The sequence below is a fragment of the Amborella trichopoda genome, chromosome 7, assembly GCF_054954075.1.
Source record: "Amborella trichopoda isolate Santa Cruz 75 chromosome 7, AtrichopodaSantaCruz75HAP2 v2.0, whole genome shotgun sequence".
Taxonomy (NCBI): Eukaryota; Viridiplantae; Streptophyta; class Magnoliopsida; order Amborellales; family Amborellaceae; genus Amborella; species Amborella trichopoda.
This window is the reverse complement of record NC_142342.1, coordinates 34,536,205-34,680,383: the sequence shown is the minus strand read 5'-3', so window position 1 is coordinate 34,680,383 and position 144,179 is coordinate 34,536,205. Positions and strand designations below refer to the sequence as shown.

Below are 144,179 nucleotides of genomic sequence, written 5' to 3'. Positions count from 1 at the left end.
TTATTTCTTTTTATCCATGATCAAATTTTTTGAAAAATGATAATTTTTCGAAAAGATGTGAAAATCGTGATAAAGTTTTGATTATCATGATGTATTAAACATTTAAACCCAATTTTTAATTTTTATTGTTTGAGTTTGCTGTAATTTTTTTTTTTTTTTTCCATGATCGAATTTTTTGAAAAATGATGATTTTACGAAAAGATGTGAAAATCGTGACAAGGTTTTAATTATCATGAGGTATTAAACCATATTTTAAATTTTTATTGTTAAAGTTTTTGTTGAAAAAATTATATGTTGATGGATTATTTATGCAAAAAAATGCATGTTATTATATTTTTAATACAAAACTGTATTTTTTTTATCTGTTGTTCATGGATTTTTTAGTTGGAATGACTGATGTTAGCCGGCTCTTTGAAGAATTGTTTTTATTATTAATTTTTTAATGCAAAAAATGTATGTTCTTGATAATTGAGTTGTAGCCATGTTTGGAGCTTGCATTTTGTATTATTCTAAATGTTTGTAATTGATATGTACGAAAATATTATTGTCCTTTTGCAATAACAAATAACAACGAATATGACTACATGAACTACCGCAACATATTATCACTACATATGGTGATTATTTTTCTTTTTGAACTGTCAAGTTAATTTAAACTTTTTACATCTTAAAACAGTTGAATCATGTCAAGATCTACAGAAGACCCTGCATGACAACATGGGGTCAGACTTGATCCCAACAAGAAAGACAAAATTATTTGTAATTACTGTCAAAGAGTGATAAGTAGTGGGGTACATAGGTTCAAGCAACACTTGGCAGGGGTTAAGGGAGAAGTTTCTGCATGCACTAGTGTCCCTAGTAATGTAAAAAAACAGATGGTGGCAATTCTTAATGCTAGCAAAGGTAAAAAAATTGCCAAACGTAGGATGAATGAGGAGATAGCTAGTTTATATACACCATCAAGCATGAATGATACAGAAGAGCAATATAATTATGACATAGAAGAGCAATATAATAATGAGCTGGACATGGCCACAAGATTGAGTTTACATGAACAATATCAGAGGGAATGTGGGTTTAGAATCCCTGGTGGGTCTAGCTCAGACATGCATGGTGGGCCTAGCTCCGATATGCATGGTGGGCCTAGTTCAGATATGCATGGCGGGTCCAGCTCGAGCATGTATGGCGGGCCCAGCTCAAATATGTATGGAGGGGTTTGTGGCAATATGTATCAAGGAGAATCAGTTATTGAAGAAATTGTTTCTAAGTTACCTAGGAGTGCCAGTATTGCAGGTCATGGTCGTAAAGACCCATTTCTCTCAAAGCTTAAGTCACAACAGATGACCCTAAAAGGCATGGTTAAAGGTACAAGAAACATGTTAGAGAGATATGTTGGTAAATGGTTCTACGATAAAGGGATTTCCTTTGATGCAGCCAATAGCCCATATTTTCCACCTATGGTTAGTGCAATCCAGAGAGCCGGGCCCGGGGTAAAACCCCCGACGGCATATGAGCTCAGTGGGCCAATATTAGATGAAGAGGTAGAGGAAGTTAAAAAGTGGATTGAAGAATATAAACAGAGTTGGCCAAGGACAGGAATTACTCTCATGAGCGATGGTTGGTTGAATAAAGTTAGCAAAAAGGAGTTTTTAAACTTCTTGGCCTACCAAAAGGTACAGCTTTTTTGTCTAGCAAAGACGTATCAGGGACGAAGAAGGATGCAAACTTCTACGTACGACTATATGATCAGATAGTGGAGAAGGTGGGAGATAAGCATGTAGTCCAGTTTATTACGGACAATGCGCGTGCATGTGTTTCTGCGGGCAGCAAGTTGATGGATAAGAGGGAGCATCTAGTATGGACCCCGTGTGCTGCACACAGCATCGATCTTATGTTAGAGGAAATCGGTGAGATCAAAATTGTGAAGGAGACTCTTGATGAAGCAAGGTTGGTGTCGAGATTTATATACAACCACTCTAAAATATTATTTCTGTTTAGAGAACACTCTAAGCAAAAAGAGATAATCAGGCCTGCCATAACCCGCTTTGCGACCGATTACTTAGCTGTGGACTCCATTCGACAATCTGAAGGTGCATTAAAGAGATTGTTTACTTGTGAAGAGTGGTTAAATGACCGCCTCTCGAAGTCCAGTACCGGTATAAAAGTGGATAACATAATCTCAAATAGGCTGTTCTGGTCTCGATGTTCCAGTGTTGTAGAGGCCACTGCCCCTTTGGTCACGGTGTTAAGAATGGTGGATGCTGATAAGAAAGCTACCATGGGTATCCTTTATGAAGGTATTGAGAGGGCGAAATCAGCTATTGGGGAGAAGTTTAATTTTGCTAGCCAAGTGATCGAGATTATAGAAAAGAGGTGGAACACCAAATTCGGACGTCCAATTCATTATGCTGATAAATATATATTTATATCATTACAATGTTTCAGTTTAAATCATTTTTTTATGAAATTGTAAATGACATTTTTCTACCTATATATTTTTTAGGTTACTACTTCAACCCAAAATTTTTCTATTTGACACCTGAACAACCCCACAAGATTATGGAATGGGTCAGATACATTATTGCAAGGTTGGAGAGAAGCCATCGAAACCAAGTAGCAGCAATACAAGAGGTATTATTTAATGTTTGGGTAAGAACTTCATTGAGTTGTTATATTTGTGAGGAATAATGCACTAAAACGTAATATATTTGTTTTAGCTTGCTATGTATAGGGATGCTATAGGATCCTTCGGAACTAGACTTGCCAGAAATTCTCGAACTATGATGGATCCAGGTTATCCCCTCGCTAATATTTTGTTTATTCATATATTTAATCTTATGAATTGTTCTTGCCCTTACAATGCTTTTTACATTTTAATTCAGCTGAATGGTGGGAGATATATGGTACTGATGCACCTCACCTAAAGAGGATAGCAATCAAGGTGCTCTCCCAAACATGTTCTGCTACTGGCTGTGAGCGCAACTGGAGTACGTTCCAATGGTTGCACACTACTAGGAGGAATCGACACGCTTCTGAGAAGCTTCATAAACTAGTCCACGTTCATTATAATTTAAACCTTAGAGAGCGACAAATAAGAAGGAAGCTTGAAGACTATGGGCCGATAGACTTAGACACAATATTTGTCACAGACACAGCAGACCGATGGGTAGTAGAAGAGGAGGAGCCAGTGTTGCACAAGAGAGCGTTCCTTGAGGCTATCGGTGATGAAGATATTGAAGAAAGTGATGAGCGGCATGAAAGATGAAGCAGCCAGCCAATGTATCCACAATATGTCGGTGATATTGCACCTAATGAGGGAAAGTGGGAAGGGGGTCTAAGAGAAAATGAGAGAGATGATGATTCTGAGGCCACCCTATCCCAGCCATATTATTCACATATCAAGTCCCAACAGCAACAGTGTAGGGATGAGCACGACAGTGCAGGTGAGCATGAAGGATGGACAAGCTTCGGGGATTTTGGATTGGGAACACAACAAAACACTAACACTCGGGGATATGGGAATAGTCAGACGCCCGCTAATATCGATGATTCGTTTTTAGATCGAATCAATGAATTGTCAAACGAATTCAATCAATGGCACCAGCGTGACCAAGAAGAACAACAACGTCGTCTATCATTTTATTGTTAGATCGTATGTTACTAATTTTATGATTTATTGTAGTCCATGTATGTTGATATACTTATTCCATGATAATTCTATGTTTATCCTTTTGTGTGATGTAAATTAAATGTTGAATGGCGGTTCATGCAGGGGAAGAACATATCAATATTCGCATATTCATTCAAAAACATGAAAATTCTTAATGGAGTACCCTCATTTTTTATTGAATTCCTAAAAACAATATTTATAATGAATTTTAAAAAAAATTTCGGATTTTTTTGAAGCTTTATTCTGACCGATTCACCCGATTCCGATCCGGATCGGTTTTTGGAAAGCTCGATCAGGATCACCGATCCGGTTTTTAAACCATTGGTTTTGAGTAATAAGAAAGGAGAGTTGAGGTCTTTCTCCTTTGGATGGGACTTTTTTGGAAACCCTAGGTATCCTTTTTCTGTGTCTTGTTATATGAATATATATGCATTACGTTGGCGTAGATGAATGGATGTGTTAAAGTTGTGTGGTATAGAGAAAAAGAAAGCCAAATCTACAACAACTCGTTGAGCCTCAATTTTTTTTACATTCTTCCTCTTCTCCCAATTATTATTTTTTAATCCAAGTTCAACTTTTTATATACCCCAAAATCTAACTTTTTAGGGAGAGAAAAAAAAAGTGAGAGAGAGCAAATAAAGAGAGAAATAAAGAGAGATGGAAAGTCTTGTCACGGGACTAAAAAGTATAAAGGGAAGAGGAAGAAAAAAGGCATTTTTTTGTAAGAGCTTTTGTTAATTTTTTGAAAGTTGAATTTGCGGTATATATATATATATATATATATATATATATATATATATATATATATATATATATATATAGTTGTAATTTTTATCCTAAAACTAATCTTTATATCAAAGACCCTCAAGTCAAAAAGTCGTAGTTTGGAGGACGAAAATACCATTGGCCGTACATGAAGCCGTCACATTCTTGCACATTCTCGTAGACACTCACTCACTCACCAAAGGCAGCCCGACACTTTATGGTGACGGTCCGACATTGAATTGTGGCATTCCGGCAATTCACCGGCATACCGTAAATAAGGTCCGACACATAAAACAAGCGGTCTAGCAAAAGTGGCCCTCGTTCCGGCGAGCGTTTTTTTATCCTCCAAACTATATTTTTTACTTGAGGGTGTTTGCTATAAAAATTAGTTTTGAGTAAAAATTGTAATAACAAAGTGGGTGGGAGGAAAATGTAAAGCAAGTTGAGTCATAGGTTTTTTGTAATTTTTCTAAAAAGAAATGAATCATTTGTTTTCTTTGGAAGTAGAAAAAGAAGGGGAAAGAAAGAAAAAAAAATTACAAATAACTCTTAAAAGTAGAGTTTCTAGTTACCCCTAAATAAACTTTTGTTTTCACTTTTTACCCTAAAACATACTTTCTTAGCAAATATCCCTCAACCCAAAAAAAAAATTTGTCTAGACTGCCCTCTCTTACTTTTATCCATGCCTCTCTCTCCTCTTTCCCACAAAAATGCACTCCGGCATATTCTTAGAGCAGTCAAGGCAATGTAATGTCGGTCCGGTAAATAACAGTGGTGGTCTGGCACTGACAAAGAACTGTCAAGCAAAGGCCCATGTGGTTTGACACTGCCAAAGAGCGGTCTGACAATAGGCTCATGCGATCTGGCAACAGGCCCATGCAATCTGACAATGTCAAAGAGCAGTCCGATACTTTTTTTTAGTTTAACGGGGTCCGGCAATATCAAAGAGCGGTCCGACAGTATGGAGAGAGAGAAAAAGGGACACATGTTAGAGAGAGATGGGAAGCACATGATACAGAAAACCCAAGGAGAGCGTTGGTTTTTTTTCTACTGTCTCATCAGTAATGGATGGGAGAGAGAGACAGGAGGTATGGGGTAAGAGAGAGAGCCCTAATACAGAGAGAGAAAAGCGAGTGTACAATTTATCGATGTGAGAGAGGAGCTGCCATATTCATCACTGTGAGATCTTGGCGGCGTGAGGAGTCGCAGAGAGATGGCGCCACTGCCGAAATGTTTTTTTATTTGATAAACTTTTTGAGAATCTACTATCCTAAAATTTGGAATATAAGTGATTTTGAACTTTTAGTTGTTATTATAGATATTGTTGAAAAAGCACCTGTAATTATCGAACGAATACGATATATTGAAAGTTACCCATCTAGAAAATGACTAACAAATTACATGACAGAACAAATTAGTTAACCCAAACATATTTTAATTCACTATTGTTTCTTTCCCTTCCTCCGAAAGGCATCAAATAATCTAGAAGATGACTAACAAATTACACGACTGACAAATTAGTTAACCCAAACATATTTTAAGTTGTTATTGTTTCTTTTCCTCCCTTCAAGGGCGGCATCAAATGTTGATTAGGTATTGATATCACTATCATGCGAATATTTAGTCTTAAAATAGTCTCTCTCTAGATCTTAAAATAGTCTCTCTCCCTCCCACATACACTTCATATTAACCCCCACCTAGCACCAAGTTCACTAGATTTTAGTACAATGTTGAACAAGTTTGTATCGTAAAGTAGGACACATAGAGCGTGACCAACACGTAATAATTTCGATGGAGAGTACCATATATTTACTCTATTGGGCAAAACACTTTTCATTTATATGAAATTTCAGCATCTATTTTGATGATTATTATCAAAAAAAAAACTTGGATTTTGAGCTCTTGAATATCTAAGATCCTTCCCTCCAAAATTGGATGGCACCAATGCAATCTTAGGCTACCATTCTTTTTAGGTACATAGAAACAAGAGTTAATTTTCTTCTTTACCTTTGAATTTGGTTGCAGGATTCTCGAGATCACATCCCCAAAATTTGAGATATATAAATGATGAATAATGATCGTATAGGACCCTGTCATACCCAATGGCAAGAGACCCCAAAGGATCACCTTTAGAGGCACGTTTGGTTCATATGTGACATCATTTTCTTAGAAAATAACTAATTTATCACGTTTGGTTCGTCACAAGATTAAGAAATCTTTTTACTTATGAAATTAATTTCCATAAAAAGTGTCCAAAATCTAAGAACTTGAAATCATAACTACGTAGATATGATTCCAATTTCTTTCAAAATAATCGGGGTGGGGGTGTAAGTAGGGCTGCCATCGGTCAGGCTGGCCCGAGGCTCGGCAAAGCCTGAAAATACTTTGGCTTGTCCAGCTAAGGCCCAGCTCGAATAGTATGACGAAAATCCCACCGAGCCCCAGCAAAGAATATTGTGCCTGGGCCCGGCCCATTAAGAAATAGTTTTCTTGTAATAAATTAATTTTTTAATAAATTAATTTCTTAGATTTAGATTTCACATGAATTTTTTTTCCCTCATGTTTGGTAGTATTGTCTAGATTTCCCATGAAATTGGTTTTTTTATTTGATAAACTATTTGTTAGTCTAGTATCCTGAAATTTGGAATATTTGTTATTTTGAACTTTTAGTTGTTATTATAGATATTGTTGAAAAAGTACCGCTAATTATCTAATGAGTACGATATATTTAAAGTTACCCCTCTAGAAGATGACTAACAAATTAACAAATTAGTTAACCCAAACATATTTTAATTTGTTATTGTTTCTTTCCCTCCCTCCAAGGGCATCAAATGTTGATTAGGTATTGATATCACTATCATGTGAATATTTAGTCTTAAAATAATCTCTCTCTACAACTTAAAATAGTCTCTCTCCCTCCCACATACACTTCATATTAACCCCCACCTAGCAACAAGTTCATTAGATTTTAGTACAATGTTGAACAAGTTTGTATCGTAAAGTAAGAGAGGGCACATAAAGCGTGACGAACACGTGATAATTTCGATGGAGAGTACCATATATTTACTCTATTGGGCAAAACACTTGGAGTTTTTTTATTTATATGAAATTTCAGCATCTATTTTGATGATTATTATCAAAGAAAAAACTTGGATTTTGAGCTCTTGAATATCTAAGATCATTCCCTCCAAAATTGGATGGCACCAATGCAGTCTTAGGCTACCTTTCCTTTTAGGCACATAGAAACAAGAGTTAATTTTCTTTTTTACCTTTGAATTTGGTTGCAGGATTCTCGAGATCACATTCCCAAAATTTGAGATATATAAATGATGAGTAATGATCGTATAGGACCCTGCCATACGCAATGGCATGAGACCCAAAGGATCACCTTCAGAGGCACGTTTGGTTCACATGTGAAATTATTTTCTTAGAAAATAACTAATTTATCACGTTTTGTTCGTCACAAGATTAAGAAATCTTTTTACTTATGAACTTAATTTCCATAAAAAGTGTCCAAAATCTAAGAACTTGAAATCATATCTACGTAGATATGATTCCAATTTCTTTCAAAATAATCGGGGCGGGGGTGTAAGTAGGGCTGCCATCGGTCAGGCTGGCCCGAGGCTCGGCAAAGCCTGAAAATACTTTGGCCAATCCAGTTAAGGCTCAGCTCAAATGGTATGATGAAAATTCCACCGAGCCCAAGCAAAGAATATTGTGCTTGGGCCCGGCCCATTAAGAAATCCCGCCCCCCTTTCCCTCCTTTTTTTTTTTTTATTTCACTCTTCAAACTTTTATTGTTTATAGTGAGCCAAAAGCATTTTTTAAAAAATCTAAAAAACTATTGGGTTTTTTGAGAGAGAAAAAGAGATTGGGTTTTTAGAGGGAGAAAGATGTGTTGGGATTTTAGAGAGAAAAAGGGGTATTAATTTCTAGAGAGATATAATGAGTTTTGAGAGAGAGAGAGAGGAAGGGATTGGGTTTTTAAAAGAGAGAAAGATATTGATTTATAGAGAGAGAGATTGGTTTTTTAGAGAGAAAGAGATTGATTGATTTCTAGAGAGAGAAAAGATCTTGGATTTCTAGAGAGAAAGAGTGCTTGGATTTCTAGAGAGAAAAAATGATTGGGTTTCTACAAAGAGAATGTGTTTTTAAATAGAGAAAAAGTGATTGAGTTTCTAGAGAGAGAGTGGGTTTTTAGAGAAAAAAAGAGATAATGAAATGTTAGTGAGAGAGTGAGATTAGATTTCTAGAGAGATAATGGGGTTTTCGAGAGAGATTGGGTTTCTAGAGTTAGAGTAACTTTTTAGATAAAAAGATAGATTGGGTTTTTAGAGAGAAGAAGAAAAAATAGGTTTTTAAAAAGACAGAGATATTGGGTTTTTAGAGAGAGAATGGGTTTTTAGATAGAGAAAGATAATGGACTTTTAGAAATGACAATAAAGATTGGATTTCTAGAGAGGCATAGAATGGTTTTTAGATAGAGAAAGAGAGGTTGGATTTCAAGTGAACCAAACGTTCCCTAATACTTAAATTTTGAGATAATTTCTCTCTAAAAATTTTGAGATAGTTTTTCTCTCTAAAACTTTTTAGGTACTTTCTCACTCTAAAATTTTATATCGTTACTTTTTTAAATTTTAATATAATTTCTCTTTCTATAACTTAAAATTTGAGAAAGTTTAGTTTTTCTCTTTAAAATTTGATATAGTTGCTCTCACTAAAAGTTTAATGTGCTTTCTCTCTTTAAAACTTAAAATTTGAGATAGTTTCTCTCTCTTAAAATTTTAGGTTCTTTCTCTATCTAATATTTAATGTAGTTTCTCTCTCTAAAATTTTAAGATATTTTATCTCTCTAAAACATAAAATTTTCCGTAGTTTCTCTCTAAAAATTTTGCGGTAGTTTTTATCTCTCTAAAATTTGTTAGGTAGTTTTTCTCTCTAAAATTTGGTATAATTTCTCTCTAAAATTTTAATACATTTTCTCTCTCTAACACTCAAAATTTGTGATAGTTTCTCTCTATACAGAATTTATGAAATTTCTCTCTATAAATTTTCTGATAGTTTATCTTTCTAAAATGTATTATAGTTTCTCTCTTTAAAGTTTTAAGAATACTTTCTCTCTCTTAAACTTAGGAAATCAAAAATTTTCTCTCTCTAAAAATTTTGAGATAGTTTTAATATCTATAATGTTTGGGGTACTTTCTTTAAATTTTGATATAGTTTCTCTATTTAAAAATTTCAAGTACTTTTTTTCTCTAAAACTTTAAATTTGAGATAGTTTCACTTTGTAAAAAATTTTAGATAATTTCTCTAAACAAATTTTTCGAGTAGTTTCTATATCTAAAATTTGAAATAGTTTCTATCTCTAAAATTTTAATATACTTTCTCACTCTAAAGGTTAAAACTTGATATAATTTATCTCTCTAAAAAATTTTAGGTAGTTTCTCTCTCAAAAATTTAATGTAGTTTATATTTCTAAAATTTTAATATATTTTCTCTCTCTAGAACTTAAGATTTGAGATAGTTTATCTCTTTAAAAAAATTGAGATAATTTCCATCTCTAAAAATTTTCAAGTACTCTCTCTAAAATATGATATAATTTCTCTATCTAAAATTTTAAGATGCTCTTTAAAAATTTAAATTTGAGATAGTCTCTCTCTCTAAAAATTTGAGGTAGTTTCTTTCTCTAATAGTTTTCATGTACTTTCTCTCTCTCTATAATTTAATATAGTTTCTCTCTCTCTAAAATTTAAAATTTGACATAATTTCTCTCTCTAAAATTTTGAGATAGGTTATCTCTCTAAAAACATGTAGATTGTTTCTCTCTAGAAAATTTAATGTAGTTTCTCTCTCTAAAATTTTAACATACTTCCTCTTTCTAAAAGTTAAAGTTTGATATTGTTTTTCTCTCTAAAAATTTTCTAGATAGTTTCTCGCTGTAAAGAATTTAAGGACTTTCTCTCTAAAATTTTCATACCAACTAAATGCACCCTATGTTTTGAGTTGAGGGAGTCGACGAGTGGAATCCATGGGCCTTGAAAAAAAAAAAAAAAAAAGTTTTGATGTTAAAATGAAATCATGGAAAAATTAAGTGATTTTCTATAAAATTTTAATACCCTAGCCACTGAGCAAATCGAATGGTGGATTTCAATAGCCTCCAAGATGTTAAAAATCTATGCCCCAAAATCCATGTGCCTAAACAGGCCCTTATGGGAATTGTTTTTGGATTTTTACTAATGATTTCTAGAGTTTTTGGGGATTTTAGGAACTTTCTCTAAATTTCTATGTATTTTGTGATTGTTTTAGGAATTTCTAAAGATTTTTAGATGATTTTTCTAAAGGGAGTCGAAGTGTTATACAGACTTAGGTTTAAGGCATTTTTCTAGGAATATTCTTCTAAATTCCTAACGTATTCAAGAAGCTCTAGAAAGTTTAGACGATTCTAAGATTGTTTTTAAAATTCCTTTATGCCCTAAAAAGTGTATGACTCGCCGCTGGTTGTGGAACCAGTCCCCATGCGACTAGAATCGAGTTGCGGGCTAGGGACCAAAATGAAATATCTGCAAACAAATCTTTTCAAGCCATTACTTTTCAATCATATATCAATTTTGAGTAATTATTGGATTGTTAGAGCTTGAGACCTCTTTATCAATTTATAATCAATCTTGGTCCAATTTTAATAAATTGTAAGAGGTCTACAAGACTAAAACTTTAAGGTATCAATTTTAAGGTTTTTAGGTGTCGGATTTGCTTCATGCTAGTCTCATATGTTTATTAGGCTCATGGGTATCTAGGATGATTAGTCTCATATGTTTATTAGGCTCATGGGTGTCTAGGATGATTATTTAAGGTACGAGGTAGATTTAAATTTTGGGCTCTGCCTAAAATAGTGACTAGGGCATAGGGTTATAGGTTTTAGGAAATTCTATTGGCCAAAATTTCTAAGGGTCGTGTCTATACTTGTATAAGAACTTTAAGCTCCACATAATTTGCAATAGCAATTCCTGCCTAGGTCCTGAAAAAATAGTTTTTATTGATGCTTGTGAATATTTCATGACACCACCAATACGAGCCATATCTGGATTTTCTATTGAGCTCCCATCTAAATTAGCTTCTTTTTTTTTTCCCACCACCTTTGTCATAATACCTCCTTAATTCCATCAAATCTTCTTTGGCAATACCCAAAAATTCCTTCCTTACATAGGCTCAGTTTGTTACCATTAATTTAATTATCTTTTTTATTACATCCTTCCTTATAACTTTCCTTTTGAAAGTCTTTCTATTCCTTTTCTTCCATGCTTCTATAACAATGCACATTGTAGTATCTTCCATATACATTTGCCACTCCATGAAGCTCCTATAATTTCTATTTGTAACTAATTTCCATAGCTAAAATTATAATTTAATGAGAAAACTTATAAAAGGCTCTTAATGAGAAAACTTATAATCGCGGTATGTGACATCATCAAATCCATGATCCATAATCGAGTGATCCGAATCGAGAATCATGTGATGTGGCATCGTCAAATCCACGATCCATAATCAGGTGATCGGGATCGAGAATCGGCTAGCAAATTGTGGCATGTGATGTCATCAAATCTATGAGAATGCGCTAGCAAATCCCGATTCATAATCGAGCATCATGGACTAACAAATCGTAATTCATAATCGAGCGATCCAAATCGAGAATTGACTAGCAAATTACGGCATGGGATGTCATCTAATTCATGAGAATGGGCTAGCAAGTCCATGAGAATGGGCTTATATAATCTATGAGAATCGGCTAGCAAATCCATGAGAATGGGCTAGCAAATCGTGATTCATAATCGAGCATCATGGGCTTGCAAATCGCAATTCATAATCGAGCGTCATGGGCTAGCAAATCGCAATTCATAATCGAGCGTCATGGGCTAGCAAATCGCAATTCATAATCGATCCATGAGAATGGGCTGTATAATCCATGAGAATCGGCTAGCAAATCCAAATTACGGCATGGTATGTCATCTAATCATGAGAATGGGCTATATAATCCATGAGAATCGGCTAGCAAATCCATGAGAATGGATGTCATGTGATGTCATCAAATCCATGAGAATCTTGCAAATCCGGTCTTCGAATCCATGATCCATAACGATCTGCATGGGGTCATCCATAATAGCTCATCAAATCCATTAATCAAATACCAAATTTAATCAAATCCATGATATCTGCAACAGGATCCATGATCCATGTATCGGGTCATCAACTCCATTAATCAAATACCAAATTAATCAAATCCATGATATCAACGGGATCCATGATCCATGTCTCGGGTCATGATCCATGTCTCGGGTCATGATCCATGTATCGGGTCATCAACTCCATTAATCAAATACCAAATTAATCAAATCCATGATATCAACAGGATCCATGATCCATGTATCGGGTCATGATCCATGTATCGGGTCATCAACTCCATTAATTAAATCCATGATATCAACGGGATCCATGTATCGGGTCATCCATAATAGGTCATCAAATCGATTAATCAAATACCAAATTCATCAAATCCATGATATCAACGGGATCCATGATCCATAATCAGACCATCTGCATCGCATCGCGACGATCAAAAATCGTGAGTATGTGACATCATCATGTTTGAAGATCAAGGGCACTAAGCCGCATCCCCCACAGCTTACGCGGCCAATCATGCACGCAGGTCAAACACTATCATTTAATGCAGGGCTGCTTAAGGGTTTTAAAGAGCTTCGTTCTCAGTCGATGTGGGACAATGTCTACTTTAACTTGTTATTTTATGCAGGCATGTAAGGGAGACGTTTAGGCTTTGAGCATTTAAGCTTTGGTAGCGCAGTTGGCTAGCGCGTAGGTCAATTTATTGAGAGGAAGAGTTCAAACCTCCTTCACCCCAACGTCATTTATTTATTAAAAAAAAAAAAAAATTAAGTGACTAATATGAAAATTATACGGTAGATTTTGTTACCATATTATTATAGTGATATTTTGAAAAAAAACTTGGGACAAAACTAGCCAATTCGGCCGATTCTCTGATCTGATCCTCCGATTCCCCGATCTAACACGGGTATGGGTGTGACCGATTCGAGTCACATATTTGTGTTTTTTCAACATTGGGACAAACTATTTAACATTTTACTTATTTTTTAGGGTTAATATCAAAAGTCGTCAAAAGACATGTAATAGTTGACAGTTTCCATTTCGCATTCAAAAGATAAAGAAAAATATTGGTTTGCATAGCAAGGCTTCCCAGTTTGTTCGGATGCCCATTAAGAATGGAAATAACTTGCTTGCTCTGCTTATTCAATGTTAAGATCTCACTCGGGCTTAGACTCACCGGCCCCTAAACTCTAGATGTCTGACCTTGAAGAAATGAGCCTGTCTATCTAAGTCTTATGTAGTTCTTAATAAGATACGACCGTATGTGCATCCGCTTTCGGCTCGAAATGATTAGGGCATGGGTCAGGCCAGCCCTGACCAGGTCCCCATAGGTTGGCCTGACCCTGACTAGGCCAAAGAGGCCCTGACCTTAGCCCTATTAGTGTTGGGCAGGGCCAAAAAAATTAAAAATAAAAAAATAGAAGGAAAAAGTTGAGTAAAAAAAGGCCAGGGTGGCCTTGGCCCAAGGCAAACCAGGCCTTGCCCTGCCTTCAGGCCATGGTTGCTTGGCTCTAGGGAAAATTTTGTTTCACGGGCCCTAGTTTTTACAGTTCGGCTGACCAGGCCGGGCCACCCAATCCATAGCTGGGTATGTCAAACGGCCAAGTTGGCCACGAACCCTAGTTAGGGGTAGACAATTGAGATATGGCCCAATTCAGCGTCCAACGCGGCCGAGTTGGCCGTAACTCAGGTTGGTATCCTTGCAGGATATAGAGCAGGAGTCCAGGTTTTTTAATGCAACTCTTACCTACCGCTTGTAGAGGCGCACTACTTGCACTATTATGCTACTCGTTCACAACCTATACAACATAAACTCCTTTCTTTTTTTTTTCTCAATCTTTTATTTTTGAAAATATTCATAAATAGTTCCTCAAAAATTAACTTTATAGATATCATCTACTTAATACTTTTAGTATTACACCGTGGAACTACACCGTTATTTTTTCTATTTATTTTTTTTCCTCATCAAAAAGTCAAAAAAATTTGAAACTAAACTATCATTCTCCTCTCACTCTCTGTATTTCTCTCTCTACCCGGCCCCTCTACCCGCTTTCTCTCTACTTTCTCTCTCTACCTACCCTCTCTCGCAAGCAAATTGATTTCTCTCTCTACTTCAAATAAGTTACCCACCTTCCCTCATTTTTTTCTCTATATCTACCCTCTCTTTTTCTCTACCTAGCCTCTCTCACAAGCAAATTAATTTCTCTCTCTACTTCTAGTAAGTTGTCCACCTTCCCCTTTTTTTCTCACTATATCTACCCTTTCTTTCTCTCTACCCGCCCTCTCTCTTTATTCTTCTCTCACTAACAAATTGATTTCTCTCTATACTTCCTATTACCTCACCCTCTCTCTTTCTTTCTCTACCCGTCCTTTATCACTAGCACATTAATTTCTCTCTCTACTACCCTCTCTCTCTACCACCCTCTCTTTCTCTCTACCCGCCCTCTCTTTTTACTCCCTCTCTCTCACCAGCAAGTTGATTTCTCTCTCTACTTCCAGTATGTTACCCCACCCTTTTTTTTCTCTCTACGCACCTTCTCTCTCTACCCTCTCTCTACCGGTCTTTTGTCTCTCTACCTGTCCTTTATCACTATCTCTCTCTACGACCTTTTCTTTCTCTCTACCCGCTCTCTCTTTATACTCCCTCTCTCGCACTAGCAAGTTGATTTCTCAATCTACTTCCCAGTATGTTACCCCACCCTCTTTTTTTCTCTCTCTACCCGCCTTCTCTCTCCACCCTCTCTCTACCGGTCCTTTGTCACTAGCACATTGATTTCTCTCTACTGTCAGTATGTTACCCAGCCATGAGAGAGAAAAGCAAAACCCATAAAATCTCACACCCTAACTTTTCAAAATGCCCGAGGAAGAGAAACCCAATATCCCCATTAAAGTTGCAGCCAGCTCGAGGTCTTCTAATGGCAAAAACATCTTATTCTTCTGCCTCTTTTGCACAAGAAAGTTTTTCAGTTCTCAAGCTCTAAGTAGCCATCAAAATGCTCACCAAAAAGGAGTGAACGACAGCTAGAAAAGCTCAGAAAGCGAATGATTACAGGCTTTGTTTATTGGGTTCTTCTTGGCCATTAGCCATCGCTCCAAACTTGGGTTTTTATAGAACCCACTATATATAAATGTGCTGGTGGATCACAAAACAAGCAGTTTGAGGACATGGGTTTGGCTCTAATGGAGCCCCAAGGTTCAATGCGAGGTTCTCTAGTCCATGCAGGGACCATTATTTGGATCAAAGGAAGAGGATAATGGGTTTATAAACAAGGTCTGTCCATTTTTTTTGCTCTCCTGAAAACTCTCTAGAGAGAGAAAGAGAGAGGGCAGGTAGAGAGACAACGTGTAGAGAGAAAAAGAGAGAAAGGGTGGGTAGAGAGACTGAGAGAGAGGGTGGTAGAGAGAAAGAGAGTGAAGGTGGGTAGATAGAGAGAAAGAAAGGGGGTGTCTCAATTTTTATTGACTTTTAGACTGAGAGAAAATACTAAGAAAAAAAAAAGTATTTGGGTTTAAGGGTGCGATCTTAAAAATATTGGAAGGGGATGTTTTTAAAATTCATTTTTTTGAGAGTATCTATAATTTTCGTCTTTTTTTTCCTAAAGAAAGCAAATGATCCATTTCTTTTCCTCTAAACTACCAACTTAACGCATCTATTCATCTACGCCAACTTAATACACATATTCATCTAACAAGGCAACACAAAGGAGACACAAAAAGGAAACATAGGGTTTCCAAACAAATCCCATCAAAAGGAGCAAGACCTCAATCTCCTTTCTTATTACACACAATACTTAAAATGAAAACCAAGAGGTCACCATTATTGTTTTTATTGTTATGGTGCTCCTCACATGCACCAAGTATGTGACCTATTTTTTGCCTTTTTGGACAAAAGAACCAACTATGTGACTCTCCTGGTTTCCTTGATCCAACCAAATACCTCTAACACTGGATGAACATGCTCTTCCACCCAAAAGCATTGCAGGACCTGGCTCCGGACCCGAACCTGGTGTGGGCTACACCCTTGCAGTCGGGTTGGTTATAGAGAGCAGCAGTTTGTCCATTGTAGACAAATTCATAGCCTCCTTTTAGGTGAATACCAGAGCAACCACACTTGCTATAGCGCTCAGCCCTGTTGTTGCACCCTGGTCCAGCCCACACAGTAAGGGAGCTTGCACTCACTGGGCTGGTGGCTAGAGCCATGGCCAAGATGGCCACTAGGGCTATTGTGGACACCATTGAAACCTTCTTGCCCATGAGAGAGAGAGAGAGAGAGAGAGAGAGAGAGGATATTGTGGAGAGGGTTTTGAGTGTTTGGGTTAGTTTGAACTGGGCTTGGGGAGGCTAATTGGGCTGTGGAGTTGGCCTTCTCCCTTTGTGTATTTATAGCCTGGCTATAGGAGGGAGAGCTCGATTGCCTCTAATTTTCCTTTTTCTTTACCCCCTGCCTCTCTCTCTCTCTAGTAAAGTACCTCATTCTCTCTCTCTAGTAAAGTATTTCTCTCTATCTCTCCCTATTAACTCATTCTCTCTCTCTAGTAAAGTATTTCTCTCTATCTCTCCCTATTAACTCATTCTCTCTCTCATTTTTTAAGAGAAAACATTTATATAGGGTTGAAATCTTATACTATTGAAGTATGGTATACATAAAAAGTTCTATAGAAGAGATTATTCTGGTGCTTGAGAACCCTCCAGTTGATCATCTAGATATTGAGATACATGGACTTGAAGAAAAAAAGAAATTTAGAATTTATAAAATAGTGCATCTTTAACAACTTATTTAGACCGTTTATTTCTTTCAAAGATTCATTGATCTGCTCTTAATTTTATGTCTTGGGATGAAAAATATATTTTTGAGCCATCATAAGATTTCTAACACTGGAAAAAGATCTCTAAATAAATTTTGAGATGCACCTTATTTCTACAGTATAAGGAGAGAACCTTATACAAACTTCACCCTTTTCTAATTCACCTTTGGAGACGAACTTTCAACGTTACCAGCTCAGCAACCCGTTATGGGACAAAAATAATGACAGAAGGGAGAAAAAAGAAGGCAACGTGCACTCTATTTGACCCTGCGACGTGCACTCTATTTGCCTTTGCCCCTCATGCTCAAATTTGAAGCTTTCATCTTTATCCATACGTGTGCTTCACTTTTGTCCCTATATCCGATGCTTCCAATATACGTATACACGTGTTTGATTTCCTTTTCTAAAGCTGAATAAACAAAATGTAGCAAGTAGAAACGTAAATTAGAATCTATTTACAATAAAAAAAATTACCTTGGTAGAACCTTCTTTTGTTAGAACATCAATTCTCCCTTCTACGGTAACGTGTTGAACTTCTTTTTTTTATTTTTATTTTTATTTTAATTTTTTTTAAGACCAATTTCAATTCTTCTTCTATTGCCCTGAGTTCTGCTTCATTTGCTATAATATTGCCACAAATTTTTGTAGGTAAGCAAGATGCTGCCCACATGGCCACAAATCAAGCCTCCAATACCTACATGTCCAACATAATCGAATGAGCTCCCATCAAAATTGAGTTTAGATTCGTAGGTGGAAGTGAATTCCTTAATTTTTGGTGCTTCACTATTTTTATTTTTGTCACTTTTTTTTCCTTCCAACCCTTCCATAACATGGCACATCCAAAGATTTTCGGTATGACCGGAGTATTCATGTTATGTTACAATTTTCATTTGATCTTGGGAGAGGGATTTGTAACTGCACGACCCACCACTATAAGCTTGTTATGTAGTTGTATGTGAGGAAGATATGGTACCTTGTCTTTTCTTTTTCTTTTTTTAAATTCATACATTTATAATAAATTTTCTCTTTTTTCCCAATAATAATTAACCAAGACAGAGTATCCAAATAAAAGCTTGAACTTTATGGGCTCAAATGACTTCATTATCCAATCTGACAATGATGTAATATGGTTTTCAATAGTTGTGTATATTGAGTAAAGAAAAAGTTTATATAAGGCCGAAGCTCTAAACAATCATTTTAAGGCATACTTAAAAAAATTTTGAAACCCAAAAACCTTCAAATTGATCATCTCGATCTTAAGATGTATGGATACGAGAAAATATAGATTTCAAGACGTAGAAATAGTTCATCTTGTAATGTATTTTCGAACAGTCAATTTTCAAGATTTTCAAGTGTTCATAGATCTGGTCGATCTATGCTACTTTTGAAGTTTTAAATTTGTAATTAGATATGAAAATAAATTATCAGGTCATCACAAAGATTTCCAGTATTGAAACAACATCTTTCGATACTATTTAAAAGTGTGCCCTACTTAAATTGTTTAGAGCCTCGGTCTTATACACACCATGCCTATTGAATAATGTAGTTGGAGAGATCGATCCACTTTTGTTGCCGAATCCTCTTTTTTTTTTTTTTGTTGGTAATTCAATAGGGAAGACAGCCCTTACCCATTAAATACTTTTCGGAGTTAGGTTTTTGAGGTTTCAATGGGTCGTCTGAGATATGGGGTGCTTCCGCATCGTCCGCGGCCTCTTACCAAGTACTTTTTTTTATAATACAATGGGGAAGACCCTATCCGTTTTTTTTTAAAAATAGACCCTATCCGTTTATTTTTTAAAATAGACCCTATCCGATCTTTTTTTAAAAATGGACCCTATCCGTTCTTCTTTTAAAATAGATTAGGACATCAATTTTTTAAGGCGTCGGTGGGGTGAAACATGACTAGGTGCGTGGAACGTCAGCCACTCTTTCTGACCTTGATTTTAGCATGATTCGGTGGCTTATTTTCTACGCATACTTTCCACTTGACAGCAAAATACCACTTTTGACCAATAGTTGAGTTTTTATCGGGATCCAAGCCCACATTTCTTTTAGTGAAATCTCCTTTGATAACTTAAGTCCTCTTGTGCCATGTTTCAACGGAACTGCTTTTTTTCATGACTTATTGTCCTCTTGTGCCGATGCAATTTTTATAAAATCAAAAATCAAAAATCAAAATAAAAAAATATTATTTAATCCTTATTCGGAAAGCAATTTTGGCATCGCAAGTATATATGGCATCTCCAAAATCATATTGCAACAAAATTTAAAGATCAACATATGGTACAAATATTGCATAGAACATTTCTTTTTAAGGTGAAATGGATGGTCTAGATAATTTGTTATAATATATATTATTTAAAAATTTAAAATTTTAGTTTTTTCACAATCATAATAGTCGAGGCCAAGATGATCCATTTTAAAGTTTTTCAATGCCAAAATTATACTTGTTACTAAATTTAAGGTGATGCTTTGCTTATTTTGACAGGTATGCAACTAAAATATCGTTTCGTATTTTATTGTCTTGTGATGCTTTTCCACCGTGATTTTGTTAAGGAAAATTGTTTGGTGAGTTGGCCGGCTCACATTATTTTTGTACAGTCTCCCTACAAAATATATTTTGAAGATGTATTTTCAATCCAAAATTTTAGGTTTGGATAATCTCAATCATAACAATGATTTAAATGTAGAATTTTTTTTTCAAGAAACATAAACATTATTATTTTTATTTCTTTTCTTCACAATCTATTTTAACTTTTAGTAGATGTAATATTTTCTGACATCCATCTTAGAGATGTGCGTAGCATAATCAAGAGACCGAATGGCAATAGGTGAGTCAGCTGGCTCACCAAAACCGTGTCCCTTTATTAAACAGGGCATTATTCACTGTGCATGCTTTATAATCCAAATGCTCTTTCCCCACTCCAATGCATGTAGATAAGAATAGTATGCACGTGTTTGACTTGATGTTAGTATGCATGTGCTTGACTATAGCTTTCGGTTTTTAAGCATAAATCGAAGTGATGAGAAAAGTGGTAGCAGATTTGAGCCGCTTCGGGCTGCTTCAGGTCTGTTTCAACTAAAGCTTTGGGCTGCTTCAATCATATTCGGGTCCCTTCGGATCTGTTTCGGGCTGCTTCGGTGATATTCGGATCTGCTTCAGTCATATTCGGGTCTACTTCAGCTGAAGCTTCGGACTACTTCGATCAAAAACGAAATACCTATATAAGAGTTTTTTTTTAAAAAAATTATATTTGTTTAAAATTTTTAAGTTTTAATTTGTTCGATTATTTTTATATATTTTATATATAAATATCTAATTTTTTTAGATTAAATTTTTTAAAAAAATTTAAAATCTTTTCCCGAATCAGCTGAAATACTGAATTCCTTCATTTTTCTCACCAAATCGAAAAAAAACTCCTAAAAATAGTTTGACTCTCTCTCTAACTTGAATGTCATTCACCGCGGACACTCTCCCCCTCCCCAACCAGTACACTTTTAACCAAGGTCCACACTCCTCTGTAGCCGAATCGATTGAGTAACAAATTGCATAGTAATGACAGGCCTTGCAGCCGGAACAAATGCAATTCATGATATTAACTAAATTTTAAGTTTTTGATATAAAATGTGTAATTTTAAACTTAGCTACTGCAATGGAGATATAATGGCCTTATATAAGAAGTAATGAATGTTGAACTTATGTGATTTAGCCCGGAGTATGTATTTTTTTTTTATAAGTAATTCATTACAATAAATTCATTTGAGAAGCGATAATGAAAACTAAATCTAGGATGTAGAACTTGATGCCACTAAAATCACTATTTTATTAGTCAAAGAAACCACAATAATATATTTATGAATAACAAAAGACCTAAAAAAATAAATATGGTAAGAAACAAGAAAGTGACTGAGATTACCTCAACCAAGCTTAATACACCCCACGCCGGGTCATCACTTCTAATGGCACGAGATCAATGTTTAACTCAAATCTCCAAAAAAAAAGTATATAGGTCAACCTACAATAAAACAAGCACTCTTATCACAAAGCTTAAATATCAAACTAAGCTCTTGATCCCTTAAGCACCTAACGAGTCATCCAGCTTGATATCTTAAAAGGAAAGTGCATGAGGTGGGGCCGCCCTCCCGAAGTGAGCGATAGTGAACGAAAGATGACCCCTAGCTATTAGACTCGGCGCACATCTTGTCTCATGTCGAGTCATCCCTATGGGCCCACCAAGTTGCAATGGTGGGCCCATATATACTAATGGGCCCCCATGTATAAATAAAATATTTTATGAGTTTTAGAAATTCATATAATTCTATTTAAATAATTAAAACAATGAAAAATCAATATCTTTGTTTTTATAAATCCAAATTCTATAAATAAAATACATAGAGATTCATAAAAATTCAAATAACAATTCTAAAACTCAAATAACTTTAAAAATAATATAATTAAATAATTATGATGGGAATTGGATCCATATGATTTAGGAATAATCAAAACAATAGAGCCTTCCACTTTCTCAAATTGATCTAGCGACTCATGTGACCAACAATCTATCGCAGAGGCTCATGATTAGGCCATCAAAGTCAACTAATGGGCAATGGGAGGTAATCCAAATCTGCAGATTTCAGGGTCTCCTTTAGCTACTAATCACAGCTCTATGGTGCATAGGGATAATATCTCGTACATGCACATGCTTCACTTTGTACGCGGATGAGACTTTGGCTTCGTCTCTGAAAGCCAGCATCATACACATGATTATACAGTTCCCCGGTTCACTCATCCGAGCATACTCTGACCTCATAAAGGGACGACCCATTATAACCCTTATCGGTTTAATCTTCATGTCCAAGTAACATAAGTTTTTTCCAACCGACTGGCCTAGTGTATCAAGCTCAGTTCGATATCAACAAACATCATTTGCTCAATATGGTTCATAGGAAGACCACACTCCCATTGAGTTTATGTTTCACTATATAAAATACTAGAAGACCTTTAACGGCCACATAAGCCCAACAAGTAAACCGTCTCATTGTATACATTTTCATTAAACAATAATAGAATACAAACATAACTGAATAAGTTTTAAAGAAAAGAAAAAAAGTGGCGATAGGGCAATCACTCTCTATTTGTTTGTTTGTTTTTTTTTTTTTTTTTCTTTTGTATTTTGAAATCAAACGTGTTTAATAGAGGGGTGAGGCTTTGTCTGTACTTGGGCAAAACACTTGGGATATTACATGGAAAATTATTTGATGCGGGCTAGACCGTATTTCTACATATGCAGTCTAGAAGCGTAAAGCATCCATCTTAAAGATGGATGCAATTAGGTAATCCATCTAAAAACAATGAAAACAATGTTCCAAATGTTTTCTTAATAAAATTATTTTTTAAAATCTTAAATTTTTATTTATTTTTCCATATTTCCTGATCTCCATATTAGAGATTGCATATCCTCAAAAACTAAGTTAAAAAATCCATTAAAAAAATAGATTTTAAGAGGCACCGCATTTCTACATCTGCGAGCTTGGCCCGCATGCTAATCGCGTCTAAATTACATATTCCGGTCTATATTTTCCACTGAGCATATTTATGATAAGTAAGAAAATTATGTTTGGAGAAAAATTAGCTTGAGCTCTATATTCCTCGTTAAAGGCCCATGTCCTATTTTAGTTGAATGACTAGGTGTTCAATTCTGCAAAGTGGAACAATGTGTTTGTATAGTTAAGAAGTGTTCTATTCCCTTAGTCACATAATGCAAAGATAATGAACACTTAGGGGTTGTTTGGATACTTGGAAATACATTTCCAAATATGTATATCAATAGAAATAGAAATGACACATTTTTGGCATTTTGCTCGAAATTTTGGGACTGAAATGCATTTCTACCTGTATTGTTTTCTTCATTGAAACCTAAAAATAAAGAAATTTGTATCCTTGTGTTTACCCTCCAAAATTGATTTCCAGCTAGATTTCCCTGCTATAGAGACATCCAATTTATAAAATATAATTAGGTCCACAAAAACACCCCTACAAATAAGAGAGAAATACTATCTCAAATTTTACATTTTAGATAGAAAAATTATCTAAAATTTTAAAGAGGGAAACTATTTCAAATTTTAGAGAAGGAAAATATTAAAAAAAAAAAATTTTATAGAGAGAAATTACTTCAATTTTTAAAATTTAAAGAGAAAATCTTAAAATTTTAGAGAGATAAACTATATCAAAATTTAGAGAGAGAAGTATCTAAAAATGTTTTAACGAGAGAAACTATCTCAAAAATTTAGAGAGAAACACTATCTCAAATTTTAAAAAATAGAGAGAGAAAGCACTTGAAAATTTTTAGAGAGAGATACTATATCAAAATTTTTAGAGAGAGAAACTATCTCAATTTTTAATTTTTATAAAGAGAAAGCACTGAAAATTCTTAAAGAACGAAACTATATCAAAATTTAACTTTTAGAGAGAGAAAATACTAAAAACATTTAGAAAGAGAAACTAGCACAAAAAATTTAGAAAATAAACTCTCAAATTTTAAGTTATAGAGAGATAAACTATTTTAAAATTTTAGAGAGAGAAATTATATCAAATTTCAGGGAGAGGAACTATCTCATATTTATCAAATTTTAGACAGAGAAACTATCTCAAATTTTAAGTTTTAGAGAGAGAAAATATCTAAAAAAAATTAGAAAGAAATTATATTAAAAGAAACTATCTTAAATTTTAATTTCTAGAGAGAGAAAGTACTTAAAAAATTTAGAGTAAATATATCAAAATTTTTAGAGAGAGAAACTATATAAAAATGTTTAGAAAGATAAACTATCTCAATTTTTAATTTTTAGATAGAGAAAGTATTTGAAATTTTTTAGAGAGAGTAACTCAAAATTTTTTAAAGAGAAACTATTTCATATTTTAAGTTTTTGAAAGAAAAGTATCTTAAAAAGTTAGAGAAACAAACTATATCAAATTTTAGAGAGAGAGAGTGAGAGAAAGTATTTAAAATTTTTAGAGAAATAAACTATTTATTTAAATTTTTACAAAGAGAAAGTACATAAACATTTTCAGTGAGAGAAACTTATTTAAAAATTTTAGAGAAAAAAACTATATCAAATTTTAGAGAGAGAAATTACTTGAAATATTTTAGAAAGAAATTATCTCAAATATTTAGAGAGAGAAACTATTATAATTTAATAAAAAAAAACAAACATTATAATAAATAATGTAATAAAAATATTTAACAACATTTAAAAAATAATAATAATCAAAATATTAGCATCCAAAAAGCCGAAATCTATTTCATAGGAAATACTTTTCTCAAAATATATTTCAATGAAACCTAATCTATTTTCATCGATCCAAACGGCCCCAAAGTTTCATAACTGAATTTAAACCTTTTTACTTACCTGCTTTTTTTAACCCTTCCTCTTAATCACCGCTTTGTGGTGGCAAGTCTCTCTCCCTCCCTTGTGAACTAAGAATAGTGATCGATTGCACTAACTGGCTGCAGAATCCGAACGTGACCTGTCCTTGGCCCCAGTCCGGCAAGTATCAACTAGGTTAAAAAGTGTTAAAAAGTTTAAAAAATCTAAAAAGAATAAAAAATATCAGTGTGAAGTAAGATTAAACAAAACACATCACAATGAAGTTAAAAAAGTAATAAAAAAAATAGATTTTGAAAAATACGTGGTGGGGTTATTTTCAGAATAACCCAATGAAAAAATATAAAAATAAGCATCGGCCAAAATACTTTTTAATTTTTAACAAAATGATAGAAGACAGAAAAATCTTACAAATAGATTTCTTTTTTTTTTCTTTTTAAGATCCTTGATATGTACACCCAACTCAAGGATGCTTGGGTGGCGAGCCCGAGATACTCAGGCAAGTACGAGCGAACTCACCTGATTGGTTGAACACTTATAAGAATTATCAAGAACATCACATGCGTGAGCAAAGTATATTACTTATTTTTATTTTTTGAGTGGGGGTAAAGGGAGGACAAAGAAAAATCATTATGAGCACATATACTATGCTTCCAAGTTTACTCCCTCGGTCAATATGCTTATTTGGGAGGATTTTTTTTTATCTAAATTTTTGAAAACCACCTAAAAATCACTGGTAACAAAAAAAATTTGAAATTCGAGCACTTAAATCTCACCTCTAAAAATTAGATGGATTCTCTTCAATCTTGACATATTATTTCATTTCAAATGCTTAAAGGGTGCATTTAGATTTTTTTTTTTATTGAGCTTAAACTATGTGTTAAAGAGGTTATATCCTCGATCTTAAGTGGGGTTTTACCCAAGGAAGTAAATGGATGGTATAATTATGAGGGAGTAGAATATCTTTGGACAATTAAGTATATATAGGGTACTTATATCTTGCACGAAGATAGGCTTTTCCATCATTCAATCTCGTTTCCATGCTATGACACCAGTCACTTCAACTATGATACTCACCATTAAAAAATCAGCCACTTCTCAAGAAACGTATCCAAATGACAAAGTTATTGAGTTTAATCTCTATCCAAACATGACGTAAATTATGGGGCAGGGTCTTAATGACCTTAACTTTTTTTCTTATTTTCGGTCCTCATCAGACTAAGCGACAAATTAAGGGTGAAGAGCACAAACTTAGTGGCTTGGAGCAAATCTTATCTTTTGCCCAATGTTTTAACCAGGTTTAAAAAGCGGATCGGTAATTCGGATCGGGTATTTCAAAAATTGATCCGGATCCACGAATCAGCTATCCGGATGGGGAATCGGCTGAATCGGTCGATTAAAGCTTCAAAAAAATCCGAAAAAATTATTATAATTCATTATAAATATTGTTTTTAGGAATTCAATAAGAAATGAGGGTACTCCATTAAGAATTTTCATTTCTTTGCATGAAGATGCGAATATTGATATGTTCTTTCCCTTCATGAACTACTATTTACCATTTAATTTACATCACACAAAAGGATAAACATAGAATTATCATGGAATAAGTATATCAACATACATGAACTACAATAAAGCATATAATTAGTAACATACGACCCCGGTCTTCTTCTTGATCACGCTGGTGCCATTGATTGAATTCGTTTGACAATTCATTGATTCGATCTAAAAACGAATCATCGATATTAGCAGGCGTCTGATTATACCCAAATCCATGAGTGTTAGTATTCTGTTGCGTTCCCAATCTAACATCCCCGAAGCTTGTTTATTCTTCATGCTCACCTATACTGTCGTGCTCATCCCTACCCTGTTGCTGTTGGGACTCTATATGTGAATAATATGGCTGGGATAGGGTGGCCTCAGAATCATCATCTCTCTTATTTTCCCTTAGACCCCCTTCTCACTCTCCCTTATTAGGTGCAATATCACCGATATCTCCGACGAATTTGTGGATACGTTGGCTAGATGCTTTCTCTTTCATGCTGCTCATCACCTTCTTCAAGATCTTCCTCACTGATAGCCTCAAGGAACGCTCTCTTGTGCAACAATGGCTCCTCCTCTTTTACTACCCATTGGTCTACTTTGTCTGTGACAAATATTGTGTCTAAGTCTATCGGCCCCTAGTCTTCAAGCTTTCTTCTTATTTGTCGCTCTGGGAGGTTTAAGTTGTAATGAACGTAGACTAGTTTATGAAGCTTCTCCGAAACAAATCGATTCCTCATTTTTCATCATTTTTCATCATTTTTTGAAAAATGATGAAAAATCATCATTTTTCAAAATATTCGATCATGAATAAAAATAAAAATAAAAAGTACAGCAAACTCAAACAATAAAATTAAAAATATGGTTTAATACCTCATGATAATCAAAACCTTGTCACGATTTTCACATCTTTTTGGAAAATCACAAATTTTCAAAAAATTCAATCATGGATTACAAAAAAAAAGAAAAAGAAAAAAATATGTTCTTCATAGAGCCACCTTACATCAGCCATTTCAACTCAAAAATCCACCTCCAAATGAATGAATTACATCCAATTGAGTACATGTTTTGATAAACAACACTATGAGGAATCAAAACCCTAAATTATGAACACATTATCATCAATAAATCAAATCAAATCGATTAAATTGAGCAAAAAAACAAAAAAACGCAGTTCTTCACTGACAACAGTCATTGAATATAAAAAATGAAGCTCAAATTGAATAAATCAGATCAAATTGAATACATCTAATTATAAACAAGACTATAACGATTCAAAACCCTAGAAATCTAACACATTATTTGTAATATATTGTGAACAATAGATCGAAAGGTGGAAAAAAAAAAAAAAACAGCAGAATTTTTTTTTTCACAAACATCACTGTGTTCTTCTAAAAACTCAGGCTGTAATTGAGTAAATTAAATAAAATTGATATGGTAAATGATAAAAGACACGATAAAGATTTAAAACCCTACAAATTTAACTGATTATTTTCAAAATATGGACTGAAATTGATCAAATGGTAGAAAATAAAAGAAAACGCAGAGTTCTTACCTAGTTTCGTGAACCCGTGGCTTCAATCTCCAAATTAATCTGTTTTTCTCAAAGATAATCACAAATTCGTAACAGAAATTTCTAAAGAACACATTTACAGTCAATATGCCTCAAACTTTTTACATATTCATGCCCTATTTGGCATGAAACAAAACGAAAAGCGAAAACCCTAACACCCGCAACTTTCATAATCCAAAAAAGTGAAACTTTTCCACCATTTAATGCATGAAAAGGCTGAAAAAAGTTGCATAAAAAAAAATGATAAAAAAAAGAAAAAAAATGATAAAAAAAGACAAAATTTGAAGAAACCCGTGAAGAATACTGTGCAGCCCGTGTTCTTCACGAGACTCGCCGATTCGGTACAGTGAATCGACGATTCACTATACAGAATCGCCCGGTTCTCTCTGGAATTGGGCGATTCCGTGTAAAATACCAGAACCCGCACGGACTGTGCCGATTCCCGAGTCGAACAGGGCGAGTCTGGTTCGACTCAGCGTTTTTTAAAACACTGGTTTTAACCGTTGGCTATGTTATAAGGTGTGGCCACCTTTTTTTTATTTGTTTTTATATTAATTTCATACTCAAAGAATAATTACAACCACACGCTCGTCATGCATTATCAACAAAGAAGATGAAATCTGTCTTATTGGAATCAGACTTGTCATCCAATTAGAAAAATATCAAGTTCTGGTGTTCGTAATTCAATTTTTTGTCTTTTCTAACAATAGTAAAATGTAATAGAGGGAAAAATCACAAAAAAAAAATTAAAGAGAGAGATCAAGAAAGTGAACCATAAAAGGTGAATTTTCAATTGGCCATGAAAGTGAAGCAAACACTTCAAGTTGAGTGCCAAGTTATCTCCAACCAGCAGTGAAGACAAGAAGAAAATAGAGAAGATCCCCTATACATCAGGCGTAAGGAGTTTGATGTACGATATGGTGTGCACAAGGCCTGACATAGCACATGCCACTGGTGTAGTTAGTAAATACTTGGCAAATCTAGGCAAACAACATTGGAAAGTTGTAAAATGGATTCTAAGGTATTTAAGAAGCACATCTAAAGTTTGTCTATGTTTTGGAAACTCATCCCCCTTGGTGGAAGGCTATACATATGCGGATATGGCAATAGATCTTGATATAAGAAAGTCTACTTCTAGCTACTTGTTTACTTTTGCAAGAGGTGCCATTTCTTGGCAACCAAAGTTGCAAAAATGTGTTGCGCTCTTGACTACAGAGGCAGAGTATATTGCTGCCACATAAGCCTGTAAGGAAATGTTATGATTGAAACATTTTCTTATAGAGTTGGGTTTGAAGAAAAAGGAATATGTAGTTAGATGTGACAGTCAAAGCGCCATTGATCTAAGCAAGAATGCTACATTCTACTCTATACCAAGCACATTGAGGTGCGGTATCATTGGATTCGAGATGTTTTAGAAAATAGGTTAATGAAGATTTGTAAAATCCATACCGATCGGAATCCGTCAAACATGATAACAAAGACAGTGCCAAAGGAGAAGCATGAGTTATGCAGAGCTTTGGCAGACATAGGTGCTATATGAGCATCCAGTATGGGGGAGCCCTCCTCATGGATCTAGAGGGGGAGTTTGTTGGGGTGATACCTTGTGGGGTCCTGCCCATAAGGAGTGAAAAGAAAAATTAATAATAATAAAAAAAAATGTTAGAGAGAGAGAAAACATTGGGGGCATTTAAAAGACAATTCCCATTGGGTTTTTTCAACAGGGTAGAGAGATAGAACAAGGAGAGGGCAGCAAATTCCATCCACCGGCGATCTCCATGAGCAATCATCTCCAATCGTAAGTATCTTCCACCACTGAGTACCCTTCATCCATATAAACAGTTGGTATGCTCTGTGATTTTATCTCCAAGCCATTGGAAGACCATCTTTAGGTTTTTTGAGGTGGGAAAGAGACCATTTTTTGGAGCTTGTGAGGTAACTTTGTATCTTCTCTAAGTTACTGTTGTTCTCTCATTTGATTGTAAGCCTCAAGTTTTGGGCAAAAGCTTGAGAAGAATATATTGTAACCCTCATTTCATTTTAGTGGATTCCTCTCTTGAATTTGCCCCGTGGTTTTTTCCTTCATATTGAAGGGTTTTCCACGATAAATTTTCTGTTGTGGTTGTGCTTGGTGAAGCATTCTCTTTCTTGTGATTTGTGATTTCTATTATACTTGGCACTTAGCAAATTGCCCAGTTTTTATATTTTCACAAACACACATTGTGTGAAATGCTTTTACCTTTGATTTACACATAAAAGGAAAGGGCATTGCTTCCCAACAAGAAATAGCATATAGTGTATTATGAAATGTATTTTTTTGTAGTAGATAAATAATGAAAAATGAAATAATATGAGAAAATTATCATCATTTTATTGAACAATTTCAATATTAAGGCGTTGCCCATATGAGTGGGAAGTTGTCCTAGTAGAGGACGTTTTTTGTTGACCTTTTTCTGATGCAACAAGCCCTAAAGCGAGGAGTGAGCAATTACAAAGAAAATAATGGATAAAAACTGCGACAATGATAAGTATAAATTATGCTGTAAAACGAAGAGAAATGCCTTGGAAGAAAATGGCTTTTGCGAATGCATTGATAAGCATGACATAGTACATGGCATAAAGAGTAAATTTGTTATGGCAGTTAACCGGGCCTGAAACCATGTAAGTTAGGCCCAGACCCAAGAGTTTCGGGCCTGGCTTGAATTCTTGATGACAAGGGGCATGCTAAAAAATTGGGGCTAGGCCAGCCAGGCCTTATATAAATGTAGGAAAAGATTTACTAATATGCGTATGGAAGACTTTTTAGGCTAGGCCTGGACAGGGCCAATGCTAGCCTAGGCTTGAGTCTACAGGCCTTGACATGTGGCCCAAACCCATCCCACGACCAGGCCCACCCGCAAGCCCATGGGCTGTACCATGCCCTTTAACAACCCAGTGACAGAGAAAAACTAGTCAAAGTCTACCAGAGACTCGACCGAGTCTGAAAAAAGAGAATATTTGGAACCGACTTGACTCGGTGCATTCTCATAAGTTTGGTTCCATATTCAATATCTTGCTTTTTATGCTCGATTTTGTGGTGGATGGACACTGGACAGCTATGCATGAGTTCACTACATCAATTAGAGGGCGAGAAGGGGTTCTGTCAAGTTATGGACTACGGAAAGACAGTCTTTCAACACTATTTTGGTGGTCCACCAGCCGCGCCAGCTAAAAATTGACTAAAACTAAGCCTTTAAGCACATGGAAAAACAGGGAAGGATTTTGAAGGAGGCTTAAACTAAGCAAATAAATAAAGAAGAACAACAAAAAGGTGAAAACCGTGTGCTCAAAATCTAACTGGAATGGTTAACCGGACATGGCCCGGAAGCAGTTTAACCGGTCACTGATTCAACCGTTCTAATCAGGTAAGTCTTGGGCGGTCAAAAAAGTATTGAAATAAATAAAAAATAAACAAAAAAAATCTACTAAATAAGAAAAATATATAAAGAATAATTAAAACAAAACACATTCAAATGAAGTTGAAAATTAATGAAAAAAATAGAATTTAACGAATCGCTTTGTCCCTAGAGGTATTTTTAAACTTTTTTGAAAAAGATGGAAAAATATAAAAATGAGTATTAATGAGCAAACAAATTTTAATCTTTACCATAATGTAAAGAATATTAAAAAAAAATATTACAAATCAAATCTATTATTTTTGGAAATTTATAAGAGAATGCAGGACAATGGCTGGTTCCTATCTGACCGGGGAACACTGGGTCGAAAAGAAGAATGCAGGCCTACTTCAAAGCTAGGCCCATAGGTTTGGTACCCAGAGTTTGGGCCCACATAAGAGAATGTTGGGGTGTGGTACCATTCCTTCATCTTTCGTAGTTATGAGCTACAGATGCTCACGGTGATTGAGTTTGCATTAGAATGAAAGAGGCCAATGAGGCAGAAGAGGACCATCATGGTCAAGGGTGTATCTAATGGTGGCTTGTGAAAGTTGGACAAGGTTATTTAGCATAGTATATATAGTTTTTGATTTATTTTTTTTTCTCATTGATTAAAACACTTGCAAAGGTCAAAATACAATAAAGCTCACTTCAAATAAATAAATAAATAACAAAAAATGGCTCTAACTTGCTGTTAGTAATTACATCTTCTTTTATTCAGTTAATAAAGCTAACACAATGCTTATAGGAATGAGAAAGCATAAGAAATAAGATATTGCAAGCCATACAGCAACATGCCGGAAGATTGCCTCAATTGAACTTAGTACACCCCACACCGAGTCTTTTCTTTCCAATGTTGTACGAGATCAACAGTCTATCTCAGATCTACCAAGTATGAGAAAGTTAAGGTTACAACCCTTAATAATATGAGAGCATGGAACTATTATGGAACAAAGACCTAGACCCCAATGTTTAGTGTATGGGGTGTGCCTCCCTTTCTTGACCTAGGTGGGGTGGGCCCCCTTTCTCTTTCTAAACCTACATAGATGAGAGAGATGAGTGAGAAATCTTAAAGGGTGGCATGCTAATCTAGGAGAGACGTTAGAGATGAGATATGTAAAGAATTATGGGAGAGGGGAGCCTTATTTGTCGAGTTTTCAGGTGTTAAGGTTTCTTTAGGTTAACCATCCTTAGTTCATTGATCATATGAGATTCTTAAATCAGTCATTATGATTCAAAAGAATGTGTTAAAACTTTATCTTTCAGCTTCTTAAACTTAATCCCATTAAATATTAAAATATATAAAAAAATATTATCAATATTATGTTAATTTTCCATAATCTTATTGCACTTGACATGTTGATAGAAATCAATCCTTCATTGTTTCACATCATCTTATATTTTTAACTTGATCTGCAAACTTTGGTTGCTGAATCATAAATTAGTAAGTGTCATCATAAATTAGTAAGTGTCATGCATTATGGGTTGGGTATACCCTTCTAAGTGCCCTCATGTGGGCCTCACATAATTTAGCCATGTGTTTTATTTACAGGTGGCCCATAGCTCATGGTGGATACGTTAAGTTGGTGGTATAGAGGAAAATAAAGGAGTCAGTTGTTTTCTTTGAAAAAAAAAGAGAGAAAAAAAAAAGAAAAAAGAAGTGTTGTATGGAGCAGTCATAGAAAAATCGGTCAGTTCGACTCGAAACCGGCCGATCAGACTAAAACCAGGCATTTGCTGATCTAGTTAACCTCGGTTTTTGAGGTCCACTTGGGGGTTGGACCCCGCACACCCCACCCAACATGAGCAGTATAAAACAAGCCGTTTTGAGTCTAAACCGGCCAATTAATAACAAACCGATTGGTTTTCCAAAAACACAAGCAATTTTCTAAACAACCGGACAGTTTTTTCTTTTTTTTTGAAAAAAATCAAGCAATTTTTTCTATTATGTAAACTCATGGGTTCAACCTGGAACCATGCCTCATAGGTTCAATTTTTGATGTTTTTTTCAGATTTTGACGGCATCTTGAGATCTTTTCATATCATTATTGAAGAAAACTATTGTGCCAAACGAAGATCTACCTTTGAAAATATCATCTCAAAAACTTTTGTGGCCATTTTTTTGGGTGTTTTTCAGTAGGTTCTAAAAAATACACCATACAGTTGATTTCTTCCTCGATTTTGGTCATTTTTTTGTCAAATTTGTGCATTTTGAAGTTAATCGAGTTGATCATACAATCGTTATGTTAGTTTGGTCAATTAAACAATTTCGTACTCGATTTTGACTGTTTTGGTCTGAAACTTTGAGTCTGAGTTTTGAGTTAAAAAAAAATCCGCCCAACTGATGATTTCTCCCTCGATTTTAATTGGTTTTCAGTAAACATTGTGCGTTTTGAAGGTTACCGAGTTCATCACACGATCGTTGTGCTAATTGGTGGATTATAGACATTTTCGGGCTTGATTTTAGTTGTTTTTGTCAGAGACTCAGAGTTTGAGTTCTGGTTCTAAAAATTCCACCCAACTGATGATTTCTCCCTCGATTTCGATTGGTGTTCTATCAAATTTGTGTATTTTGAATATAATCGAGTTCAACACACTAGGTATTTTGAATATAATCAAGTTCAACACATGAGCATTGTGTTAATTTGGTCGATTACACAAAGATTCATGGTCGATTTTGGCCGCTGAAACTCAAGAATCTGAGTACTGAGTCTTAAAAATACGCCCCAGAGATGATTTATCCCTCGATTTAGATCTTTTTTGTGTCGAGTTTTGTGCGTTTGAAGATTATTTGAGTTCATCACATGATCATTGTGTTAATTTACTCAATTACACGAAGATTCGTGGTCGATTTTTCTTGGAATTAGTTCCTAAGAAAAAAAAAGGTGATCCAAATTTGAACAAGGGCAACCCGACTGATAATGAGGTCAATTTCGATATAAATTGTGTTGTTTATCTCCCTCGTCTTCATATATTAATTTATATGAAAAGCTGTTTTAATTCTATTTTTTAAAGATAATTGTATGTAATAACAAAATATACATAAAATCAGCATTTTTCCATATTTTTTGAAATATTTTTTTGGATTCTAACTCATTTTAAATAATTTTTTTTTACTTGACTGACTCGGACCGGTTAACCAGCCCAGTTCTAGGTTACTCAGAACCGGGCCTTGACCAGTTGTCCGGCCCGGTTCGATCTTTATAACACTGATATAAGGTTTGAACGTGAACGAGTAGCATAATGGTGCTAGTGTGGCTCTACAAGCGGTTGTTAAATGATGCACTCAGAAACCTGGACTTGGGCTCTATGGCCCGTAAGGGCAACAACCCGAGTCAGTGGCCAACTCGGCCATTTTGGACACTGAATTAGCCATATCTCAATTAACTACCCCTAACAAGGGTTAGTAGCCAACTTGGCCATCTGACACAGGGGTTGCTATGGGTGGGGTGGCTAAGCCTGGACAACCAGGTCCTAAAAAACTAGGGACTGGGTTATAAATGTGGCTCGAGGTCCAGGCAATCACGGCCTGAAGGTAGAGCCGGGGCATGCTTGTCCAGATCGGCTAGGCCTGGCCCTATGGGTTGGTGACTGGTGAGTCTGAGCCCGAGTGAGATTTTAACACTGGATAAGCAAAACAGGCAAGTTATTTCCATTCTTAAATGAGTGTCCAAACAGAAGCCTTGCTATGCAAACTACTAATTTTCTTTTTCTTACGAATATGAAATGGAAATACCGAAATTATAAAACTAACATAATAGCGATTTCAAAATTCTGATTGAAATTTTTACCAAACACAAGAATGCTAGAGCCTACCGTCCAATTCTTTGAACCAAGATTAAAAAAATTGTTTTTTTGTTTTAGCTAATCATACTCGCTGATGCAGTAGGAAATTTGATCAAAATGCATTTAAAATACTAATTAATCTGAACCATTTATCAAAATACACTTTAAATGGAAATATGAACTATTACATGTCTTTTGACGATTTTTTAAATTAAGCCAAAGAAATAAGTAAAATGTTAAAAGGAAAAGTTTACATAAGGTTGCAACCTTAAAATGTAGAATTACAGATGCACCTCAAAAATCCATCGGTAAAGGTTGTTTTAATTTTGAAAGACCCTCTAATTTATCATCTCGACATCAAGATGTGTGAATGTGTAAAAAACATGATTTTGAGTACCAAAAATAGTGCATCTTGCAACACATTATCTAGATCGTCCATTTTCAAGATTTTCACATGTTATAGATCTACATGATTTTAACTATTTTTGGAGTTTAAAATTTTATAATTAGATATGAAAATACATTTTTAGATAATCCTAAGAATTTTTTACACCAAAATTACATGTTATAATAAAATTTGGAGGTGCGCCTTAATTGGATTGTTTAAGGTTGCAACCTTATTGAAATCGCTCCCAATGTTAAATAGTTCACCCCTTTATAGTTTTTTAATAAAGGAAAATGGTTTGCTAGGGCTGCAGTACCTAAAACATCAACTCATAATTCATTAAAAATTGCAATTCAAGTGTTGAAAAACGTTTAAATCTATCATTTCACCTTGAACATTATGGTTGTGCAAAAAACATAAGGATTTCAAATTTTAAAAATAGTGTATATTGCAACAAATCATCTAAACCATCCATTTTTCCCTAAAAATAGGCATTCACAAATTCGCTTGATCTGCACCTTTTTTTAGTTTCAAATGTTATTGTCGGTATTGGAAATTAATTTTTGAGCTATCATGAAGATTTCCGATGCCAAAAGTTCTTTCCGGATAAGGATTTAAGGTAAGGCTTTATTTTGTTTTCATAAAGCCTAGGGCCAATATAAACTTCACCCTTTTATAAATTTTCACATTGAATTATAATTTTAACTTCGGATAAGATTCCAGAGTAAGTTTGTTTTTTGAATTGGCTCGTTGCTTCCTCAATTTTGAAATGCTTGCTCTCCTAGTCTTCATCCCTAACGGAAATCAATGATACCTAATGGAAAGTATGAACCTAATGGAGCCCCTCTCTAGAAAGCAAAATGAAGCCCCCAGTAAGTAAAATGGAGCCCCTCTCTAAAAAGTAAAAGGACAACTGCTTTTGGAGAGGGAGAACCAAAGAAACACTCCCTAAAAAGTAATAAAAACATTGCCTATGGATGCGATTGTTAATTTTTGTAGCTTGGATAGCAACACAAAATCAACTACATAACTACATTAGGAGGGTTCCTAGGATTCAAGATTTTGCAACAGTGTTTCAAAACTTGGATAAGTGGGGAGGATTGTCCATCTCAGACATATATGTTAGATGGCGAGACCAAAGAAAATATAAAATAAGCTTAAAAGAATATGTGTATAGATATACTTTTTGGGGAGCTTGGGCACGATGGTTGAATGGGTATTGATACCATCTTGGAACACGTTCGGTCCTAGCTGATTTTTGATCTAGATCAGTGATTTCTGACAGGGATTGATGGGTTCCAAAACATTGATTATAAACATATCCAACATTTTCTTCTCGTCAATTTCATAGAAAAGAAAAATCGAGTGTATGGCTATTGAAGTTGTAGATTTGACTATTGAACAATGAATAGTAAGAGCCACTTCTTGAAAAATAAGCTTGATTTTGAAAAGGGAATTCTGGGTATCAACAAAATATGCAGTGGATGTTTTTTGGAAGTCTCGAGTATAGGAGCTTTGTGCAATGTACTAGAAAGTAAAAATTTAGAGTTTTGTAGTGTATCAAGGTGATATTTCTTAGGATGATGGTGTGGAGTCCACAGCATGCACGTAAGAACTTTGATGTGTTTCTAGAGCATTCATTTCATAAAATCCATGTAAATCTGTTTATACTCTAAAATTCTAATAAAATGATATTTCTGCCTATTTTTTAGCCTAAAATTGTCAAAAATGAGAGTGATAGAGAACAAGTCATGTTAAATTGCAATATCGACGAGAGACTGGCCACAGGACCGCCCTCGCTCGGATTTCCAGCAATATTGCTTCTGATACTGCAAGATTGGAAGTTCGCGCAAAGATTTTGAAATGGGGGAGGGGAAGATATTCAGAAAGAGTTTTTAAAAATAAAATAAAATAAATAAATGAGAAAATTAGAATATACTTGAGGCTCGGGCACTGGGCCCTGCACCCGAAGTCAGTGCCGATTCAGAAATAGAACAGATGCAATGACTTCTTCCAATCCTTTAGGAGTCTGCCAAGCAAGGCATTCAGAGTTGAATGGGATCCGAGCTCAAGGAAACCTAGATCTAGGCTTGGGTGAGATGGATCGAGGCTCATGAATACTAGGATCAAGTAGGCTTAGGGTTAAGGTCAAGTCGGTCAGAGTTTGGGATGATTTTGGTAGAGTCTTGTCCATGTGGCCAAAAAACTCCTGAAATGTGGGGGTCGGACCCCAATTTATAGACAATTGGCATCTTAAATCACTGTCGAATGCATTTGGATGCGATCTGGGCCGTTTATCAATCAACTACACTAGTGGGGCCGCCACGACAAAATTGTGATCGCTGAAGTCATGATGGCTTTTCTCAGGCATGCAACCAGGCCATGTGATTTGGGCGGTAGCATGGTTAGAGGGCAATGACACTAGCCATGGGCCTCTCTTAACTCTCGATATGGCGGTGGTGTGACTTAGAGGTGAACGACCTTGGTGGCCTCATTGGAGCTGCCACTGGCCTCTTTGTACTTCCAACTGCCCTAGGTGCTGCTGGTCTTGTCGTCAACGACGCCAGCGCCATCATTGGGGTAATAATGACACCATCATTCCATTACAGGCTTGTAACTTGGGCCACTGCCTCCTTAACAATGTTGTTGCCCTCATTGGCATTGCAGATGATGTTGTTGGTGTTTGTGGCCAACGACCCCAGTACCAGAGTTGGCAACACCAGTGGGGTGGTTGAACACTTTGCTTACCGACTTACTTCAATTAGGCTTCTGCCTCTTTGGCGTTGTTGGATGCGCCGTACCTTCATGTGCCAATGACCTTATGACCGTAGTTGGGCCTGCCAAGCATGTAAATGAGTTTTGTGACCAACGACGCCACTGCCGTAGTTGCGATGTCAGTGGGGTAGTTAAGCTCTATTGGCCCCGACTTTCTTCAACAAAGCTTCTGCCCTCTTTGGCGCTATCTTTCCTTTAGGTGCCAACGACCCCATGCCCATAGTTGAGCCTGCCAAGGGTGTATTTTTCTGCACTACGTTTTTTTCCTTTATTTTTGTCCAACCTTGATTTTTATCTCTACAAAAACAATATGTCTAAGTTTTTATTTTTTGAATAAAAGAGTTGTATTTAAGTGGTAACAGGTGAGAACTGTCTTTTGTTTATTTATTTATTTCAAGAGTTCTTTTATTTATAATTGAACATTGTAAGTGACCTAATCGGTAAAAAATAAAATAAAATTTTAAATTTATATATATAGTGCTTTTTCACATAGGCCACCTTTCAATAAGTCAAATAATGAAGACGTTGAATAAGCCCTTGCAATGGTGCTCAAAGAGCGAAAAAGGCAACTATGCCCTCCCTGCCCGTGTATACTCCCACAGAAGGGAGGGCCTATCGAATGACAACCAAAATCGATCAACAGTGATCACGACCAAAAGACCCACCACAAGTCCTCTGACGCTATATATCCCCTTAAAATAACCGATCAAGACAAATCAAGTAGTGGAAACCAAGGCCGAGGAAGATAGAAAAAGGACTTTCAAGAGAGAGAGGGAAAGAGAATCCAAAATTCCTTTTAGGTTTAGTACCTTATTGGTTTACCTTGACAACCTCAAAAATTTATATTATAAAGCATTTCTAAGTATATAAAATACTTATGTCAAATGCATTTATCAAAGGAAAAAGTTTACATAAGGGTGAGACCTTAAACCATCAAATTAAGACGCACCTCAAAAATTCATTGGAAGAGGTTGTTTTGATGTTGAAAAACCCTCAATTCGATCATCTCAACCTCAAGATGTATGAACAAGAGAAAAAATAGATTTCAAGTCTTGGAAATAGTGCATCTTGTAATGCATTTTCTAGAGTGTTAATTTTCAAGTGTTCATTGATCTGCTCGATCTATACTATTTTTTAATATTTAAATATTACAATTATAGGTAAAAATGAATTTTTAGGCCATCAAAAAAATTTCTCATAGTGAAATAACATATTTTGACACTATTTAAACCATCCCCTTTATCAAGTACAAGAATTTAAACAAAGAGAAACTATAAATCTCTCTTTTAATAAACTTATAATATTATATTATTTTTACTTGTGAAAATAGAGCATGGGTTAAGATGTGCAACACAAGTTCTATTGCTAGTGAAACATAATATCTGAAGGAAAAAGTTTATATAGCGCCAAGGCTCTAAACAATCACATTCGAGCCTACCTCAAAAATTTCACTAGACCAGATTGTTTTGACGTTAAAAAATGCTCAAATTGATCATCTTGATAACAAGATGCATGGATATGAGAAAAAAATTGATTTTAAGTTTTGGAAATAATATATTTTGTAATGTATTTTTTGAAAGTCAATTTTCAAGATTTTCAAGTTTTCATAAATATGTTGATCTACACCATTTTTGAAGCTTTAAACTTTATAAATAAAAATATATTTTAAGGCTATCCAAAGATTTTCAATGTTGAAACCACATTTCTTGATACTATTTAAATATAGGCTCTAATTTGATTGTTTAGAGCCTAGGCTCTATACAAACCGCACCCATATCTAAAAGAAGGCTAAGGATACTATGAGACCCTTCCACACCCAATCGTATAAGATCCCAATGGATCGCCGTTAGATGTGGATGTGAATCTCGAGATTAAATTCATACCTTACTGTCTAAATGGCTGCCCACCGAGTTAGCAGGTGACCTTTTCCCCTCTCTCTCTCTAAAATACTCTTTTCATAGGCCCTCTCCTCTCTGTGGAACGCTTGGCGGAAGCTCGAGCACATCGTCTGGCAACGCTTGGAGGAAGCCGGTGACCTTTTCCCCTCTTTCTATCTAAAATACTTTTTTTAAAGGCCCTCACTTCTATGTGGAATGCTTGGAGGAAGCTCGAGCATATCATCTGACAATGCTTGGAGGAAGCCGGTTACCATTTCCTCTCTCTCTCTCTAAGATACTCTTTTCAAAGGCCATCTCTTCTCTTGGAACACTTGGAGGAAGCTCCAGCAGATTATTTGGCAACGCTTGGAAGAAGCTCGAACTTCGATATTGGGAATCAAGCTTTTCCCCTCTTTCTTTCTCTCTCTCTCTCTCTCTCTCTATAATGTACCATTTTCAAAGGCCAAGATCTTCAAAGCACTACTCACCACAACTGCAGATGCCGTGGAAAATCTCAGATCGGGGGTTCGATCCATTGCCATTTTTTGCATCTCAAGGCTTGGATTTTCTCGTTTGATTGAGTTGTATCACAAAAAAGTGTTTTTAAATCTATTTGGTGGGAGATTTGGGAGCTCAATACATTTCCATTTTCTTGTATCACAAGTTTTGAATTTTCTCTCTATAGTCATAATTGGGTTTTTTTTAGTTATTTGACCTAAACCTGGCAAATAACTATCTTGATGGACCCATTCCAAAAAATTTGAGCTCCTGTGTGAATCTTAATAATCTGTAAGATAATAACTGTAGTTCTCTTTATCTATGTTTTTCTTTTCTATTTTCAATTTTGAGTCTCTGTTTTTACGGTGTTTCTAGATTAGTGTTTTCCTTGCAGCAATGTGCACAACAATTGATTGAATGGAACTATCCCAGTGGCATTTTAAAGGATTGAGAACATGACGTACTTGTGAGTTGTTCTAGCTCATGAGAATTTTCCTGTTTGACACCAAGGATTGTAGCAAAAGCTATTTCTCTTAAAAATCTGCAGAAAATTAACTCATGAGTTAAGAGCTGAAATTTTAGAAAGTGAAACACAAAGGATCCTTCAAGATCATCAATTCTATGCCTATTTCAACTAAAGCAGCTTGCAATCACCAATTTACATCAGTAGGCACACCTTTGAAAACGCAATATTACCCCACACCCCAAGAAGTTGTTGCTATAGCCAAAACATCTCCTCTACAATTTCAGTAGTAGTTAAAAATCATATGTCCAGTGGTTATGATCTCCAAGAACTGGTCATGCATATGTGCATGTTGGGTTTTTGGATAAGAATTGTGCATCCAAAAAAGTCGATTAGGATCCAGAACTCAACATGGTTTTTATGTTTTTAAGAAAAACTTCCAAAGAGAAATATGATAAAATGGCATTGTGAACAAGATTTGTAATTTCTTTTGAAATATAAGGATTGTGAATGATACATTTTGTTTTATTGATGTGACATTTATGGAAAGTGAACAAGAGTAGATATTGTTGGATTCGAAGGGGAGTTTGGATTAATGGCAGCTAATGATCCAACCGTTACAAGGAAGGCAAGGTATATTGCTATATAGACCTCAAGTGGGAAGAATTGATGGGAAATTTCTATGATTCGTTTGGTCGATGAGGCATCTGTTTCAATTGTTGAAGAATCCATGGAAAATTTTTCAACTGGAGTTATTTATTTTTCTATTGTACTTAATATGTTTCTTTTTATTATATTTTTCCATGGATTCTTCACCTGTAAATTTCTATGATTTTAATTAGAGAAATGATCCTATAGGACCGTTCCCCACATATGTGTGTAGAATCCTAAAGGATCCCATTAAATTTGGCACGGATCTATAGAAAAGTCAAGTCCCATACCCATATGATAACTTTTCTAGAGATCCGTACCAATCTTAATGGTGATCATTTGGGGTCCAACAGACATGGGTGGGGGAAGGTCTTATAGGATCATTACTCTTTTAATTATTATTTGTTCTAACTTTGTGCAGAGAGATTCCACTTTTGTTATGGAGCTACTAATTGATTCTTTGTGCATACAACTTTAGTTTATGAACTTGTTTCTCTCAAGGCTATCGATATGACTTGAAACTAAAATGTATTGTTTCTATACATGTTTTTCTAGTTGAATTGATACATGATAGAGTATGACACATGATACGTCTTTTGAACTATACATATTTTTCTAGTTGAATTGATTGAGTTTGCCAATTGTCTCTGAAGTCTAAATATTTCTATTACACTTCATTGTATCATTCTCATTCCATAAAGCAGATCCAGAAAGAAACACCAAAAGTGCTTTAAGATTTCCTCCTAATCATGGAAACAACCATTGAGGATCATCCCTCATGGTATGGTGCGAATGCGGAAGAAATTAGTAGTGCTATCCAGATAATGAATGCTTCAGAATTGGTTAGGTTTTTTGCTCATGTTGAATGGTCTCTCTCCTATGCCTCCACCTAACAATAGAGAATAAGCATTACATGCTGAAATTTGAGGTGTACATCTAAACCTCCACCCTCAAGTATCATGAATGTGGATGGTCTCTCTCTCTACATATTATCATTGGACATTCTATATTAGATCGAAATCATTAACAATGAGCACATAACCAAGTTTCAAATAGTAAATGAACAAAAATGGTAAACCATATTCGAAATCATTCATTCCATAAAGAAATTAGAGAAAACAATTGTGCAAGCAGGGCAACAAAGTGCCATCTTATTCGATAAGAGCAGAATAATGTTCTCTTGATAGCTCACAAATACCATATGATGCTTTTAATACTTCTTTGTCATAGATATGGCAGCTTGGTAATAGATAATGCAAGTCTCATAAGAATAGAGGTTAGAGAGAGAGAGAGAGAGAGAGAGCAAAAAAACTTTATTGTGATAGGGGTCACGTTTGTAATGCAAGTTCCATAAGCCTAGTGGGCAATTTGGGACCTTGTATAGAAAAATATAAGGTTACCAAAATACGGTTCAGACCATATTTTCCATTATTATTATAGGTCAAATTATGATTTTTTTTTCTGTTGCTCTCACTCTCTCTCTCTACATACACGACTTGTATTACATCATATCCGTAACATTACATCTCATTAGATAACAAAACAGTTTACAAAGTTAGATAATGAAAACTTAAAAACAAATTCTCCAATAATTGATTAAATAATGTTTCACATTACCAACACAATGTAAAAAGAAGTTACTCTATACAATTCACATTTTTACACTCAATTCACATTTTTACATTCCAAGAAGGTGAAGAATCAAGCAGCCTTCTTTGCAGGGGACTTTGGTGTCTTGGGCTCTTGGGTTTCAGGCTTATGAGACCTCTTCGGAAGCAGGACAGGGTTTATGTTGGGACCCCACTATGAGGAATGGTGACCCCGGCCAAGAGCTTGCCAAGGTCATCATCATTTCTAACAGCCAACAATATGTGGCTCTTCTTGTTGTCCCTCATAGCGTTACCAGCAAGCTTTGGAACCTGGTGGATTTGTAAGAGAAGCAGAAAGAGAACTTCAGAACTAATGTGAATAATCAATGAAAGAAATAGAGAGTGAGATAAAAAAACAAAACAAAAACCTATCTTCACAATCAACTCTGGCGCAACAGAGAGGGGAGAGAGATGGATCAAAATGAAAATTCAATATTTCCAATCAACTTAAAAGAAAACCATAGAGATATCAATATAAAAAATCTCATTTTCCCAAGCAATGCAAGCAAACCAAAGAAAGGATTGCAGCACCACCACTTTCATTCCATTAAAATCATGAATGGGGGATGGCAGAAATGTAGAAGAAATAGAAGTCCACATTTTTGCAACACGATTGTGTACATATCTTGAAAGATGCATCAATGAAAGTCATTTGACTTTCCAAAGAAAAAGCACATTAGATATTTTGAAAATGATGCATTAATAGATCATTTTAATCTAGTGGGCAATTCCAAATATAGTATAGTAACTCAAATGAGTAACAGAAGAGAACAAGCGATTAACAGTTCCATTCATAGAAACCGTCTTTGAAGGATCCATCACTTCTTGGGACATTGGATCTTCATACACCCCCAAACTCTATACAATAGTTACACCAAACCCCATTCATATAATGGACAAACAATAGTTGACCATGCCCAAATACTATAATTTGCTGGTTAAGTTTAAGGATATTGAGAAACTGGTAGAGTAGAATCATAGATACACTACCAAATAAAGATGACAGTCTTGGGATATGGATATCTTGGGTTCACATTGATATATATAATTATGGATGTATATGTATATATCTCTTGATAAGGTTAGGTATCTAGAAGATAGAGACCAAGTTACTTGGTCATCAAGTTATCATACCATATTTATCTCATGTAATTGTGTGATTACCCTATATATATAGAGGTACTTATTGATGTAAACATCTATCCAAAATAGTGAAGATGTAGCCAATTGGACTTTGGATCCGTGGACGTAAGGCTTCGGCACGTAAATGTTGTTCTCTCTTCTTCTCTCTACATACTCCATTCAATATCTGTGAATGCATGCTCCCACGAATTCTAACATGGTATCAGAGCAACGTTCTTCAACTTCATATCTAACGTCGTCGTAGCCTCTCTACCCAGCTTATTTGCATTATCCAAAAATTTCAATACCCTCTACCCCTGTTGTTGGCTCAGATTCACAACAGAAGTGCTTGAAGTTCCATCGTGTTGTTTTCTCTCTCTCCCATTCTATCCTTGCGTGATGTGATTTGCTTTTCCCTCTCTAAAAATACCCAAGATTAGTGGTTGATAAAAAGCTTGCTCCTTTGTTGTATAGAAATAGGCCCACTAGTTTTGATAGCTTGCCTACCCGAGCAATTAGTTTCGTGTATAGAGAGAGCGAGTTGATGTTCCCCAAAACCAAAGAAGTTTGCAATTAGTTTATTGTCCAACAAGTTTCTTGTCACACCCCAAGAATTTACAATGCTGATATTCCTGAGATGTGACAGTCAAAACATATATATATTTCTTGATAGGACAAATTTACAGTGGCGAATTCTTACAAGGGAACAAAAGAAAGTTAGCACAACAACAATATCTTCCAAGGTTGATCCCGACTAGCACTAAAAATGAATCTGCATTTATCCTGAAAAAATGTTTACCATAATTTGATGAGTTTGGCTACTCAGTAAGTGATCATCATAATCCTAAAAATAATCATGATTGAAAGATATCAGTATTTTCAAAAAGGAGATCTATTAACAGAAATGCATTAACAATTTCACTTTCAAAACATGCATAATTAAGTATAATCCGAATACTTGAAATACATATCACATTTTAGCGTCAACGCATAATTAAAAAGATTTCACAAAATACCCTACTGGCGTCCCAAGTAGATCACCTATATACCCCATCAACGTCCTGATAGGTCCACTTAATCCCTATCGACGTCCCAGATAGGTCCACTTAATCCCTGCAGGTCCACTTATACCTCACCGACGTACCGGATGAGTCCACTTAATCCCTACCGACGTCCCGGATAGGTCCACCTATACCTCACCGGCGAATCGGATGAGTCCACATGCATACTTAAAGTATTTCTAAATCTCTTTAAACATTCGAAAGCAGCAATATCATGTACTCAACGTATCACTGAAATCATTAATATGAATATCACTGAAACCATTAATAACAGTCACTTTCAATGACATTTCAACCAATCAAATATTTTGGGCTCAAATTTATAAAGGTAGCAGTTCGTAAAGACATTCTAGCATAATTGTCAATTTAATATGTATAGAAAAACTCTTATAGAAATTCAAGAATACGGAATTATCACAATTTATGGGATATCAGTTCACAAATAAACATTTCACAACAATGCTATAATCAATTGCAAAAATATCAATTTTTATAAAATAAAGCAGTCATTTGCACATGAATTTACAATATCTAAATATTCAAAAACAGTAGAAAGAATTCTCACAATTTTACTAACAGCAGAAATATCACATTTATTTTTAATAATTTTACAGTATCTAAAAATTTCTAACAATAGACAAGAAAAATAAATAAATTTATTTTTCTAAGAATTTAAAGCATTTAAAATTTCTAACATAGATAAAATCTCACAATTTTTTTATTAAAAAGATTATTTTTCAAGATAATGAGGTCGCGTGCGCATAAAATTTATCGCGCCTAAAATTCATGATAATAAGTAGAAATAATTATTTCATTTCATTTTTAAAAAGAACGGATTATTTTTCGAGACAATGAGGTCACTTACACACAAAACTTATAAAATAAAGATCCTGGACGAAAATATCACTATTTATTAAAAACAGACTATATTTCAAGAAGATGATGTGACTTACATTTAATCACTCACGAAATTGATGCTTTACTTTTAATCACTCACAAAATTAATGCTTTTTGTGTATGTTGGTTGGGGCACTAAAAGGCCGCCCGTTTACAGTAGATCTTATGGAATCAGTATACACAAGAGCTCAGTGATAAAAGTTTCAGTTAAAAAGACACATCTCATGGTTATACTATAGGAAGATGGCATATTTAATTTACTTACACGTCATAATGGATTGTCAATGGCCAACACGTAAGAGAAACTACAAGCCACGTCATAAGATAAGAAAAGCTTAAGCCAAAAGCTTTTGAAAATAGTGATGGTCCCTAAGGACCATCATGCTCATATGGACCATCACTTATTAAAAGTTCATTTTCCCTCTTCTTTTTTTTTTGAATATTAGGATTATTACATTTCTGCAATTAGTTTTCTGTCGGTGTAAGAAAGAGGCCTATCTTGATTAACCTTCTCAAAGGCGCACAGTTTCTTGTGCATATCCTACGTCAACTCATGTCGTTGATCTAGAAAGAGAAAGGGAGAGAACAATGGGGCTTATATTGTACGCGTACCATGTGGCCCAAGAGATTATGGCCTTATGTTCAAGAATTCATTAATGGAGCCCTTGCCCATTTACTTAACATGTCCAAGGTTTTGGGTGAATAGATTGGTGGGGGCCAGTCAGTTTTGACCTATGTGATTCATGGCTACTATGCGGATGCCGGTGGTATTTTTTTAAAATGTGGGCTATTTTCTAGAAGCCCAATTTCATTGGTATTTTGTTTTTATATGATTGTACTAAAAAAAAAAAAAAATTTTTGCAAGTTGGGTGTTTCTTCGCATCCACACCCAACTTGAGGGGGAGAGTATAGGAGATATGGAGAATAGGAGTATAGAAGATATGGAGAATAGGAGATATGGAGATGAGATGATGTCAATATCTCTAATGTAACCGCTATGTGGACAAGAAAATCCAAATTCTGAATGGTGGATGATTAAGAGTTCCGAAGTTATGGCTGATGATGAAGAGTTTCGTCTCCAGAGGAGGAGATGAAGATGATCGAATTTCTCGACCCATAAGAGTTCTGTCTTCAGATGAAGAGATGAAGATGATTGAATTTCTCGATCCTGGTTGGTGATCAAGTTTTTCCTTACTTGATCATGTTTAATGATGGAGTTTTTCGTTGCTCCATCCTGTGTGATGATCGTCGAGTTTTTTGTTACTCGATCTCGGATGTTCCAAAGAGAGAGAAAGAAAAATCCTTTCTTTTAGAGAAAGAAAGCCTCTGGAAAGAAAAGAAGCGTCTGAAGAGAGAGATCTTCAGAGAAGCCTCTGAAGAGAGAAGATCTTCAAAGAAGAAAGTAGATAGCCCAAGAAAGGTTGTTTCTTGGAAGACCCTAGAGAAAGAAAGTCTATAGAAGAAAGTAGAGAGCCCAAGAAAAGTTGACCATGGTAACATGTGATTTTTTTTTTGCCAGCTTAGTAATGTTCAAACTCGAGCTGCTTTGTGTCAAAACGTCTTGAGTTTGAGGGGGAGTATTGGAATATGGATATCTTGTATTCATATTGATATATATAATTATGGATGTATAGGTATATATCTCTTGATAAGGTTAGGTATCTAGAAGATAGAGACCAAGTTACTTGGTCAACAAGTTATCATACCATATTTATCTCATATAATTGTGTGATTGTCCTCTATATAAAGAGGTACTTATTTATATAAACATTCATCCAAAATAATGAAGATGTAGATAATTGGGCTTTAGAGCCATGGACGTAAGGCTTCGGCACGTAAATGTTGTTCTCTCTTATTTTATCTGCATTCTCCATTCAATATCTGTGATGCATGCTCCCACGAATTCTAACAGACATGAGGGGCGATCTGGCCTCTTCTACAATTATACTTGTAAAAGCATCATCAAATCTTGATAAAAATAGATTTATATGTTGATAATGTAATCTAAAACCCATCAGTATATGTACCAAATGCATCTTATTCAGGTTATCATTAATTATAAGTGGATCAAGAGTATAAGATGTGTTCATCTTATTCAGCCAAAAAAAAAGTGCTCATCAACACTTGTTCATCCCAAATCTGATGCAAGGCTCTATAGTTGTTATTATACCCACGCTAGTTTGAGTAAATACTGAGAGATCATATGCTAACTCATTAATACCTATGCCAACTTGAGAATATACCCATAATATATTTAGCTTGGTTTTATTTCCCCAATCAATTGTTCCTAACTACATGTTTCACTGATTTGTCACTTTCTTTCTCTTGTAATTTCGCCCGATTTATCAGATTTCTCGTTGCTCTCTTTCTTTTGGCAAGGCAATAAGATTACAATAGGCTGAGGCCTTTGAGCTACAGAGTAGCAGATGTGTCTGCGGTGGCTTTCTCTCTAGTCAGTCAAGCCAGTTATGAGAATGTTATGAAGAAGGTTGTGCTTTTATTCTTTTTGGGTTTTAGCTATGATGCTTCTCCACACATGTCTAATTGTCTTAAATCAAGTCTATAGTATTCTAATCTTCAGATAAAGAATCAAGTTATAACCTCTAAACTATTGGTTACCCAAATGCTTTTCTCCTTCGCATTTATGAGTCAAGCTTCACGTCTGATGGGCTCTTGTACATTCACCAACTTGCAAAGAATGATCATCACTAATTGATGTGAAATAATTTTGTCCTCCCACAGAAGCACATTGTAATTTGCTCCCATGGGCAAAACCTAACTAGGAGATTAGCACCCAAATTTTTGGGATGGAACCTACTCAATCGGGCAATCAACCTAAATAAAATTTAATTCATACTTTAGAAGTGCCTGAAAGAATCACATCCTAGCATGGAATAGAAACCATCCGATTTTTTGATGGTTATAATTAGGTAATTAGGAACTCACAAGTATGTCGTACTCTCAAGCCTTTCAAATGCCACCAGGATAGTTCCATTCAATCTATTGTTGTGCATATCGTTGCAAGGAAAACACTAATCTAGAAACACCATAAAAACAGAGACTTAAAATTGAAAATAGAGAAGGAAAACATAGACGAAGAGAACTACAATTAATATCTTACAGACTATTAAAATTCACACAAGAGCTCAAATTTTCTGGAATGGGTCCTTCAAGATAGTTATTTACCAAGTTTAGTTCAAATAACTCAAAAAAACCAATAATGATTATAGAGAGAAAATTCAAAACTTGTGATACAAGAAAATGGAAAGGTATCAAGCCCCCAAAACTCTCACCAAACATATTTAAGAACAATTTCTTGTGATACAACTCAATCAAGAGAGAAAATCCAAGCCTTAAGATGCAAAAAAATGACAATGGACCCCCAATCTGAGATTTTCCACGGCATCTGCAGTTGTGGTGAGTAGAGCTTTGAAGATCTTTGCCTTTGAAAATGGTACTTTATAGAGAGAGAGAGAAAGAAAGATGGGAAAAGCTTGATTCCCAATATCGAAGCTTGTGCTTCCTCCAAGCGTTGTCAGATGATGTGTTGGAGCTTCCTCCAAGCGTTCCATAGAAAACAGAGGGCCTTTAAAAATAGTATTTTAGAGAGAGAGAAGAAAAGGTCACTAGCTTCCTCCAAGCGTTGCCAGACGATATGCTCGAGTTTCCTCCAAGCATTCCACAGAGAAGAGAGGGCCTTTGAAAAGAGTATTTTAGAAAGAGAGAGAGAGATAGAGGGGGGGGGAGAGAGAAAAGTCACCAGCTTCCTCCAAGCATTGCCAGACGATGTGCTCGAGCTTCCTCCAAGCTTTCCACATAGAGGAGAGGGCCTTTGAAAAGAGTATTTTAGAGAGAGAGAGAGAGAGAGAGAGAGAGAAAGAGGGGAAAAGGTCACCGACTAACTTGGTGGGCAGCCATTTAGACGATAAGGTATCAATTTATAGGAAGTTACTCATTGTAGTTTATCTTGCTATGTAAGTTAAATTGCGGTGCAAGTTATCTCTGGTTATATTATATACATGTTAATAATGGTCAATGATAGAGATTTTTTTCCTCTGCCTCTTTATGTGTTTGACATAAGTCATGTTTGGTGTAGAGCACAATGTGAATCTCATTGATGGGGAGGCCTATCGTTTATTTCTTTTTTTTTACTTTATCACAATTCGAAAACCATTTTGTTTATATTCCATAAATTGATAAGACCCTCCCACACCCAATTGTATAAGACCCCAATGCATCGCTGTTAGTTTTGGATGTGAATCTCAAGAATAAATTAATTCCTTCCACAAAGAGGAGAGGGCCTTTGAAAAGAGTATTTTAGAGAGAGAGAGAGAGAGGAGGGAAAAGGTCACCAGCTAACTCGGTGGGCAGCCATTTAGACGGTAAGGCATCAATTTAATCTCGAGATTCACATCCAAAACTACCTACGATCCATTGGGGTCTTATACAATTGGGTGTGGAAGGGTCTTATCAATTTATGAAATATAAACAAAATTGGTTTTCGACTTGTGATAAAGTGAAAAAAAAAAGAAATAAAGAATGAGCCTCCCATCAATGAGATTTACATTGTGCTCTACATCAAACAAGACTTATGTCAAACACACAAAGAGGCAGAGGAAAAAACTCTTCATCATTGACCATTATTAACATGTATATAATACAACCAGATATAACTTGCACCGCACTTTAACTTACATAACAAGATAAATTACAATGAGTAACTTCCTATAAAATATACACTTTCCATATATAACAAATGAATACAAGATCTTCAATCTCTACACTCCTCAAACTGAGGTTGGTTGTACAACATCAGTTTATCAAGGAGATAGTCATGATGATCACAAGTCATTCCCTTGGTAAAACTTGCTGCAAGTTGTTGTTGTGAGGTAATATGTGGAAGTATAACTTATCGAGCCAGGAATTTTTCACGAATAAAATGACAATCAACTTTTATATGCTTTGTGCGGTCATGGAACAATGGATTTGAGGCAATGTGTATAGTACTCATATAATCAATATAAAATGGCGTCGGAGATCAATGAAAATATTGAGGTCATGTTAAAGTCCTCTCAACCAAGTAATTTCACTACAAGATGAGGACTTTGCTTGGTATTCGGCTTCCACAAAAGATTTGGACACAGTTTGCTGTTTTTTATATTTTCATGATATTAGATAGTCTCTAAAAAATATGTACCATCGAGTGGTCAAGTGTCGAGTATCTAGGCAACTTGCCCAATCCACATCAGCATAAGCTTGTAACTGGAGAGAAGAGTTAGAAGAGAAGAATAGGCCTCTATAGTATATACCCCGTAGATAACGAATAATACGATGGACAACTAAGAGGTGGATGCGACGTGGATTTGCAACGAATTGGCTGACGACCTGTACTGCATGGGATATATCAGGACGTGTCATGGTGAGATAAATTAAACTGTCAACCAATTGTCTATAAAGAGTTGCATCTGGAAGTCTGTCCCCATCATCCTTCTTATATTTTACATTAACCTCCATTGGTGTATCCACCAGTTTATCATCAGATAAGTTGGCTAGTTTGATCAAATCATTGGTGTACTTCTTTTGGTTAACTATATATCTATTGGGGGATAATAAATCTCTAGGCTAAGAAAGTAAGTCAATAGACCCAAATCATTCATTTTGAATGAGTGACTGAAAAGCTCTTTCAAGAGTTATATATTATCAAGGCTGTTTCCTGAGATGAGAATATCATCAACATACTAGAGAAGAATTGTTATCCATAAAAAACAATGGTGGGTAAATAGTGAATAGTCATGAGCACTTCCAACCCTGCATTCGGAATGACCTAACAAAACTGTTCAAACCAAGCTATTAGAGCTTGTTTTGAACCATACAATGATTTTTTTAACTTCTTATGAAATATACAATTTCCATATATAACAAATAAATACAATATCTTCAATCTCTACAACTTAGATCACCTTCTTGCATGAGATCAAAGTTTACTCAAAAGGGAAAAAAAATAATGAAAAAACCCTTTGGAAGATGCAAGGGGTTTCTATAGCAAGCAGTTCCCACATTTACCAACCTTCTAATTCAATCTCAAACCACTTTAACTTGCGAGCATCGTGAATTAGCATCAGTCCTCTAGGAAGCAGGATTGGGACCCTTAATATTTGCTAACCTGAAGCTATACTTCTTCACCCATATCCTTCTCGAGTAGTCATTTAGGGCTCTGATCTCGACGCGACCCCAAAAACTATAAACAATTGAGAGGAACCCTTCACACTATGTGATAAGAACTTTACCTCGCTTTTTCACTATATTCAATTCTCCAGTACGTGGGTTTGGTAGCCCAATCATGGTTTCGAGCTCATCCCCTTTGACATTGAAGCCAAGGATCTAGAGGAGTCGAATGTGTGGGTCCTCGATGAAAGTGCTAAGTAGCTAGTGTAGGGAGCCACTAATAATCACCGGAGGTGGCCCATGTAACTGGATTTCAGGTATATTTAATATAAAAAAAATTTGAATTTAATATTTTGAGTTCCAAAGAGCCACTCCTTTCAAAAGTAACCTGATGGTATATGTCAAAAACAACTTTGAGAAAGCTTTAACAGTGGAAAATCAAGAAAAAAATTAAGTTCTCTCCAACTCACATATAGGGATCTGAGTGAACCTATTGAACCCATGTCACTCAGAAAAAATGGTAATTTCTAACCTCTATTGATTATTATAGTGGTAAAACATTTATTTATTTTCAAAAGAAAATGGAAAGTTTTTCTAGTGCTTAACGAAGGGTGGAGTTTGTATAGAGCCTAGGCTCTAAATAATCAAATTAGAGCCTACCTTCAAATAGGGTCGAGAAATCTGGTTTCAATATTGGAAATCTTTTTGATAGAATTAAAATATATTTTCGCCTTTATTTATAAATTTTGAAGCTTCAAATATTGTGTAGAACAAGAGATCTATGAAAACTTGAAAATCTTGAAAATTGACGGTCAAAAAATGCGTTACAAAATACACTATGTCCAAAACTTGAAATCCATTTTTTCCTCATGGCCATGCATCTTGATGTCGAGATGATCAATTTGAGGATCTTTAGGCATCAAAACAACCTCTTCTAGTGAAATTTTTGAGGTAGGCTCTAATTTGCTTGTCAAGCCTTGGCTCTATATAAACTTTTCCCTTTAAGGAATCCAAATTTTTTATTTAGAAACAAGGTGGTTTTCAAATTAAAGTTATATGGTATGATTGAGGTGGAGAGTACAATTCAAAGGCTTTCAAAAACATTTAAAAGGAGTTGCAAAAAGAAAGAATAAAATTATTTTTGATGAGATGAATGTTAAATGATAAAGTAGTATGCGCATTTTGTGTAATCAAGATGAAGAGGTTGGAAATCATATTTTTTTTGCGTTGTCCCTATACTAGTAGTTATGAAACTCGAAAAGACAGATTTTTTACTTCCAAATACTATTACATAACCAAGTAGGGAACAACATGTCAAATGGAAATTGTAGGAGCTTCACAGAGTCACAAATGTACATGGAAGATGAATGTATATAGAAGATATAGCAATCTACATTACAATGGAAGTGTGGAAGGAAAGGAATAGAAGAATTTTTAAAGGAAAGTTGAAAAAAATGATATAACTAAAAATAGAATTAGATTGATGGTAACAGACTCAGCCTATGTGATGAAGGAACTTTTAAAGATTTGAGGGAACTAAGGAGATACTGGGACTAAAAAGTGTGGGAAAAAAAGGAAGAGCAAGTGGGTGGAATCCTCTGCCTAAAGGATGAATACAAGTAGTTCAAGAGGAAATCTAGGCAGGAGGCATTAGTGGCATGATGGAATATTCACAAGTATCAGTATTCAGTTTTTTCTCTGGACCCTATGGGAATTGCTGCCGTAAATTATCTGGAACTGAAAGCTCTGTTACAAGGTATGAAATCAGTAATGATGAACTATAACAAGGTAATTATATATGGTCTTTCAAAGAATTGAAAATAATGGTATCAATGGGAATTAAAGGTACCTCAAAAGTTGAGAGAGCTATGGAATAAGGTAAAAGATGCTTGTAAAGGAAAGAGGTTCTATTCCTACATGTGTATATAGAGAGAAGAATGGAGAAGTCGATGACTTAGCACAGGAAGGTGGGGCATAGGAAGAGTTAATGGTGAATGGAAGAAAGAAAAGTTAGGTTTTATTCTATTATTTTAGTTTTGTATTTTTTCCATTTTTTTTCAGGATTGTTTATAAATAGACATTTATCTTTATTACAGAGACATCACAATGATTCTCATACATTCGATGTCAAAATTGGATTGGTTTAAGGTGAGTTACGAAGTTCAAAAAAAAATTTTTGGAACTTTGTCACCATTCAAAGACACTTTTACAACTACCCATTTTGAAATTTAATGGACAAGAGTGAACGCAACCAACGTAAACTCAACAATGAACCCTTTTTGCTGCACGAGTTCAGTCATTAGTGCAACTACAAGGCTCTCATTGTTGAGGGCTTTTTGCTGCTACCCAAAAGCTGCGAACGAAGTAGTGGCCGACAACGAGCAACCTCTGCCATAGTTGCAAGTAGAACTTATACCATAAAGAAACTATTTTCACTTATCGAACGCTTACATATTTATTCTTGTACAAAAGATAAGTGGTCTCTTTATAGACAATCCTTTTTTTCTGGCTTACATATTTATTCTTGTAGTTGGAAAATGCTATTGTGAAATGTATTTGTAAATAATTACAAAGGAAGTGTGTCAAAAAAGAGGGACAAAAAAATATATGCCAAAATTATCATCATTTTATTGAACAGGCTCAATTTAGGAGCTGCCCATACAAGTAAGAAGATGTCCTAGCAAAGGACTTCGGTGATTTTTGTTTTAAAGCAAGGATAATTATTAACACAAGGATTCCTAAAGCTAGGAGTTAGCAATTACAAAGAAAAGAATGGATAAAAACTGCGAAAATAATAAGTATAAACTATGTTGTAAAATTGAGAGAAACGCCTTGGAAATGTATTGATATGCATGACGTAAAATGTAAATTCGTTATGGCTACTAACGGGCTGGGCCCACTGAGGCCCAATCCCAGCCTGTAACCATACAAGGTAGGCCCGGAGTGGAGAGTTTCAGGCCTTGCCTGAATTCGTGAATTCGTGATGACATGGCACACGCCCATAAAAATTAACCAAGCTTTGTATAAAGGGTAAAGTTTATATAGAGCCGAGGCTCTAAACAATTAAATTTGAGCCTACTTTATATAGAAAAGGTTGTTTTGATGCCCAAATATCTTCAAATTGATCATCTCGACATCAAGATACATGGATATGAGAAAAAAATAGATTTCAAGTTTTGGAAATAGTATATTTTGTAACGCATTTTTGGACCATCAATTTTCAAGATTTTTAAGTTTTCATAGATATGTCGATCTATACAATTTTTTAAGCTTTAAACTTTATAAATAAATATGAAAAATATATTTTAAGGCTATCAAAGATTTTCAGTATTGAAACCATATTTCTCGACACTATTTGAAAGTGGGCTCTAATTTGATTGTTTAGAGCCTAAGCTCTATACAAAACGCACCGGAAAAGATTTACTAACATGTGTAGAAACATTTGAGGCAATGCTAGTATGGGCCCAGGTCCACAAGCCTTAACATGTGGTCCAAACCCATCCCTATGCCGGGCACCTCAAATCCTGTGGGGTATATCAGGCCCATTAACAACCCCAATAACAAAAAAAAAACCCTTATTAGATATTTTTGTTTCATTTACCCTATTTAACAATGTTTAATGTAAACATCTTGCACTAACCTTTTTCTTAAATACAAAGGTTGGGTTACATATACATACCAGGCCACCATTTAATTACCATCGAGGACCATGCATATGATTTGTTACAAATCTTCCTTTACTTACACATATAAAGAGGATAAAATACTATGGAAAAAGTTTATATATGGTTGCAACCTTAAAATGTAGAATTAAAGATACACCTCAAAAATCCTCCGAAAAGGTTGTTTTAATGTTGAAAAACCCTTTAGTTGATCATCTCGACATCGAGATGTATGGAGAAGAAAACAAAAAAAGATTTTGAATAGCAAAAATAATACGTCTTGCAACATATTATCTAGACCGTCCATTTTCAAGACTTTCACATGTTTATAGATCAACTTGATTTTCACTATTTTTAGAATTTAAAAAGGATAGGCTACCTTCCACCATAAATCTATTGGAATTCTCATGCCCCTACATTAATTTCCAACAAACTTATTCAAAAGCACGTCCTACCATAATTGCATAAACATAACCTAATGATCTAAATCAAGGACCTGGTAGGGACTCGCTAGGGCTTCGAGCCCAAATCATGTCCCATGGACTAGTCAAAGTCTACTAGAGACTAAATCGAGTCCCTGAAAAATAAGAAAATATTTGGAACTGGCTAGACTCGGTCCATTCTCATATGTTTGGTTCCATATTCGGTATCTTGTCATTTATACCCGATTTTGAGGTGAATGGACACTAGATTTTTATTGCCTAAATTCATGTCTAAACTATCATAAGGAGAAAAGGGGTTCTCTCAAATTATGGATCATGAAAAGTTGGTCTTTTAATACTCTTTTGGTGGTCCACCGGCCGTGCCAACTAAAAAGTGACTAAGACCAAAGAAATCTTTTAAAAGCTTGAAAAAATAAGGGGAGGCTTTAGAAAGAGGCTTTAAAACATAAAAGGGACTTGAACAAAGCAAACAAATAAAGAGAAACAATAGAACACATAAACGAAGAATGTGGGCCTACTTGAAAGCAGGTCCCACAGCCCTGGTGCCTGGAGTTAGCGCTTGAATGAGAGAATGTTGGTATGTGGCACCATTCCTTCATCTTTCAAAGTTTTGAGCTAGATAGGCCTGTTGTGACCAGGATTTTATTGGACCACTATAGTCTAGGGTCTATTTAAGTGTGGTTTGTAGGCAAGGTTTAAGGGCTTTTGGATGTCTTAATGGGTAGAGCAGTAAATTTTAGCTTTTTAGAGTAGCAGGGCTCTAGAGGGTCTTAGATTTAGGGTTTCTAAAATTGAGTGGCAAAAGGGTAATTTTGGTTGAGTTTAGGATTAGGGCAAAATAATAAGGTTTTAAACCCTAGAATGGAATTAAAAGGGATGTATTTATAATAAGAAACAAAAAATAATGAGACCATTTACCTTTGGTACAAGGTGGGTACAATTTATCTTGACCATTGGTTGTGAAATTGGGTGGCTATATTTATTTTATTGATCAAGGTCAAAGTCTAAAATAAATTTTTTCGAATTTTGTGTCACACCTAAGCTATTGGATTTCACATCGGATGGTTATAAATAATTATGATGCCCCTTTACCAAAGGTAAATGGTCTCACTGTATACAAAACCTTATAATAAAATGGGGTGGTAACGACCCTGGCTAAGAGACAACTCAATCAGAGTTGTCAATGCTTTAGCAATACAATACGCGTCGTTAAACACAATGTTGAAATTTGAGGGGCCCTGGATAGGGCTAGTTTCTTGCCACCTATCGTCCCACATCCTCTATTGTTCATTATGGATCTCTATTGGGTCAAACGTGGGGGTTTCTTATTGTTTTAAGGATTAATGGGCGCTTTAATTATTTTTTTCATTATTTTTTATTATGAGTTTTGTTACACATGGAATATATACTTAATGTACTCAACATTTTTTGACACTTTCATATAATGTAGTAACCTTTTGTTTATGGGTATTTGAAATAATTAGTCAAGGCTAAAGAAAAAATTCCTAATATAAACGGAAACATCACCGATATGATGTATGACATCACTTACATTGAGCATCAATTATTTTTAACTACTAATAGAATGCCACTATTCTACCCCTCTTAATGACCAATAATACCTTTGCTTGAAAAATTTTGTATAAAATCAAGGGTATTTAACTATCCAAAAGTGTTGAATAGATTAAGTATATACTCCACGAGTAGGAATAGCCTAAAAAACCTTTTTAGGTATTTCAAAGGGGCCAGATTAGGGTTTTTGTGTTTATTGGGTTGTAATTAAGGGGCAATTAGGGGCTAATGGCCAAACCTAGGATTTAAGACATATTTGAAAGGATGCGTAAAGGTGTGCTAGCCTAATTAAGCAGTTTTTTAAGAATGGTTAAGGCTAAATAGGTAGCTTTTACAAATTGGATGGGTTGATTATGAAGGTTTAAGGCTTAAATAAGCCAGTTTAGGTTAAATAATTTAGGGTTCGATCAATTGTGGGACTTTATGGAATTTTTAAGATGTTCTTATAGTGTATGAGTATGGGGTTATGGTGCATTTCTACATATGCGGGAATGGCCGCGGGTCCATGGCAGAAACATTTATCTTAAAAGTCACATCGACCAATCCGCCCAAGAGTTGGGCCATTTCCTTCTCGAACGGCTGAGATCCTCGGTCGCTTTCATATGTAACTTTGATAATCACAGCCGTCCATTTGGGAGGTACGCCCTATTTGAATATAAATGAGCGGTACGTGTTGTGTCGCCTTGTGCTTAAATTTATTGACGTGGAGAAGCCGGCGTTGCGATCAAATCGGCGATTGTGATTTGTAAACGTTCTCACTCATTCGGACACCATCAAACGTACCGTCTAAGTGCAGATTGTGATTTCTGGCCCCCCCCCCTAATGTTACTAAATTACCCTTCTCTTTCAACTAATGCCATATGGACGCCTCTAAAGGGAAGTATATAATTAACGGTATTTACTTTTGGTACAATGGTCGCAATTAATCTTGACCATTGATGTGAAATTAGATGGCTGTGTTTATTTCATTGACCAAGCTCAAACTTCAAAACAAATTCTCGTGTGATACACTTAAGCTATCAAATTTCACATTAGATGGTTACAAGTAATTGTGACTTCATGTATCAAAGATAAATAATTTCATTGTATACAATTCTTATTTTAGATTTAACATCACTTTCTTATCATTATTATTATTATTATTATTATTATAACTAGTTTCTACACCCATTTGTTTTTGAGTTGATATTGCATCCACATGTTGTGGACACTCGAAAGGTGCACAAGCATTTTTTTAATAGTTCAGATTTAATAGAAATGTTATTTTTATTTAAAAATAATATGATGTGAGATTTGGGTTCTAGCTTCATTTTTACAAGAAAATTGAATAATAAATATTTAAATAAGTAATATTGATCAAAATACATTTAGAGATATTTTATTTTTTATTTAATTTTTTTAATTATTTTTATTTAGTAGGATTTATAAAATTACACCTTTCACAGTTGAACAATATTAATTAGTTTTATGGAATTTACTTCACGCCAGCCTCCAAACCTCTGTATTTTCAAAACAATATTAATTCATCGAAAATATCTCGACTAAAGAAAAGTGCAACATAAAATTACTTAATGAAAATGTCACAAATCTTTATAGATATTCCTTAAACTATTTTATTGTTTTTAAACGTCAACGGAAGCACCAATTCGCTTCCCTTTTCTCGCCAAGATCGAAATCATGTACTTGGATTGTACAAAAAAAAAGTATCCCGTCCGCATCATGTGAACTGGTGGAAGGATGCACAAGCACCCATCTAATGGTTGAGACTTCGCAAAGCCAAATCCAACGACCAAAAATTAGTTTTGCATTTTTTTTATTTTTATTTTATCTAAATAAGATACTTATCTGAATTGTTAGGTGTATTTTAATAAGTATAACTACATGAAAACAATTAAATAATGTTACTAAATTTATTTTGATCAATATTGCTTATTTAAAATATTTTATTATTATTATTTTATTCAATTATACATATAAAAATGGAGCTATTAAATTTTATATTAATACTATTTTTAAATAAAAAATAAAAGTAAAATACAAATTTGACTTTTAAATGAGGTTAGTTGAATCTTAACCGTTAAAAAGCACTAGTGCACCTTTTGAGTGTCCACAGCATGTGGATGCAACGCCAACCTATATTTCAATTCTCATATTTTCACATCTCTCGCATATTTCTTCCTCATGGCATTGTAAGCTTGAGTCTACAGTCATGGGTGCTTGTATGCTTAAGATTCCACAAACTAAAAAAAAAAAAAAAAAGTAAGAATAACAATAATAATAATATGTAAAATAAAAAATAAGGCCAACTACATGGAAAGGATGTCTCGGGTATTTAGACAGTAGATGAGGCCATTTAGAAAACCTTTCAGGTGCAGACATCGGATTCTCTAACCTCCGAAAGCGTGGAAGGCGCGTTAGAATGGTGCCTTGAGATGCTTCCATGTCTCCTTTAGAAAATAAAGAATAGATGCCACTCTCTCTCTCTGTCTCTGTAACACACGCCTTTTTATACAATCAAAGAATACTCTCTCATCTTCCATGATGGGGAAACAAAACCAGTTCCACTGAGAAACCCATCAAAACTCTATATTCTCCCTGTCTAATAAGCTTAAAGGACTTCCATTTGTTCCCCATCAAGGGGCATCCCTCTCTCTCTGCTGAAGCTTTTTCTGGTTTCATGCAGTAGAGAGAGGACCCAGAGCTAAGTAAATAAATGGGTTCATCTTCTGGACAAGGTAGTTATGATTATCATTTTAAGATCTTGTTGGTGGGGGACTCAGGAGTTGGGAAGAGCAGCATTCTCCTCAGCTTCACTTCTCAATCTTTTAATGATCTCTCTCCTACAATTGGTATGTAATGCTTTACACTTTCTTGGGTTCTTTTCGATTTTTGCAAATTTTTTTCTGTTGATTAACAGTAGTCCTCAAATGTGCGATCTCTATGTGGTTTGGTTAAATGGGGTGTGTTTTTGTTTTTTTGTTTTTTTAAGACCATAATTTGGGCCTTGGAAGCTTCAATGAATCTTGCATACTTTTTTAGATTTGATCTTGTCTACTCTGATCTTATTTTCCTCTTTAAGCTATTTTTTTCCCCTCAAAGGTTCCTCTTCTTGTGCATTTATGTTGATTAAGACATAATGCAAAGGGTAACTTCTCTGTTCTATGATTTATAGACCTTGGCCTCTGACCATGGTAGACATAATTAGTGGGTTGTAATTGTATTGGAAGGATGACTGATTCCCTTATGGACTGTGAATATGTGCTGATAACGTTTTCTCATCCGTGATTTCATATACTCATGGATTTGCATGCATGCGTGCCTGAGTTGATGCGTTCTCATCAAGTGAACCTATGCATTTGTCACCCCTGTTTCTTTTAAGTTAGTGAATCATATTTGTGGGGCAAGTCCAATATGTTTTCTTCTCTATTTACAGCATGTTAAATTTAATTGCCCATGAAGCAGTGTGCCTGGATATATGCATTTCACAGTTATGTTATTTTATCTTAAAGGGTTTGGACTTAAAATTTGTGTGAGGTACTGTACTTCAAGTTTGATGTGTTTATGTTGTGAGGAATGCAAATATATTGTGACCCTAAGCTATGTTTTGGAAGCTCACCTCTTATTATATTGCTTGAGAGTTGAACCTTAAGTATGAGACCTGAGTTCAAATTTTTGGTGTATCTTTGTTCCAGAAAATAGTTCGGTACCTGTGGCAAGATAGAGGAACCATATAGTAAATAAAAGTGAATTGCAATAATTTCATAATAACTTCTTGGTACTTTAGAATTGTGGATTTTGCAACAATCTGGTCTGTAAGACTCAAAGGATACTTATTGGACTTGATTCATTTGTTAGCAGTTGCATTCATCTCTACTTTTTCCTTTTTGTGGCTGTTAAAAGCTTAACTTGAATGAATGAATGAAGTTGCACTTTGATGAGGGGCATGCCTCTCTTGGCTGGCATCACCAGTGAATATAGCGATGTAATATTGAAAGGAAATACAAAATACCAAAAAGTAGTTTGGCAAATACAAATCGTAGGAGAAAGGCTTTAATTGAAGGTTGTAACTTTACAGCATACATGGCAGGCATCCTGATGGATACGATTGTTTCTTGGGAGAATGGAGAAGATGTCAGGGGTAATATTAACCTTTATCTGCAATGAGGTAGCTACTTTGTTGAGCTCTCTAAATGTATCAATTAGCATTCCAATGGGAAAATATCATAAGCTTCAAAATGTAGCCCATATTAATAAAGGTGAACCATGTGGTATTGCATCATTTTTTTATGACTCATGAGCCATTATTACAATGCATATCATTGAGAAGACTAGGGCACCACCACGGAACACCATTACTAGGCTTCACTTTAGTTTAGCACTTGACGCAATATTTTGCTCCCAAGTTGTGGGGAAAATGGCCTCCTTGCATCCTTTGAAAGCATAGAAATGTTGCTACAGTATTTCGTCTCTCCTTCATGGAATATTTAGCTACATTGAATATGCTTGCCCATATGAAAGACAATAAGCAATTTTGAGGGAAAAAAAAGAAAGCAAAGGTTAGCAAAAGTCTAAAACTAACTTCTTGTTGTAAGGATTGGTCAACGCGGTGCCCTCCGATTCTTCCTACTTCCCCAATTTGCATAGCCCCCCTTCCCCTTCTTGGTGAGTGAGCCCACTCATGTAAGGAGGTGGAACTAGATACGAAACAACTAGATCAGGTCTCAATCTGCGACTAGCGTATCTAAAACTAATCTGTGGAAACACCTTTGCCTGAAACTAGATTTGCTTGGTGTTAGGCCCTCGGTGGTGGTGCTCCGGATCAACGAAAAGAACTGGTAATGGAAAATAGATTGATGCTCTTACTTACGATGCAATTGGCTCGCTGCTTCATCGACGATTGGATCAAGATCGGGATCGACAGCACATCTGCTGCAGCATCAAGTTCTAAGATGGCTTGGCTTTCGAGAACGAGAAGCTTGAACAGCTCGGCTTATCATAGCTAGATGTCCAGCTCATGCTCGCTTTGACTGCTGTGGTAGTATAATAGCCCTCGAGAAGGCGTGCGTGGACCTGATCCTTCCCCTCTAGTCTTTCTTACTTAGGTGCTGCTCTAGGCGTTTCTTCTATAGATGGATCATGTACTACTACCAGGGCTAATATTGATGTCGCTAGTGGTGCCGTCTGATCGTGGCTCCCACCCGAGTGAGAAAGGGGTGTCTCGGGCAACCGGATCTAAGTCAATGATTGGGGAAAACATCTCTCACTAGTGTCTGGTGATCCGTACCAAATCCCGCACTAGTCGCATACTCGTGCAGACGGACAAGGTGTCCCTGCTCAGTCGTCTACACCTAATAGCTTTCTCGTACTCATTGATCTTAATAATGATAGAGGCACCTCCATATTCTGAGGCATCAACCTAATATCAAGTACTATACCACCCCTGGATGGACCAGATAAATAGCATAGGGTCACCTGCCTTATTTCCTGGATCCATGGAACTGGTATTGTGTTAAGGAGTATTATGTGACAAAAGCGACCTATTCAGTTCTTTTCTAATATTAGTGATGTGCAAATAAATTCATAGTTCACTATCCTGTTTGCGATTTTCAGGATTACAATAAGAGATTTGAGTTACGCCTAACAAATAGAGAGAACCTCAATTAGTGAATATGATTGCAAAGCTAATTTGCAATTCATGGGTGGTTTTCTGAATTAGGCAGCCATGCAATTTACACACATTGGATTTATTAGGAGATTTTACCAATAAGTTCGAGGTTTGCATCTTCTCATACTTTAAAATCAGAATTCATGGCACTCCCAATAAAAACAAAATCAAGAGAAAAGAATCCACAGTTCACGAACCCATATGTGATTCCAGTTTGTAACTTGTGGGTGGTGGAATACACATGCATGCATGTGGCTAAGTGTTTATTTTATTAAGAGCCTTACTTCAGGAAGCACTTCATGAAACCAGTTTGAAATTTGTACGTGGTTGCAGAGAAAAGGTAATTATGTTATAGAAGTACATTTCTGTGTACATATGTATGTTTGTGTGCATATTATCGATGTATATCTATGTCATTTTGTATATACCAGTATGAAACTTGAGGAACTTATGTGCAATACAAGGGACACTTGATGTGGTTATATGCTTTCCTAGGGCTGTATAAATAAAAAATGTTGATTTATCATCTTGTGATGCCTTTTCTTTTAACTCAAATACTATTTGTCCCACAAAAGATTTTGGTTGGCTTTATTGATTACTGAAACTACAGATGCTAAATTTGAGAAACCCATAGTCCCACAAGTTTCTCCTCATGGTTGTTCAATGTAAAATCTGCATCCTCCAAATGAAAATTATTGATCAACAACTTTCCAAATAGAGGAGCAATTGTTCATTTGGTTTGTTATTTATAGTTTGAGACATACATGTGCATTCTAATGATGGTGGCTGAAGGGACTCCCTGCTGATTGCTGATGTGATCCCTCTTATTCTATTGGCCCACTCTCCACCTTTCCTCCTTAATTTATCTCGTGCATCTTGTCTTTCTTTTTGTTTTATGTGTGTTTCTATTGGTCTGCACCATTGGGAGCAACTATATGTATACTCCATTATATGAATTATTCCTTATCAGAAAGAAAATGCATTTCAAGGATCCCTTTTAGTAGAAAAAGAGACGGATATTGAACAGAACCAAATTTGTAATATTTCTTGTATGAATTGCCATGGATGTCCTCTTTAAATGATGCCATGATAATATCCTTTGCATTTCTCTTCTCATTTGGTACTGGCAATGTATTTATCGTCTTCTTGAAACTCTGGTTTCTTATTTTGTTATTATCTAATGCAATTAATATGAAAATATTTTCTTCAAGGATCTTATATTTTAGCTTCAATTGACTATGCATTTAAAAGAAATTTGTTTTTTCACAATTAATAACTCCTTTTTCTGTTGACTTTCACTGAAATTTTAGTTTGTGTCACTTATGTGTAGGTGTGGACTTTAAAATCAGAGTGCTCACTGTTGGGGACAAAAAGTTGAAGCTCACAATCTGGGATACAGGTATGCTTGTTTCCACTAGACGGGTTGAATAAACTAGCATTTGTATAATTACATTTTTGCCAACAATTCAATATTAATCCTCATTCAACAATCATTAAAATTCATATTGAATTTTTTATACAAAATTGATACAGGAAAAAAAAATTTATATTTAATTTTATTTATATTCGAATGATACAATTTTATTTTTACTTTTAGGTTTATTTTAGGGTTTTAAAGTTTTTTATGGATTCTAGGGTTTTTTTATATTTTTATATTTTTATATTTTTATATTTTTAGGAGTTGTTTAGAGAAGTAGTTAGAGTGTTTGTAGGATATTTTGCTATATCAGGTTAAAATTGCCGTTACGAATTTTTGAAAAAGTTAGGACTTTTGGGTCATTTTATCCATTGTATGGACATTCAATGTCCTTGAGCAATTAAATAAACATTCTTTAAGAGGTGCATGGGGCCCTTGAATGGTCATTCATGTGGTTTGTTTATGAGAAAAAGAAAGAAAAGTGACGATATTCCTTCATTGTGAAAGATCTTTCCTACATGCCTTGTGATTATGGATTGAATATCACAATCTAGGATATGAGATCTTTTTCGCCTACCTCCTGTCTTCCCCCTCTGTAGTCGTCTCTGTTTGTCTACATTCTGTGAAACTACATAGATGCTCTTTCTTTGTTGTTAAAAATAAAAAGAAAATAAATAAAATAAAATGATAGGATTATATTTATATATTCGTTTATTTTTGTCACATCTTTGAAGAGATTGTGATTTCTGTCCTTGCAAATATGGTGTATTAATAATTTGGTGGCATGTAAACTGATGAAAACTTATAATCATTAGTGCAATGCATTAGTAATTACCAATTGCGTGAATTTATTGTCAAACACATGAATTTGAGTATGGGAAATGATGGTTGTTAACATATATATGAACCAAGTTATTCCCCAGTCTAGTGAGTGGCTTTTTGAAGGTTTCCTCTAAATTACAGTGCTTTAAACCATTAATGCTAGGAGCTTCCCTCACCCTTCATACCGCTGCTACTGAGGCTTTCACACATACTATATGTGTAAGGATTCTTGATATACGAATGTGTGTCCATTTCTTTTGGGCACCGTTCGACAATATTACTGGAGCATGGAGACAGATTTCTTCTTTAAGGTAGAAGTTCTGACATGGCATTGAGTTTACTGCAGGGGATGTTAATCTTAGATTCCAAATCAATGTCCAGTCTGCTCTGCAGACCTCATTCTCATGCATTTCCTGCTATTCCTTTGGATTCTTGAGGGGAGACAGCAAAGGGAGACTAGCATTTCACTTGTTTATGGAGTCCTGATTATTGCTTGGCTGGCTATCTTTGATAAGATCCTAGCAATGGACAACCTCCAAAACCATGGGATCCAAATGCCTAGTAGTGAGCATGCATTGTGAGTCCCAGAAAACCATGGAGCATCTTCTATGGAATTGGTCCTTTTCAAGCTGATTGACACTTGTGAAGTGATGCTAGAGTTGGTTGTGATCTGGGCTGCGTATTCAACATCCCATTCTCGGGAAGAGGGTTCTTACTTGGAACCTGTGCCTTCTGTTCAACTTCTAAGCTATTTGGAAAGACACCAATGCGACGATTTCTATCTGATCCACTCATTTTTCTCCCTCTATCTATTTTCCTTCTGTTGTCTTATCTAGTGTGTCTAGGATGTCGTTTATGTACATGAGCACCATACTTGCTGGCTGCCAATAGTTTTTTTGATATTCAAATTATACTTCCATAAGGGATGTACCTGTGCCCCATTTTGTATAGAGTTCCCAACATGTGGGTACCTGACCGTTACCATTCTCTTTTGTATTTAAAGCAGTCATTAGTAAGAAAATCAAATCCATCAAGGAAAAAAAAGCATATTCTATCTGATCTAATAGGCATGACTCATCGGGAATATGAAGTAGGGACTCAGTATTGTCTTAGCATGGATGACCTGAATTGGGAGCAGAAGTCAATACCCAATTGTAATTTTCCTAGTAAAGTCATAGAGGTTGGTGGGGCAAGCAACTGGAAGGCTTTTTGAAGCTCAAGTCTGAGAAAGGAGCCTTTATGTAGCAGGATTGGGTGGGCTTACCTAGTTATTCCTGGGTCAGCTCAAGATATTTAGTTTTACCAAATGATATCTTTGACTTGACTGAGGCAGAAGTTGAAGCACTAGTGACAGACACAAGTTAGTGTCCTGGTCCTTCTAAAGCCCATTTAATAACTCTTAATGCTGTTTGATGTGCACAAACTGAAGTGGAATATACACGGAGATTAGCTAATATCATGTTCATGCTTGCAGATGGTTAGTCTATTTCTCCTCCCCATGAGATCAGGAAACTAGTAGTGAGGCGAGGAAGCTGTATCTTGGTTCAAATGGAACATCTTCCCCTTATCTTTGAGCGCATACATGCACACACGTGCTTATGCGTGCATGCACACACATACCCCTAAAACTTTTTAACACCCACATGCACTTTCCATTACATTCTCCCATATAGTTCTTGCTTTACTTGTTTAGATTTGAACATTTCCACTCATCCAAAGGAAAAATTTGAACATTTCCATGATCTTTAATTGTGTAATCGTTACGCAAGATGGGCAATTGCAATATATTTGATATTGAAACTGTTAGAGGAAAATAGTCATGCCTATGATTGTGAAGTTTTTGGAAATTATTATATAACAAGTAGTCACAAACTAATGAAAATTATGTCTCTCTTTTTTAATTTTATTATTTTCACTGTGGAAAGTGTGTTACTATTGTAGCTGGACAGGAGAGATTCAGAACATTGACAAGCTCATATTATAGGGGTGCACAGGGGATTATATTAGGTTTGTTTTTAACTTTGTAACTTCTTTCCATTTAACCTGTTTGTATTTGAATAGCTAGCTCCTTCTGAAGCTTTATTTATGATTCTACCATATTATCACTTTGATTGTTTCAAAACCACTAAAAAATGATGGATTTTACATACAGCATAAGAATAGAACCTCTATGTCGACATCAAATTATCAATCAAGTACTGACTCACATAAAAGAATTGAGGTCCTAGCAATTTAACTCATCCATTGCTTCAGATGCTTTTTTAACTTCACCAAAACTCAACTGAACCACTGACTGCCTCTCGTCTCTCACTTGAGTGTGATGGACTGTGGAATATGTGGGGGAAGGTTGTAAAGAACTATCTGAAGTTGTTTGTTTGAGTTATTTCACTCCATTCATACCCCTTAAAAGTGGTGAAAGATGTGTTGGCCTTTTGCCCTTTCAGGCAATATAACATGATTTTTATTGAGGAAGTAAATCAAAATATCTTTTTGCAAAATGCCAATACATTTAATGTCAACATTTTTGTGGTTGGTGTTAACTTTCTCAAAAAAAAAAAAACATTTTTGTGGTTGGTTGACTCAATGGACTAACCAAAGAAGACCATAGTGAAGGAAAAGAACTAACCTCTAAAGGGTTGAAAACCCCCGAAACTTAGTACCTTCATATTGTAAGGGTGGTGGAGCCTTGGCTGTAACATATACTAGTGGCCCACATCGTGTGGGTTCTTGTGTCAGAGGCGTTTGAGGTTTGTGGTAACCACCCGATTTTGTTTTGGTTTTTATATATTTCTAAGTTTGAAGGTTAACTAATATATAAATTGCATAATGATTTACTAAATCGGTATAGAGGTCAAAAAAATCTTTATGCCAGTGGATATGTGAATTATCCAAATATATACTCTTGCTGTACATATATATCAAGTTAAAAAAGAAAGGATCAAGTTGACAGAATGGGCAAAGTCTGTTGTGACTAAGTGCATGAGGGATTATACATAATGAATTCCTGGTAGTTCCCTCACAGGCGAGCTGGTCTTTTTCTCCTGCGAAAAAATGATTTCTTCCATATGTATTGGCAGGAGAAAGAGACCCCATGTAATTATTCCTATACTTCCTCCAATATGTGACACAATCGCCATTGGCTTTAAGCCTTTCTAAATGCCCATTGGATTATGTTAATTGAGTCATCTTCAATGAACAAAAGGCTCGAAATAGTCTGATACCTTGGAGTAGGGCAAGAGCTTCAGCATGCGTTGCATCAGTCTCATAGTATGACGATAAAATCCTCCCAGTATGGTCTCTGAATACACTTACACATTCAGCTGGGCCAGGATCACCAAGTGAACTTCCATTGCAATTCAACTTGATGGATCCCCTTTGAGGAACCCACTTTGATGGATGCCTGGGAGACACTAGTCTTCTTCTTGTGATTTTTTTTTTTTTTAATTTCTTGAAATCTCCTCCACTGACAATGGAAATTTACAGCTGAGTCACCCCAGAACTCGTTTGCTCATACTGGTGCAACTTAAGATGGTATCTTTAATGTTGTTGATGAGAACATGTGATTGCTGATACTGCCCTTCGAATATCCTCCTGTTTCGCTCAAGCCAAACAGCCTACAGATTTGCATCATTCACATTGCCCGTAGTAGGTTTCCTTCTCATTGGATACGGACAGAATATTAGCTGGTGAATAGCTGTTCCACTGAGCTACTCCTGTGTGAATAGACAATGGAGAAGAACATGGGAGAAGGTTTCTGCATTAGATTTGCAGAGGTCGCAATGGTTTGGTGTAGCCATGACAAGGTTTTGAAGCTGTTCTATTCTGAGTAACTTGTCAATAATGGCCAACCAACCAACACCTTTGTTGTAGGGGGTGCTGGCATGGACCAGGCATAGCTCAATGCCAATCTTACTGCTCCTTGACCTGCAATCATTTAGTAAAAGATTTTCAAGGAGAACTGGCTAGATGAATAGGGGTCCAGATCATTGTATAATATCAATTTGTCAAGTAGAAAGATTTTCTGGAGCAAAGCCATGACTTCCTCTAATGGTTCAATATCCTTTCCTCTGAGGTTCTGCCTAAGATTGGAATTCGAAACAACTTTATCCACCAACATTTCACAAGCGTCAAATACAGTGTTCTCCTTGTAGAGGCATCAAGTTCATTTTTTTAAATTTATTTTTTGTGTCTGACCTAAAGAGATCCATTTTTATTCATTAGTGACAATTTTCCTTTCTCTTCTACCTTTAAAATGTAGTATCTAACTGTATATTGTGGATGTCAATTGAAATCCACGATGTGTAACATGCACTTGACCCGATTTATTTTTGTTTCAACCTCTTCAAGCTGCTGAAGTGGTATTCCATAGTAAAGAAAGCCTCAATCCCTCTTTGTTTCATGTATCTACTGCATCTCTTCCCTTAAGCTTAATGGGCTCTTTGTAAGACCATTATTCTTACAAACGCGATACATAACAAGTTATAATATCTTTCTTGGCCAGATTCATGTCATGGTCTTTCAGAAACGTGTACCATTGCCTCATCCAATACAGAAATTGAGACCTGAGCGGGTTGTTTGTGATCACCTCTGTGTCGTTTTGTGCTTGACCTGGGTTCTAATTCATCCAGTCCCTCTATGCCTTGTCATAACCAAAACCAACAGTCTTCTACAAGGTAGCCAATGGGATCTTTCATGCATGCAAAAAGTAACTAATGCGGACTACCATTTGATATCTGAAAAGTTACTGCACACGCCTGTAGTGGGGCCTTATTTTCATAGTTGAAATAGATCCAAACTCTGTTAGTCCCAGTCATCTCTATCTTTGACAGAACACTCAAAGGACATCATTGGAATCATTAACTTTTTATCCTTAGGGGTAGCAGAAGGTACATTGGTACTCTAGATTCTTTTATAGCCAAGTCTGTAACTTGCTAAACCATGAAGCAGAATCCCCATGGAATGGCCCTGCACCATATTTTGTTCCATTATTGTATTAAAGTAGTGTATCCTACTATTTAATGACAGATAATTAGTCATGCTACTTAACACAGTATTGTGTTGTTCAACATGTACGTCCAATGCCATAGGCTATCTCTTGGGATGGAAAATATTTATTGCAGATCTATTGGTTAAAATATTGTTGTTCAGGATATACTTTAAAGAATGTGAATCTACTACCTGATAGCAAGGAACCATAACTACATTTGTAGAAGTCTCATTTTAGATGATTTGTTGTAATGTTTCAGTTTATGATGTCACAAGACGAGAGACATTTGTAAATCTGTCAGAGGTATGGGCAAAAGAAGTGGAACTCTATTCAACAAACCAAGATTGTATCAAGATGCTTGTGGGAAACAAAGTTGATAAGGTATATTTATATTGTGGCTATAACTATTTCCTTCTTTGACCAAAGCTTTATGGAGGATCTCATAATCTTTTTATTTCAAAGATGAGCCTCAAGTTTTTAGCCATGTTGATATTGTATATTGTTTTGTTGCTTGTATGATAGAGGTTATACTTCATGGATTAAGCATAAGTTGCAATTATTCATTTTTATATGCCTAGCATGAAGTGTATTGAAAAAGGTGTCTGCAAAAAGAGCCCATCAAGTGCATTTTCTATCTAGGAATCAGGCTTGGACTCGAGTCATTAGCAGTTAACATTGTTACTAGATCTCAAGTTTGAGTCCAACCCCTCAAAAAAAAATAAAAAAGGAAAAGAAGTGCACTTCCTATCTGTCACCAAATCATCATCATCATCATCATCCAAGCCTTATCTTGACAATTTGTGTTCGGCTACATGAATACTATTCTACCATTCCGCTCTATCAAGGGTGCTCATACATAACCGAAAGGAGGTTAGAACTCGTGTACATTAAGAGTAATGACCTTGCATAGGATGGTCATAAATCAAGGGACATGAGTTGAAACCTTGGCATTAGACCACCCTATATAGCATGTGCACTTACAGTCACATTGGAAGCCACTCTTTTGATGTGTTATGATCCAGCTAAGAATGACACCTGTCAGTGAGTATTTCTATGCCCCCAGGGGTGCACTTGTAATCCATTGACACCTGAGAGTTTTGGGATGTTGATTTGGGTGACTTTGATAAGTGAGATTATGCGTCTCTGCCAAAGACTGTGGAGCATAGGCTTGTTGGGTCACTCCGAAAGAATGGATCATCATTTCGGGACTAGCTGAGTGGATTACTTTGATGCCTAAATCTTGACCATGAGATCTCATTTACCCATGGTCCGATTTTATTTTGATGCCAAAGTGAATAATTTTAGTGGAAAATGATTTGGAGAATTTTTGAGATCTTTGAGAAATTTTCAGAATTTTTTTGAGCTAGAAATGAGGATTTTAATGTTGTTTGAGAAAATTCCTAACAAGACATGCTAGTGAAGGCCCACACATGCCCACGTCAGCCTAGGGGCGTTGACATCATCATGTTGTGGAGCCCTAGGTGGATGTCCTATTATGGCATTTGTGAAATTGTTTTAAATAGTGTTTTATGCAGTTTGAAATAAAAATATTGTTTGAAGTGAATAATATTAATCACATGCTTTATTGCCACATGTGTGGCATTGGTCATATGTGCCTATGGTTAATGGTAGTCCTTGATAATTTGGCTTAAACCCTAAGTTTTCAATGGAAACCAACCTTTTCAAGTGGCATTATGTCATTTGTTGAACCCATGTGTTTTTTACACAATGGTACAATTTGATTGGATGAGCCATGTAGATTTTTATTTTTAAATATTTAACAAAATGAGAATTTAAAAAAACCATGAAGGTCACTCCCCTCTCACTTGATCTTCCTTATTTCAAAAGTATAAGCTGGACATAAAATGGCTTGTTGGAGATTTATTTAAGACTTCTGGAGATGAGGTAAATTGGCAACATAGGGTTTAATGTGGTGATAATCGTGTGAAATTACATCCCTACATCTTGGTGGCTGGATGGGGATGTGTGGCTGGGATCATGGCCCTCTCATATACCATGGATGATGAGCATCAAGGGTTAAGATCATGCCACTTATGAAGTCACATAAATACCATTATTTGCCTTCATTTCAAACCATCTTAACTCATTTGAAGAAAGAGAGACAGAAAGGAAACCCACACCTCACTTATTTTGGTCATCTTTCTCCATCTTGTAGCAAGGTAACTCCATGGCCATATGAAGTTGAATCCACTCCATTAATGCATGGTATCTAGTTTACTTCATTATCCACATATGAGAAAACCTTCACAATTCCATCATGTACCTTGAAAGACTTCATTTCCATCCCTTTTGCTTGCTGTAAATTAGTGATTACAATAGCCTTTCCATGAATCCATACTTAATTGTTCATGAGTATTAAGTATTCGGAAAACTATGCATCTATACCATCTTATATGCATAGTTTAGACTAGACTCATGTAATTTAAACACCACCTGATTTCTCTGAGGTTTTTGGAGATGTATATTATCAAACATATAATGTTCATTTGAGTACCAAATTGTGAGATTATCATCCTAGGCATTTCCTTTGAGAAACTACACTTAAATGTTTGTCTACATCATGGCCATAGTGTCCCATCTTTTATGCGCTGTCTACACCTTGCTTTTACCAACTGTTTTCACCGTTAATGTTTGTCCGTCTCTCATATTTTGAAACCAATTAAGTGGTAAGGAAGTGTGCTTAAGCTTACCATTACTTAAGTGGGATTGGCCCTTGTGTTTATAAGCTATCCTTGCTATCATCCATGGGACAATATTAAGTCCTTCAGATCCGATCGGTGACCTGGGCACAAGGGTTGGACCATTGGCTTCCCCTTGATTCCTTGCATTTACTTTGCTATAATTTTAAGTTGTTAAATGTTCTGTGTCATGTAGAATTGAGTATGGAATGTTTTTTATATGTTTGTGTTGATGTATTTTGGCCTATATCTTAATGCCATTATAGAAGTCATCCCGTCCTTGGCTGTAAACAATGCAATATGAACTCGATATATGGATTTCCATGATTAAACCAATTATTCACACGTAAATAAATGTTTTGGTGGAGGAGATTGATTTTGATGTCTTTGATGAAATTCCAAAGTGATGTATAATTTGGCAATGTAATTTATATAGTGTTGTAATTTTGAGTACATGAGTATGGTCTTATACTGATTCAATCTCCTTATTATATCTTATGTTTGAATTTGTTAAGGGACCAATTAGAGTTGTTAATTCTTTTCATTTTAAGTGTATGAGAGGTCCAGTTTGGTGGCTGGAATTGTATACGTTGATGTAAAATTCATGTAAGTGGAGCATTGTTGCATTGCATTTAGAAATTTTTCTGTGTCACGTGGAATTGGCTTAGTACACCAAACAATTTCCTTATCTGAATGTCTTTTCACTTTAGATTCTCTTAAAACTTCTTTTGTCACTTTCTTGATACAATAAGTCATCCCATTCCAGATAACATTAACTTCATCATCAGAATTCTAGTTTCCTTATTTTATCAATTTATTTCTAAATAAGTCTATTTTCTCCCCTTTTAAATTCCACCACCATGTTTTTGGACCGCTATTTATTTCATTCCTCTTCCATCTCTCGTTATGCGAACATCCATAACCATGAGTCTGTGTTGTATGGCCAAATTTTTTCTTGGGAAAACCTTATAGTCTTTACATAATGGTCGATCTGCCTTTGTGATTAGAAAGAAGTCTGTAAGGTTTTTTGTAAGATCCACTTTTGTAAGTTATTTAATATTCATATCATTTTCTAAAGTAGATGTTTGCTATAGCAAGGTCATAAGGCATAACAAAATCAAGAATAGAATCAGCCATCTCATTTCTTCCATAAATACATATCCTTCATGTACCTTTTCATATCATTTATTATCTTTTCTTACATAACCATTTAAGTTCCCTCTAATCCCTAAATAGGTCCTCTCTCCATTTGGTTTCCTTGGACTGCTCCATCAATGTCCTCCGAGATTGTCTTTTAATTTTATTCTCTAGTCCTATATGTGGCATATAAGCACTAATACATTAATTATCTCATCCCCTAACGTAAGTTTAATTAATAGAAGCCTATTACCTACTCTCTTAACATCTACTACTTTATCTTTTAAATATTCGTTTACTATTATGCCTACGCCATTTTTATTATTCTATATTCTTATATACCAAAGTTTATAACCATTAATTTCCTTAGCTTTTACCTTTTCCCACTTAGTTTCCTATAGGCAAACTATGTTAACACTCATTTGTCTCATTGTATCTATTAACTCCATACTTTTACCCAGTGATATAAAAATTGGCGAGTCGCAATGGACTCGCCCGAGTCGGCACTGGAATCGGTTACCCCTTGCCGATTCCAGTGTAAAACCGGGAACCGCCCGGTTCTAGAACAAATCGGCAGGTTTGCACAGTGAATCGCTTGTATGACGTCATACACTGGTGAAAGTCGCCCGTATGACGTCACATGGCAAGTCACATAACGAGTTAACAAGTGGCAAAATATCGATTTTCTTTGGTTCACACGTGGAAGACTACCGTCACCCATCGGGTGCGCGTGGATGGCAACCTCAGGCACACGTGCGCAAACCTCAAGGAACTTACAAAGCAATTTATAAAAGCGAAACTAAGGCATGCTGTTGGATGTGGGATAATTCCCACGATGCATTAAATTACGACAGAATTTGGACAAGTATTATTAATGTAAAAAGCAATTACACTTGTGCTGATGTGGCGGAGAGGTTATCACTTCCACGTTAAGCCTTCACATTTCAAGTTCGATTCCGCCTGGGCGCATATTATTTTATTGTTGTTGACAATAAAAATAAGCAGAAAATAAATTTTTTAAAAAATATATATATATTTTTTGAAATCTCTCTCTTTCTATTAACAATCTTTTTACTAAATTTATTCTATAAATCTAAAAAAAAAAAAAAATTTAAAGAAATTTATTCCATTTGAATTTCTCGCTTTCTATTAACAATCTCTTTTACTAAATTTATTCTAGAAATCTAAAAAATTAAAATTGTGAAAAATTAAAGTGTTCTTTCGAAAATTGGTATGCATTCTAATAATTTCTAACCAAATTTTTATTTTATTTATTAATTTTTGTGTTATAAATCATGTAATTCATTATCTTTCTTACAGTTCTCAATAATACATTTTAAATTGGATCGTATTACAAAATATTTTAGATTTGTTACTATTTGTATAATAAAATAATTATAAAATTTAAACCAACAATTTTAATTTCAGCATATAATATTATAGTTAGTTAGGTTGTAATAAATTTGGATTATAGTTAGTTAGTTTGTAATAATTTGGGTATTTTTAGGGGATTAGGGCTTTCCGCCAATTTGAGATTTTGATGGCCATTTTTTATCGATTAAATCTACTTTTTATGGTAGTCCATGTATGATTATATATTTTATCCATGATAATTATATGATTTTTCTTATGTGTGATGTAAATTTAATGATTAACATAAGTTTATACAAAGAAAAAACATATCAATATTCACAAATTAATGAAAAAAGTGAAAGTTAACAATGGAGTACCCACATTTCTTATTGGATTCCTAAAAGACAGCATTTATAATTAATTTTAATAATTTTTTGGATTTTTTTAGAGCTTAATCCTTCCGAGTCGGCCGATTCCCGATCCAGATCGCCGATTCACCGATCCGGATCCGGGGCACTGATCCGTTTTTTAAATCACTTCTTTTACCTGTTAAGCGTTCCTAAATTCCATGTGGCAAGTTGAGTCCTATTATTTTAGGCTGGCTTCTTGACCTGCGCTCGTCCAAAATGGTACTGATCACTGCAACTAGATGTCGTTGTGGCACATCGCTTCCAGAGAATGCCCTAGCAACTAGATGTCGTTGTGGCACATCACTTCTAGGGAATGCCCTCGCTATCATTTCTCACTGCACCAGGGTGCTAGTACAGAACGTCGCTTGCAAGGAGCACCTTAGCATGAGCATATAACATGGATCAAGATTTGTGACATAGATGTGGCAAAAGCTTTTAACTGGCTGCCAACCTAACACAACCTTCTGGATTTCTCCGGGCTTGGGACCGGCATCCAACTTGGAACCGGCCACGACGAAGTTTACATCAACACTAAATAAAACAATTTATAAACAAGTCACTAATAAACAATATTAAGGTAATGAATGGTATTTATTTATTTGTGCGATATTCCTTGGATAGAGGATGTCTACATCAGTACCATTAGCTTCCTCTTGGTTCACATAAGGTTCCATAGATCTTTGATCTTGCAATTCAGATTCCAAGTATCCTATAGTGTTGAAAGGAAATTATATTAACAAAGTTAAAAAGAATAAAAAAGAGAAAATTCCAAAGATGTAAAATGCGCGTTGCATGGTGTTTATATAATATGTATTCAAACATGTTGTTTGAACTAATTCAGACAATTCAAGAAGTAACAACTAACTGAGGAGAAGCAATGACATTTCAGGCAATAGGTGTGAGAAATTAACTTGAGGTTGCTCTGCTATATTGTCTTTAGCAACGTAAATGAGTATAGTTCACTAATGGAGGACAGGGTTTTATGCCCTGTCCTCCGGTGGGGGGTAATTCCTTTTTATGTTACCATGTTCTTGTGGTGGAGGATGTTTATAATAGTGCTTTTTGCATCCTCTTGGTTGACATTTCACGAGGGATAGAAGTCTCATTCTGCAATTTAGATTACAAGTATCCTGTGGTGCGGAATGGAGTTTAGAGTAAGAGTTGGAAAAACAAGTGCTGCAGATAAAAAATGCTGATTGAATAGTTTTGGCATAATACATACCAAGTGTGCCTTCAATTGACACAGATAACTGAAATAACAACTACTCTATGAGATCCCAAGAAATTTGATGCCATATGAGAGAGAAATTAACTTGAGTTTAGTCAATAATTTAAGTTATATTTTCTTTGACAACTAAACATCTCTGATTCACTTGTGGAGGACATGGTTTTTAGCAACCTGCATGGCATTAATTTGATTAATATATGGGTTGGCAAGTGAACTAGGCCAAGAATATTAAAGATATATCAGAAGTGGACTATCTCATGGGATTCCAGTATTCAAACCCTGCTATTCTAGTTTGACATTCGATTATGTAGCACTACCATATTTCTTGAACTTTCAAATAATCAGAGTTTTCAAGGTTGTGCACGTTGGTCATGTAAATTTTCTTGTGGTTGTAATAAGATTGATGGCACTCTGTGCATCTAGAAGTTTTGAAATTTCTTAGGTGGTTAGATTTCCTGTGTAGTTGATGGGAGTTCCGGGATGGGCTCTTTGAAGTTAGCAAGACATGCAATACTTGTTATGATATCGGATGTTTAGAGTGAGGTGGGGTCCTACAATCATGTAGTCTTTACATTAGATAGTACCAATGCTTAGCTCAGTGTCCAAGTCCTCTGTGTGAAAAAGTGGAAAAGTGGAGAGGCAAGAATAGTTTCCAACTTGCTTCAAATGGGTAATGCTTCGACGACATAATATGTGAATTTTACATGTGAGAAGGGTATTAAGGACCTTAATCGTCATTAAGAATAAAAAGTAAAAAAAAACAAGGTTAATAACTGCCAAAGTGTGTGTTTTTTTGTTACAATTAGTTTTCATCATACTCAACATTGTTGCTTGCCCATGCTAGGGTCTAAGCTACTCGAATTACAGCTGACCCGCTGATGAATATGGTTGTTACCCAGGGGATTAGTTTACATGTGCTAACTCGTATCTGGAGTTTTGGGTCTGGTACTCAGTATGTCTGTCATTTGGCGTAGTTTTTGATGAACCTTGTCAAGCATAATTTCTTGGTGTAGTTGTTGCTCTAAATGGCTCATGTATGTGATGAGTTTTCTGGATGTTGGGAGGATGTCTAAAGGCATTTGTGTAGACTGGGAAATGTTAGATAGGAGTGGATCCTCAGGCCTAAGCGACATTCATGACATTACCTTTGAGAGATTTCCTGAGACTTGTTCTTGGGTTTTTTTTTCCCCTAAACATCTTAGGGGCGTTTAATTTTAAGGCCTTAATAAGAGACCATGCCTTATTTCACTTATTACTATTTTATGAAAAATTATATAAATGAGGGCGGATCTCATAGAATCATTCATAGGATTAGGATATCAAAAGTGAAAGAAGCTTTGAAGAGGATGAAGATTGGAAAGGCTTTAGAACCAAATGGTATCCAATAGAAGTTTGGAAGTGTATGGGGGAGACTGGCATTGACTAGCTGACCAAGTTGTTCAACAAGGTGTTGAGAACAAAGAGAATGTCAGATGAATGCAGCAAAAGTATTGTGACATCTATTTACAAAAACAAAGGAGACATATAGAATTGGGCAAATTATCGAGGGATCAAACTTATGAGTCGCCCTATGAAGTTGTGGGAGAGAGTGATTGAGCAATGTCTAAGGCATGAAACAAATGTATCAAAAATCAATTTGGTTTTATGCCCGGGAGGTCAACAATTGAGGCTATTTTCCTACTTAGGCTATTGATTGAGAAGTTTAAGGTGAAGGGAAAAAAACCTCCACATGGTCTTTATTGATCTAAAGAAAGCCTATAATAGAGTACCTTGAGACTTAATTTGGTGGGTGTTGGAAAAAAAAAGATTCTCTAGAGACTACATCGATGTAGTGAGAGATATGTACGAGAGAGTGCTAACAAGTGTGCAAACAATCAGTGGAGAGATGAGTAAGTTTTCAGTAACAATAGGTCCACGTCAGGGGTCTGCATTGAGCCCATACCTCTTTGTGTAAGTTATGGATGACTTAGCTAGTCACTTACAAAGATGAGTTAACATGGTGTATGTTGTTTATGGACATAGTTTTGTCCAATGAGACCTGAAGCTGCATCAACACAAAGTTAAAACTTTGGATGGATGCTCTAGAATCTAAAGGTTTTAAATTTAGCTAAACGAAGATAGAGTAGATGGAATACAAGTTAAGTAATAATAGGGGTAGAGATGAGGAAGTAGTTAAGATTGACGACCAAGAAATTCCAAACAGAATAGATTGACACACTTTCAATAACTTGGGTCAATAATCCAAGCAAATGGAGAGATTGAGGAAGATGCCGCACAGAATTACAACTCGGTGGGCAAAGTGGAGATGTGCAACTGGAGATTTATGTGATCGCTGCATACCAATGAAGCTGAAGGACACGTTCTATAGGACAATTGTGTGACTAGCGTTTCTTTATGGGGTGGAATATTGGGCGGTCAAGAAACATCATATCCAAATGATGAGTGTAGTTGAGATGAGGATGTTGAGATGGATGAGTGGCATGACAATAAGGGATAAAGTACGAAATAAATACATTCAGGAGAACTTAGGTTTGGCTCCAATAGGCGATAAGATGCAAAAGTAAACTTAGGTGGACTAGTATGGCCCTTGATAAAGCAGAATAGCGGACCGGGATTCATGTAGCCGACCCCAAATAGTTGGGAAAAGGCTATGATGATGATGATGAATCTTGTTTGTATAAAAACTAGACAAAATTGTATAAAATAATTGCAATACAATCCAATTAGCTTGACTAAGTTCTAGGAGACTGTATCATAGCTACTGGTATCTCTCACCCCAGGTGGCAATTCCTCCTCGGAATCTCGATTGGTCGATTCCATAAATGAATCTTCATAGAACCCGTTTCCTTGAAGTTAAGAATCTCGACTCCACATTTTTTTTTTTTTATAAAGAATCTCGATTCCACATTTTAGGAATCTCTACAAATTTATTGAATCTCGATTCCTCCCTAGTTGAATCTTAATTCTACATTTATTGAATCTCGATTTGGTTTTTTTGGAATCTAGATTCCATAGCATAGAATACTGCAGTTCGTGGTGCAAGGAACCATGATTTGATTAACATGCAATCTTGCTTCCACCTTCATAGAATATTCGTTCAATTTTTTGGGAATCCAAATTCCACATAATCAAATACTACAGTTTATAGGTGCATGAAACCATGATTCTATCAACATGAGATCTCGCTTCAAATATTTATGAAATCCTATCTGAGTTATTTGAAATCCAGATTGGAGAACATTGAATCCCATGGTTCTTAAGTGCACCGAATAGTAATTCGATGAACGCATGATCGAAGTTTTGGTAACACGGAATCAACATTCAAATGCAAATATCTAGAGCTAGGAATCTTTATTGGGTTGAAACTCGATGCCATTGAGATAGGAATCTTGATTCCAAGTGGGTTGAAGCTCGATCCCCAATTTGTATGAATCTCGATTTCAACTGGTTGAAATTCAATTCTAGAGTTGTATGAACTCAAATTCAAAGAGGTAGGAATCTCGATTCCATTTGGATCAAAACTTGATTCTGATAAGTAGGAATCTCGATTCCTGCAATTCACCCTTTACGGACAATGATTCCAACAACAATAATCTTCTAGCCACTACTAAATCGATTCTGAATCTTAGGCGTTTTCAACAACTAAAGGCTGAGGAATTCTTTCCCCTATGCGAATTATTATGACTTTAATTGATTAATGAGGCTATATGCAGTTACTACTACTTTAGCTCTTCATGGATGTCTGAATAATTTGGTTTCTAGATGAGTAGACCCGTAATAGGATCAGTAGAATTTTAATACTGTAGGATCTCCCATATTTATTGGAAATTAATTGAAATTTCCCTTAGGAATAGTAACTGACATTAATCCATTATCTGGGTTGGTTAGCCTTGATAGTTTTGGTAATAGCTGCCAGACAAATTTTTTACATGTCCTTGAGGCCAAGGAAAACATTAGATCAATAAGGGTGAAAAATATAATGTTTAGTCATGTTAGTCGTCCACATCTTATGGTCTAAACCCAATGTACTTCACTACCAACAGAGACTACAGGTGACAATTGTGCCTAGGAAGGCAAAAAATTGTTTTTCTTTTTAACTACTCTAGGTAACATAAATGAGTTCTACTACGCAAAGAAAAACAGAGGAGTTCTATAAGTTTTGGCACAGGTAAACATGCACTAAGGTAATCTCTCCAGAGTTATGTCGTTCTATGATATTCTCGACTCCAAACTATACGTTTTTGTAAGTTAGTAACTGATATTAGACATGTACTGGCCTTTCTCGCCTTTGTTTTGAATATATGTTTTATCATTGTATCATGACTGCCTCAATTCACCTATATTCCAGGAAGATGAGAGGGCTGTTACAAGGGAGGAGGGAATCGCACTTGCAAAAGAATATGGATGCCTGTTTCTTGAATGCAGTGCCAAAACTCGAGTAAATGTGGAAAAATGCTTTGAGGAACTCGCATTGAAGGTACAAACTCTCAGAATACACCTAATAATGGCTTTTTTTTAGAAAAAAATAACGTATTCTATGGTTTTCTGTGCCGTCTAAAGTTCTTAGTCATTGGATCATAATTTTATCTTCAAGGAAATAAGGTTGGTTGCATATTTTTAGCCTACAATTTAGTTGCATGGATTATATATTGGTTCCTAAACCTGATGCAAAGATATGGAGAATGACAGATTACATCCAGACAAATCTGAAATAACGATATTCTGGATTTCTAAACTCTGAGAACCATTCGATCAAAAAATTAACGGCTTATAAAATTACATATCAGCCTCTTTGAGCTACATATAAGTTTCAACCATTGCAAAGGAAATTGTAAATTTCATGAGTTGGTCTATTTTGGCTTTTCCCCAATGTATTTCATGAGTCAATCTGTTTTGGCTTTTCCCCAATGTATTGTATGACTCACTTGTTAGTCAACTAGTAATATCAGTGAGAAATTGAATAGCAATTTTCATAAATGAAAATGGGGAGTTAAACCTCCATGCTTATGAGTGCGTTTATGAAATAACATGAAGACCCGTCATGACTTATGAGTAGAGGCAAGACTGTTAAATATGAAAATGCACCTGAGAAATTAATTGTACAATAGGACCCTTACAAACGATACATACTGTGGTCGAATCTTGTCCCTACGCATCTGTCTCAGTCTAGCATCATGAGGTTCCCCAATGATCTCTGCTGTAGTCTTAGAACAGTGTCTTCTTCACTTTCTTTGGGCTAAGCTGTTGAGGGTGATTCTGAGGAACCAGTCATGGTTGAAAGTATTCTGAATGAAAACCATGCGTTTCCCATGTTGTCCGATCTTACTAATAGTAACGCCTTGTTAGAAAGATGACTCATTGTCAACTAATAGATACCAGATTATCCAACTCTGGAACAGAAAAACACTAGAGGTGATATGCAAGTCGAGAGAAACAGTTCCAACTCTATCAACTCTAACCATGGTTATCGAGATCAGGAATGAGGTCAGACCCTAGACCGGGTTCGGGAATGCAGGATCAAGAGATGCATGAAGATCCACGGGATAGGGATCAAGATCCATACGTTAAAGGGATCTCGATCCCAATATGAAGGGAGCGTGATTCAAATTTGTCCAGGATTGATGGACAAACTATATGGAATCAAGGTCTGTCCAACTCAGAGTCGAGGCTCCCCAAGAGCACTTAACTAGGGTAATCTAGCTCAGGAATGAAGTTCTTTGAACTATATGATTCATGTTTTTTCCAAATTCAAAGCTGAAAAGTATTATTAAGTACCAATTTTTTTCCTTTTTAAAATATTTAAATTTTTTATTATCATGGAATGTGTTTCATAAGTGAGAAGTGAAACTGAAACCCCAAAATAAGGTATCAAATTACAGCCTCAGGTATGAAAGAAGCTCCAGCATTTGATGAAAATGCAGTGTCCTTGTCTTTCCTTGTGTGGGTCTTTTCACTTGCAATTGAGCATACAACTGGTCAAATGCTTTCTAGATTCTGAGAAAAAAAAGGTCCAGAAGCAAACAAAGGGTCAAACGGCAAAGGTCTCTGTAATGGTTGATAAATGAGAGGGCCTTAGAGACAAGGATATAGAGCTTTCGGTAAGTGAAATAAAAAGGATTTAGGGAAGGACATGGTGAATTTTTAGCTTTGCAGCTGCTTTCCGTCATCTACAGGTTCCATAACTTGTCGATGTGGTAGTAGCTTGTATGCTATGGTGTTTATTTCTGTGACTCACAAGTTTGAAGTTCAAACTTCAAGCCTCAAACCATGGATACCATTGTGGGATATCAAAATATATTGGTGATCCTCTGTTCTAAAGTAAAAGAAACTCGATTCCATGGTGGTGGAATCTCGATTCCCCTTACTCGTAGACCCATGATTTTGATGAGAGGGATCAGGATCCCATTAACCAGGAATCCAGATGCCTAATCACGGATTGAGATCCTTAAATTCAAAAGATTTCTGGAGTCGAGATCCCTTGTCTCGGAGGAGGATCAAGCTTCTATAGCTGGAGCGACCATCTTATTCTGCTGGATTACTTCTCAAAAAATCTAGAGTGACATGCATGATACCATTCAGCGGTACATAGAAAATATAAGAATAATTCGATATGTGATTTGTGGCCATAGAGTCAATTATCCATGACAGTGAACCCATATTGACAGTATCTGATGACAGGCACAGAGGGCTTTTGGAGTGCTGATGTATAAAAGTTGAGAACTTTCTACTGGCTGAGAGTAGCCCCAAAATTGATTCACAAACGATGTTAATTGAAAAGAACACTTGAACTTTCTTCAAGAAATTTGTGATTCGCTAGGATAAGGTTTCAGATTTGTGAAATGTAAATGAGCAAACCCATGCTCTCTCTCTCTCTCTCTCTCTCTCTCTCTCTCTCTCTCTCTCTTTTGGACAGGCTGACAGTTCTATCTTCTATATTGTTTCTGACCCTGTTTCATTTTCTTCTCCTTTGTCTCCTTCTAACTTTTATCTTTTTGGAGTTCAAGGAAACAGTGATAATGCCTCTCGAAGGAACAAAAGTAACTCTAGAATTTGGAAATAGAGAGACCTCCTATAGTATTGTGAGCTTTTCTTATTATGAGGGATTCCATGATGAGTTTTATTTACATGAATCTCACAAAAGGATTGACTCTCCCCTTTTACTGAGGGCAGGAAGGTCCAATAAACTTGCAATATTCTTCCAACTAAATGGAGTCAGAGAAGAAATGCCAACATTGCCCATGTCAATAATCAAAGCAAAACTACCTTTTCGTAAGTTCTATCATTCAGTCGGAAATTAGTTGATGAAAACATGAAATGTTTAGTGATAAGTTGCGCTGTGCACAATCATGTTCAAATGTCAAGAGTGCCATAATGAGCCATATTAATTCAAATATCTATAGTAACATTTATCTCTTATGTCAAACTTTGAAGAAAAAAGTTTGAGAAAGCACTTCACCAAATCTCTTTTGCTTTTTTATTCTCTTATTCTTCATTGAGACAATTTTTATGTGGTGCCTTTTAGATTCTGGATGTGCCAAGCCTGCTGGAGGAAGGATCAACCGTTGGGAAGAGAAATAATTTGAAACCAAAACCTGAAGAGCAAACACCCACAATCCAAAGCACCTGTTGCTATTAACGGTCACTATGAGATCCAAAAGCCAAAGATGAAGTGATAGTTATGCTTTATGTACCAGGAGTTGAATAGGCCAACATGAAAAGTATGCAATCCTCGTCATTCCCTCTACTTCCTATGTTTTTTTTGTAATATTTCCCCTTCTTCTTGGCATCAATTTGGGGTACACATTTGCTATGCAATTTGCACCCATTCATGCGAAGAATGAGGTTGAGCCTTACATATTACACCAGGTTGTTTGTACAACAGTTGTAAGAGATAATAGCAGGAATGAAGGGCCATCCTGTTGATTGTCTGTGTGCAAAGTTGAGGTTTCCAACTCCTGAGATGTTAATAGTAGGAGCCAAGAGTCTCTCCTCGTAATCTTTGTGTGTGAAATTTGTTGTTTGATTCTTTTCTCATGAGATTTATAACGTGTTGAGAAGAAGTTCATGATTCATATATGATGTCTGAGCCCTTTTTCTTTCTTCTTTCTTGAAAGATGAGTTAAAAAGGGTTTTATGGGGAACCCATGAGCCTCACACTTGGAGACTCAGTGCATGAAAACCAGATCGAAGATGGTTACAGGCATTTATGCATGCATGTACACATGATCAATTGACCTATATATGTAGGCCTGAGAATGGCTCTCAAGTTTCAATATGTTAGGAGCACCATGGAGTCATGTGCAAACTGCTGTCTGATATTCACTCACTCTGCCCTATATTTCCTGATTTTCAAGTGTGATTATTTCTATTGGATTTAGGGAAGGAAAAGTTTAAAATAAGGCCTGGGGCTCATGGAAAAAAGTAATGCCTCGCATCGAAACTCCCTGTAAATTATAGTTCCGGCGTCGGAAATCCTTCTAATCAGTCATCTCGACCTTGACCATTATCATTAAAAAAATAGGATTTGGAGCCTTAAAAATAGTGTATATTGTAATACTATTTAGACTGTCCATTTTCAAGGCTTCTCGGATCCACAAGTTTGGGATCATTTTTTGAGCTACAAATTTGATAACTGGTGGAGGAAATTGATTTTAGAGCCATCATAGAGATTTCCCATGCCCAAAGTGTTTTCTAGACTTCTCTTCTATTCATAGAAACTGTATCCTTCAGATAAATATTGATAATACAATGGTCGATGATTGTACTCCATCATGTCTAATCAAAAATTCAAATTTCCGTCAAGTCGAATGTGTTTGATGGTCAGACTCGTTACAAGCATATTTGCTGTTGAAATGGCTGATTTTGAGGCAAAAATTTCAGGTGAAACATTTATATCAAATCAAGCCACGACCAGAATTTTCTCATATTCTGTTGATATTTAGCTGAAGAAATGCACTTACGATTACTAATGAAGGTTCCATGTTTTCCAAATAGAAACTGAATTTCAGATTTCAGATCGTCCTCTGTTTATGTAGCTCACGGACAAGTTTCTTATACCATGTTATTCAGACAACCAAAAAAATTCTCCTGCAATGTATCATCATAAGTTGCGAGTATAAACTATCATCATCATCCAAGTTTTATCTCAATTATTTCAGGTTGGTTTGGCAGTACACGTGATTATTAATTTTATTAAAAAACAAACAGGCTATTATTAATTTTATTAAAAAACAAACGCTTAATGAAGGTGATTTCCATTTTAAAATCTGTTTTGATATTAGTAACTGTAGCAAAGTCGCACTATTTTCCAAGTCATTCTCCCAAACCAGATTATGAAAATACGGAATTTTGGGAAATTGGCTCGACAATAGCTCCTGATTTTAATAATAAATTGATATCAAGAACATACAAAATTACCAATTTTGCAAGGCTGTTTCTGTAGAAAGCCAGGACATCAAAACCTGCAAATCAAAACCTGCAAAAAGGAGAAGGAAAGAGAACTATCAGAAAAATAATTCAGAAACATAGGTCCCTGGTTTTGAAAAAGAAACTTAAAGAGTCGATGAAATATGTGTGAGAGAGAGAGAGTCATGAACTGGCTTTTGTGTGTGGAGTGCGTTGGGTCGGTGTTCCAGGACATCAAAACCTGCAAAAAGGAGAAAGAAAGAGAACTATCAGAAAAACAATTCAGAAACATGGGTCCCTTGGTTTTGAAAAAGAAACTTGAAGAGTTGATGAAATATGTGAGAGAGAGAGCCATGAACTGGCTTTTGTTTGTGCAGTGGGTTGGGTTGGTGTTCCAGGACATCAAAACCTGCAAAAAGGAGAAAGAAAGAGAACTATCAGCTGGGTCCCTGGTTTTGAAAAAGAAACTTAAAGAGTTGATGAAATATGCGAGAGAGAGTCATGAACTGGCTTTTGTTTGTGGAGTGGAGTGGGTTGGGTTGGTGTTCCGGGACGTCAAAACCTCCAAAAAGGAGAAAGAAAGAGAACTATCAGAAAAACAATTTAGAAACATGGGTCCCTGGTTTTGAAAAAGGAGGAGTTGATGAAATATGTGAGAAAGAGTCACGAATTGGCTTTTGTTTGTGGTGTGGGTTGGGTTGGGTTTGATTTTATGCATTTAGAGTCCATGCAAATTGAAGGATATTGTTGGTTTAGAATAAGTTTAATCTTAGAAAAAATATGTCAACTATTTTATTAAAAGTTAAAAAAAAAATTAAAAAAAATCTCTGCTTTGTTCGATAAGGATTCTCGTGAAAAGGGAATGTCATCTATGAAATCTCTAGATTTGAATACCACTTGAGATGTATTGGCTTCTTGCAATATGTTGGAAAATGTTCAAGTTTGTGAGGGTTCTAATTAGGAAATTATATCCCTTGGTTTAAATTTTGAGTTCGAAAAGACCGGTCAGTGGCAGCAACCAGTGCTCTAGAAATTTGAAAAGAGACATTTAAATTAGAAAATTTATGTAAGTGCGAGACTCTAAACAATTAAATTAAGGCGCACTTCGAAAATTTCACTGTAAGAGGTTGTTTTGATGCCCAAATATCCTCAAATTGATCACCTCGACCTCAAGATGCATGGACATGAGAAAAAAAAAAAAAATTTCAAGTTTTAGAAATACTATAGCTTGTAATACATTTTTGGACCTCTAATTTTTAAGATTTTCAAGTTTTCATAGATCTGCTCGATCTACACTATTTTTTAAGCTTTAACTTTTATAGTTAGAGATGAAAATATATATTAAGGTTAATAAAAAGATTTTAATATTGAAACCACATTTCTCTACACTATTTGAAGGTGCGCTTTACTTTGATTATTTAGAGCCCCGGCTTTAGACAGACCGCACCCATTAAATAATTGTTCGTGTTACTCCCAATAAATCCTTCTCATAATAATAATAAGGAAAAAATATATAATAAGACTTGCAAGGTGGTGATAATTAATCTCGACCATTAGATGTGAAATTAGATGGTTGTATTTATTCCATGGACCAAGCTCAAACTTCAAAAAAAATTCACACTTTGTGACACACCTAAGCTATCAGATTTCACATTGGATGGTTGTAAGTAATTACGACCTCCTTGTATCAAAGGCAAATGATCTCATTATATACAATCCCCAATAATAATAACATAAATAAAAATATTATTAGGAATTATAGTGATTATAAAAATAGTTAAGAAAACTATAAAAGGAGTGGTTGAAATCCCTTACAATGGCTTACAATAGCACTAAAAGGGGGTCCAAAGATTACATATTACAGAAGGATGTTTTCAAATTTCTATATCTATCAGTACCTCAAAAAAAAGTCGAAAAAAAAACTCAAATTAACCTTGTTCTATGTTGAGAAGCCTGAATAATTAAGAGTACTTTGATCATTTTACTACCAATTTAGTGGTGGCAATTGGGTCGGGTCGACACTGGGTCTAGATCCATGTTTTGGACCCGGTGCGTCGGGTTCCAGGTCCAAATGCTTGGACTCAAACTGACTGACCTGGTATAAAATATACAAAAAATACGTAAAATATAACAATACAAACATACATTATATAAATGGAACTTCTATTTTTTTGAAAATCTAAGGTCGGGCCTAGGTCCAAATGACTTGGACCTGAGCCACGTTTGGGTCCAAGTCAACCCGACCTAGGTTTGGATTCAAGTCATTTGGACCCAACCTAGGTCGGGTCCATGTAGAACTTAGTTGGGTCGGGTCTGGGACCAGTTGGATTTGACTTGAACCGACCCGACCCTTTGCCACCCCTAACCCAATTATCATTCGGTAACATTCTCTTTAAGGTAAAAATATCAAGGTACCCGAAATTGTTTGGAAATTCTTCAATAAGGTTTTTAAAGATTTTCCAAATTGATATCGAAATTTAAAAGCATGCACTCAAGTGTAATTTATCATGGTTTGCATTGACCACTTTAGTGATATTATTAGGGGTTATAACTCCTTTTTTTAACATTTTCCCAAATGATCTTAAACAATTAAAATAATGCGCACTTTCAAAAGATATAATTCCCATGTCAAAAAGTCTTGCAATGGCCTGAAAATATATTTTTACTCTAAATATGAATTGTAAGCTCCAAAATTGATGCAATTGCATAAACACTTGAAAATAGGTAGTCTCGATAATACGTTACAAGATGTGTTGTTTTTATGACTTGAAATATTTTTTTTCTGTATATCTTTATATTTCTAGGTCAAAATGGACAATAAAGGGGTTTTCTAACTTCAAAACAACTTTTTGAGTGGATTTTTTAGGTGCACTTTATTTCTATAGTATAAAGTTGACAACCTTACATCAATTTTTTCCTATTATTATTTGCTCTAGAAGTAGTTTTCTGGATTCGTTTTACTACTAAATATTTATTAGTCGGGGAAAATATCATGGAAAAGGTCAAACTACCAATGAGGATAAGTCTACAACTTTACTAACAACGAGGTTACTTCGTTTAATTCTTGTCACTCAGTAAATCTAGAGAAATTTTGTTATAAAAAAAAAAACCTCTTAAGTACACTTGCTTCCCATATGTTACCCTGAACAAGTGAGTACACTTCGATATTTGACCCACTTAAGTCATTTGGACCGAGGATCTAGATACCCCACTTATTCTAGGTTCCAAACTCGAGCTATATTTTTTATGTGAAAGGAGTTTGAGAAATTAAATCTAGCCACTTTTCGATTTTTTATAAATAAAATATAAAAATATAAAAATATAAAAATATAAAAAAAAAAAACCAACAATAAAAAATAATAAATTGTTGTAAATCAAACCAACGGAAAAAAAAAAAACACTCTCTTATTTCTTTCATAAATTAATTATTTACAAACAAATATCCAAGTCCCCAAAATATATGTAAGCATCTCCCCCTTCAATACAATAACTCTATCTCTCTCTCTCTAAAAATCTAGGAGTTTCTCCCTTAAGCTCATCCTCCATTCTCATTAAGTCCTTTTCTATAACTAATTAAGGATAATCACATTAATCCTAGAAGAGATAAGAAATTTTCCGCAAAATCCTATCCCTTGGACATCACATGACCAATCCTCTACTCAACTTTCTCTTTCTAATTAGCTAACAATTCCCACCAAAGTAGAATAATGAAACCTACAAACTAAAAAAAGCCATCCATGCCCCTTTTAAACTAAAACCCATTAAATTATCTCATGTACCTACTCCTTTAATCCCAATATAATCATAAAAATAAATAAACAAGTCCAATCACATTCTCTAATAAAAATAAAATTAAATTAAAATTAGCTATGTTCTTAAACATCCCAAATGTGATTTGCATCATACTTGACAAAAAAACTTGCCCTCGAGTTTTTTATTGTTGATCACCATCTCCTCCCTTTGTTGATGGTGAAGCATTATATCTCCACACAGTTGGTCTTTATAAGGTATGAAGCCGAACAACCGAGATGCACCTTCAACGGGACCCATTTGGTATATACAGTGGGCAATGCATTGATGATCAAGAGTTTCAAGTCGAATGGGGTCGCTGGAGAAAAAACATCACTTCCAACCGAAGAAGTTTGACTTCACATCAAAGAAGTCTTCTTCCAAGTACGGTCCAAATCCACCTGAGAATAGAACTCTAGTTCCATGTCAAAAAGATTCCTATGCGCTAGATCTTAAACTTCATCACATGCAGCTGAACCTAGGTAGCCAATTCTCTTAAGGAAGTCTTCTCCCAAGTGTTGTAAAAAAACCAGAGAAAAGATTCGAGTGCCATTTTAGAAATATTCTTATGCCCTAGATCTAAAACCTATGTAGCCAATTCTCTTAAAACTCATCAAGTCATCCTTGTCCATCTCACCATTTGAATGTACAATGAGAAAAGAACTCACCAAAATTAGGTCAAAACCAAGTTCCAACTTTAGCGCTTGTGCACAATTTCCCGTAAATGAGCCTTTTCAGGCAATTATAAGCTCTTAAAATGAATCACGAGAAAGTGCTCATTGGAACCAAACCTAGTTTTGCACATCTCTATTGAAACTTTAATCAAAAGAATATATTCACCATCTCTAAGCCTTTCCAAAAAACAAGAAGATGCTTAACATACCGTGAAAGACTTATAGTGTTGTTTGCACTAGAGGGACGTACTCCAAATCTATTGACCAAGAAAAATAGCCTTCCCCAAGGAGCTCTATGCGTTCATACCAGCACCAACAACCATTGTCAAGATAAATTCATCAAGTAGAGCAATATGTATAATTGTAAAAGAAAATCAGCAATGGCCTTCTCATGATACGGGACCTCTTCAACTTGATAGCCCCTCATAGATTTGTTTCTTTTCTTGCATGTGTACCCTCCTATAGAAAGTATTAATCGAGTTGAACTAGTCGCCTTACAGCATAACGTAGGATGAAACTGATTGTCACCAACAACACCAAAACTATCACAACATGGATCGAAAGGAGGGATTACAAGGATCAAATTTAGGCCTTTCCAGAACTCACATGAAAATACAACTTTAACTTCCATTTAACTGCATATCTTTATTGCAAAGAAGAAGGGAATGGGTTGAAAACTAAAATTTGCGTGAGTAAGGGCAGGTTGATTGCAAGTAATACCAATGTAAATGGATTTGCCTCCCTTTAATAGAGAGAGACAGTAGTGCCCATCATCAATGCACTCTTGCAGCAAATTATCGTCTTCGCATATTTTGAACGTGTGAAATCAACAACAGTAACCATTAGTTTCCACACAACATGATGTTGTTGGACTTCAAAGTTACCTCACCAATTATGAAATGGTTTCAATAAATGATCGCACCACCCAAATTCGTCACAAGCATTCTACACGTCATGGTTAGGCTTTTTCGAAACAGACAACCAATTATGACTTTCCACATTCATACATCACCTCCGCTAGACATCTCCATTGTTTATTAATAGCAGTACCAACATTAACCACATCATCAATTCTTCCCTTGATAGGTTGTCTGATAATGAGCTACATATTCCTCTTTGGAAGATTTGGGCAGAGTCTCCTCATTTAGTGGTAATGAAGATAGTTTATGTCTGACCATCGACCCTTTCCTTTGATCAGAAACCACTACCTCTATTTTCTCATCTAATCCCAAATTCTCTTTGATCATAGTTATGGATTTCTCTTCCTTGTTCACTAGGAGTGAATCACTTGTTCAATATTATCTTCAATAGAAATATGTTTGAGTTAGAGGTGTCAGTCTCCTAGTCTAGGATGATCATGCGATCTATATATAGTAAATTTCGTTGTCTACTCTTCTGTACATTGATTTCAATCTATTCACCTAGTAGACCTACACTAATCACATCGGCTTTAGAGTAGTCAGTTACCCAACTTTTCTCCGCATTCATGCACCCGTTGATATCGTTGTGCATTAAACCTATATGTACGACCAAGAATAACATCGGATTGTTCCAACTCATAATTGTTGGGCTCACCCAATTAGAGCCCTCTCGTATGAATGCGGATGCACGCAGCTAAACCAGAAAATATGGAAAACAAAATTATTCTAAAATCAATGTGTATGTGTATAAGTAAGAAAACAAACAATAAAGTAAATAAAGAAATAAATCTTACTAGCGCCGAGCTTTTTACGTGGCTCACCTTTTCAAGCTACGTCCACGGGAGAAAGAAATGAATCCATTATTAAACAAAATTATTCCAAAACCAATGTGTGTGTATAAGTAAGAAAACATGCAATAAAACAAATAAATAAATAAATCTTCCTAGCACTGATTTTTTTACGTGATTCACCTTTTTAGGCTACATCCATAGAAGAAAGAGATGAATCAACTATTAACTCAAAGGATATAATAGTCTTTCAAGAAACAATTTTTATTGGGATCATTGATTTCTTCTAAAGACTTCTCTCTAAGATTTTCCTCTCTGATCTTATAGACTTCTTTTCTTTCTAGAGGTTTTCTCTTTAAAAGAAAAGGTTATCTTTCTCTCATTTTTATTCCCTTCTCTTTCTTTTTTATCTCTACAAAGAAAACCTTAAGAAGATGATCACTAGCTTTCTTTCATCTTCTTCTTCTCTTGAAGAAAAATGATAACTTTCTCTCTCTTCTTCTTATTTCTTTAGAGAAAGATAACTCTCTCTCTCTCTTTTCTTCTCTTTAAGGGTGTGTTTGACACATGGAGTTTTTGGGAGTGGAAGAGACTCTCTCACAAATTATAGAATACTACTCTTCCACCATTTTTTATGGAAGATAGGTCTTTCAAAAATAAACGCATTTTAACACTAAAAAAGCTGCATGGAAGGTCGCCCTTCCACTTTACTGCTTCCACACCGTAATATCGAACATGGAAATGGAAAATTTAACTCTCACTTCTAGAAACTTCCACTTATCAAACACACCCAAAGAGAATGATAACTTACTCTCTTCTTCTTCTTCTCTGCAAAAGAAGGCTTCTTGTATCTCTGATACACCAAGAAGAGTCTGCCTAAAGAATGGCCCAAGAGAGATGCATGCTTAAAATGGCCCAAGAGAAATGGTTTTAGTCAAACCAACCAAGAGCACAAATCCTCTCACGTGATTTCTATTTGTATAAACTTAAAGGAATAAAAACTATATTTAGAAGTGTATTCCATAACGACCTAAAATGGGGGTCCATCTCTATCTCCTTTTTAGAATGAGATAAGATGAACATCTTCTCAAAACAAAAGTTAACACGTGAGATCTTACTCTTATGGAAAAAAGACTTGGTCAACGAGTCACTTTTTTCCATATTCTCAAACTACCCAATTTGGTTATGACAATTCCATTGGTGTTTCTCCCTCATGGGATGGGATGCCTAACAAGAATCGTGCTCTAATTTATACCGATCTCCACAAGAACTCACATAATTTGGATATGATACCTCGGATTTCATCTTATTTGATGTGTTTTGTTGTAATCTTTTACTTGAGATAAACCATATCCATTAAGTTGTTGATTTTCTTGTGTATTTGCTCCCACTCACATTTCTATAGTTGCAACGTCCACGACTAGGCGTCGTAGTTGCTAGCCCCTTTTGAACTGTGCTCTAATATTATATGATGTGAAAAGAGCCGTAAAAATTAAATATGACCTCTTTCCGATCCTCCAACAAGAATAAAACCAACAATAATGGAGAATAATAGGTGGCTATAAATCAAGCCAATGAACTAAAAAGAAGCTATCTTCTTTCTTTCACAAATTAACTCTTTACAAAAAAAACCAAAAAAAAAACATAAAAAATAAAAAACAAAAACAAGTACCCAAGTCTCCAAAACATTCATAAGCATCTCCCTCGTAAGTGAAATAAAAACATAAAACTAAAAGAAAAACTCTCTCTTTCTCTCTCTCTCTCTCTCTCTCTCTCTCTCTCTCATCTGGGAGTTTCCCCTTTAAGCTTATGATCCACCCTCATCAAGTCCTTTTCTATGCGATTTCTTAACTAACTAAGAATAATCACATTATTCCTTAACTAATTAAGAATAATCACATTAATCCTAGATAAGAAAAGAAACTTCCCACAGATCTCCTATTCCCTTGGGCGTCACGTGACCTATCCTTCACATCTTTTTTTTTTCTCACCAAACTAGGACCACGAAATTAGGGGTGGCAATGGACCCGAACCTGACTCAAGACCCACCGGGTCTGGGTATATGTCGAACACTTGGACCCGGTGGGTTGGATCCGAGTCCAAAACTTGGACCCAAACTTTATTTGGGTCTGTGTCTGGGTCCGATTAGACCAGACCCATACCCAACCCGTAGCCGTAAACTGTTGGAGATAAAATACTTCAAGCCCTATTCGTTTAGGTGTATTAAGGATCGTATACAATAAAAACTCATAATCATCTTTAGCTATTAAATGACAAATAAGACAGCTTGAAATCTAATGGCAGGTGATTGTGACTTTTGGCCAATAATTGTGGTATATGACGGTAAGAAATGACAAAAAAAGAAAAGAAGTTCATAGTGAGGGTGGTAATGGACCCAACCAGACGCGAGACCTGACAGATACGGGTATGGGTTCAACTTTTGGACCCCAATACATTCGGGACTGGGTCTAGGTCCGGGTCCGGCGGACCGGACCCGACCCATTGCCACCCCTACATGAAATCCTACAAACTAGGAAAGCCATCTACACCCATCACAAAAAACTAAAACCCATTAAATTTGCCTATGACATAAAATAAAATTCTATTTCAATCTCTATATGTATATCTCTCAAAATTTATCTCGACAATCATAAAAATAAATGAACAAGTCCAACTATACCCCCCTATAAACACAAAATAAAATAAAACAAAATTATAACTAGCATCCCATATGTGATTTGCATCAATTTTTTAATTAAAAGAAATTGCTTTAGGTTAGAAACCCAGAATGAGTTGGGCTATTTTGATAATCTGGCTCTACTTGGCTGTCTAAACAAAAGATGTAAAATATTTATTATTCTGTGTTCCAAATCCAAAAGGAGATTTGCTGGGTTTCAAACCCGTAACAAAGAGGGGTTGTTTTGTTACTTGGCGGAGTTAAAGTGGTCAAATTACCAATATGCACTCGGTTTTAAGGTTTTTAGACCCAAACAAGTTTAGTTTAGCCATTTTTTAAAAAATATTTGAGGACATATCAAAGTAAAATGATTTGTAAAAATTAACTACTTAAGTTGGTAAATTATGTCTTTCCATCTCATCGACTTTTCAAGGTGGTTTGACCATTTTACTATTTTTTCTCATTATGATAATTTTATTAACAAACAAAACTATCGTGATAAAAAAACCAAATCGAAGAAGAAAAAAGAAAATTTGATTTAGGTGAGCTGCACAGACTAAGGTCAACCAGAGGATTCAACTTGACTTCGGTCCAAGTTAGATCCAACTTTTGGACCCAACTGGAGATAATGTACGTGTGTCTGTGTTGTGTGTGATCCTGAAATATACAAACCACAAATACCCCTTTTAATCATTTTATTTTTTAATTGTTATTTTATATATTTTACAAGCGCGTGAAAAAGATGAGTATAGACATCTAAAATTTGAGCTCACATGGAAAACAAATAAAATTGAAATACTAGACAGTTATAGGGGTGGCAACATGTCAGGTATGGGTCGGGTCAAACCCATACCCGAATAGTACTATGGCAAGTTTTGGGCCCAAACCCAACCCGTTGGGTCTAAAATTTGGACCGATACCCGTACCCATTAGGTCTCAGGTCTATCCCGTCGGCTCCCAAGTTTGGTCGGGTCCATTGCCACCCTCACTATGAGCTTCTTTTTTTTTCCCCCTTTTTTAAGAGGTGTTGTTTGTATAGAGCCAAGGCACTAAACGATCAAATTAAAGCGTACCTTCAAATAGTGTCGAGCAATGTGGTTTCAATACCGGACATCTTTGTGATAGCCTTAAAATATATTTTCATCTTTAGTTATAAAATTTAAAACTTCAAAATCTTGAGAAATGATGGTCAAAATATGTATTACAAGATATATTATTTCCTAAATTTGAAATCTATTTTTTTTCTCATGTCCATACATCTTAATATCAAGATGATTAATTAGAAGATATTTGAGCATCAAACAACCTCTTCTGGTGATATTTTTGAGGTGGACTCTAATTTGCTTGTTTAAAGCCTCCACTCTATATAAACTTTTTTTTTTTTTACTATCATATATCAATATTATTGGCAATAAGGTCACAATCACCCACCACTAGATTTCAAATGACCGATTTGTCGTTTAGTAGCTAAAGATGACTACGAGTTCTTATGCGATCCTTACCATACCAAAACGAATATGGTTTGTAGTATTTTATCTCCAACAGTTTATAGGTATGGGTTGGGTCCAGCTGGACCCAGACCCGACCCGGATCTGGATCCAAGCCCGGACCTGAATAGTGTTCAAGTCCAAATATTGGACCCATACCCCGAACTGTGTCCGGGTCCATTGCCACCCCTAGACAGTTGTGATCGAAAGACTTTTACAGTAGAAAAACACTGATAGAATTTGGTAGCTTATATATGTAGAAAAATGATTTCATGGAGCTACAACCCGATTAGAAAAAGTAGGGCTGCGGCCCTGCTCACTATCTATAAATTTGGATAATGAGGATCTTTCATAAGGGAAAGGGGAACCTAAAGAGCTGGTTATCTATACCTCTTCTAAACACTTTTATGGGCTTTCTCTCTCGAGAAGAAAGGAGGAAACTAAAGCCATGGTTACACATCCCAGATTCCTTTGAAAAAAGCCATGGATAGTCACCCTTGCCTTAAGTCTCCCTCTTACTCTTTACATCTTTTTTTCTCTTGTGATATGTCTCTGTAGGCGGTTTATCAATTGGTTGGAGCCAATGAATACCATATCAATTGAATTGAATTGAATCTTCACCCCCATTCATTACTTGGATTAGGGTTTTGAGGTAGAGGATGGTATTCAATTCACTCAATCCCACAAGTTGGTGAATATTGTGGATGGCAATCTCATCCTATTGTTGATTTGCTGCAACATTTTCAAGCTCTTTGACATCACTTTGAGATCAAAGATTTCAATAGTTTGGGAGGATTTGCATGGACCTTCTAGCCTATTTTTAATTTGGGGGGATTTTTACGATTTGATGAGATTTACAACAAATTCCTAGAGTTTCAAGGTTCAAAGGGTAGATGAACTTTGTAGAAACTAGAAGGAAATGCAAGTGCAGATGGTTGCGGCCCTAATTCAATAAATAAGTCCATAAAATTTCGGAATAATTAGAATAAGGAAAAGGTTTATATAGGGTATCAACCTTGGAAGCATTTACGCAATGCCTATATACGAAAATGAACAGTGTTTTCGTCCATAGGCTCATCACCGTCCAAAAAAATCGAGCGGCGAATGTTTTTCGACCCTACAGACCTACCATGTTCGTGGCAGTACCGTCATGGACATACTAGGTCCATGGCGGTATTGTCATGGACATACTAGGTCCGTGGCGGTACTGTCACGGACATACTACATCCATGGCGGTCAAAACATTCATGCGGAACCGCAACAGACGGCGCCATCCTCGATCTATATCATTTTTTATTTTTAGATCTCATGATTAAAGGTGAAAACAAATTTTCAGGCCATTATAAGAGTTTCTAGCACTGATACTGCATCTTCGGACAGAGTTTGATGATACGCCTTCCTTTGTATAAGGTCAACAAGTTCTACTAAAGGCAACCAATGAATAATTATCGACTAGCCACGTGATTTTGCTCTCAAACATATGCTAATTACGATATTTTTAGGGGTGCAAATAGGCCGAGCTGGCCAGTCACCGGCCAGGTCTGGGCAATAGGACCTACCAGGCCTTGTCGAACCTTACTTTCAGGTCCTTTAGCTTAACAAGCTGGGTCTGGACTACCATAAGGTCCAACAGTCCTTAATTATATGTGTTAAGCTGGGTCAGGACTCTGGACTACTATAGGCCCAACAGTCCTGAATTATATGAATTTCTTCGTTCAAAAAACTGTCAACTGGCTGGGCCGCTTTATGGGGGACTTGAAGCCCCTTCCCATCATAGGCTGGTCCGGGCCTGTCCAGGCTTGCATTCAATGCCCATTAGCTCGCCCCCACTAGGCCAGCCAGGGGTCGGGTCCCCTTCTCGCCTAATAGTTGGAGACGAGGATTATTGTTGGTATTTTAAAATATGGGTGTGATTTGTATAAGGCTGATGCTCTAAACGATCAAAGTAAGGCACATCTTCGAATAGTATTGGAAGATGTTGCTTCAGTACTAGAAATCTTTGGGATGGTTTGAAAATCTATTTTCATATTTAATTATAAAATTTAAAGCTTTAAAAATAATGTAAATCGAACAGATCTATGAACACTTGAAAATCTTGAAAATTGACAGTTCAAAAAATGTATTGCAAGATGTACTAATTTCAAGATTTAAAATCTATTTTTTCTCATGTCCATGCATCTTGACGTCAAGACAATCGATCTGAAAAATTTTTGGCTATCGAAACAACTTCTAGTCAATTTTTGATACGCGCATTAATTTGATTGTTTAGGACCTCACCCTTATATATCAACTTTTTCTTTTAAATATAAGCATTCCTTACTAAAACCTTTTACTGTTTTAACTGACTTAGCACTCCTTGCTAAATTGTTTTAACATTTCTTACCGAGGGGAGCTTATAACGATATCGATTTTTTGTCTCCATATTTGAAGACGATTATGAACGTTTAAACTTTTCTAAATAGGCATATTAACAAACTCTTGTGCTTGTCAATATAATAATAAAAAAGAGATTGAACCCTTCAAAATATTGGTCAAAAGATTACAATATAAACTTGAGGATATGATTTTAAATGATATGTTTTTAAATTTCTATACCCTTAGATATATTCTCAAAAAGTACTAAAAAAATTCACTAATTACTCTTGCTTGCTTGGAGTTGGGAAGCCAAAATAATTAGAGGTATTTTTCGGTAATTTTATGTTCCCAAATTGCTCCTCTTTGGTGTTGGGAAGCCAAAATAAGTAGAGATACTTTTCAGTAATTTTATGAGCAATTTCGAAAAAATTTAACATTTTGATTAAGAGTACACCGGATTGACATAGACATTTAAAAACATACCCTCAAATGTAATTGATACTTTGCAATCTTTTAAGGGCTAGCTTTCTATGCGCCCCCTACATCATAGAAGTTCTATCATCTCCTTACCATCCAACCATCCAATTTTGATCAAGAAAACCACTAACTGTTTGATCTTAGATCCGACGTCTCAAAGTATTTTATATTTAGTTTTTTTTTATACAAATTGTATGAAGATGAAATTTGGTACATGCTATCTTCTCATTGGGGCACACCTATGATCAAAATGCCCTTTGAAACTTTCAAGGGTATTTTGATCATTTTATTTATTGAAAATAGTTTTTTTATTTTTCGATAGTACGAGTTTAATAGAGAAATGGACGTCCAAAATTTAATATCAAAACAGTTTATAGAAAAAAAAATTAAAAATAAAATAATTAGTATCAAAACAGTTTATAGAATAAAAAATAAAAAAAATATAATATAAAGACGTGACATTGTGATTGGGTCAATCTTAACCCTCGATTGTGATTGGGAGGCATGGATAAGGGGGAGGATACCTTTCCCATCTCCTTTGACCACGGATGATATTCTTCCTGGTTTCAAGTTACATTTTTTTGTATTTATTTGTATAAAACATTTAAAAGTTAGCCTTGAAGTTACACACAATTTCTTGGTATGTTATTTATATAAAATATTTAAACAACAGCTCTGCCTCCATGCAGGATCGAACTACAGACCTTCAGTTTACAAGACTGACGCTCTACCACTGAGCTATAGAGGCTCATGTGATTGTCTAGGTAATAACTAATTATCTATAACAAATACAATTTACCCAGGAAGAACTCAAAAAAGTATTTCGTGCTGGTTTTTCTACAGTTTCTTGGCATGTTCCTGACCAGCAGATATCAACCATGGATGGTTGCGGCTAAAAACCCTTCGGCACACACCATGGTTCGAGATCGGACAGTTGGGTACGTGATATGAAATTTAGAAAAGCCAATAGCTAGCATTGTACACAAACTCTTCCATTTATCCAATCAAAGTGTCATAGAAAACTCTTTTTTTCAAATTAAAGGAAAATTTAGAGGTTTTTTAAAAGCAAACCCATATGTTGGGTATTTAAAATGTAAGGCAGAAATAAGAGCTATTTCATGTTGGAGTTATTTGAAATCTTGTGTGGTTGCATCTTATCAACATCATGGATAAGAGCCACTTAAGTATAGGTTGAGATGTAGATCCGGTGTCGGAATCATAAGATGGATTGAAAATCAATTTTCAATCTTAATTAGGTTTACATATGACGCCATTCTTATAATTTATAAGATGTGTGGTTGCATCTTATCAACATCATGGATAAGGCCACCATATACTATACAACGAAGGAGTACCTCCAAATTTTGCCAGAAGATGTAGATCCGGTGTCGGAAACCAAAAGATGGATTGAAAATCAATTTTCAACCCTAATTAGGTTTACATAAGACCCCATTCTTATAATGTAAAATTAAGGTGCATCTCTAAATATTGCATGGAGATATATTTTTGATGTCAAAAACTTTATAATTGATTGAAAATCTATTTTCATCTTAACTTATAAAGTTTAAAATTAAAAACATAGTTCAGATAGAACAAACACTTGAAAATCTTACAAAAAAATACTCCAGATAACTTGTTACAAGATGCATTATTTTTAGGATTTGAAAAACGTTTTTTCTTCATATTCATACATCTCGAGGTCAATATAATCAATTCAATGGTTTTTCAAAATAAAAAAACTCTCTTCTATAGGAATTTTGTGGTGCACCTTACTTCAATAGTATAAGGCTAACACCTTGGAAATGGGCTGAGGACAAGGTGGCACTTTCTTCGATGACCCAAAAAAACTCCAGGTCTCCATTCCCACCAAAAAAAACTTGTTACTGTTCAATTGATAGAAAAATAAACAAGAAGCATTATTCTTACAATGTGAAAAATGAACACTATCATTTTTCTTAAAATCAATGACGTAGTTAAATCAACAACTTTATCAATAAAGTGGTTGCTTTCTCAATATCCTTTTGTTTGGATATACATCTTTAAGAATTTTGTCAAAAATCACCCAAATTGCCTTCTTCAAGTTTTGTAACACGGAACAAGTGAGAGCAGTTGGCAATTTGATCCACTTAAGCTACTTGAGCCCCACTGGTTCTTGATTCCAAACTCGGAATATGCTTTTTAATTAAAAAATATTGATTCAGGTTTAAAACTAGAACAATAAGGACATTTTGGTAATGCAACTCAAGTCACTTAGGCCAATAAATGTAAATATACTTTCATATTTGAACAAGATTTTCTTTTTAATATAATAAACAAGAATATTTATGTCATTTGACTCGAGTAACTCAAGTTTTAAATTACTAAATTACCTCAGTTGCTTAATGTTTGAATCTTGTCTAACAATTTAGGCTAGGTGAGAACGTACCTATATACTAATGATTATTAAAATTAACCACTTTGTTCGTGAATTAGTTGATTTAATCACATCATTATTAAAATAATCACTTTGTTGGTAAATTAGTTCATCCAACAACATCATTAACTTTTCTAGTTTTATTTGAGGTCGACATTTTTACCAAAAAATTAAATAACTCAGTCCAACTAGGAACTTTATCACCCGGCCAATTTCAAATCCCCAAACAAATGGGCTCTCGAATGATTTGATCGTGGATTGAAAACACACCATCACCTTGGGCAAATCCTGGTTCGCTTCGGTCTCACTCTCGGTCACGGTGTGCAAGAAATAGAACCCATGATGATCGGGTCATTTGTACCCGGCTCATTTCAAATCGCAAGGCTGCTTTTGAAACATGTTGCCCTTTCTTCACAAAAGCAACTCATCTTTGCAGACTAGAGATTTCCCCTTATATTCTAGAGAATTTATCGTAAATGTACTTTAATTTAAGCTTAATTGAAAAAAACTCCGAACTTTTGTTTACTTCGTCTACACCTTTTTTTTTTTTTTTTGGCTTTTATTGGGACCACTTTCACGGTACTCTTACTGCTGCAATACATATCATTTTATACGGTATTTAAAATACCATAGTAAGTTTAAGTAATATTATGGTACTTTAAGTACCGTCAAACTCTGGCTATGACCATGAAGCCAATTATAGTACTTTAAGTATCATAAAAGCTAAAACTCATTATACGGGATTTTAAGTACCATAAACACTAACCCATCTTATACGGCATTTAAAATGTCAAAAATCCTTTTTTCATTATGTTTATCGCTTCATCTTTAATTATTTTTATGTTTATCTCTTCTTTCTCTCTATGGGTTAGTATTTACGGTACTTAAAATGTTGTATAAGGGTTAGTGTAAGTTTACGGTACTTAAAGTACCTAAAATGCCTTCAATATTACGGTACTAAAAATACCATATAAAATTCTCTGAGTATTACGGTAATACAATTACCGTAAAAGTCATTTTAATAAATAAATAAACCAAAAATGAGAAAAAAAGTGCAAACGAGATAAACAAAAGTTTGAGATTTTTTTCTAATTAAGGTTAAATTAAAGTATATTTACAATAATTTCCTATATTCTATCAAATATGAGATTATATACAATGAGACCATTACTTTTCATACACAAAGGTCACAACCATCTCAAACTAGATTTAAAATTGGATTGGACGGGGTGTATCATTTAACTGCAAAAAGTTACGAAAGATTTCACGAACTTCAAACTTAATCGATGATAAACAACCAACTGCCCTATTTCACATATGACGGGCAACGACTAGAAGAAATTGTGACCTTTAATATCAAAAGTAAGCAACCCAATTTCTAACTGAAATATGAGTTCACATCATTTTTAAATATAACCAATTGGGTTTAAGTTGAATCTTTATTTGTGTTTTTCTGCAGTTCCCATGAAGAGGAATTTCAATACCAAATCGCAAAGAATATTGCAAAAGACCTTGCAACACATGCGACATATAGAGCAACCTGCAATATAAGTTTGCCACATAGAAACATCAGGACGGTAGGGCCCTCTCCCCACATATTCACCCAAAAAGTTTCTATAAGGCCTAGGTTTTATGAAAACAACATAAAACCTCATCAACATAAAGCCTCACCTTGAATTCTCGTCCCTACAACACTTTGGGTATCATAAACAGGGTCGTAGGGGCCCTCTCCTCACTTATTCACCCAAAAAAAAGGATGCAGTTTCTATAAGGCCTAAGTTTTATGAAAACAACGTAAAGCCTCATCAACATAAGGCCTCACCTTGAATTCTTATTCGACCGTAAAGCACTTTGGGTATATGCATGATAGCTCTAAAATCAATTTCCAATATCATCTATGAGATCTGAAGCTCAAAAAATGGTATAGATCTTATGGATCTATGAATACTTATTTCTTAGGCAAAATGAACAATCTAGATAATATGCTACAACATATATATTATTTTTAGGTTTAAAATCCCAATTTTTTTTCACAGCCATAATGATCATCGATTTCAAGGTTTTCTAATGCCAGAACTACTATTTGCACTAGGTTTTGAGGCGAGGCTTTATTTATTCTAATAGGGTTACAGCCTATCAAAGCATTTTCCAATAATTAATTAGTTTGGTCACGAGCCAACCATTTCTAGGAAGTTGTCATGTTGTTCTATGTACATAACCTACACTTAAACTGGGGGACATGGGAGTTGAGATGTGGCCATGGAAAGGGAGGAAACTCTACCGAATATCCAAAAATAGGGAAGGAGGGCATCCCATATTAACTATATATTTGGAGTTGCAGAGATTGGGGGAATACTTTGACAGGTTTTTCAATCGAATAGCTTATTTCTCAACACTGCGCAGCATGAACATGAATTTATGAATGACTTCCCCTCAACACCATAAACATCAGTGTAAGGTAAAGCTTGTTTTTTTTGAGAATGGTAACCTATCAGTGTAAGATAAAGTTATTCTTTGATAACTAAGAAGGCTTCATGTTCATACATACAACAAACATCAGTCAACTGTCAGCAAAACCCAACAAGAACAATGTAACCAAATACAGCCATGAAACATCAAAGCAAAGCACTCCCAAAGAATAGCTTCAACTTTCCGAATCTATAACTTACACCCAATAATACGAGCAGCATAAAGAAAAATGCAAACCCACCCCTCAAAACCACCACCATGTCACTGCTGAAGGTACCCAAGACCAGCTCACCAAGACTAACAGAGCTCTTCCGAACCATTAAATCATCCATTACTATGCCATCTGAAAGAAGGTAATCCATGTGGCGGGAATCATGCAATGGCCATGCCTTTGTGTCGCTTCCCATAAATGACATGTGGGTTATATGCACAGTGGCTGCAGTGACATTGATGGATGCACCTGCATAAGCCTCGTTTTGAGAGAGTTTGAGGCCTCCTTTTGTGGGGTACTCGGCAGCTAATGCGGGGCGTGCAGGGATGCAACCCAACATGTTCTGGAACCGTTTTGAGAACAATCCATCGAAGGATTCATCACTTGGAACATCTACAAAAAAGACAGTAGAATCAGTGACATACATTCCTTTTCTCAAAAAGACAAAAAGAAACAAAGAAGAAAAAGAAAAGAAAATATCCAATCTTTTGAAGGTCTAACAAAATATCCAGAAAATTGCAAAAAAGAAAAGAAAAAAGAGGATACTTGTAAAAGAATCATAGGTTTTTGCTGTTATTGTTTTGTTCTTTATAATTTTCTCAGCTTCTTTTGATAATACAGTTTGTTCTAAATGCAAATATAAATTTACAAGAAAATTATATGTCAAGAACTTAAAAAAGAATATATAAATAGCAAAAAATAAATAAAATTATAACTTCATAGTAACTCAGGCTTAGGAATTAAAGAGACTCTGAAATTTCTCCTCATTTTTCTTTCTTCTTCCATTTCTTTTAAAGTCTTCCCATGGTTTACAGTTTTCTAAAGAAATTCCTCAAAAGAAGCAATCTCTATTATAATCTACTGAAAACTTTCCTAAACAATACATTCCTAAACAAAAAATTCAGAATAGGGTTGAGGTCGTGGTGGTAGCACCACTTGAGCCTCAGCTACCGGTCTAGGTTTCCATTCCCACTGACGCATTCGAAAACCACTAATTATTTCTAACAAACGGGTAGGGACCTGTATTCCCCCACTGATCTACCCAAAAATCAACCAGAACAAGGAGATTTGTTACCAAGGATAGAACCTATATATCATATATGTATTAAACGTCACCTCAAAATGCCATGGTCTAGTGGCATTTTGGGCCTCTTTAGTGTCAACCAAATAGACTCAGGTCAAAATGACAACCAAAAAGAAGACAGTAGCTAAAATATTACACACCAGGCATCGCTTCAACTACACAGATTTGGCAACTTAAACTAAATCAGACACAGCCTATGCATGCTGCATGGACACAGCTGGGAATCCATCTGTTCCAGATGAGGATACTGGATATTAACAGTGTATCAGCATGAATGTCTCTCATCAGACACTACGCGGTTAATCTCCATAATACATGGTTAATAACAGACAGTTGATGCCCATTGGAGTACCACAGAAATACACACGACAGTGCAGGGTATATGCTCCCCATGGCAAAACAGAGATACGTAACACAGATTGACAAGAACAATTGGAAAACTATTCCTCTGACTTGATCTCCAGAAAATATTCTGAATGGTAGGAATGCATTGTATGAAGTTTCAATTGATCCCTTATTTCTTATTTCATTTTTGTAGTGAATTTCTCTGTATGACAAATACACCCTAGACCAATCAGAAAGTACCTGTAGGTTCTGAAATCTTGTCCACCTTGCCTTTGATGAACTTGTCCCCAGTCCCAGTAAATGGATCAGCTTTTTGCTCCGAGGATGAAGCACCTTCTACACCATGCACATGTGTGGTCTCATGGGTATGTGGGTTAGCAGCATATCCTTGTAATGAACCTTCAACATCAACCTGTGATTGGGGTACCATAGTCAGCAGAAGCACTTATCCCGATACTTAATCACTATCCCATACTTATTGGAGAGCACCAATATCATGCCCAATGTTGGTGCAATTTTGATTTAGGTTGAATTACAGCCGATATTTTTATCTTCAAAAAATGACTATTTTCAAAAAAAAAAAATTCATTCGAAGTTTTGAAATTTCATGTTGCGAAGCAAAGCCTAAAATAAATTCCCAGATTTTTGCCATCATTTGGTGGGAAAGAACCAGGATATGACAGCCTAGTGCATGCATGTTTGCATGTGCACGTTGCGCATGTGTGTGGGTGCATGTATATATGTGCATGTGTGCACACTCACGTGCACATGCACATGTGCCTGAGTGTGTGTGCATGCACGCTCAAACTGTGTGTGTGTGTGTGTACTGTTTGTTATACCCCTTCCTGTTGCTGGCATATGTAAAAATCAAAATTTGATCCAAAAACTGAAATTTCTAAAAATGTTTCATCCGGACAGTTACATTTTTCTTCTTACCTTTGTAACCATTTTCGATTGCTCAGGTTTATAATCTTCATTAACAGGCAGTCTGGCAGATAAGTCTGGCAAAACAGGATTTGAATCATCATCAACAGTATCAAAGAAGTTCAGGATATCATCAAGGAATTCAGACTCATCAGGTTCAGGCTCCAGGGGGTTCAATACATCTTTCATCTCTAAGAAAGACCCATCCTCAATTACTGGATTATCAATCACCGTATCAAAATATGTAAAGGGTTCAACCATCTCAGCCTCGGGTTCGACTGTCTCAGCCTCACACTTCTGGGTATCAATATGCTTCAGAATATCATTAACTTCTAAGAAGGAATCATCGTCAATGGGTGTTAGCATCTGATGAGCTTCTCCATCATAAGCATTTTCTTCCATGTCATCAAGGTCATAAGCATGGAATCCATCAATAAGAAGGCCTGCATTCAATTCCTGGAAGGAAAAAATCTTTCACACTTTAATAACACCAGTAGTAAATTTTCTGTAGCTTGGGCCAAGTGAAGGAAAGGAAACCAACATTTGTTATACAAAAAACCAATTACTGATCCATTTCATAAAGCAATAACAGCAGATACAAGTAAACCATTGAGGGTAGTCATAGATCACTAAATACAAACGGTAGTAATCAAAAAACCGAATCAAATAAACAACCCAAGACAAAAACCATCCAAGAAACAACTGAACTGCTACGTTCATGAAAAGCTTCACTAAGATGGGAGATACATGAGTCAAAGCAGGCAACAGAACTGTTCAATTTTTGTTCTTGAATAATGTGCCTGACCTCCAGGGATCCATGCTGGCAACTTTTCAATTAACTAGCATGCATAAATAGCACGGACATGATGCCAAAACCTCACATTGTGGGACCAAGTCCAGGCATGCCACCTTAATTAACTACTTAAAGAAGTCTTCACCCATCTCCTAGACATAAAGTTGTAATATTTATTAATATCTTATATACCTTCTTCTTCTCTCTTATTTTTTAGTGTAAATTTGGGATTGGTGAGAATGGAACTCTAGACATCGTATCGTGGCATCCGCCACACTGACCACCTCTGCCTAGACCCCACTCTGGTATCTTCTATACCATCGTTTCCCTTCTTCCTATCACTTTTATATCAGATCCGATCCTTCTCTTTAGATTGCCCCTTTTGTTTTCCCTTTGCATCACAAATTTTCTTATGATACTTCCTTCTCAATTCTATTTCGTTCAGTGCAGCACATCTTTATCTATCCTCAGGGCAACTAGATGCACAATCCTTTGTTTATCAAATTTAAAAATATAATCCATACTTCTCTACATCACTTGTGGTTTTGAAGCAGTCTGACGAGCAAAGTAATTTTTTTGCTACAGGCGAGTCATATGTGTTGTAGCCTAAGGTTGAAAACCACCCTGTATGAAGTGTCCTTTTAATGTTTAACTCCAAAAGTTGCCAAAATCTTTCACAGAAACAGCATTCCCACTCCACAAAGATTATTCTTGTGCACTCCTACCAATGGACTAACGGAAAGCTGATGTTAGATTTTGAGTTGAAACAATTGGATGAAATCAAATCACATTGTGAGAATGAGGAATCAACCAGGTATCCGTATATAAAATAACAAATGTACTTATATTGGTAGCATACACTGTAGAGCTGCATATATAATTTAATACGCACCACACCTAGATGACAGGCAATGCATGGAAAGCTCCACAACAGATCTGAGCTGCAACTCCTTTGTGACGTAATTGTTGTGCTGATAAAGGGCTGCTGGAGAGAGAGAGAGAGAGAGAGAGAGAGAGGCACTATTGGTATTGGTTTGGAGACATGGAACATGAAATTGTGGGTCTTATGAAAAGTGAGAATGAGGATGGTTCTAACCACTAAAGTGTGTTTCTAGTTAATGACTAAGTGAGCTGAACCGCACCATGTTCTATAAAGGGAAAGCAAAGTTGATAATGCCATTAAGAAATGCTCTCATTGAATAGCAATCTGCATTTTTTCTTACTATAAATAAGAACAGAATTAATGGATACTAAGGAATTCACAAATAGTAAAGAAGGCCATGGCCGGGGTCAATAGATAACACCCAGGATAACAGCCAGGCAAAAATAAACAGGTGGGGCAATCGCTCACATGAACCACTCCATAGGGAAGACGATAGCATACCGTGAAAATACCAGGCATTGAGAACTTTCTAACACAAGGCAAGGTGAAGAGAACATTGTCCCAACTAAAGCCAAAAGGTACTTATATATCGGTTCTTTCAAAATCAAATAAAACAGCTAACATTAAATTTTTTTAAAAAAAGCCAAATTATCCTCCAACAACAGAGCTCTCTGGCTGCTGCAGTTTACAGATCTTCTCTCATAAATGTCTTTTACGTAAATAAGTGTTTTGAGCCTTTAGACACTACTGGCGCACCAACCACACTATTTCCTTCTCTCAATGAATGCACCAATAATCCAAATTATCCTATTGACTAGTCCCGAAAAATAGTCATACAAGCTTCAAAACACCACCACATGATTTTTCTGGTGTCTTATGTTCAACACTAAGATAGACTTGCTGTTAATGGTCATTTACACAGTACTGATCTTTGAAACTACATGGTCAGCTTTACATATCATATGTAGTACACCCAACAACCCATACGATATAAATACCACTAAGCAATAGACTAACTACTCCACTAAAGTTACTTTACGAAACAAAAATTTACTCGAATAGGAGACGAGTACATACCTGATTATCACCATTGTGCTGAAGAAACCCATTCTCATGGGAAAGCCAAGCAAAATCATCTTCATTAGCTGGCTGTAGTTGCACATTGTCTTCATCTTTAAGATCATGAGCATGTGATTTAATATAAGATGAAAAGATATTTTCATTGGTGCTACCGGAGCTACCATCCAAAATGGGTGCCTGATCAGATACTAATTCATCCATCTCTTGTTTAGGAACCACAACAAGCTGATTCATTTGAGGCTCTGACGAAGGAGCCACACCACTGACCATAGGGAGTGGTATCAGAGAATCAGCCACAACATCATCTTCCCATTCCTCTTCATTGAATGGTGCCCCATATTGGGCACCATTTCTGGGTCCAGGGCCATTCTTCTGAAAAATTCTACATAATACATATGCATCCTGCCATTGATAGGAAATTAATGAATAGCAAGAAAATGAAACAGAAAAATTTTCTCACATTTCAAGAATAAAAACCTCCATTATAGCATAACTTCTGTTTTCCTTCAGTTTTTTATAGATTCGCATGTATTAAACAGAACACAAAATTGGGTTCCAATATTCTTGATTATCCTTGTTAACGTATGTAATCAATAAAACCAAAACATGCATCGTCACAAATGCTTATTACCTGTACAATTCCCTTGTCGTTCAATTCCTTGTCTTCAAGCCTATACTCATGCATGACCCAATTAGTTCGCTCTCCATTTGGCGCTCGACCGACATGGAAAACCAGTGTCTTCTTCATGCCAACAGTTCGCCCATTACGTCGAATTGGTCGATCCTTTCCAGTGGTTTTCCAAAACCCAATCTCTGTAGCTCGATTTGTACGTGAACCCTTTCCATGTTTCTTATCAAGGGGGCTAAAGAAGTACCATTCTAGGTCCCTGGTTTTCAGCAGAGACTGACCTGTACCCCGAAGAATTCAAATTCAGTATTTATTAAAATGAAACTGTTTGAATATCTGTAAAACAAACATAAAATCTAATAAAAAAGATTGAAACCCTTAAATAATAAGCTTGCCCCTTCTCCGACTGATTACTTACCATGGATATGGATTACACCATAATTATCAGGAAATCATGATTACCAAAATAATCATATGGTTTAATTCAATCTACAACAAGCGAAACCAGAATTTTCTCCTCGTACTCAACGTTTTGTTTCTTATCATAAATACGGCTTCTGATCATAATTAACCAAGCAAAATTAAACACATCGATTCTAACAGAAAGTAATATAACAATATCTTCAACCATCGATTAAATCAGGGAGGAACTGGGAAAAAGATAACAAAGCGACGCCAGTATTAATCAAATTTCACTGAATTTCAGAAGAATCAAAGGTAAAACAATATGACCATCAATCATCCATCAATTCACCAATAAGCAAACTAAAGTAACCATCACCAGAAGAAGGATTACCCGGAAGATCCCATGGCTCGGATTTGTAGAGATCGATCTGGGAAATAGCATTACAGTGTAATGATTTTCCACAAACTTTTCTCTTCAGATAATAGCTCACGATCTCCTCATCGGTGGGGTGGAAACGAAAGCCAGGAGGAAGCGAAACCTTACCCATTCATAAATTATCTGAAACCCTAAAAAAAAAAAATCCCTAATTCGCAGAAATCCTAGAAATCAAGAGAGAGAAATAGGGTAAACCATGGAAGCAGCAGACGAGAACCTACAAATAGGCCTCGTATTTCCTCACTTTTGACTGGATGGAAAATGAGAATAATTACTTGCAAAAAGTTTGTTATTTGCACCTCTACATTTTGCTTCTCCACCCAAAAAAAAAGTCCAACCTAAGCTAAAAAGTGTTTAAAAAATATAAAAAATCTAAAAAATAGTAAAATATGTTTAAAATAAAATTTAAAAAATACACCTGGGTGAGGTTGAAAAATAGTGAAAAATATATTTTGAAAAAACTTAATTGGTGATAGTATTTTAAATATAATCTCAAAAAATAGAAAAATATCATCATCAACGTTATTTAATTTTTATCCCACTTATTTTGGGTTCGCTATGATAAGATATGACAAACTACATACCTAATGTAACCCAACTTGAAACAAATTAAGAAAAAGTCTAAAATCCTTACTTTTATTATAACAAAAAAATATAAAGATAAATATTTATAAACAAAATACTTTCCAATCTTAACTAAAATAATAGAAAATATAAAACGATCTAGTTTCTATGCGGCCAAGCCTGCATATGTAAAAATACGGGCTTCTTAATAAATCTATTTTTTAGATACTTAATTTTTAAAGACATGGAGATCATGAATATGAAAAAATAAATAAATTTTAAAAGAAATAAATAAACTTTAAAAGCTATAAATAATAATTTTAATAATAAAACATTTGGACAGTTAGTTTCTATTGTTTTTAGATGAAATGCCTACTAGTATCCATTTTTAAGATGAATGCTTTACACTTTTTAGAGCACATATATAAAAATGCGGTCTAGCCAGCATGAAACAATTTTTCAATATAAAATATATATTTTAAATAAATTTTTATTCAATTAATATATATTTTTTGAATTTTTTAAAAATCCCCAAGATGATTAACGCACTCAGAGATACTCCTAACAAGTCCGAGGGGGCTCACCCAAGTAATTGAATACTCTCTATGTTAAGATATTATATAACGATAGAATTGAAATTGGGCTTGGGTCAAATTGGTAGTAGCTAGGTTTTCATAGCACTACGTCTCAAGTTCTATTCCAACATAACCTCGTAAACAAACAAAAAAAAAAGATAGAAAATCTTATGCATGTTTTGTGGGCCATTTGGAAGTATGGGTGCTAATAGTAAATATGTAAATATAACTTGGCATGGCCTTATTGCTCGCCACTTAGAGATTGACATGTCGCACGAGTGAGTAGTATACGCTCGTGCGAAACTTTCTTGTCAAGTAGAGGAGTAGTGGAGTCCGCATGATATTAACCCAGTTGTCATCACCGTGTCATCAAATGTTGGACGATGATGGAAGAAGTGGGGTCCCACCCAAATAATTTGAATTGACGAATAGTACGGGCCTTCTTCACAGTCCAACGCATTGATTGGACGGTGATAAACTAAGGGGTGTAGATGTTATGTTAACAAAAAAAATCATGTTATATTTCCCTCAAGAATAGATGGAAATTTCATGTGACTTTTTGTGTTGGAGAGGGCCGGAGAATCAATAGAGAGGATAGTGAAATATTAAAAGTAGTCACTAACATAAAATCACCTGTAATACTTTAACAAAAGAGTTATTTTGCAATTAGTTGAGTGTTTGTCATGTTTTGACAGGTCTTAATTTCTTTTTCTTTTTGGTTAACTTAAATGTAAGAATCAATATTTGAGTTTATGTCATGTTTTAGCAAGTCGTAATTCCTTTTTTTTATTGTTAACTCAGCAGTAGGAATCAAACTTGAGATACGGCATTATTAAATGTTAGCCACTAACCACTCAAACCCAAGTCCGATTCTTGCAGCTCCTACTTCTTATATGTTATCGTTCAACATTTGATTGGATTGTGGTAACCCTCTATACTATGGTTTTCATTTAGTTTTGTTTAGTCAAGAATTGTGACTACCATAATATTAGCGGACGTACATGCATGCTAGAAAATCAATAAAATATTATATAAATTGACACTACCCTATACAAAATTAAAATATGTATATATCATTAACTTTTAATTGTGGATGATTCTTATCTTTGATGATTTTAGCTGTGTATTGGGCTTACAAAATATTATATATGAATAAGATGCTTCTTAAGGTTTAGTATGCTCTTTTTTATAAGTGAAAAGTAAGCAATTCCATTATTAAAAAAAGAAAAAATATCTCCATACCCCTATTTTTAAGTTTTATATCTCAATAAACCCAAGTTTTCAAAACATAATTTGGGTCATAAAAATTCTAAGTTTTAAATCTTTTAATCCCCTAAGCTAACTTTATCCCATTTAAACATATTTTTTTTCCCTCCAAACAAATATAAGAAAGATATATCATTTTTAAACACCATCATTCTCTATCTTCACGTGATTTTCCCCTAAATCTCTCTCTACCTATTTTCACACTTTCTCCCCTATGTCTATCACTCTCTCTCTCTCCCCCCCCCCCCGTTAGAGAGACAAAGAGGGTGAAGGTTAAAGAGAGAGAAATTTGGGAGGAATATATCACGTAAAGAGAGGAAGGGTTTAGAATGAGCATATCTTTTTTATATTTGTTAGGGTTAAAAAAATACTTAAAAGTGGATAAAGTTAATCAGGGAGGTAGAAGATATATTTTGAATCTTTGGATCTATTGTGATATGAAAATAAAAAATAGGGTATAAAAGGATAATCACCTTAAAAATTTTTGAAAAGGAATAATCATTTACTTTGATATTTGACATCACATGAAAAGGCCCGGGGGTAGTGTTAACGGGTGTCCGTGTCTATAAATGTCGCAAGTTTCTCAACATTATGTCACTGATGTCCCCCTGGGTATGAAACAAAACTGATGAGGCTTTGAAGTGGCATCCCTTGGTGATGTCGGAGTTGCCCAGAAGCGTGAGTTAAAGGACTGTGTGATCCTTTTGTGTGATGGTTGGTCTCTAGAGATGAGGAGTAAAGCCTTATAACTAAATCATCACGTGGCATGTACATATGATAATCATATAAGAAAAGCGAGTTACCATTGAAGGTGAACCATGTACATGTGCGAGAGATTACCCATATGCACCATAGACCTGTGGTTGCATCAAGTCTATGTGATATTAGACTCGTCTCTAGGGGAAAACATGTAATCCATAGACTGAGAATGTGTTCCCTTTTCTATTGGCTGACTTTGGTAGCCCAATCATAAACCCCTGCAGTGGTCTGTGGGTTATGTGAACTGCTGGGTCAGTTTGAGAAAGCAAGTCGTGGATCATAGTCTACAGTAGAAGATTGAGCGCTTCAGAGATATTATAACTCCTAGACCTAGTTGGATTCTATTCCCATCAAAATTATTTAGAATTAATTATTTTGATGTGAAATGATTTTTAGATTGATTATTTGAATTTTTATGAGTCTCTGGATATTTTATTTTTACAAAAGATATTTATACATTAAGAGATACTATTTTTTTAGTATTTAGATATTCAGAGATAAATAAAGTTGATTTCTCATATTCTAAAATTTAATTTTATATTTTCATAAATCATATATGATATGGGGGCCACTATAGGATCACATGAGATATGCGTGTGGGGCCCACATGGGAGCCTCATAAATATCATGCCACCCTTAGTGGGTATATCATTTTCCTATTGTCTATATCTTATTGACCAAGGCAATTAACAAGATATGTATCATGGAAACTTTTGATATGAAAGAAGTTTTGGATATTCAAAAGATATATGTTATGGAAACTTTTGATATATAAGAAGTTTGAATATTAAAAAAATGTCTGTGAATAAAGAGATTTATTAAAGAGATAAGAAACTATGATTTATTGTTTATAATTTATTATTTGATAGGAATTAGGTTTAGGAAGCTGAAGGATAAGGTTCTAGCACATTCTTTTGAATTATGATGATTAATCGAAGAATTAGATGGCTCAGATTTCTCACTCCACAAGTATCCTATGATCAATAGTCTGGATCTAATCTCAATAAAAATAGCTAACCTAAGGAAACTTAACCCCTGGAAACTCTATAAATAAGGGGCATCTCATCTTATATTCACACACGTCTCCCTACATCTTTCATATCTCTCTACTTTCCCTGGGGAAGCATGCCACCCTCTAACTGCTTTGTCTCTCTAAGATCTCTCCATCTCCCCTTAGATAATATTTAGGGGTAGAAAATAGGGGCTACGCCCAAGCTAAGGCTAAGCGAGGGGCATGCCCCTACCACTAGCCATTGAGGTCTAGACTATGGCCTCCTAGTTGTTTCATGCTCGCATATTGCGAAGGGTTGAAACCTTAGCTTTCTCATACTTTGTAGATCTAAGATAAACCATTGATCTCATACGTAATGGAGGAGGACACCAAGTGTGGGGTGTACTAAGTCTAGTTACAATAATCTTCCAGCATCTTTACTTTGTGCTTTACAATACCTTATTTCTTATGCTTTCTTGCTCCTATAAGCATTATGTTGGTTTTATTCATTGCACAAAAGAAGTTGTAATTATTAGCATCATGTGAGAGTCACTTTTTGGTTATTTACTTGTTTATTTCAAATGAGTTTTATTATACTTGGACTTTTGTAAGTGTTATAATCAATGAGAAAAAGAAAAATTAAAAGCTATATACATTGTACTCGATCGCCTTGTCCAACTTTCATTTCTGCCCTTTGGTATTTTGACCATCATGTCTTTTGATATTCTTATACAATCTTCAAATTTTTTCAGTGCCATCTCCAATATAGATTAGGAAAGAAGCAAATGATGGATTAGATATTGCTTGCATGTTTTGGTATAGTTGTAATTTAATTACTTGAGGGCCATAAATGAGAATTGTTTTTGAATTTGATATTGCTTTCATGTTTTGGTATAGTTGTAATTTAATTACTTGAGGGCCATAAATGAGAATTGTTTTTGAATTTGATAGTGCTTGCATATTTTGGTATAGCTGTAGTTTAATTACTTAAGGGCCATAAATAGGAATTTGTTATTGAATTCGCTACAAGTTCTACTCTTGTTTCATGGGGTACTACATGCAAGACTTGTCAAAATTCTTTACAAAGAATCATTATTTTTCCCAAATAGTAGTGATGATGTAATATTGTGGAAGGTTCTATCCACTGCTTCAAAAGCATACTTCGTCATTATAGGTTATTTGTCATCATAGGTGCTCCGTCATCATGATGATGACCTAATATTATTACAAAATTTAGGAGGGATATTAACGATAATTTTACTAAAACATTATTTTTTAAAATTGAGCATTACCGTTACTTCAAAAAACTAATTAACTTTTTATATATTAGGTAAGAATAAAGGTTTTTCCATTCGACTGCCCTAGCACATCAAGCCAAGTTTGAGTATCGACAAATAATATTTTTCTATCTTGGTCCACAAGAGACCATACTCCCACTGAGTTTATGTTCTATTATATTAAATATTTGAATACAAGCTCTCATAAGACTTTTAAGCCACAAAAACCCAATAAGAAATCCATATTAGTGGTTCGCAAAAATAATCTTCCATGACGTCTTTCAAAATGGTATATCAAAATCAATTTTAGCATAACGTACAATATTAACTATATGAAATGATATAATTGATGATTTGAATGATGTGGTAATATCAATCTTTCCAGGAGAGGAACATGCCTACTGCAACTTTGATATTATGCCTGAAGATATTCACAATTTATATCTTGACGAATTTATGAATACCCTAACACCAAGTGGCTCCCCTCCCCATATGTTGAGGTTAAAAGTTGATGTGCCAGTTATATTGTTGAAATATTTAATCCTAAATGACGATCTCTGTAATTGAACAAAATTATTGTGTAGGGCATTTACTCAAAATACAATCGAAGCTGAGATAATTGATGGGAAGCATATAGGAAACATTGTATTCCTCCCATGATATCGATACTTCTACCATAAGACTCTACTTACCCAATAAATTTCAATAGGAAACAATTCCATATTTGTATTGCATTTGCCATAACAATTAATAAAGCTCAAGGACAAACAATCCCCTCAGTTGGAATTTTGTTTGGAGGATTATGTTTTTGCCCATGACCAACTATATATTGTATTCTAAGGTTACAACAAAAGAAAAGACAAAAATATATATTAAGGAATATTTAGTGCATAAGCAAAAAGTTAATTTCACAAACAATATTGTATATAAAGATATTTACAACAATTCATATATTCCTAGTAAAAAGATATGTTACAATGAGCTCAAATAATATAATTCTTTTAGAAATTCTTTATAATCCAAGTTTGAAAATTATGGAATACTACATAATAAAAGTTAACATGGTAACTTTTTTAACTTTTTCTAAGACAAACCTAATTGAAATAGAAATTTAAAAGTTAACTCCAAAAGGTAATTTGTGGTCATTTAACCTTTTTAGTAATTTTATGAGTTGATTCGACCCCTCAAATGAGGGACTCTCTTTTTTTACGATGTATTGAGGGATTGCATCCCTTATTTGAACAACCGTGGAATATAACAAGCCCAAGATCCCAACTGTCAAAGAATATAACATCCTTGTTTGTCCTTTTTCTTAACCACATTCGAGCCTTCAGCCTGACTTATTTCAATGGATCTAAGATGTGATGATTTAAACTTAGAAAGGAGATTCACTCAAATAGAGAGAGGGGGGGTTCTCATGAAAAGAAATATGGATCTCACAAGCAAACTTGTCTCTCCATTTTCTTCAATGAATCACATAACTTAACAAATATAAGTCATTTCTTACTTCTTAATCTTCTTTATAGTTAAAGCCAATGCTACCTTATGTGCAAATAATCAAATCACCTTCCTCCTCTAATTCAAGCAATGCTTAGTTCTCAACCCACCTAGGCTTCAATCATGGACACCCAACTCTGACTGTTGCTCAGAGGAGGGCATAACCTACAGCGATTCCATTGGACTAGCTGAAAAACTCGACTTGATCAACTCCGAAGAAACCCTACTCTCTGGTATAATCGATTCGTCTCTCTTCAATCTATCCCACATCCAGTACTTGGATCTCAGCCTCAATGATTTCTCGCTCTCAATAATTCCCAATGGAATTCACAAACTGAAAGACTTGGCCTATCTGAGCCTCTCCAACTCTGGTTTTTTAGGCCAAGTCCCTATGGAAATTGCTTAATTGAATTCATTAGTTTACTCGGACCGCTCATCTTTCCCAATATTTTCCATGTTTTCACTTCCATTAAAGCTCAAGAGCTCGGACCAAAAAATTCTAATCTAAAACCTCAAGAGATTGGAAGTGCTTCGAGTCAATAGATTAAAATATGAAATCATCCAGCACTCAATGGAGCCAGTCTCTATCCTTGCTCTCTAGTCTTAGAATCATAATCTTATCGAGGTGTTTAATCTCTGGTCCCATAGATGCGTCCCTTAATAAGCTTGTTTCTCTTTTTGAAATCAACTTCAATGGGAACTCTCTCTTCTTCAATACCTGAATGGTTTAATCCTCCAATTCAAGCAAGGCTTAGTCCTCAACCCACCTAGGTTTCAATTATGGACACCTATGTAGTCATCCAATTCAAGCCAGGCTTAGTCCTCAACCCATTTAGGCTTCAATCATGGACACCCAACTCTGATTGTTGCTCAAGAGAGTGCATAATCTATAACGATTACATTTGACTAGTTGAAAAACTCAACTTGACCAACTCTGAAGAAACCCCACTCTCTGGTATCATCGATTCATCTCTCTTTAATCTAATCCACATTCGATACTTGGACCTCAGCTTCAATGATTTTTCGTTCTCATCAATTCTTTGTGGAATTCGCAAACTGAAAGGCTTAGCCTATCTCAGCCTCTCCAACTTTGGTTTTTCAAGCTAAGTCCTTTTGGAAATTGCTCAATTGACTTCATTAGTTCACTTAGACATCTCATCTTCTTCAATATTTCCTATGTTTTCACCACCATTAGAGCTCAAGAGCCTAGACCTAAAAATTCTAATCCAAGACCTCAAGGGATTGAAGGTGCTTCGACTCAATGGATTAGATCTGGCATCCTCAAGCACTCAATAGAGTCAGCCTCTATCCTTGCTCTCTAGTTTTAGAATCATAATCTTATCGAGGTGTTCAATCTCTGGGCCTATAGTCGCGTCCCTAAATAAGCTTGTTTCTCTCTCTGAAATCAGTTTCAATGGGAACTCTCTTTTCTCCATTACCTAGATGGTTTAGTCCTCCAATTCAAGCAAGGTTTAGTCCTCAACCCACTTAGGCTTTAATCATGGGTAATCAACTTTGACTGTTGCTTAGGGAAAGACATAACTTACAATGATTCTACTGAACTAGTTGAAAAACTCAACTAAACCAACTACGAAGAAACCTCGCTCTCTGGTATCATCGATTCATCTCTTTTTAATCGAACCCACATTCGATACTTGGACCCCAGCTTCAATGATTTATCGTTCTCACCAATTCCTCGTAGAATTCACAAACTGAAATGCTTGGCCTATCTCAGCCTTTCCAACTCTGGTTTTTCAAGCCAAGTCGCTATGGAAATTGCCTAATTGACTTCATTAATTCACTTGGACCTCTCCTCTTCTCCAATGTTTTATATGTTTTCACTACCATTAGAACTCAAGAACCTGTATCTAAAAATTCTAATCCAAGACTTCAAGAGATTGGAGGTGCTTCGACTCAATGTATTAAATCTGGTATCCTCAAGTACACAATGAAACCAATCTATATCTTCGCTCTCTAGAGTCATAATCACAATCTTATCGAGGTGTTTAATCTCTAAGCCCATAGATGCATCCCTTAAGAAGCTTGTTTATCTCTCTGAAATCAACTTCATGGGAATTCTCTCTTCTCTCCAATACCTAACTAGTTTGGAGATTTCTCTCTTTTGCGATCCTTGCACATGACGTTATGTGACTTAGAGGGAGAAATTCCAATTAGAATTATGTATTATGCATTATTGGCAATAGCGAGAAGTAACAACATCTTGCCTTGCCTACAATCTCTTTAGGAACAACAGCAACAAACTTGTCTGATGGATGAACAACTCATTCCATGTTCAAAATCCCTCAGTCCTACACTAAAATCTATGTAATATACCCAAGTAAAGCAAAGTCAGTAACATAATAAGAGGTAGTCAAATTATAATATAGGATGAAGCACCCATGATGATGAAGTGTGCTTTTGTAAGTAGTGGATAGAACCTTCCAAGATGTGATGTTATCATTACCATTTGGGGAAAAAATAATAGTCTATGCTGGAAACTTTCAACAAATCCCATATGTGAAACAAGAGCATAAATTGTAGTGAATTCAAAAACAAGTTCCTATTTTCGGCCCCTAAGTCATTAAACTACAACTAGACCAAAACATGCAAGCAAGATTTGACCTATCATTTGCTTCTTTCCTACTCCGTATTGGAGATGGAACTAAGAGTTCATTTGATATGTGGAGTTTTTGAGAGTGGAAAGAACTATCCCACTACGTTACAACTTCCACACAACAATATCAAACATGGAAGTGAGACATTTAACTCCCGCTTTTAGAAACTTCTACTTATCCAACATGCCCTAAAGAAACAATATTTGAAGATTTTATGAGAATACCAGAAGACATGATGGTCAAAATACCAAATGGCAAAAATCCATATCACTGGCTCGAAAAAATATGACGTCTTTCAAACTGGTATATCGAAATCAATTTAGCATGGCATGCAATATTAGCTACACTAAATGATATTATTGATAAGTTGAATGATGCAACAATATCAATCTTTCTAGGATAGGAACATGCGTACAACAGCTTTGATATTGTGCCTGAAGATATTCACAAGCTAAATCCTAAGGAATTTTTTAATAGCCTAACATCATGCGGCTCCCCTCCTCATATATTAACATTAAAAGTTAGTGCACCAGTTATATTGTTAAAATAATTAATCCCAAAAGACAGTATCTGTAATGGGACAAAATTATTGAGTAAGGAATTCACTCAAAATACAATCGAAGCTGAGATAATTGATGGAAAACATACAGGAGATATTGTAATCCTCCCACAGATAATGATACTTACACCAGAAGATTCTACTTACCCAATAAAGTTTAAGAGGAAACAATTCCCGACTTGCCTTGCATTTTCCATGTCATTTAATAAAGCTTGCGAACAAATAATCCCCTTGGTTGGAACTTTTTTGGACGATTATGTCTAATGACCAACTATGTATTGTATTGTCTAGGGCTATAACAAAAGAAAACACAAAAGTATATATTAAAGAATATTCACTGCATGGGCAAAAAGAAAATTTCACAGAGAATATCGTATATAAAAAAATTTAATATAAAGAAATTTACAACAACTTATATATTCGCCGTAAAAAAATATGGTACAATGAGTTCAAATAATGTAATTCTTTTATTATATATTGAAAGAGTTTTATTATTCATATTACATGATGGAAGATCTAGAGATACCATTTAACCATGTCTTTGAGCACAATAAACATGATCACGTAAAAGCGAAATTGTTACTTGGAAGAATAGAAACAAAATAATTTGATGATAGGTCTGAACAAAGACACATGAAGCGGCTATTTATAAACATAAGGTTATCCACATAAAATAATTGCACATATTTTTTGTACTATGTTATAGTACTAATTTCACAATTAATTATCTTTGGTCATTTATATACTCAATTATTTTGATGGAGTAGAGATCGAAGGAATTATAAATGATAGTGACTTTGATCTCTTCATGTTTACACTATAAGAAACATCAGTATACAAAATAACTAAAATAATGTTCCGAAAGAGCATAAAGGAGTATCAAGCGTTACCAAATGAGTATAGGGTTCATTGTAACTCGTTGCATAAATATCCAAGAAATTGACATTGATATTGAAATTCCTTATGAAAAGTCCTATCCATTTCTATATATGCTAGAGGCATCATCATTCGTCAATGTAAAACCTGCAAAGGTGAGAAACGTTATAACAACTAAATCCAATGTATTTATTTACACATGCAAAACATCCACTGATCTTTTATTAATGATGTAGACTTATTGGGAGTAGTCGTTTGGTTTGGTCATCTTATTAATTTTCGGAGGAAAATGACAATGTCATATCAAACAGAAGAGATTTATTTCTTATGGATGACAAGTAAACATTACTTTACCCACTTTTTCATTTAAGCTAATGCACACAAAAACACTCACACAAATATTTTTTGTTATAATTATTTATATAATAATTATATATCATTTGTTACATAGGCACAATCGAATCAATGTAGCACTTTTGGGACAAATTGCTAAGGATAGCCTAGAACAAGAATCCACAAACAAAATAATGATTATCACAAACATTAGGTTACCATATGTTAAATATCTCATTTTTAAAAAATTTAGCTTTACAAAAATATTATATAAAATGCATGTAACTAAAAGTCTTCCATTTTTTACAGACACATCATTCTCTAAATGAACAAGATTATATAGGAATCGAGCAATAAAAGTTTATTTTCAGTTTAAGTAATGGTAAGTTGACTATATTTTATTATTCTTCATACCATACAACTAAACATATAAACTTTCATGATCCATGATTTAAAATTATAGAATATTAGAAATTACAACATTGACATCATCACAAAAAGAAAAAGTGGATCCCCATCAAAGACAATAAAAGAAATAACCAATATGGATATTGTCGAGCGACAAACTGTATGAGCTAATAAAAATCTATCTAATGTATACTAATATTTATAAAAATTAACAACATATTATCAAAATTTATGTAGGTGAAATACATAATTTCACAAGTCAAGCGACAATACTTCATGTCGACGACGAGATATGCTTGTAATGTTTAACAAAAACATTCCAATTTGGTAAAAATAAAACATCATTGCTCAAAGTGCCTATCAGATAATGTCAAAACATGTTCCATGTAAGATATCCATGAACCAAAATTATTATTTTATTATATTTAATACACAAAAACTCGGATAACATAAATTTTTTATAGGTATTGTCTCCAATATAGAATAATAGATGACACAATCGAATTGAAAGTAACAATTTTTGGTAAAGAAGTAAAGCATCTATTCGGTACATCAACATAACAACTTCACAGCCTTCAACAACAAGTATATGCACTACATAATTTATTGCATCAAATATATCTAATTCTTATTTTTATATTTTATCACAAAATAGATTAATCTATAATGCTTAAATCTAAAATTCATCAATTAGTGCAGGCAAATATTGTAGATCATGTTCAACAAATAATACAAAAGATCCTAAAACAAATCACATTTTTGAAGTTCGGGTCATGCTAAATACTTTTTGAAATCAAACAATAGTGAAATACATGATGACAAATATATATCATATTCTAGAACAACCACTACTTAATATTTCATTCATGAAACTGCTATTCAAATTCATTGCATTTTCTATTATTTGAATTCTTTTATATGTGAATAGCTAGTTAATATTGTTATTCCATTTGGATATTTCTTTCATGTTATGCCATTATCTTATATATTTTAAAAAGTACAAATTATACATAAATTTACACCCTTCATTTTAATATTTTTCTATTCAAATGATAAAATGATGCATACATACCTGATCACCTAAAGCAAATTCACATGATTATTTCACGATAACATAATCCATATGTTACGTACTTATATTATTATTTATATGAATGATAATTATGTTCTACATACAACGCTCGTAATCCAAATAGTTTTATATTAAGCAAGAGAATCACCGCTTTATTCTCTCACCGCATGTCATTTTTTTCTTTTTTTTTTCTTTTGTTTTTAAATCTGCCCTCTTATCGCTCTCCCCCTGTATATCTCGCTCCCGCCCATGTTAATATTTACCTCCCTCTCTCTCTTTCCCCACACTTATCTCGCTCAATTATTCTCTACCTCCCAAAGTCTCTCTTTCGCATGTTAATCTTTTATTGTGTCTCTCTTTCTCTTCCTCTCTCTCTCTCTCATGTTTATCTCTCTATCAAAATAAATGCAAACTCACATTAATCATTTCTTATATTTATGTATCTCTCACCCCAATGTTAATATTTTCTTCTCTCGCTCCCCTATGCTTATTTCTCAATTATTTTCTCTCTCCCTTATGTATTTCTCTCCATGAATTAAAATTAAATTTGAGTAACTTAACATTAAGAACACTAAAATTGCATCAATAAACTCTCTCAATTATTTTTTTCCTCAGGAAAAGGGCTAGCTTATGGTGGTATTACTCCCCATTCCTAGTTCCCATGTTGTAGTTTCCGATCCTACTGACACCACTTATCGACACTTTCAAAAGCTCCTTAATTAATCTGAAAAAAAGAGTAGCGACTTGCTTCCCCACTGAATTACTCAACAAAAATAAATTATTATCTCTCCCCCAATGTAACTATTTCATTTCCCCCACACTTACCTCTGTCAATTATTCTCCCCTCCCCCCCCCCCCCTCCCCCCCCCCCCCCCCCCTCCCTCCCCCCCATTTTATGAATTATAAAGTTAAATTTGTGCAATTTAATTTTAAGAATACTAAAATTGCATTAAGAGCATTATCTCAAACTATATCTCTCCATCTCAAAACTTATCTCTTTTTAAACTTATCTAAACCATATATGTCTATATCAAACCTACAAGAACTTTAGCCACATTTACCTCCTTGCTTTTTGGATTCTTTTAGGTACATATTTTCTCTCTATCTCTACCTTATTCTTTTTCATGATCTTGGACGTTTGATGTACTCTCTCTTTCTCTCTTTATATATGAGGTTTTAACCTTTGGATGTTCTTTCTCTCCCTATTTTCCACATCCTTGATTTATCTAATACTCTCTTTGATATCTAGATTACAATTCTTAACCCACATTGCTGAATAAGAAGTTTCTTACGAAACAAGGGTTTAACTTCAAAGTAAAAGATTTCTTTATTTGTAGATCACCCCATAACTAGGTGACAGTTTCTCTCTCTCTCTGTCTCTGTGTTCTCTCTCTCTATCTCCACTTGAAAATCAATATCATCCTTTCAGGTGTTAGCTTCGTATTAATTTATCTTCCTTAATTTTTGTAGAAGTAGCATCGTATTAATTTTATCTTCCTTAATTTTTGCAGAAGCTTTAGAGCCGTTTTAGCGATTATCTTCCTTAATTATTATAAGAGCTTTAGAGCTGTTTTAGCGAAAATCCAAATGTAAGCACATGATCAACCTCTCTTTCTCTCTCTCTCTCTCTTCAATTTTGTATTAAAATTAGAATAGATATGCGTTGTAATTTTTAGATCCATGCGGTAATTTTACTATGTTTTCTTTAGTGAAGGTGTTTCTAATTAATGTTTTTTGAGAAACTCAAAAAATGTGAAAAAAACATTTTAATCTCCTAAATCAGTGTTTAAAAAATCAGTGACCCAATCCGGACCCGATTTCGAATCGAGAATCGCCTAGCCCATCCATATTCTAGCTAAAAAAGGGGATCCGGCTTGATCCACCTTTTTATAAGATTTTGGAAAAATATCACCTTACCCCTTATTTTTTACTTATATTTCTCATCAAACCCAAGGTTTGAAAATGTTACTTGTAGCATAAAGTCTCTATTTTCTCTATCTTGCAACTCCCTGTACCCCTTTCACCATTAATTTTTTACCCACACAAATACTAAAATGACACCATCTCTCAAAGCACTCTCTCTCTCTCAACACTCCATCTCTTTCTCTCTCTCTAGTACTCAAAGTTAACCATCTCTACATCGTCACTCTCCTCTCTGATATTCCAAAATTACATTTTCCATTAAAACTCATTGATAGACATTTTCGGCCTCTATGGCTTCCCCCAATTTGCAGAGATAGTTGATAAATGTTGAAATATTTATATTTTCCAAATACCCATTTCCTATAATCTCTTCAAAAGTACATTCGGCGTCTTTAATTCGACCATCCTTTACTATACAGTGAATCACAATACTATACAAGAAAAACCCACAAATGTTTGGGCTTTTTTTCAATTAGCTCAAGACTTTCTCACTAATTGATTAATCTGACAAAGGAGATGGATTACCAGAACTGAAGTTGCAGAATTAAATAAATGGGTTTTTTTTAACAATGAATCTAGCAATCTTAAAACCTGTAAATTTTTGTTTTCTTTTTTGAGAACTGTAAATAGGGAGTTGAAGAGCTTTATGTATGTTAAAGTTTCAGTAACTTGTTGGGTCAAAGAGAAGTTTATTGAGCAAATGAGTTCATGGGTGAGAAGACTTAGTCCTTTTGGTAAGTTGCATCCACAATGGCCATGGACTATGTAGGGTTTTTAGTTGCAAGAAGGAAGGGGGAAGAGAGAGAGACGAGGTAGAGAAAGATATTCAGCTATATGGGGTTTTAGATCGGTGGGTTAGGGATGCAATAGAACAATAGGGGCTTCAGATCTACGGGTTTTTTAGAGAGAGAGAAGATGTAGAGAGGGAACTTCTGCAACTCTGTTTAATAGAGAAAGAAATGAAATTTTGAGAGAGAGAGAGAGAGGGTGGTTCGAAATACTCACGTTAACAGAGAAGAATGATAGGTTGTCATTTTTTCAATTCTTTGGGTCAAATATTTTTGGTCAAAGAGACCCACACCTGTGCTTACAAGTACTACTTTCAATTCTTGGGTATCATGAGATATAGAAGTTAAAAATAAGGGGTAAGGGGATATTTTTCCTGAGATTTTACAATTAAAAAGTCAACACGTGTTAGGCCAATCTCACACCCCTTGATGTTCATCATTCTATTTAAGCCTTGCAACATCTTTACCACGTGACTCAATCTTACACCCCTTGATGTTCATCACTCTATTTGAGCCTTGCAACATCTCTGGGCCAATCTCATACCCCTTGATGTCATCACTTTATTTGAGTCTTGCAACATCTTAATCTCACACCTCTTGATGTTCATCACTCTATTTGAGCTTTACAACATCTCTGAGTCAATCTCACACCCCTCTTTGGACCATCCTTTTTTGAACCTTGCATCACAATTGATGTTCTGCGTCTCAACACATTATATCTGTTGAAGTAGGTTCAGCTATTTTATAGGCTGATTTTCTCCGACATCTCTTCGATGTGGGACAACCTTCACATTGTCTTACCCAAAGATTTCATAGCATTATTTTCGTATAATTATATCTGTAAAAAAAAAAGCTCATGGGATTATACTTGCACAAAAAAATAGCTCATGGGATTATATAATTAATATTAGGTCATTAGATGTTAGCTAATTGAGACTAAAAAAAAAAACATTACTAACTCATATATTTAGAAGGCAAAAATAACGCTAACACTAGTTTATTGACCATTAAAAGACTGGTTTATGGGATATTTTAAGAAAAAAATTAACACTAGTTTATACTACTTTAGAATTCATTTTTAATTTGCTCAGATTGCAAATATAAATTTATTTATTTATTTTTTAAAATTTTATTAAAATATAATTGTAAATTTAAATTTTTAAATTACATATTTTTATCCACATTAATTATTACACATTATTTTACTTATTTTGAGGGTCATACCCTTGTTTTTTTGAGTCACATTTATTAGAATATTATAATTAATAATTATACTAATTACATTGATAATAAAATATTATATTTTATGTATTAATTTATTTAAATTATAAGTTATATAAGTTATTTATTTTGTTATAATTGTAAATTAGATTTTTTGTAATTAGATGATACTATAAGACAAATTTCAAAATTTATGCTTATTTGTATAGTAACATGGTTATAAAATATAAACTAATAATTTCAGTTACAATGCATAATATTATCGTTAATTAGGTTGTGATACTTTTGGATGAGCAAAAAGAATTAATAAACGTTCGATGTGATACTAATTTCACCTTATATGGAAATTTAGTTTTTTAATATTATAATATGGAAATGTTTTCTAATATTTTTAAAATATTTTAATATAATATTATAATATTATATTATAATTAACAATTATATAGACATCCAGACAAAAAAACATCTCAGTATTCACCTATTTTACAAAGTAATGAAAGTACATGATGCATCAATCCTGATTTTCAGTGTTTAAAAAAACGCCGAGTCGAACCAGACTCGCCCGGTTCGACTCGAGAATCGACCATAGACGGCTTGAACCGCTAAAAAATCGAGAATCGTTCGGTTCTGGAGAGAACCGGACGATTCTGCACAGTGACTCGCCGATTCACTCTACGGAATTGGCCAGTCCCGTAAAGAACACGGGCTACACAGTGTTCTTCACGGGATTCTTCGAAATTTGTCATTTTTTTATCATTTTTCTTGTTTTTTTTGGCATGTGATCTAATTTGCAGGCTTTAAACAGCTTTATTCAGCTTTTACACGGATTAAAAGGGTTGACAAATTTTGTGTTTTTGGATCACGAAACTTGCATTTTTAGGGTTTCCGCCTTTCCTTGTGTTTTATGCCAAATAGGGCATGAATTTTTCAAAATTTGTAGGCATTTTGATCGTAAAGTTGTTCATCAAAACCTTATATTACTAATTTTTGATAATCGTTGAGAAAAACAGAGTTATTTGGAGATTGAAGGCTCCGGTTCACAAAACCAGGTAAGAAGTTTGGGTTTTTTTTATTTTCCGCCATATGATTAATTTCACTGCATATTTTGAAGATAATGAGTTCAATTTGTAGGGTTTTTAATCGTTATTGTGCCTATTATGATTTAACATGTTCAATTTTATGTAATTTGGTCAATTACAGCATGAATTTTTAGATGAACATAGAGATGTCCGTGGAAACAAATTTCTGCTGTTTTTTTTTTTTTTTCCGCCTTTTGATTTTTTTTTTCATGATATATTAGAAATAATGTGTGAGATTTCTAGCATTTTTAATCGTTATAGTGTTGTTTATAATTAGATGTATTCAATTTGATCTGATTTATTCAATTTGAGCTTCATTTTTTAGATTCAATGACTGTTTGTGAAGAAAAGAACTGCGTTTTTTTTTTTTTTACTCAATTTAATTGATTTGATTTGATTTATTGATGATAATGTGTTCAAAATTTAGGGTTTTGATTCCTTAAATTGTTGTTTATCAGAAAATGTACTCAATTGGATGTAATTTATTCGCTTAGAGGTGGATTTTTGAGTTAAAAATGGCTTATATAAGATGGCTCTGTGAAGAACAGAATATTTTTTTTTTTTTTTTGCTTTTTTTTTTTGTAATCCATGATCGAATTTTTTGTAATACTTGATCGATGTTTTGTAATCCATGATCGAATAGTATTTTTTTGTAATCCATGATCGAATTTTTTGTTTTTTTTGTAACCCATGATAGAATTTTTTGTAATCCATGATCGAATTTTTTGTAATCCATGATCGAAATGTTTGTTTTTTTTTCTTGTAATCCATGATAGAATTTTTTGTTTTTTTTTTTTTTTGTAACCCATGATAGCATTTTTTGAAATCCATGATCGAATGTTTTGTAATCCATGATCGAAATGTTTGTTTTTGTTTTTGTAATCCACGATCAAAATGTTTGCTTTTTTTTTTTGTATTCCATGATCGAATTTTTTGTTTTTTGTTTTTTTTGTAACCCATGATAGAGTTTTTTGTTATCCATGATTGAATTTTTAATAATTCAAGATCAAATTGGTTTTTTCTTTTTTTGTAATCCACGATCGAATTATTTGTTTTTTTTTGTTTTTGTTTTTTTTTTTGTAATCCATGATCGAATTTTATGTAATCCATGATCGAATTTTTTGTAATCCATGATCGAATTTTTTGAAAATTTGTGATCTTTTTTTTTTAATCCATGATCGAATTTTTTGAAAATTTGTTAATTTTTTTTTTCATCCATGATCGAATTTTTTTTTGTAATCCATGATCAAATTTTTTGAAATTTGCTGTACTTTTTATTTTTATTTCTTTTTATCCATGATCGATTTTTTTGAAAAATGATGATTTTCCGAAAAGATGTGAAAATCGTGATAAGATTTTGATTATCATGATGTATTAAACCCAATTTTTAAATTTTATTGTTTGAGTCTGCTGTATTTTTTCTTTCTTTTTTTTTCCATGATCGAATTTTTTGAAAAATGATGATTTTTCGAAAAGATGTGAAAATCGTGACAAGGTTTTAATTATCATGAGGTATTAAACCATATTTTAAATTTTTATTGTTAAAGTTTTTGTTGAAAAAATTGTATGTTGATAGATTATTTATGCAAAAAAATGCATGTTATTATATTTTTAATGCAAAACTGTATTTTTTTTTATCTGTTGTTAATGCATTTTTTAGTTGGAATGACTGATGTTAGCTGGCTCTGTGAAGAATTGTTTTTATTATTAATTTTTTATGCAAAAAACGTATGTTCTTGATAATTGAGTTGTAGCCATGTTTGGAGCTTGCATTTTGTATTATATTATCCTGAATGTTTGTAATTGATATGTACGAAAACATTATTGTCAATAGAGGTATTTTGCAATAATAAATAACAACAAATATGACTACATGAACTACCCCAACATATTATCACTACACATTGTGATTATTTTTCTTGTTGAACAATCAGGTTAATTTTATACTTTTTACATCTTAAAACAGTTGAATCATGTCAAGATATGCAGAAGACCCTGCATGGCAACATGGGGTCAGACTTGATCTCAACAAAAAAGACAAAATTATTTGTAATTACTGTCAAAGGGTGATAAGTAGTGGGGTACATAGGTTCAAGCAACACTTGGCAGGGGTTAAGGGAGAAGTTTCTACGCACGACTATATGATCAGATAGTGGAGGAAGTGGGAGATAAGCATGTAGTCCAGTTTATTACGGATAATGCGTGTGCATGTGTTTCTACGGGCAGCAAGTTGATGGATAAGAGGAAGCATCTAGTATGGACCCCGTGTGCTGCACACAACATCGATTTTATGTTAGAGGAGATCGGTGAGATCAAAATTGTGAAGGAGACTCTATAGGAAGCAAGGTTGGTGTCGAGATTTATATACAACCACTCTAAAATTTTATTTCTATTTAGAGAATACTTTAAGAAAAAAGAGATAATCAGGCCTGCCATAACCCGCTTTGCGACCGATTACTTCGCTGTGGACTCCATTCGAGAATCTGAAGGTGCATTAAAGAGATTGTTTACCTGTGAAGAGTGGTTAAATGACCGCCTATCGAAGTCCAATACAGGTATAAAAGTGGATAACATAGTCTCAAATAGGCGGTTCTGGTCTCGATGTTCCAGTGTTGTAGAGGCCACTGCCCCTTTGGTCACTGTGTTAAGAATGGTGGATGCTGACACGAAAGCTACCATTGATATCCTTTATGAAGGTATTGAGAGGGCGAAATCAGCTATTGGAGAGAAGTGTAATTTTGCTAGCAAAGTGATCGAGATTATAGAAAGGAGATGGAACACCAAATTTGGACGTCCAATTCATTATGCTGGTAAATATATATTTATATCATTACAATGTTTCATTTTAAATCATTTTTTTATAAAATTGTAAATGACATTTTTCTACCTATATATTTTGTAGGTTACTACTTCAACCTAAAATTTTTCTATTTGACACCTGAACATCCCCACAAGATTATTGCAAGGTTGGAGAGAAGCCATCGAAACCAAGTAGTAGCAATACAAGAGGTAATATTTAATGTTTAGGTAAGAACTTCATTGAGTTGTTTTATTTGTGAGGAATAATGCACTAAAACGTAATATATTTGTTTTAGCTTGCTATGTATAAGGATGCTATAGGATCCTTTGGAACTAGACTTGCCAGAAATTCTCGAACTATGATGGATTCAGGTTATCCCCTCGCTAATATTTTGTTCATTCATATATTTAATCTTATGAATTGTTCTTGCCCTTACAATGCTTTTTGCATTTTAATCCAGCTGAATGGTGGGAGATATATGGTACTGATGCACCTCACCTAAAGAGGATAGCAATCAAGGTTCTCTCCCAGATATGTTCTGCTACTGGTTGTGAGCGCAACTGGAGTACGTTTCGATGGTTGCACACTACTAAGAGGAATCGACTCGCTTCTGAGAAGCTTCATAAAATAGTCTATGTTCATTATATTTTAAACTTCCGAGAGCGGCAAATAAGAAGGAAGCTTGAAGACTATGGGCCAATAGACTTAGACACAATATTTGTCACAAACACAGCAGACCAATGGATAGTAGAAGAGGATGAGCCAGTGTTGCACAAGAGAGCGTTTCTTGAGGTTATCGGTAATGAAGATCTTGAAGAAAGTGATGAGCAACATGAAAGAGGAAGCAGCCAGCCAACGTATTCACAATTCGTCGGAGATGCCGGTGATATTGCACCTAATGAGGGAGAGTGGGAAGGGGGTCTAAGAGAAAATGAGAGAGATGATGATTCTGAGGCCACCCTATCCCAGCCATATTATTCACATATCGAGTCCCAACAACAATAGTATAGGGATGAGCACGACAGTGCAGGTGAGCATGAAGGATGGACAAGCTTCGGGGATTTTGGATTACGAACACAACAAAACACTAACACTCAGGGATTTGGGAATAGTCAGACGCCTGCTAATATCGATGATTCGTTTTTTAGATCGAATCAATGATTCGTTTTTAGATCGAATCAATGAATTGTTAAACGAATTCAATCAATGGCACCAGCGTGACCAAGAAGAACAACAACGTTGTCTATCATTTTATTTTTAGATCGTATGTTACTAATTTTATGCTTTATTGTAGTCCATGTATGTTGATATACTTATTCTATGATAATTCTATATTTATCCTTTTATGTGATGTAAATTAAATGCTGAATAGTAGCTCATGCAGGGAAAGAACATATCAATATTCGCATATTCATGCAAAAACATGGAAATTCTTAATGGAGTACCCTCATTTCTTATTGAATTCCTAAAAAACAATATTTATAATGAATTTTAATAATTTTTTCGGATTTTTTTGAAGCGTTATTTTGACCGATTCCCGATCCGAATCGGTTTTTTGGGTGCCCGATCCTAGTCATCGATCCACTTTTTAAACCATTGCTGATTTTTTTTATAAACTAAAAAAACACTATTTTTATAGATTTATAATGATTTTTTGAAAAATATTTTGGACAAAAATTGTTTTTCTTCAAACCGATCCGATACAAGTATGAGTGACACTTATTCGAGTCACCGAGCTGTTTTTCTAAACAGTACCCTAAATACATGCGATCCACGTGCATAATACTAGTCTTCATTATTCCTAAACTAGTAGAATGCGATTCGTCCTTTATATCATATGTGGCCATCATAAAAAGAGAATGACCCTGCATTCCATTCCGATGCGGGACGCTGATGAACGTTGATGATGACCACCCAAAGAGGAAAAATGTACCTTCTCATGCTACTACTACCGTACGCCCATTTCAGTTTTAAAAAGATTATATAGAGCCGAGGCTCTAAACAACCAAATTAGAGCCTATCTCAAAAATTTCATCAGAAGAGGTTGTTTTGATGCCCAAATATCCTCAAATTGATCATCTCGACATCAAGATAGTTCATCTTGTAGCACATTTTTTGAACCGTCAATTTTCAATATTTTAAATTTTTCATAGATTTGCTCAATCTAACTATTTTTAGGCTTTAAATTTTATAAATAAAAATAAAAAGATATTTTAAGATTGTCACAAAGATTTCCAGTATTGAAACCACATTTCTCAAAGGGTGCAGTTGCCATACGGATGCATCCGTAGATGTAGAGGTAAGGTGCACCTTCAAATTTTATCATGGTATATAATTTTGATGTAAAATGTTTTGAGGATTATCTCAAAATCTATTTTTATATCTAATTATAAAATTTTAAATTTCAAAAATGGTTAAAATCAAGTAGATATATAAACATATGAAAATCTTGAAAATGGACAGTATAGATAATATGTTGTAAAATACACTATTTTTGAGACTTAAAATCTTTTTATTTTTCATAATTATTCATTTCGATGTCAAGATGATCAATCAAAGGGTTTTTCAACATTAAAACTACTTTTTCCGATAGATTTTGAAGGGCATCCGTAGTTCTACATTATAAGGTAGCATCCTTATATAAATGTTTTCCTTTCTAAAAAATGAAACTATATTTTAAGGCCATCACAAAAATGAAAATATATTTTATAGAGCCTCAGCTATATAAAAACCGCACCCTTTCATATTTGGCTTCCATAGAAAAAAAAAGAGGGACAAAATGCACGGTCCGTGAGCCTCATTTTGGTCTTGGACCCAATGGGTCGATGCACCCTTTTGCCAAAAGACTATGCTCCCTTAGAAGCATAGTGTTGATTTACTATACCTTAACCTTACAAATAATTTTAGGTCCTCAAATTTTGAGGATGTAATCTTTCAAACCTGATGACTAACTTTAAGAAAGAAAAAGAAAAAAGATTTCAAATCAAGGTTCTTTAGAGAAATGATATCCCAAAATTGAATACAAACATTCTAATTGTTGGAGGGTGGGAACTAAGCAATCAGGAACTCAATCCTTTTTTTTAAAAAAAATAATTATTTGGTAATTCTTATGTGGATGCTAAAAATTTCATACTTAAATTTTTTTTTCCCAAGTCACTCTTTCACCCAAGGGACCAAGTGTACTATGTGATCCTGCACCGGCATAGTATTCTCCGACTACTATTTTTTGTTAAGTCCAAGTTATGGAGGCTAAGATCCATTAAATCATGTTAGGCAGTTGAGCAAATAGAGATGCAATAAATAACAAAAAAAAAAAAACAAGAGCTGAAAACGAGGGGTTGAGTGATCAAGGCATGTTCCAATTAAGGTGGCTCACGAATGAAACAGCGAAGAGATCCAAAAGCATGCTATCGCAGGAGCACATTGCAAACTAACTCAAATTGACCCAGATTTACTATAAGCCGTTGGGTGTTTACTGTAGCAGTACGCACGTGGGCGTACATGAACTTTTTCTTATATATATATATATATATATATATATATATATATATATATATATATATATATATGGGAAAAGATAAGATTAGCCCATTAGCTGATATGAACATACGAGCCAAACGTCTCAGAATGATTATGGGCCGATCTGACGATCATAGATGTCTAGTAGTATTTGAATTTTAAGTTTTTTTTTTACAAATTCAAATCACTTAAAATTTTAGATGTATATTCATAAAAAATACTTTAATATTAGAAAAATATCAAACAAATATTTTACATGAAATAAATTGACCAAAATACCCTCGAAATGCTTGGGGGGTATTTTGGTCATTTTATTTTCTTTCAGATAATTGTTTTTATATTTTTATTAAATGAGCCTTGATGAGAAGAGCACACATCTAAAATTTCAAGTTATTTGGGTTTGTAAAAAAAAAATAATTAAAATTAAAACACTACGGGACATCCATGATTGTCAGATCAGCCCAGATTGAATCTGAAACGTTGGGCTCATATGTTCATATGAACTAGGGGGCTAATCTCATCTTTTCCCTATATATATAGGGGAAAGCTTTCTATATTCTCCCTACAACATAAAACTTTTATCCTCCCCCTTATTCAACCGTCCATTTTTTAACGGAGGGCTAAGATTGCCCCAATCACAATGTCAAGTCTCCACACTGTTTGATTTTTAATTTTTTTTTATAACTATTGTGACACAAAATTTTGGATGTCCATTCTTCTATTAAACTCGTACAAACGAAAAAATATAAATAAAAAAAATTGTAATAAAAAAAATGACCAAAATACCCTTGAAATATTTAAGGGGTATTTTGGTCATTATTTTTTATCAAAAAATTATTTTTAATATTTTTTTTATAGGTGCACCCAATAAGAAGATGGCACGTAAAAAAAATTGATGTTAAGAAAAATTGCATTAAAAAACTAAAAATAAAATACTTTGTAACGTCGGATCTAAGATCAAACGATGAGTGGCTTGGCTCCCTTGATAAAAAATGGACGACTAGATGGTAGGGGGAGGATAGAACTTCTATGTTGTAGGGGAAATATATATATATATATATATATATATATATATATATATATATATATACAGAATTGGCATACAGATGCATCCGTAGGTGTAGAGGTAAGGTGCACCTTCAAATTTTATCATGGTATATAATTTTGATGTAAAATATTCTTAAGATTATCACAAAAATCTATTTTTATATCTAATTATAAAATTTTCAATTTAAAAAATGGTTAAAATCAAGTAGATCTATAAACATATGAAAATCTTGAAAGTGGATGGTGTAGATAATATGTTGTAAAATGCACTATTTCTGAGACTTAAAATGTTTTTATTTTTTATAGTCATACATCTCGATGTCGAGATGATCAATCAAAGGGTTTTTCAACATTAAAACTACCTTTTCTGATGGATTTTTGAGGGGCATCCGTAGTTATAGATTATAAGGTAGTATCCTTATAAAACTTTTTCATATATATATATATATATAGCATCCTTATATACCTTTTCCAATGATTTCATGCAACTGTTGTATAGTAATATGATGCAACAACCTTAAAAAACCATCTTATGACTATTTCTTTGTTCCAATTTTTGAAATATACAGTCTTTTCAATCTAATGAACAATCACAAAAAAAATGAAAATTTGAAAACATAATCTAGAAAGTATTTTTTTAGCCCAATTAATATAAGTTGTTCATTTTGGTGAGATGTTTAAATCTACGCCTTAAAATGATTTTTTCATTTCCAATTTTTTTGGATAGCTTTATTATCATTAGATGAACAATGTTAAAAAAAAAAAAATGATTTTGAGTTTATAAAGTCTAAGATCTTAAAATTCACAAAATTAATGATCTAGATCTAATGGTAATAAAACCATCCAAAAAAATTGGAAATGGAAAAATCCTTCTAAGGCCTAAATCTAAGCATCACATCAAAATGAACGCCCCATGTTAATTGGGCTAAAATAATACTTTCTAGGTTGTGTTTTCAAATTTTTCTTTTTTTTTTGTTGTTCGTTAAAATGAAAAGAGTGTATATTTCAAATTTTGGATCAAACAAATGGCCATAAGATGGGTTTTTAAGGTTATTGCATCATATTAGTATAACATGGTTGCATGAAATCGTTGCCCATATATATATATATATATATATATATATATATATATATATATATATATATATATATATATATATATATATATATATATATATATATATATATATATATATATATATATATATATATATATATATATATATATATATGGAAAAAGCTGGTATTAGCCCACTAGCTCATATGAACATATGAGCCCAACGGCCTATATTGAATATGAGCTGATCTAACGATTACAGATGTCCAGTAGTATTTGAATTTTAATTTTTTTCTATAAATCCAAATCACTTGAAATTTTATGAGTGTGTTCATAAGAAATAGTTGAATCTTAAAAACAGGTCAAAAACATATTTTAGATGTAATAAATTGACCAAAATACCTCCGAAATGTTTTGGGGGTATTTTGGTCATTCTATTTTTTCCGAATAAAGTTTTTATATTTTTATTAGGTACGCCTTGATGAGAAAAACACACGTCTAAAATTTCAAGTAATTTGGATTTGTAAAAAAAAATTAAAATTAAAACACGAAATGAGATCGTGACCTTTAGATGGGCTTAGATTCAATTTGAGCCGTTGGGCTCATATGTTTATATGAGCTAGTGGGCTAATCCCAACTTTTTCATATATATATATATCAGGGGTCTTTTGGTCAATATATTTTATGTAAAATATTTTTTTGATATTTTTCGAAGATTCACATATTTTTTATGTACATACGATTCAAATTTTAAACGATTTGGATTTGTAGAAAAAAAATTAAAATTAAAATACTATCGGAGATCCGTGATCATCAGATCAACCCATATTCAATTTGAGCCGTTGGGCTCATTTTTTCCTATGACCTGGTGGACTCACCCAAGCTTTATATATATATATATATATATATATATATATATATATTATAATTAGTCGAGGAACTCCTCTTTCTTTTTCAGCATTCTTATTTACATAAAATGCTGAGCAACTCCAAGGGGATTGACTAGGTCTTATTAGTTGTTTCTGAATTAAGTCATCTATTTCAATTTTGCATGTTTGTAGTAATTCACTGTTCATTTGAATTGGTCTAGCCTTTGTTGGTATTTTCTTTTCATCAAAATCAGGCTCATAAGGTAAACTAATAAGATGTTGTTTCCTATTCCAGAATGCATTAGGTAAATCATTACATATTTCTTTTTCAATTAATATCTTTAGGGACTGTATTTTTTGGATTAATTCAGAGGTTTGTAATTTTTCACATGTTATTTTATGTTTGATTTATGTTTGTAAAGAACATAGAAAATGTTCCTTTTGTTTAATAATTGTTTTGACAGTATTGATTTATTTGATTTTAGGTTTATCTAGGAATTCAAATTGGATTGTAGTATTGTTTATTTGTGTTTCTATTCATGTATGAGTAATTGTCATAGGATAAAGTAAAGTCATAAAGGGTACACCAAGGATTACAGCTTGACTTAATCTTTTAATCATGATAAAAGGGGTTGGAAAACAATGTCCGTTATTGCAGATCATAGTATTTGATAATTTATATTTAATATATAATCTACTACCATCAGCAGTGTTTAAGATTTGAGTTGTTTTATCAAAATATTTAGTAGGTACTAATCCTTCATTGAGACAGTTTAAATCTGCTTCAGAGTCTATTAAGGCTAAAGATTGGAAGTCATACTCATTATTGATTACGATTTTGACTAATACAAACCATTTTTGAGTAATTACTTTATTAAGTAAATTTAAGGATGCAGTATCGTCTTCCTTTATTTTGACTCCTGAAGATTCAGGTTTATTTTTAAGATTATAAGTATGGACTAAATTATCAAATTCAATATCATCATTTTCAGTTACTGCATCCGAAATATTATTTTGTAATTCTAAAATTTGTATCCTATTTTTGAATTGGGATACTTCAATTTTAATATTATTTACCTCTGTTTTGAGTTCAGCAATAGTGGGTTCTTTATGAATAGCTTCATGTTGACTGATTCTTTTCATTATAGTAGAGAAGTTGTATTCATCTGGAGGTTTGATCAACGTAACTGGTTTAGGTTTTTCTTTGGTTAAATTAATAAATTGTGTAATAACCTGCCTTCTGTCATCGAGATCAGATATTTTTTCTATCAGATCTAAAATAAAATTATCTATTTTTGTCAGGGTATGAAGATTATGAATTGGAATTTTACCAGAACAAGTTGGAGTTTTGCCAGAGCATTGTTCGCATAGATCATTATCAGATTCATCTGATGTATCTGACCAAATAAGATTTTCATCTTGTATATTTTCTAATAATGACATATCGCTACTGGATTGAGAATCCGCATCAAAACTAGTAGAGGAATTATATATTTGTACTAGGTCAAATAGATTATTTCTTAAGGATTCATCTAATATAAGAGTTTCGATTTTCTTTTTGATTTTACATTGGCTTTTATAATGGCCAATTTTACCACATTTATAACAGACATGTAATTTTCTTTTGCCCTTTTTCTTAAAGGCAGAATATTTGGGAGCAAATCGTTTGATAAATTTATCTCTTTTCTATTTATGTTTCTATTTCTTAGAATGATATTTTTGTTTTTGGTTAGATCTATGTTTTTTTATCTTTTTATGAATTTTATGAATTTTATCTTTTTCTATATGGTAACCAAATTGTTCACAAAAATCACCTAATTCTTTTCTACCAGTCATTTTTTGTTTATCAAGTTGTTTCTTTAGTTTCATATCTGTGCATAATGCTATTCCTTCAACACATATTTCAGATGATAATTCTCCTAACGTATATTTAGAATAATTTATTATACCACCATTTCTATTTTTAAGACGCTATTTTACCTTTACCTTCTCAGCGAATAAATAAGGTAATCCAGCTATGAATTTTTCTTTCCAGTGTTCAAGCTGGCTATCTTCTCTTAATAATAAACGGGAAAAGAATACATCTTTATACCATTTGTAATGGGATAGAGTCGGACATTTTAAATTAGATAAAAGATCTTCAGATCTAGATGCTAAGACAGCGGTGTTTCCTATAAAATAAAGAGTAATAGTATAAATTAGTGTATTGACTGCATCACTTTCCGTATAAAGGACATCTTGGTTTTGTTCATTTGTGGCAGTCCATTGTCTTGTATTATTTAATATTTGTTTTTTAATGGATTCTGGGAGATGAAAATCCCACCATCCACGTAACCATCATGTAAAACCACAGATTATAGCTTTTGCTATTTCTTAATCATGGGTTCCTACCATTTTGCATGCAGATGCATACATAGTCATATGTCGCATGGTATCTAAGATTTGATGCTCATATATTCCATCTATGTTCCAGTTTACTAAAGTTCTTCCTGAATAGGAAGAAGTATTGGATATGAAAGCTTCTTCAAATTGGATATCAACAGGTGTTGGTCTTCTATGATATGGTAAGGCTATCGCAAGTTTCCAATTTTTGGAATATGCAATTCTTTGGATTTCATCTATATGTGGACTAGATGTAATAGACTGATTAAATGCTTGTTCTCTATTTTCAATTGTATCATCCATAGATTCATCAAATTCTTCCTGAAGCATTAAGGTTTCATGTTCAGGAACCTTTTCTTTAGTTTTATTTGTAATATCAAGTTTAGATAATTTTGATATTAATAGATCCATTAAAATAAGAAAGTTTTCTTTATTTAGTTCATGAGGAGGTTTAAATAGTAATTGTTTTGGTACAGGAATGGATGGAGCTGGAGATAAAAGATTTTCAATTTGTACTGTTTGTTTGCCTATTGTTTGTAGGTAAAGATTCGTATAATTATTTTGTTCAATTATATGAGGAAGTAAGTCAAATCTTGTGACATCTGAAGTAGTTAATTTATATGGGGTTGCTATTTTTTCATATACAACTATTTGAGTAGAAGTACTTGATTCCTCTGTATCTTTTTCAAGGGGTTGTTTACTATTTAGCACAGACCCACGTTCTTTTCCTCTCAAAAGGATTCCTCCATCCTCTGAGATATATAATACTTCTGCTCATAATACTGCACCCAATACTGTTGACCTACATACTTTCTCTTCTTATATTAAGCAAATGAAATAAGCCTATCCTAGTGCTACTCTTGCTGAATTAGAAAAACAACTTTTTGGAATATTTGCTGAACCTTCTACAGCACCGGCGACATCAGAAGAAACGGTCCAATTCGGTAATCCCTTACTGGAGGATTTCAGTCACAAACCAGACTCTTAGGCCCAGGCTCATTAAGTCCAAGAAAATATTATCCTTATCTAGGAAAATATCCCAAATATCCATAAAGCAGATCTGATATGACCCTTTGAATATAAAGCAGACCTGATATGACCCTTTGAATAGTGAAAAGCAAGATTCCTTCATTTGATAGGACTCCAAGCATAGTAATTAGATTCTTTTGCTGATATGACTAAATATTAGTCAAATCAATCCCTTCTTTTTCGAACATCAAAGCGTCCACGTGTCCTCAATAAATAGTACCATGATTGTCTTTTTATAATAAAGCAAGATTCTCACCGACCGCTGTTGTTTTATTTACTGCCACATGGCATCCCATTCCACCAAGCCTTCATCACTGACACTACTGAGACTTCCTCAGCCACAAAAGCAATCTTCCTTATTTACAAAAGCATCTTCCATCATATCACCATCATCTCAGGAGCGCATCTTCGTCCACCTGGCAGCCATCGACATGCGACTCCGTCTATAAAACCCCATCTCCGCTAAAGTTGGAGGGCGGAGAACAAGGAGACCTCATAGCCACATCAGAAGACCTTCTTCAACATTCCTCTCTTATTTTTCTCTGCTATTCGCTCTTTTCTACTACAATAGATTAGCTTTCTATCAGTCTTGTATACACCGTTTACTACAGAGTTGGTAACTTTTATTCTTACTTTTCTTCATGTGTGATTGTAATTTCTCTTTTTTCCCTACTTACTGTCCATCAGAATGGAAGTTGTTTAATAGCTACTGTATATGTCAACAGTAAGTTTCATATAAACATTACGATTCCTTTGTACTAATATGTATTGATGATATAGTTATGAAATGCAATTGAAATTAGTTTTCAGTATTAAAATTAGAAATTCAACTCATACCTCTTGGATTATCTTAGATGTTTCTGTTATTTCTGCTATCTTCATAATATTTTTATTCCTTTATTATATAGGAATTTTACGACAATTAATTAACTATAATTATGCTTTATTCATGTTTTTAAGATAATAATAAAAATTAAGATTAAGATTTATGCAAAATAAATTATATATATATATATATATATATATATATGGTAAAATTTTTGCAATCCACAAAAAAACCACAAGATTATTATTTAAATTATGTTTTAAAAATTGGGTTCTCAAATAGTTAGATCCAACTTTTCAAATATGCGAGGTTCCATGTTTGATTTTAATATTATATTGTTTAGGTTGCCAGATTAATTTTTCTTGGTTTTTTTTTTAGTATATTGGTCAAAGAGGTCCATATACCTAGTCAAAGAAGCCCATAGACTTAAGTAAGAGTGGCTATGAGCGGATATAAAAATAAATGAAGACATAAAAAGAAAAAAAAGAAAAGAGAAGGCTAAGCTAGGTCAAATTTGGCTAACACTGGCCCTAGCC

At 34.6% G+C, this 144,179-nt stretch overlaps 4 protein-coding genes and 1 non-coding gene across 17 annotated transcripts; 2 read left to right on the top strand and 3 right to left on the bottom strand.

Annotated features, from left to right (window-relative positions):
* Window positions 1–2,507: 2,507 nt before the first annotated feature.
* Window positions 2,508–3,726, top strand: LOC148781368 (uncharacterized). Its single transcript, XM_088872806.1, has 3 exons — window positions 2,508–2,631; window positions 2,718–2,793; window positions 2,883–3,726. The coding sequence occupies exons 1-3, from the start codon at window positions 2,560–2,562 to the stop codon at window positions 3,263–3,265; spliced, it is 531 nt and encodes a 176-aa protein (XP_088728932.1). The 5' UTR covers window positions 2,508–2,559; the 3' UTR covers window positions 3,266–3,726.
* Window positions 3,727–60,792: 57,066 nt separating this feature from the next.
* LOC18432956 (ras-related protein RABC1) lies at window positions 60,793–86,140 on the top strand. Of its 3 annotated transcripts, none has more exons than XM_011624587.3 (6): window positions 60,793–61,199; window positions 65,346–65,414; window positions 68,196–68,261; window positions 71,501–71,622; window positions 82,417–82,545; window positions 85,591–86,140. In XM_011624587.3, exons 1-6 carry the CDS (start codon window positions 61,064–61,066, stop codon window positions 85,702–85,704), a joined length of 636 nt encoding a protein of 211 aa, XP_011622889.1. In that variant the 5' UTR covers window positions 60,793–61,063; the 3' UTR covers window positions 85,705–86,140. The 3 variants fall into 3 exon arrangements, with proteins under 3 accessions (XP_011622889.1, XP_088728929.1, XP_020522116.1); XM_088872803.1 differs by having other exon boundaries at window positions 85,239–85,659; XM_020666457.2 differs by lacking the exon at window positions 68,196–68,261.
* On the bottom strand, window positions 73,331–88,221 carry LOC110007144 (uncharacterized). 10 transcript variants are annotated; one of them, XR_016059935.1, is made up of 5 exons: window positions 87,981–88,221; window positions 87,837–87,882; window positions 87,665–87,714; window positions 87,486–87,543; window positions 73,331–77,549 (listed from the first exon to the last, which is right to left on the bottom strand). XR_016059935.1 is itself a non-coding variant. In XM_088872804.1 (5 exons), the coding sequence occupies exons 1-5, from the start codon at window positions 88,189–88,191 to the stop codon at window positions 87,134–87,136; spliced, it is 387 nt and encodes a 128-aa protein (XP_088728930.1). In that variant the 5' UTR covers window positions 88,192–88,221; the 3' UTR covers window positions 86,745–87,133. The 10 variants fall into 10 exon arrangements, 1 of the variants encoding a protein (XP_088728930.1); XR_016059931.1 differs by having other exon boundaries at window positions 87,833–87,882; window positions 87,985–88,221; XR_016059934.1 differs by having other exon boundaries at window positions 87,669–87,714; window positions 87,833–87,882; window positions 87,985–88,221.
* Window positions 88,222–101,316: 13,095 nt separating this feature from the next.
* On the bottom strand, window positions 101,317–101,388 carry TRNAT-UGU (transfer RNA threonine (anticodon UGU)). Its single transcript has one exon. It is a non-coding gene; the product is annotated as a tRNA-Thr (tRNA).
* A 4,162-nt stretch (window positions 101,389–105,550) lies between these two features.
* LOC18432954 (NAC domain-containing protein 53) lies at window positions 105,551–112,530 on the bottom strand. Of its 2 annotated transcripts, XM_088872802.1 has the most exons (7): window positions 112,267–112,530; window positions 111,474–111,751; window positions 110,840–111,244; window positions 109,772–109,864; window positions 108,099–108,542; window positions 107,403–107,574; window positions 105,551–106,126 (listed from the first exon to the last, which is right to left on the bottom strand). In XM_088872802.1, exons 1-7 carry the CDS (start codon window positions 112,421–112,423, stop codon window positions 105,669–105,671), a joined length of 2,007 nt encoding a protein of 668 aa, XP_088728928.1. In that variant the 5' UTR covers window positions 112,424–112,530; the 3' UTR covers window positions 105,551–105,668. The 2 variants fall into 2 exon arrangements, with proteins under 2 accessions (XP_088728928.1, XP_006843116.2); XM_006843053.4 differs by lacking the exon at window positions 109,772–109,864.
* Window positions 112,531–144,179: the final 31,649 nt, after the last annotated feature.

Coding starts and splice junctions, on each gene's coding strand:
- LOC148781368 (XM_088872806.1), top strand. CDS start 2,560: ATGGAATGGGTCAGATACATTATTGCAAGGTTGGAGAGAAGCCATCGA. Junction 2,632..2,717: donor AAGTAGCAGCAATACAAGAG/GTATTATTTAAT, acceptor TATTTGTTTTAG/CTTGCTATGTATAGGGATGC. Junction 2,794..2,882: donor TCGAACTATGATGGATCCAG/GTTATCCCCTCG, acceptor ATTTTAATTCAG/CTGAATGGTGGGAGATATAT.
- LOC18432956 (XM_011624587.3), top strand. CDS start 61,064: ATGGGTTCATCTTCTGGACAAGGTAGTTATGATTATCATTTTAAGATC. Junction 61,200..65,345: donor TGATCTCTCTCCTACAATTG/GTATGTAATGCT, acceptor ACTTATGTGTAG/GTGTGGACTTTAAAATCAGA. Junction 71,623..82,416: donor TGGGAAACAAAGTTGATAAG/GTATATTTATAT, acceptor CCTATATTCCAG/GAAGATGAGAGGGCTGTTAC.
- LOC110007144 (XM_088872804.1), bottom strand. CDS start 88,191: ATGCATAAAATCAAACCCAACCCAACCCACACCACAAACAAAAGCCAA. Junction 87,883..87,980: donor CACTCCACAAACAAAAGCCA/GTTCATGACTCT, acceptor TCCTTTTTGCAG/GTTTTGATGTCCTGGAACAC. Junction 87,715..87,832: donor CACTGCACAAACAAAAGCCA/GTTCATGGCTCT, acceptor TCCTTTTTGCAG/GTTTTGATGTCCTGGAACAC.
- LOC18432954 (XM_088872802.1), bottom strand. CDS start 112,423: ATGGGTAAGGTTTCGCTTCCTCCTGGCTTTCGTTTCCACCCCACCGAT. Junction 111,245..111,473: donor ACGACAAGGGAATTGTACAG/GTAATAAGCATT, acceptor TATCAATGGCAG/GATGCATATGTATTATGTAG. Junction 109,865..110,839: donor AGCACAATGGTGATAATCAG/GTATGTACTCGT, acceptor CTCTCTCTCCAG/CAGCCCTTTATCAGCACAAC.